The 131,748-nt window shown below is 40.1% G+C and overlaps 13 protein-coding genes across 14 annotated transcripts in view; 8 read left to right on the top strand and 5 right to left on the bottom strand.

The window, feature by feature from the left end:
• LOC107187511 (protein abrupt) overlaps positions 1 to 19,120 on the bottom strand; it is a 53,419-nt gene extending 34,299 nt beyond the window's left edge. Inside the window, exon 1 of the mRNA XM_015575629.1 lies at positions 19,058 to 19,120. The gene's annotated coding sequence lies outside the window, so the exon portion shown is untranslated. The remainder of the gene's footprint in view (positions 1 to 19,057) is intronic.
• A 1,010-nt stretch (positions 19,121 to 20,130) lies between these two features.
• LOC107187404 (ribosomal RNA-processing protein 8) lies at positions 20,131 to 22,031 on the top strand. The gene is made up of 4 exons (XM_015575507.1): positions 20,131 to 20,208; positions 20,563 to 21,398; positions 21,491 to 21,727; positions 21,818 to 22,031. The coding sequence occupies exons 1-4, from the start codon at positions 20,131 to 20,133 to the stop codon at positions 22,029 to 22,031; spliced, it is 1,365 nt and encodes a 454-aa protein (XP_015430993.1).
• A 442-nt stretch (positions 22,032 to 22,473) lies between these two features.
• On the bottom strand, positions 22,474 to 26,501 carry LOC107187405 (helicase POLQ-like). Its single transcript, XM_015575508.1, has 16 exons — positions 26,166 to 26,501; positions 25,934 to 26,084; positions 25,642 to 25,820; positions 25,389 to 25,565; positions 25,217 to 25,316; positions 24,942 to 25,138; positions 24,717 to 24,862; positions 24,405 to 24,639; positions 24,191 to 24,331; positions 23,698 to 24,115; positions 23,456 to 23,613; positions 23,291 to 23,386; positions 23,051 to 23,224; positions 22,872 to 22,985; positions 22,653 to 22,787; positions 22,474 to 22,578 (listed from the first exon to the last, which is right to left on the bottom strand). Exons 1-16 carry the CDS (start codon positions 26,499 to 26,501, stop codon positions 22,474 to 22,476), a joined length of 2,862 nt encoding a protein of 953 aa, XP_015430994.1.
• Positions 26,502 to 27,125: 624 nt separating this feature from the next.
• LOC107187585 (succinate dehydrogenase assembly factor 2, mitochondrial-like) lies at positions 27,126 to 28,318 on the top strand. The gene is made up of 3 exons (XM_015575711.1): positions 27,126 to 27,218; positions 27,299 to 27,450; positions 28,048 to 28,318. Exons 1-3 carry the CDS (start codon positions 27,186 to 27,188, stop codon positions 28,316 to 28,318), a joined length of 456 nt encoding a protein of 151 aa, XP_015431197.1. The 5' UTR covers positions 27,126 to 27,185.
• A 465-nt stretch (positions 28,319 to 28,783) lies between these two features.
• On the bottom strand, positions 28,784 to 33,832 carry LOC107187406 (Bloom syndrome protein homolog). Its single transcript, XM_015575509.1, has 14 exons — positions 33,788 to 33,832; positions 33,092 to 33,700; positions 32,146 to 32,995; positions 31,951 to 32,058; positions 31,689 to 31,873; positions 31,379 to 31,600; positions 30,946 to 31,307; positions 30,627 to 30,885; positions 30,168 to 30,551; positions 29,941 to 30,091; positions 29,672 to 29,859; positions 29,277 to 29,601; positions 29,015 to 29,189; positions 28,784 to 28,941 (listed from the first exon to the last, which is right to left on the bottom strand). Exons 1-14 carry the CDS (start codon positions 33,830 to 33,832, stop codon positions 28,815 to 28,817), a joined length of 3,990 nt encoding a protein of 1,329 aa, XP_015430995.1. The 3' UTR covers positions 28,784 to 28,814.
• A 1,858-nt stretch (positions 33,833 to 35,690) lies between these two features.
• Positions 35,691 to 38,001, top strand: LOC107187407 (ethanolamine kinase 1). Its single transcript, XM_015575510.1, has 7 exons — positions 35,691 to 35,760; positions 35,982 to 36,114; positions 36,649 to 36,786; positions 36,890 to 37,155; positions 37,217 to 37,443; positions 37,551 to 37,773; positions 37,935 to 38,001. The coding sequence occupies exons 2-7, from the start codon at positions 35,995 to 35,997 to the stop codon at positions 37,999 to 38,001; spliced, it is 1,041 nt and encodes a 346-aa protein (XP_015430996.1). The 5' UTR covers positions 35,691 to 35,760; positions 35,982 to 35,994.
• Positions 38,002 to 38,811: 810 nt separating this feature from the next.
• Positions 38,812 to 42,347, top strand: LOC107187534. Of its 2 annotated transcripts, XM_015575657.1 has the most exons (9): positions 38,812 to 39,431; positions 39,527 to 39,685; positions 40,246 to 40,419; positions 40,571 to 40,694; positions 40,817 to 40,997; positions 41,073 to 41,280; positions 41,353 to 41,503; positions 41,784 to 41,923; positions 42,078 to 42,347. In XM_015575657.1, exons 2-9 carry the CDS (start codon positions 39,563 to 39,565, stop codon positions 42,198 to 42,200), a joined length of 1,224 nt encoding a protein of 407 aa, XP_015431143.1. In that variant the 5' UTR covers positions 38,812 to 39,431; positions 39,527 to 39,562; the 3' UTR covers positions 42,201 to 42,347. The 2 variants fall into 2 exon arrangements, with proteins under 2 accessions (XP_015431143.1, XP_015431142.1); XM_015575656.1 differs by having other exon boundaries at positions 38,812 to 39,685.
• Positions 42,348 to 43,932: 1,585 nt separating this feature from the next.
• On the bottom strand, positions 43,933 to 45,847 carry LOC107187408 (eukaryotic translation initiation factor 3 subunit M). The gene is made up of 6 exons (XM_015575511.1): positions 45,759 to 45,847; positions 45,252 to 45,526; positions 44,964 to 45,182; positions 44,707 to 44,894; positions 44,485 to 44,628; positions 43,933 to 44,214 (listed from the first exon to the last, which is right to left on the bottom strand). The coding sequence occupies exons 1-6, from the start codon at positions 45,801 to 45,803 to the stop codon at positions 43,991 to 43,993; spliced, it is 1,095 nt and encodes a 364-aa protein (XP_015430997.1). The 5' UTR covers positions 45,804 to 45,847; the 3' UTR covers positions 43,933 to 43,990.
• Positions 45,848 to 46,730: 883 nt separating this feature from the next.
• LOC107187515 (T-complex protein 1 subunit gamma) lies at positions 46,731 to 49,412 on the top strand. The gene is made up of 4 exons (XM_015575634.1): positions 46,731 to 46,891; positions 46,989 to 47,050; positions 47,549 to 48,686; positions 48,760 to 49,412. Exons 1-4 carry the CDS (start codon positions 46,855 to 46,857, stop codon positions 49,170 to 49,172), a joined length of 1,650 nt encoding a protein of 549 aa, XP_015431120.1. The 5' UTR covers positions 46,731 to 46,854; the 3' UTR covers positions 49,173 to 49,412.
• Positions 49,413 to 50,497: 1,085 nt separating this feature from the next.
• LOC107187517 (death-associated protein kinase 1-like) lies at positions 50,498 to 57,783 on the top strand. The gene is made up of 20 exons (XM_015575636.1): positions 50,498 to 50,622; positions 51,182 to 51,260; positions 51,337 to 51,449; positions 51,548 to 51,708; positions 51,781 to 51,901; positions 51,972 to 52,272; positions 52,361 to 52,409; positions 52,782 to 52,898; positions 52,980 to 53,252; positions 53,323 to 53,505; positions 53,610 to 53,724; positions 53,805 to 53,996; positions 54,074 to 54,315; positions 55,408 to 55,497; positions 55,727 to 55,891; positions 55,961 to 56,179; positions 56,250 to 56,429; positions 56,515 to 56,808; positions 56,888 to 57,210; positions 57,370 to 57,783. The coding sequence occupies exons 1-20, from the start codon at positions 50,580 to 50,582 to the stop codon at positions 57,530 to 57,532; spliced, it is 3,423 nt and encodes a 1,140-aa protein (XP_015431122.1). The 5' UTR covers positions 50,498 to 50,579; the 3' UTR covers positions 57,533 to 57,783.
• Positions 57,784 to 61,220: 3,437 nt separating this feature from the next.
• Positions 61,221 to 62,927, top strand: LOC107187583 (tropomyosin-2-like). The gene is made up of 6 exons (XM_015575708.1): positions 61,221 to 61,460; positions 61,613 to 61,746; positions 62,127 to 62,315; positions 62,396 to 62,471; positions 62,551 to 62,683; positions 62,769 to 62,927. The coding sequence occupies exons 1-6, from the start codon at positions 61,221 to 61,223 to the stop codon at positions 62,849 to 62,851; spliced, it is 855 nt and encodes a 284-aa protein (XP_015431194.1). The 3' UTR covers positions 62,852 to 62,927.
• A 1,435-nt stretch (positions 62,928 to 64,362) lies between these two features.
• Positions 64,363 to 65,654, top strand: LOC107187521 (tropomyosin-2-like). The gene is made up of 6 exons (XM_015575639.1): positions 64,363 to 64,596; positions 64,660 to 64,793; positions 64,967 to 65,155; positions 65,214 to 65,289; positions 65,360 to 65,492; positions 65,572 to 65,654. The coding sequence occupies exons 1-6, from the start codon at positions 64,363 to 64,365 to the stop codon at positions 65,652 to 65,654; spliced, it is 849 nt and encodes a 282-aa protein (XP_015431125.1).
• Positions 65,655 to 71,893: 6,239 nt separating this feature from the next.
• Positions 71,894 to 107,202, bottom strand: LOC107187409 (Down syndrome cell adhesion molecule-like protein Dscam2). The gene is made up of 30 exons (XM_015575512.1): positions 106,797 to 107,202; positions 102,956 to 103,120; positions 97,037 to 97,183; positions 96,502 to 96,619; positions 94,216 to 94,377; positions 93,448 to 93,731; positions 89,243 to 89,387; positions 87,774 to 87,925; positions 86,987 to 87,259; positions 86,403 to 86,687; positions 81,080 to 81,199; positions 80,733 to 80,906; positions 80,293 to 80,443; positions 79,543 to 79,691; positions 79,340 to 79,471; positions 78,704 to 79,004; positions 77,959 to 78,137; positions 77,680 to 77,849; positions 77,464 to 77,602; positions 77,240 to 77,357; positions 76,554 to 77,005; positions 76,305 to 76,486; positions 75,664 to 76,057; positions 75,380 to 75,523; positions 75,087 to 75,236; positions 74,364 to 74,575; positions 73,760 to 73,913; positions 73,559 to 73,661; positions 73,118 to 73,346; positions 71,894 to 71,977 (listed from the first exon to the last, which is right to left on the bottom strand). Exons 1-30 carry the CDS (start codon positions 107,200 to 107,202, stop codon positions 71,894 to 71,896), a joined length of 5,874 nt encoding a protein of 1,957 aa, XP_015430998.1.
• Between the last annotated feature and the right edge of the window lie 24,546 nt (positions 107,203 to 131,748).

Consider the following 131,748-nt stretch of genomic DNA (forward strand, 5'->3'; position numbering starts at 1 on the left):
CGTGAATCGACGATGACCGAGTGTATGTATATAGTCCATCCGGCTAATCGCGGGGCCTCGCGCGTCCGTGTTCGTACCATGGAAACTTCTACCGGATTTCCGCGGTCCACGATAAACCAAAAGAAAAAGGAAAAAAAGAAAAGCCACGAGAGCGAAACCTACCGATGCCCAGGACCGTGTATTACCGTCCGATCGTGTCGAGCTCAAGGAAAGCAGCAGCACTGACACGTCCACGAACAGGCTTCATTCATACGATCCTCGAAACAGCAATAACAAACTCCCAAGAAGAACAGTAACCTGTGATCGCCCCCAGGCCGTTGCGTGTGTGTGTGTGTTGAATCTGTTATTCGATCAGACACACCACTCAATTCACACGATCCGGTTTTGTTTATAATTCCCGGGGTTCCCAGCGACAAAACTCACTGACGATGACGGTAGTGCTCTCTGCACTGGTCTACCGTACACACGTGTTCCAGCGGCACATGATCCCCCGGAAAGTGGTGCGTTCGCCGACCCGCTTGGTCTTCCGTGTACCGGGGATGCACAGGTGGATAACGAGCTCCTTGGACGGGGAACACAGGGGACAACGACGAGAGAATGTATCACGGATATACAACACGACGGTAAATATAACCACACCTCTAACCGGGCAAATGTTCCGTTTCGGATTGTATCGGAAACACTGGTCGCGTACACACTGAATGGGGGGGCCGACCGAGAGAGTCTCTTCTCTACGTTTCACCCGACCGAAATCGAGTCACCGACTTGCATCGCGCATCGCCGCTACGAGGAACGAATCACGCGTAACTGTCCGTCGTCGTGCTTTGGTCTCTCTTTCTCTCTCTCAGTCCCTCCCTCTCTATCTATCTACACCGTGGGGTCTCCCTCTTTCGTTTTACGAAGCGGACCATACGCACACGTTCGTCTTTGTTTCGTGTACGGCACCGACGTGCGAGCGACCAAGAGAAACAGATATAGGCAGGCGGTGGCGCGGGAGGACAGTGCGTGTATACACGATGGGGGATATACGCGAGGCAGCGAAAACACACCGGCGACTGACAGAGAGAGAGAGAAAGAGAAAGAGAGAGAGAGAGAGAGAGAGAGAGATCAAAGACGTTCGTCGGTGGTGCCCCGTGTCGCCCGCGGAGGAGGAAAGAAACCGTGAATATGGGTCATCGGTGCCGATGCAAATGCGGTTAGACGAAATAGTGTGAGTCCACGACGCCGGTTTTTTGGGGTGGGAGGGGCCGGTGGATGAAGAGGGAAGTTCGTGTTGGTGGGAGGAGGAGGAGGAGGGGGACGAATTCGTGGAGGAGGGAGCCTGGATTGGTGGAGGAGGAGGGAAATAAGATTCGACTTTTTCGGTAGAGGGTGGGGCGCGCACTGGATTGCTTAAGGCTAGAACATTAGGTTCGCGTGGTACTACGTGCCCCCCTCTTCTATATATCTTGCGAGTTCTTCTCTCGCCGCGTACAGGCTATCTCTTTCTAATTACCATACAGTTTGTCTCTTTAGTTTGGTCGACTCTTTCTCCCTCTCTCCCAATTCCGGGTGTATGTATATATGTACCCCTTTTCTAGCCTCTCTGTCTCTTTACCTCGTTCACACTCGGTATATGTCCCCCTCTAACGCTTCTAAGGTATCCACGCATCCCCGCCACTTTCTAATCTAACACGTGCCAGGGCCGAAACGCGGATACGTGGCGCCACTCGGCAAGAACGCCGCGCTACCGCGCGCAACGTGGAAGGGAGAGGGAGGAGGGGATCGTTGTTGCATGGTTGCCTTCGTTGCCACGGGGGCCACCGTGATTACGTCACTGCTGGTCGAAAGTTTAATCGGGCGCGGACTATGCAGGGCCGACCGTAGTAGATGCACCGTGAACGGTTTCCGGTGACTTGGTCCCGTTTCAAAAACGGAAAAAAAAGGGAAAAACCTGGCAGACTATTTTTACTTTTTGAGGAGTATAGTCTTTTATGATGCTCGAAAAGGTCCCTCTACTCATTCTCCTGTTCAAACACAGGCTCTTGGCAGACTAGAACATCAGCAGCTAGGGTACCTGCATTTTCAGTAGTCGCTCTAGCTCGTAATTGTTCTATATCCACTAGTTTCTAAACTGAATTTAAAGTTTACGAAGTATCATATTATAGAAGCTGGAATATAGTGAAATAATCAAACACACTAGAATATCATCTACTGAATAGCCATTTAATACAATATTTAACAAAATTTTATCTTATTATCAACATAAATTTTTAATCGTTAGTATTTGGAGATACAAGCATTAAGAAAAAGAAGCTTTTAATATTTCGGAGTTAAGACTCAAAAGAATATTTGTATTATTTGGACCAATGAGACGCAAGTAGATTAATTAAATTTTTTTTAAAAGTGGGTTAAGAACAATTAAGAACTCGGACTATGGTTCCACAATTAGAAGGTTATTGTACCTTTCATTTGCTCTCCTCTAAAGTTTACTAAGTCTGACTTAATACTTAGCTCTAGTGTCCAGATATATGTTACACGTGGCAGTTGACCTGTTACCCAAGAGATCCCAATCTTCCTAAATAATCGAATCCGAATCGAACACATCCCTATATCTCCAGGTCGAATTCACGAATGAAATTGCAGCCATTCGACGATCCCAGAGGAGCACACGAGGCCCAGCGTCCTCTGCTAGTTGCGCGCAACAAACTCGACGGGAGCGCGTTCAAGTCGAGGTCACGGCAGCAAATTTACGGGTTGGCGGCTGAGTGAATCGGGACGAAATGAACGGCTCGCGTCATTCCCTCTGTTCCGACAATACATAAACGGACCCAATGTTTCGAGCAAGCTGCACGGTGAAAAGGTGGCGCGAACTGCCGTCGACCCGGTTTGAGTAGGCTTCCAATCAGAGCTCCGCCACTCGCCTTACAATGCCCTGTTTAACGGGAGAGCTTTATTTGGTATTACAACGACGCATCGATCGAGCCACGAGTTTTTGGGGAAACTGGTAGGGACAAACGGGACCGTGAAGCTTACTAAACAGGAGGTGTAAAGCTGAATCTGTTACAGTCAAAGATCCCCCGTTGTTGGAAGAGACGCGAAGTTTCTGTTTGTTCTAGACCTGATATCGAATGGATCGAAATGGATTCTGTGAGCATCAAGGACGTATGAAAGTCACCTTGATCGTGTTCAATGATACTGTTAATTTTCGATTAACTGCGTTTGGAGCCACTTCTTCGTGACAATACATAGAAACTGTTGCATGGGCACAATACTGTGTGTGTAAGAGAATGATGGTGAGGGTTATTTATCGTGCAGATAGCAAGAATTATTGGAGTTCTCGGAACAATGATTCGTGATGGTTAGTACCACTGCTAGAGTCGTACATTGACTCACGAGTTTGTTCGCGAAAGGCTGTCACTTCTGTTTAACCAAATTATTTATCGAAATGTAAATTTGATTTCAAAATTACGAAAAATTTATCACCAAAGGATGATAAAAGTAATGAGAAGGAGACAAGAGTAAATGGAAATTGCATACATGTTTTTATAGTTAATTGTTATTTCAAAGGTATGTGCAAAAATGTGTGAGCCTATATGTTCTTCCTATGGAAGAAATTATGGGCTAAAACTTAAAATGAGAAGATAAATTTTGAAATTTGTTTCTACCCTCTGTGGGAAGTGACACCCGTTGATCGATCTTTTATAGTCCAAGTTGTCAAAACATTCTATAGTGTCGCTATCATGGAACATCGACGCGTACGTCCCTGGTCCGCCAAAATTTAGTGTGCACTCCCTGCTCCGGCATTACATGCGTGCAAGAAGCGTTGTGCCTCGTGAGGGACGGAAGAGAAAAGGGGAAAAAGCGTAGGAGTCGTGGGGAGCCGAGTGTAAGGGAGAGGAAGAGAGAGAGAGAAGGGGAGAGGGAGGGAGAGAAGAATGGAGATAGACGTAACACTAAAGAGTAATGAAAGGAAGGGGTACGAAAACGGGTGGGGAATGAACGAGAGAGAAGGTCGATGGAAATTCGGGCGCTCGAGGCATCGCTGCGTGACGCCCAGCGATGGGTACACTCAGTTCAGCTGCGAGTTTTCAAATAATTTATTTGTACAAGAATATTGAACCTTTTCTTTTGTCAAGAACGTTCGAAACATTCGACAACAAGTCTCAGAGTTTATAGAAATACGTCAATATTTTTTTAAAGGTCCTAGACAGATCGTCATCCTGAGCTTTGAACAGTTAATCAGATTAAATCATTGTTTTCAAAGTGTCTACTCATTCGAGTAGAAATTTTATTTTAGTATAAAAATTGGAATGCCCACGTTTATACAATTAACCCTTTGGTTCGCTGTGTATGGTGTTACGATGTTCTTTGTTAATAATTTTAAAAATATTCAATTGTTTGTGTAAATTTTATAAAATCTAGCAAGTGTAGTTATCATAGAAGAAGCGTATGATGGTTGCAAAGCAACGGCAGATTCGAAAGAGGTTATTTCTGAATTTCTTATTACAACGAATGAAAAACGCCTAAAAGCACTGTTCGTAGTCAAAGGGCTAAAAGTAGTGAAATATTTTTGTTATTTTTTATTCGTTATTTAAAATTTTTACCTGGATAAGAAATTTTTGCCCATCCCTGATCCTAGGCTCCTTGACAGTGCGGTAAGTAGAAACAGTATGCGATGGACAGACGGATCAGCCAAGTACATTCGTACTGCTACTACTGCATAAATATTCTACTTAGATTTTGATTCTTCCGAACAACAGGAATGCTATCAGAACTTTTTATTCAAAGTGTGTGTGCGTGAACGATTGTGAATTATCGTGCACAGTTGCTACAAGACTTTAGGTCGAAAGTACCCTTGCAGAGTAACCTTATATAGTAGAACCTTACGTTTACTGGATAGAAATAATAAAATAAAAAAAAAACGTAAAAATGTCTGCATTTTTAAGAGAAATATATTATTTTAATAGATACCTCACAATTGCATATTTTTCAAGGTATTCTTGAACGTTGCCCGAAAAGCTTATGAGGTACTCTAAGGGTTAAGTTCTTTCGTCATCTGTTTATTCCCCCCACCAGTTCTTTGGCCCGCAATTATTCTCGACCCCAAAACACCCCTTAAATAACCCACAACACGGTAAACCATGAATCGAGCGTTTTTGTTCATCACACCCGGTTCAGAGTCCACATGGCTCGAGTCCATCGCTAGCAGTGCGTGCCACTGCGAGTGGAAGGAAAGCGAAAGGTAGGGGAGGGAGGCGCGAGAGAGAAACAGAGAGAGAAGCAATTGCGGCAGCGCGGCGTTAGGACACCGAGGCGGAGGAGGCGGCAGGGGGAGGCGGGGAATATTGCGCATGGTGGGAGGGACATAGTGGCTCGCGGGAGGACCGAGGAGGCTCAAGGTCGCTGCGGGGCCGCACGCGCGCCCCTGGCCACGCACACACCGGTGCGTCGTGAACCGACCACACGCACACGTGCACGCTTGCGCGCGTTGCAACACAGCCGGGCGTGTGCACACGGTTTAGCGCGAGGGAGGAGGAGCGGAGGAGGCGGGGTGGCGTGCGTACTGCAGCGTACCACGTAGCCCGACGCAAGCGCGATTCGGGGGCGCGCGTTCCTTTGAGCCCGCGACGTGTGCGTGCGCTGCTGCTGCTGCTTCTGATATCAGCGCTGATTTCGCGCGCGCGCACGCAATCACCGCTGTACACGCGTGGATACGCACGTATGTGGGGGCGTTGGTGTATCTCTGTGTGTGTATATATGTATATATATATATATATAAGAAAACACACGCTGCGTTGTATGGATTTTTTGGGAATCGGGGTAGAACACCACATCACCGTGGCGAAGGGACGCTATGGCTTGCAGGGATTCGACGGGGATCTCGAAATCGGTGAATATACCGTCCATGGAGACAGTTTATGTGATCGATATCGCCGGGGGTATATACGAAAGATGTGCAGGTTTCTGGAAACAGTTGTTACGTGATCGTTGCTCCTCGAAAAGTAGCGTGTTAAAGGGGGCGGGTGGAAGGGGTGGGGAGCCAATTAACGGATTGATGTCCTGTTACGGCCATCCAGACGGGCCAATCGAACTGTGTCTAATAATATCAGATATATCTGTTCGGGATGGTACGGATAATTTTAAGTTAACGCAGGAGAAGAATTTAATGGATTGGAATATTAACGGTCGATTGTATCAATGAAAGCCATCGACACGTTTGAGCTTGGAATTTCCAGGACGCGCCGAAGTCTAGGAACAAGTCTAGAAATCATAAATTTTATGTTGACAATAAAAATTTTTTAAATATTATATACTGTGTTTGATTATTTCACTAGTTTCCTGCTTCCATAATATTAAACTTCGTAAACTTTACACTCGATTTTTTCAGATTACAAATTAATGAAGATAGAGCAATTAAGAACTAGGAGCGTCGATTGAGAAATCGTTTGTTGTGTTATCCGTTAACGCTCCTTTTTTTTACGATGTCAGCTTCAGAACGACCAGTACAATGCAAAGAGCACGGGGGAAATCATCGCCGAAACAGAGAGGATCTCGGGGTGTGTTTACCATTCCACCCAGTTCCCCCTATTGAAATCGGTGGAGGTTCGCAACGTTGCGTTTAGGAGGCAACGGCGCGGGTATAGCACCGAAGGGTGATAACGTTGTAGAATGTAGAAAATACATTCTACCAAGGACCTGCCCCTGAAGTATAGTCAATACTGCAGCCAACGATGCCCACCGCAGCACCGTTCATCTCCCCTCCCCCCGCCCCTTCCGTTATCCGTCCCTGATCCCCTACGCAGCTTCCGCGCCCCCTGAATGAAAGAGAACGCGAGAAAGAGGGAAAGGTACGAGATTTGCGTGAATCCCAAATCCCGGCAATAATTGCCGAAGGGTGGAGAAAATGCAGAGAAAGGGTTCCGTCTGATGAAAATTTCGGCCTGAAACTGCAGACGCGGCGGGTCTGAAAGAATGGCAGAGAGATCCTTCCGATCCGCGGAAATGTAAACCGACGAGTGGGATGAATACTACATCTGGAAATGTCCTTGAAAAGGTTTCCTTTCTTTTTTCAAATACGAACAATTTGTAAAGATATTTAGGACACGCATGTACTTACGATACTTTGCATAGAAATATTCGCAACTCTTTATTTTGGGGAACTTAAATAAACAGAGACAGATGATGAATACAAACGGAAAATTTCATTATCACTGGAGAGCAGGTGATATCCAATTAAAGACAAATTGAAACTCCGATGGTTCGTATAAATCGATAGGGTATCTCAATCTTGATGCTCGAAAGGATAGAATTTATTTCTCTGGTACTTCAATTGGTTAACTGTCCCCAGGAACCTATCAGTATCCTTGGAAAAGAATGCGATCAATTGTTCTTGTCGTAATGGCCACCTAATAGTGCCGAAAAAAATTATCTATATGATTCACCAGGGAAAGTATTAACAGCGAGTTTATTAACACTGCACGTGTTCAACCCTCTTAGTACCCACCAGCCGAAATATCAATTCATCGGTTTTCGCCAGAAACACATTGAACCGATATTTCGACTTTTCGTGTGTACATGATACAAATTATAAATTCTGATACAGAAAGTGACGAGAGTATAATACTTCGAATATTTTTTATGTAATACAAAATATACTTCACTATAAAATACGAAAAAAGTGTAAAATTATTACATTTAGAAAAAATGTGTTAATTTTAATAAATACGTTCAAGAATGCATACTTTACCTAGGTAGGTACTTCTAAATGATACACAGAAAAATTGTAAGGTACTAAGAGGATTAAAAATTGTGGTAACTATCAGGTGTATCAATAAGTAATCCATTTTGTTGGAACAAAATTTTACTATAATTCAAATTCAGGACACATTTCAGTCCCTTTTCGTGCCATTATAATCTCCGTAAAAAAATCTATAACCACCTAATTTTTTATGAAAATATCATTTTTTGTAACCGAATAAGAAGTCATTAACTTTTCAGTATTAATTACTGTTGCATAAGGCTCGTATTAAAAAGACAATCGAAAGTTGCAGCTTTAAAGAATGTTCTGTTAAATTTTCAACTAAATTTATAATTATTAAAAATTTGCATGAGCCACCTTGAATTGAACGAGGTAAAAGGGTTGCGCGGATCCGGACTGTGGATTTTACGACGGGGGTTGCTGCTGCTGCTGGCCTCTCCACGAAGGCGTAAAACGCGAGAATCAGTGCCACGAGGACGCGGGAGAACGGTGACGAAATCGAACACGGGGACATTATGCTCGTGGCAATGCGAACGAGGCATGGAATCGTCGTGGCGCGGGGGTGGTTTTCGTGGTTTGCGCGGGAATCTAGGGGATAAACAAGTAAACAGCCCACGGCGAGAGATGGTCGACCTGGGACATGATCTCTGAAAATTCTGGTACATATTTAATGGAATGTTGGAAAAAGTACGTTGGAAATTTTACGAGAAACGAAAACCAATTGCGAGAGACAAAAGGATCTACAGGTCAAGAGCATTAAAAATAGAGAATAATAATTGACAATTAAATAAATAATGAAACGGAACATAAGAACGTCATTGATATATTATAGAATATTTTTATTTTTTACTTTGATATCCACGATTTTCCCAGTTCATATGGTCGTCATCAATCTATTATGTCTATAAATAAACGATACCACGAAATAATTATACGTAATGTGGTGTCTAAGAGGAGAAATGTATGGTTACAAAAGAATCAATATTAACGCGATTTCTATAAAAGAGTACGATATAACGTCGAGAATAATGGTCGCTATACATATCGATACTCTTATAATACTAAAAAATATGTTCTTTCGTTGCAGACGTTTATTATAAACAGTTGAGTCTTGGATGCATTTATTGTACAACTTGACGTTGTCTTTTGGTAAGTAATGGGACCAAAATTAAAATGATTGGTACTTTGAAGAGTCTGAGATAATTTCCAGATTATGCGAAACTGAAGTGTAATGACTAGACTGCGGAAGTACATATATGCAAATTCACGACATCCCATACTAGTACTGAAAAATCCAAATTGGACAGAATGTTGAATTCTGTACATACCAGAAGCTTAACTATGTTAATAACAATCCATAAATAATACGAAACTTTATTAAAATCTTTGTATTATCCCATTTTCTCGGTTACAAGACACCATAAGTACATAAATATCCGCAGTCTAATAATGACAGAAATGCGTAAACGAAAGCTTCTACTTAGTATTAAACTCAAGTATTTATTTGCACAGAAAGTTTTATGTTACTGTATCAATGATAAAAATGTAACACAGCAGTAAAAGACAGAATTCCAAAAGAAAATGTCTATACACTTTCCATTTCAAGTAACCTTAACCTATCCATACAGAAACGAAGCTGACAATGCAAAACAAAGAAACCGAATGCTGTAACTACTCCCTAAAATCCCGCCCGAAATTCTGTCTCTCAACAAGTAGACTCCAAGAAAACACCGCCATCCAATCCGAGTGAACGTTACGCAACTGCGTAACCTACCCACGTATCACGGACAGACAATCCGGCACACTGGCGACCTACACAAAAATGCTTCATCCCCTAGCTCCGATCGCGTTACGAATCAGCCGTTACCAGACCATCGAATGCAAAACAGGCAATCAACCTGTACATTGAACAAGATCAATCGTCAACGATCTCCACCAACACGCACCTGTCATCGGTACACGATTCGTTCTCCCCATGCAAACCCGCCAACAACAAATCGATCGATCTTGTCATCGATGCGCGCCACCTCTAACCCCGTATACACAACTCGACCTAGCTGTCAACAGACAATCCCTAAGAGAAACAATCACAGAAAAAGGAAAGAAAATTTCACGGAAACAACGAACAGGTGAACAACACCGTGTGTACCTGGCGGATGAAGCCACCATGGATTGACCAGGGATGGTTGTTGGTTGCCGTGGCCCTCGCCGACAGGGGCGTACATCCTCCACCGACTACGTCACGCCCGTCACTGCCGCCCCGTGCGGCTGCACCCCCGAATGCCCTCAAACCCATAACCCACCGCTCCTCCCGGGATTCCTGTCACTTCCCCTTCCTCCACGTACGCAAGAGGGTTGCAAGGTTACCGGCTGTGTCCCTCCTCCCCTCCTCATCCGCCCCCGCATCCTCCCTCCCCCTTTCCACCACCTCCACGGACCAACAACCCCCGTCCTCGACCATCGGGAGGAGGGAGCCGCGCCACGGCCACCTCGTAGCCGCGTTCAAGGTGGAGGAACAGCCGCCTCCAACGTCGAGCGACGCACAACCACCCCCGAGGGTTGCTTTTCCTACGAAGAGCCAGGCAAGCAGGCAGCCGGCCGGCCGACGCGGCCAGCCACAGCCATCACTTTCGTTGGAAAGTCCCCCGGCCGTTACGAGGGCGGCCTCGGCCCAGGGCTGACGTTGCAAAAGACTTTTTCCTCTTTTTTTCTCGTCTTCCTACTTTTTTCTCCTTTTTTTCGGTACCTTTCCTTCCTTCCTCCATCCCCACCAATCCACCGTGTCCCTTTCCCCGTCTTCCAGTGGGTCCTTTTTTCGTGTGTAGGTTTACCTCACCACCCCTGCAAGGGCGCACGCCACCGGCGGTGGATTCTCTCTCTCTCTCTTTCTCTGAATCGATAAGATAATTTGACTAGCGCGCGCCGGACGAAAAGAAAAAAGAAAAGAGGATGGGTCGAAAAACCGACGATGAAAGCGGCGACGAATCGACGAAATACACACCGTTGCCATGCAATCGACGCTGAAAAGCTTTTGTTCTGTTTCGTATCCCCCTCCCCACCCTAGAAGCCCGACGAAATTTTCGCTTTCGGTCGATGGATCGAGAGCAGGGCCCATGATTTTACTAGTTGGATTTTTATCGAGGGGAAAGGGGGGGGGGGCGTGATATTTTTGAGAGGTTGAATTTTCGGGGGTGATCATCTTCGGGGATTCCGAAGGTATGATGTATACGGTCGTTCTGTAAGGGAGGGTGCTCTGCGGTGGAAAATCTTGGAGCTAGGGTTGCTACAATATCTACGCACGGCTGGTAACGAAGTTACATGAACGATGAGACTCGATTTGCACACTGATGTAACGAATCTTCTTGTAGTTTACGTACATATGACTCTAATTCACTTTAGAATTTGTAGGTAAGATCTGAACAAGGGGAAGATTCGCCTCGGATTATCGTGACACTTCCACCCCGTATTAGCGTTCGGATGTCTCCTATCAGTTCGTTATTTTCCGAAAAGTTTACCACGCCTTGAAATTCTAGTATGAAAAACTAATCAATCGATTGTAAGAAATATTTGTTCGTTGTCGAAATCTTCAACATCAGAACCCTTTACCGAAACTGTTGTATCAACCCTCCGAAAACAGACATATCCTTTCACACTCTGCGGACAAACTTGATGTTATATACCGATCTTATGTCACCGATGAGCTTTTAAATTCGCATTCTAATTTGTGCCACACAATAAATAGAATACTACAAGAAACTATATGTATACTCACAGATATAAAAAAATATATGATACTAGTATTTTATATCGTAATTTAGAATACGTAATCACATGACAACCGTGGGAATGAAAGGGTTAAAGAGGGTTCCCATTTCATTTTGTTTTACCATTGCATGGAATAACAGAGATATTAAATAGTGAATAGAACAAAACCACTAAGCCTCTTTAGTTAAAACTATACTAACTCTCCTAAAAGTTCTGGAAGGAATATTTGAATTGTAGAGGCGAAAATACATTCGAAATCAGCTTAACTTGTTTAACGTATGCCGATGCCAACGAGATTGTACATCCGTGGCTATTTTTCAGGCCGTTCGCCGGTGCACGAGATGGTTACACTGTGCCGCGATCTGGTAGTCAGATTAAGCAGGTGACACCGTGCATTTGGTTCACGGCTCGACAGCTTCTGGCGTCAACATATTAATTACGAGCGTCCGTTACTGCCTACGCCCCACGGTTGTGTCCGTACAATAAGAAAAAAAAAGGTAAATGAAAAATTTCCTGGCACAACGCCACCTTGAACAATAAGACGGAACAAGTATGTACATTTGCATAACCGTTCTCTTCTACATAAATTGAAATACTCAGACATCTCCGTACAATTCATCATGACAAGCCACTTACGATTCCAAAGTTACTTCGATAATAAACAACACAACGAACTCTTTCGATTGGAAATCGCAGAGAGGACTAGCGTGTTCGAAATCGTTTCGGTACGACCTAGACGAAATAGTTAAAATAACACGAAACGGTTGAAAACGAATTTCAGCGCGCCTCGGTGCCCCCCCCCCCCGTGTCGCATAACTGAAATCCCTTGATAATTAAGGCAATGTCAGGCATACCAACAAGTTCATGGTCCCCCTTCCATATGAAAAACAATTTCTTCATCAAAAGGGGATACCGAAGTCACAGCCGGTGCGCATCATCGGTGCCGATTGCCGATCCGATATAAAATTTCACGGGTAAACATATATACATACACCCACCGATACGGGAATTCCACGCGTGCTAGGTACGTTCCTGAAGGTAACACACCATGCGTTTGGAGGGGAGAACAACCTTGCAAGCTCTCTCACACCAACCCCCCCCCTCTCCCCGCGGTATGCGTAGCTGCGTCGGTAGTAGGGTCTGAAATTTTGAAGGTTGGCAGAAACGGTGAGCAGCAGCACTACCGGAGGGGATCGAAGGGCGAAAAAGCGAGAGGGAACCGCGGGGCAAAGAGGGAGGGACGTAGGGAGGGACGGAGTGAGAGATGTCCTTGGGGGCGGGTGGGAGGGGGAGTGAAAGGGGGCGGTCTGAAGGGAGCCAGGCAACCTGCACCCGGCAACAGCCCCCGACCTCGGAAGAACTAATCATTAACCTCCTTTCACCCTCCCCAAACACCGCTCTAACTCGACCACCTTCGCTTCACTTTCACCTGTGCCTCCTCCCTTTCTCTCCCTCCCACTTGCCCCACGCTCCCCTCTCTCCCCGCCCCTCTCCCCCAACTCCCGCCCCTCCCCTCCAGCTCTCGCCCACGCTTTACGCGGTTCCGATTACCCGGGCGGCTCTCGCTTTCCCTTTTTTTTCACGGTACTTCGTTTCTACGATTTCGTTGTCGTCGGTGACTTTAGTTTCACAACCCCCCACAAAACTGCACATTCGGTCACATTCCTATCCCCCTCTCGGTGGTGGTGAGTCTGTGAAACGGTATGCACTTTGCTTTCTGTGGGTTTTCCGAATTACATACGTGCGTTGTAGGGTGGAGAATTATCGACTGGGGTGTGCTTTATTTCGCCTCCCCCCCCCCCCCCCCCCCCCCCCTCACCACTCCGTTATTATTCTCCGCAGTGGTGGACGACCTTGGATCACCTCCGTTCACCGTTATTTAATTTCGACTGTTGTCTTGGGATTGTAATTACATTGTAGAATTTATGCATTTTTTTCTTGTGTATTAATACGTGAAGTCCAATGAAATGTGAAGTTAATGAATGTTTAAGAAAACTAGAAAACAAAGTAATTAGTTGATATAAAATAGTGGAAGATTATGAACTGCGTAGGTATTAATGTTATCTTTGAAACGTCGATGATATTGTGTTTCACGTGGTGTAAATATAGTATGTACCTCTTTGTTCCAAAAGTTTTCTCGACCCTGGCATTAGGACAGCAGTTACCGAACTTCTGCCACTTACCGTGACGTAGATGATATTAACACTTAAGAGACCGAATTACGTCTGATTAAACTCCGCCTAATATATGAGATTCGTGACCCAGCTGAAATTATACCGTCGAATGAAATTTTCGTACATCTTCGGGGACTCGTGAGTCTCGTAACTAGTCGCATAAAGTTTAAACACAACGACTGAAAGCGTGCCACGATGGAAATTCTAAGGAAACCCCGATACACTATAGCTTCTGAACAACACAAGAAATGGAATTTATAAAATTTCGAAACAAATGAAAAATTTCACGAAACAGGAATAACGCTCGCAAAACTTTAAAATCTTGAAAATGAACAGAGTTATAAGATTGTTCTCGTGTCTGTTGAGAACAGATCGAGAGGCCATTGAAAACTAGATACAGTACCAGTGAAGTCGTTATTATTTGTTGCATCTTTGAGAGGTCCTGTTTTGATTCTGTTACTTGTTAGACCACTTTGGCCACTGTTGGAATTTATTACTTCCTTCTTATTGAAGGAAGAGAAATGGATGCGCGATTGAGACTACTTTCAAACTAGTTCCGACCAGTAGCCTCGTCCCAGGAATTCATGGAGGGTTGAAGAGCCTTAACCAACCCTGTTGCCCGTTTCCATGTGTATACCCACGTTAAAGGTTGCACCCTGTGCAACCCTCCGAAACTTGAAGGCTGTAGCGTCCAGATAAACGTGGCAGATAGATCAATAATCGTCGTGTACGTATTGTTGTGCCCTTTGTGCCGTTTAAATACACCGAATGAACAAATTCTACGTAAAATCAGTGTAAACAACCCTTTGCAGACGTTCATTCAATTTGTTATACAGGGTGAACCACGAATCGTGATCAGTAGAGATTACTCTGTGATGATATCAAATTTTTTGTCAATTTTGTGCAAATACACCTATAATTTTTTTACGCCTATCTGTTAGAGGATTTCAATGTTATCCACATTTTCTACTTCTACGAGTGTACAAAAATCGACAATTAGCTGATAATCTATGCACGTCGATGAAACTATGACTTATAATTTCGTAGCCACAGAATAAAGATAAAAATGAAACGAGCGTAGAAACAGTTGCAGACCATAAGGATTGTTTTAACCGTGGGGCATTCTAGTGAATAACAAGCGGGGAACTGAACGGCATGGAAAAATATAGCGACACGAGGATCATTAAGCGGCCATTCCCTTAAATAATTCAATGGTCGGACCCGGAGGGCGATTACCACTCGAACAGGTATTTCTACGTCTCTAATCAATGGGGGCCAGGTATATGCGCGTATAACACCACGAGTTACTCTGTTTCTCGTACGACTACTCACGGCAATGGCTGGTTTATCCACCGCTGTATCTTGATTTACGCATCGAGTTTCGGGTTCGATAAGATCTACACGATAGAGGGTGGTTAAACGCGGTGAACAAAAGCAGCCCGCGTGAGATCGATCGTCTGACGAAATTGCGTTATGTTTTCCCGATGAAAAATGGAAATTACCTAGTCCAGTAACGTATTCATTATAATTCCAGACGAATTTTAACAAGAATATTTTTCTTGAACGTCAGACCAGCTGTTCGCTGTCGCGATATTTACGATAGAAAATGTATCGTGACCATAATATCGTTATCCTGAAAAATAAGGGACATTTTTCAATGCAACTTCTTATCTTATTAGATATGTCCTATTTATGTATACTAAAACAAGAAATAAAAATAAAAATCAATTCCTACAGAATATAACAATGTTATCAAGTATCCTTCATTTCCATACAAAAAAACAAAATCAAATTGTAGTATCATTAAGTTTCATATACCCACTGGCACCTCTACCCATCGATAATTCACTCCCAAAACTATCATTTCGTATTCTCTACCTGACACCATGTTTTTACCATCACGAACACCGGTATCACGCTCGTATCTCTGTCAAGAAATTACCGTTGTTTCACCTACAATCGGAGCTTCGCGGTATATTCTCTCCCATCGAACTCACGTTCAACCGAGCAACGCATAAATTCATTTAAAAAGACGATGACGATTCCTTCCTGCATGCCCGGAAGGAACGAAACGAAGTCTCGCGGTTGCACGGGAATAAAATTTCCCAAGAGGCGGTTCGACTGCACCTTAAACGGAATAATGAATCGACCAAGAAGGGATGCTCGACAGGAGGGAGACAAAGAGCAAGAGAGAAGAAAAGGGAGACAGAGAGAAAGAGGGTGAAAGAGAGGAGCGCGCGTATCGGCCGTGGGCACGCTCGTGCGAAGGTCGAGTCGGTGGCTTGAAGGGTGCGCGGCGGAGCAGCCGAAAAGGGGGACAAGCGGGGCAAGATGCAACACACATCTATTGATTCTCCTTCAGCGCGAAGGCCCCCGTGTGTCCCACTCACTTTCGGAAGGCACACGCACGCACTCTGCGCCTTTTCCCCCGGGTCTAAAGCTGCGTCTATACTGTTCATAGCAAACCAGTGTTATATAACAAAATTGTAATATAAACTTTGCTATACAACATGTTTTTATAACTTGTTACAGGATTATACAAAAAGTCCCTTTTGGACAAGTCTGTAACAACTTTGTATAAACCTTTCGTCGCTTTGGTTTGTAACTGTTCTATCTCGATTAGCTATTTAATCTGGGAAAACTGAATTTAAAGTTTACGAAATTAATATACTGTCCTCTTTAGCTTAATTGAACGAATATGATGATACGAGGGTTGTGTGTAGGATACGGCATGAGTGGGCAACATTTGCCAGCTTATTCGTCTGAAGAAAAGGACGACGGAATTATCAAGCTTTCGCTTTACTGTACAAGTGAACGACAGTTGTCCGAAAGATAACTTTTAATGAGCAGAAAAACAATATCGACGAAATAGTGCTCCGACCAATACGAACGGGGGGGGGGGGACACGTGGCCTAATCGTGTGTGCACACACGCGTAATACCATCGACCGAGTGCGTCACGTGAATGCAGGCCACGGAACAGCCTTTCGTCGAGAAGAGAGGTGAAAAAAAAAAATAAACCAGGAGAAAAAAGGGGGAACTGGATTTTGCAAACTCCCTTCCGTGCATTCCTACTGTGAATTTCCTTGGCCGGCTGCATAAAGAATTAGAACGGAGTACATACACGCGCGCGCGATAGCTACCTCTATGGGCGCATACTTACGGGGCCAGAGAATAAAAAAAAATGGGGAAGTGTGTATAGGGGCGCGGGGAGGGAGGCAGGAAGCTCCACGGTGTTCAAAAGCCTTTGCACTTGCAATTCTGCTCGTGCATTTAAAATTCTATACAAGAGCCATCGGCTTTGCAAACAGTAAACCAGATCGCGAATCAGATATCCGAAAAACATTTTGAATGACAAAGTATGGTACAGGAGAGCATGAAAAACGAACATCTTTGCTGCCTTTATTCGGTTGTTACCCGTAGGGCAATTAACCGGCGCGCATAACTGGAATACCCATGACGCGTAAAAGCACGAAACGTTCAACATTGGATGCCCCCTCCTTTTATATCGATTGACAATATGGCACAACATGGGAATATAAAATTACGTAAGAAAGCGTAGGATCGCGGACGATTACATAAAGATTTTATTATCAAAATGAACTAATTTTGTACCTGAATTCACTCACCAAAATTTACCTTGGTAAAACACTTGCTTCCATTGATCCTGATTTTCGGAGAATAATCTACGGAAACGGATATCGCGATCCAATAATTGAAATGTATCGATTCGGCAAGTAGTTCTAAAGTACCCATAAGAAAAATTTCAGTATGGTTAACAATTGACCCGGTATCGGTACTCCTACGTTAGTCAGTTTTTGTATTCACAATAATATATAACAAAGCGAGTTATAACTTTGTTTTTTCAATCTACCACAGAATCTCACGAATAAAAACACTTTCTACATAGTATCTGTAGCTTTCGATGATTATTCCACGCAAAAATTTTACTTTTGCAGAACCATCCGCAGTCTAATATGCACACCCCGCTTAGTACAATGTAATTTTGCTTACCGAATATTGGAGCTGAAACGGCCAGCGGTGGTCACTGAAATCTTCGATTTCGATCACTTATCGCAAACGTATGGAAATTTATTAATTCTAGCTGAATGTCTCAAAAACAAAACCGTAACTACACAAGAGTTCCCGGAGCGTCGACTTCCGATATGCACGGCCGACCTTAGCACAGTGCCCGCTCCGGGTAATTATGATCTCGCCTTTGTTTACAAGAATCCGTAAAGGCACGCAAGTTACTGGTCGCAAAAACCGCGTGCCCCTGCCCCGGGCATCCGTTAGCAGGATGCAAAGTGTGATTCGAATGTACTTAACAGCAGTCATCGTGCCCCGTCTAACGTGCAGAAACACAAACATGTGCCGTTTAAGGTTACGAAAACAATTGGTACCTGGGTTGCTAAGGATATAGACCGTGTATCCGAAGAATACTGTTAACTACGTGTGATTCTTGCCCGTTCCTAGGTGGATGTTTTACGGCACCGAATGGCACGAATCATTGGAGGCTACGAGTGTAATACACGTGGAATCCATTGAACGAACTGCCGTTCGCAGAATATTCAATGAAACTGCACAACTTGTAATTTTAGTCATTTATTTAATAGATGCAATAATAAAGTGTTTGTAGATTTTAATGTACTTGATTTTCGTAATTGTAACATGTTAATTGTCAATGCTGCTGAAAAAATATTATGAAGCACTGGATGTACAACTGTTAAAATTGTACGTAAACGATGTGAGAAATATTGTAATTTGTTTAATGAGACATGAAATTGGAGAAACAAAACGAATTAACACGCTGACTGCGGTTGTCGTTTTTATGGATTCTGTACTAAACCATCATATTTATCGATACCAGTCGTAACGGGTACATTTATAAATATGTTTTTAGAAAGACTATAATGACCAAAATATCATTTTAGCACGTGATGTAGTTTTAATGAAACACGGTTCACCTGAAACGAGGATATAATGTGGAACATGTATGTATGCCCAGAGTCGTACGAAATGTGTCAAATATAGTTTGAAATTCCGAATGAATAACATTGGCATTTTCGTGTTTAAATATGGTAACTTGATTTGAATGTATCGAGAATGTATCGAGTATTTTAAAAAAAGTTCAAAAGTAATCGAATTTAACTATAAATGAAGTACATATTTTCTCATTGTTACATACAATACATACGTTGTTATTTTCGTCACTTCCTTTAATATATATATATATATATGTATATCTGTATTATATACACCTGTCATTCTAAAATCTACTTCTCTACTAAATTAGACTTGACTTTATTAGCATGTTCTTATGATCACCACTGTTTGTATAAGATAATAAAAATACGATAAAGTAAAATGAAACTTACGACAATCGGTTTTCTTTGCATTCGTCTCCCACTTCTTTTTCGTATTCTTCTTTTTGCCCAAATTGATGAAGTATCACCCCAATTTTTGCCGGTAAAGTGTTACTCAATTCTAACCCTTTCGTGATGTGCCGCTGAACACCGGTACCACGCGCGGCGGAAACTCATTTTGGACAATACATTTCTTGTTTGTTTTACGAATGTCAGATCACCAGTGTCACTTGTCGAAGGGTCAGGAGTGTTTGTGTATCATCGTATATGACGGCGGTGAAATAGTGACAGTGTTTTGAAAGATAACCGATTTCCGCGAAAAACTTTCAGCTACTTCGTCCGTACGCTGCCAGCAGCGAAAGCGACTGAAAACAGAGAGAATCGGCCGGTCTCATGGACGCCCTTGTCATGCGTAAAAACGAAAATTTAATTTCGAGTTAGTGGCGCCGTCTAGCGGGAGCGGGAACATACTTTTCATCAGCTTGATTTTTGCGATCGGGAAATGCTTTTTCACTGCAAACAATTAGCATACTTACATATGTACATAGTTTCTTATTTAGTTGCTCGAAATGAATAAAATTGTTGTGAATAAGTAACATAAAATATATAATGCTTCATTTGTGCTAATAATACTCAGAATCATGCTTTATCGGTAACGTCGCGTATTGACATTAAAATGGCATGGGACCACAGAAGGACTGCACAGGCCCAGAGATGGGTACAAATTATCATACATGACTTTCATTGGTTGATTCTCATAAAGATGAAGATATGATTCGGCGGCTTTATAAAAATCAACGAATCAAAGTCATGTATAATAACATCTACTTGCTTCTACCCATCTCTGACAGGACCCTTCGTCGTAGTGGCACGTGTGACACGGAAATTCGTTGCATGATTGTTGATCTGTTCTATGCTTTGTCAATGGTACTGATTAAGAATGCGTGGGAATTGATGGGAATGCGATTGTTTCTTAAACCACGTGAAAGAAAAGTTGAAACATAGCATCGGTTAGCGTCGGTGGTTCAAGCTTATCAAGACTGAAATATATATATATATATATTGTATAATTATATATAAGAAAAATGGGAATGAAAGTAAAGAAGAATACTTCTAACGATAAGAAGAATAGTAAAACCGTTAACAAGAAACGTGTTTCTAAGGTAAACTGTAGATTTTCATACTTATTTCAGTACTTTTTACAAGTTTTTATTCAAAACGAGAATTATAAAACATTTTGGTTTGGATGATAACCAAATACATGTACACTAACGTGCAAACTCGGCTACCGTTTGGGGAAAAAGTAGCGTAGTTGAAGATCCGCATACCGCCCGGTAAATTCAAAACAAGTACGGAAATAAATGTTAAACTGAATGTTAATTTGACATAAATTTCAGTAACTTCCGAAACCAAGTGGTAGAAGGCTCTTCATACGGCACTTTTTCCCATATCGGAAGCCGAGTTTGCTCGTGAGGGTACATTACATACATTCACCACATACAATTTACTTATTTTAGAAGAATAAGCAAAAAGTTCAGACTGAAAATAAACATAAGCCTGTTGTGGTCAAAGATCAAAATGTAAAATTTAAGAATAAACCAAAAAAAAACCCACAAAAATTGCAGAAAACGTTGAAAAAACTACACAAAGATGGAGGAAATCATGCATTCTCCAATCTTCTTAACTCTGATATAGTAAAGGTAACAAATATAAAAACGAAAGGTAAATTTAAGAAAATACAATTTCAAGACAAAAATGAAAAGAAACAGGAAAAACTTGGTAAAACTAAGAAACAGAAACCAAAGAAACATAACAAGTATCAGGCTTCTGAAGAATCTAACATAAAGATGAATAATGTTAAAAAGTCTAAGAAAGGAAAAAAAGTCCCACACTTAACAAATGCAAATGGAATTCAAAATACTAAACATAAAAAGAAGGGTAAACAAAGTAAAGACAATAAAGTAGCAAAGATGAACATATTAGTGCAGAAGAAGAAGAAAGAGGAAACTGCTGGACTTTCATTAGAAAAAAATAATTCTCGAATGGCAACAAGGCATAGCAATTTAGATCTTAAGAAATTAGAAGAAATGCTTGCTGCTAAACAAAAACAGATGACAAAAAAAAAAGATAATCCAAAACCAGTGTCTTTAAGGGAAAGAATGATGACTAAATTAAAAGCATCTAGATTTAGGTATTTGAATGAAACAATGTATAACAGTGAAAGTTCCGAATCCAAAAAGTATTTTAAAGATGATCCAGATGCATTTAAAGCATATCACGAGGGTTACCAACAGCAAGTTGAACAGTGGCCCTTAAATCCTATTGACGTTATAATATCATCTATCAAGAAACTGTTAGTATATAACTCAAAAAATTATCAGTTAATTTTTAATTCTTGTACAAAGAACTAATCCATTACTTCTCACATTATCATTATTATTGCAGGCCAAAAGATTATATTATTGCTGACTTTGGCTGTGGAGAAGCACAACTTGCTGCTTCTGTTACTCATAAAGTACATTCTTTTGACTTTGTTTCTTTAAATGAAAATGTTACAGTATGTGACATGGCACATACTCCTGTATTAACAAATGGAGTACAGGTTGTTGTGTTTTGCTTATCCCTTATGGGAACTAATCTTAAAGATTATATCATAGAAGCAAATAGGATTCTCAAGAAAGAGTAAGTAATTATGAATCTCAGTATAAATATTAGGTATTATCGTGTATTTCGTTGTTTTAATGGAAGTTTACATAAAATATTTATTTTTAGTGGTATTTTGAAGATAGCAGAAGTTAAAAGTCGCTTTGAGCAAGTAGACGATTTTATAAAAGTACTAAGTCAATATGGTTTTAAAAATACTTGGAAAGATTTCTCCCACAACTTGTTTTACTTCTTAGATTTTAAAAAAGAGAAAGACATAAGTGGAAATAAACAAAAATTACCACCTATTACTTTAAAACCATGTCTGTATAAAAAACGATAAAAGTTATAACATGTGCTACCAAGTGTAAAATATATATTATAAAAGATATGTTTTAATAAAGTTATTATTTTTTACTTTCGCTGCTTTTTATAAACCAATCTTTATGTAATTAGTATAGCATTTGTACCACAATGTTTTGATATCACATATCCTTGAAGCAATATCGAATTCATTTTGGATGTTTAATATATGTGCCTGCTTAAACAATGTGCTACTCTCGAAACACATTGATCTGTTTGGCACAATTAGCAATTTGAACATTCAAATAGAAAATATAATTTGTTGTATGTGCCATACATGAAATGTTATTACCGTTTATGCGTACAAAACGAAATGAAATAGTTTATTCGTACAAATTTCCGTACGTGTATGTACAAAATTAATAATTTTATGTAAACCTATAAGTCAATCATCATATAAATCTTTACTTTATACAACATGATTAAAAATTTAAAACTGATAATCCTTTTAAAGTATTTATATCTATACCGTCTAGAAAATCTTCTGCTTCATCTTGTAAGTCTTCTACTTTTTCCAATATTAATAGCTGTAAAATATAAGCAAAAGAGAGCCAACATAGTAATTTGAAAGTTACAAATGTTAATATAAAAAAAAAATTACTTTAGCAGCTTCAACGATTTGTGTTGCCACCTTTTTACTTAAGTATGGAATTTTTTCTTGCAAATCCATAGGCTTCTCTTTGGCTATACATTGTAACGTTTTGTAGCCTGCATTGTACAATTGACGCGCTCTTCCCTTATAAATGAAACATTGTAGAAATTAAATTTTACAAAATGTTATTGCTTTGCATCAGAAGTATGAGAATATTGAGCTTCTTACAATTTTTACTAATGGTAATTCCATTAATGCCTCTAGTTCCGAAGGACAACAATAAGATAACCGTTTAGTAAACATACTTATTAAATTTTGAAATGCCCAAAATTCATCTAGTTCCTAGAAATGACTATTAAGTTTTTACGAACTATTAAGTTATAAATACATTAAATTTCTTATCTCACCTGGCAAAATCGAACTATAGAAGATGCAAATGACGAGACTGAGGTCAAAAGATTTTGTATAATACCTCTATTTACTTGATACTTTTCTGCTATTGTGTAAACTGCATGATGTGTCCACAAATCATACAATATTAATGTTGCATAAAATCTTTGAACCACTCTTGGTTCCACATTCTGTTAGATATGAAACAGCTTAAGTATATACATATGTTTGATAGAAAGACAAAATGATACAATTACCTTAGGTGTTATACCATCGCGTATTTTGACCACGGTTAATTCATTAATTCCAAGTAGTCTTGCTGTTTTCATTTGATTCTCGGACAAACTCGTAATCTAAATATATAATAAAAGTATTACAAAACACTTTACACAAAAATGAATCTTAATAAATGGCACAATTACCACATCATAATAAACACATCCAACTGGTTTTATTTGCGATATGATATCATATGGCGTAACAAGATATAAAAGATGTAAGCAATTAATAAGAATTAAATGTTTTTGTGCTCTTTGTAAGTCCTCATATAATGTATATGCACACAGCATATCCATGCCACCTACAACATTGAAATAAATTCAAAAGAATAAAAACTGGAAAAATATCAAATATCAATTCACTTATTAAACCAGAAAAATTGTACCTTTCATAGCTGCACGTCCCAGGTTACAAAGTTCTAACTCAGTTTCAGTGGTTAGTGCTATTGTTTTTTTTCCTTTTGTTTCTGTAATTTTGTCGATAAAGCATTCATCTTGAGATGGAATAGCAACAGTTACATTTGGTCTGAACACATTTTGGCCCCTTCCATTTTCTTTTACTTTCATTACACCACTTTTTAAAAATCCAGTTACTGCTTCATCTGCAATTTTTTTTACATTCACATTTAAACGTACCTGTTGAGTACTAAGTAAAGTTCTCCTTGCTATTTTATGTAATGCAAATCTAGTGTTTGCTATAGAAAACAATGTAGCACTTAAAATTAAGTTATTTATGCCTCTATCCTTATTTATGTGTAATGTACTTAAGGAGTCATCCATTTTGGACCTCAAGAGTTCTTTTACCTGTATAACAAACATTAATATTTAAGAAGTGATTTACTTATAGTACATGGTACTAAATCATATTATTATTATTACTTTTAACAATTCATTATTTTTACATATAAGAATACTTTCTCCAATATTTCCCATGCCAGCACGACCAGCTCTTCCAATCATTTGTTTGTATCTACTTAAAGTCAAGAATTGGTTGCCCACATACGGACTTCTTAGTATTACCTGCCATAATTTTCATTATAAGAAGTCTGAATTAGTTTATAACAACATAAATAATGCATAGTAAATCGAGTACCCTTCTGGCTGGTAAATTTACTCCAGCAGCTAGTGTAGAGGTACAACATATAACACATAGAATTCCAGCTCTAAAAGCATCTTCTAATAAACGTCTTTCCTCGGCTGTAAGTCCAGAGTGATGATAAGCTACGCCAAATTGTATAGTTCGACGTAAAATAGGACAAAGGCCTTCCTCAGTTTGAAGTGCATTCAATAAATTCTCTTTTTCGTCAATTTTATGTTTTACTAGCGATCTAAAAATATTCACGTGATAATTACTTACATAAAACATAATTGTTTGGAAGGTAAAGTACAGAAAAATATATCTCACTTAAATAAAACTTTAGTTAGGAGTATAGCGACATTTTCGCAATTCTTGCGACTAGAACAAAATATGAGACAGGAATCCTGTGGAACTACATCCATTACTAAACCTCCAATTCTATCTGGATCTATGATTGCCGCATTGTTTGAATACTTATTGAACAAATAAATAATTGAAAAACACCATTAAACCATTTAGAATAATACTATTGAATAAAATATATGAACTTACACGATAATTAATTTTTTTCTGATCTGTTAGAAGATTCTCTATTTTCAGATCAAGCAGCCAAATACTATCATCACACTTGACATATTCCTTAATTTCAACAGGCCTAAAATTTCCAGTGTATAAGTCTGCATTCAGGAATTCTGCTATTTCATTCAGGTTGCCAATTGTTGCACTCATTCCAACAATTTGAACGTTTTCTGAAATAAACATTATGAAGTTATGTTATAGTATTATATGAACAATGTATGAAATCTTATTTTAATTTTCTTCTTTACCATTAACATATAATGCTGTTGTTAACAAAACTTCCAATGTAGCACCCCTTCCACCATCTTCACCAAGAAGATGTAACTCATCCACGACTATAATACCAATCTAAAATATTTTTGAGTAAATGTAAACAATACACCATGATTTATGCTGTTCTTTTTTTATACTTTTACTTACTTCATTGAAACGATTCTCCTCAATTAAGCTGTATGTTAAAGCTAATGCCTTCTCTATGGTACATATGTATATACTATTCTTCTTCCGACGTTTTTTCGGTGGATAACATCCTTTTGCTGCTGCATATTCCTCAACTAAGAAACCTAATTCTAATGCAAATGGTGTCAATGCTTGAACCTACACAATTTAAATGAATATTGTAAATATACTGTACAATAATTTGTTTTATCACAGTCAACAAATCCGTGCATACTTTTTCTTGTACTATAGCAACAAATGGTAGAATGAATATTGCATTTCTTCTATTGCATATGAGTTCTTTCAACATTAATATCTCTGCAACCAATGTTTTACCACCACTCGTTGGAAGAGCATAAATTAAATTCTTTCTACTTTTTATTGCATCCAAATTTAAACATTCATCCTGCCATTCTGCAAAAATGAAGCAATTATTGTGAATGTACTGTGATTACAAAACTAAATATATTTACTCAATAATAATTGCAGTGAATGAAATCATTAATATTAAAAAGTAAAATACTCACTATAAAGCTTGCCAATACCCCTAATTTGCAGGAAAAGGTTCTTTACACAATCTGGTAAACCATAAAATGTACAATCTTCTGTTTTCTTCAATCTTTTACTTTCACTAGCAGCTGCTTTTTCAATATAATTTTTATGCTTTAGAGTAGCACCCTATTTCACATAACAATACAGAATAAAATATGATTAAAGCTGATAACTGGTAGTTATTTTATCATGTAAAAAATAAGTAACCTGAATAGGATAATCCAAGGCATAATTTTTTCCATCAGAAGAAACCAACTGTGTAAATGCCGTGTTCATAAATGTTTCATCTTGCCACTGATTATTTTCTTGGCTGGATTTGCACAAAGTATTGGAAACATTTTTTTCGTTAATCCTTGTTACTGGATCTTCATTATTGTTAGCAGGTGTTGATTTCTCAGATTCTTCATTTATATCAAATATATCGCAAACACTCCATTCATGTACAAGACCATTCAGAGTCATTTCATGTATATTTGGACTGACAGAAGATATTCTATTACTTCCATTGTCATTTTCAATAATGTTTAATATTGTATCATCCATAGAGAGAATTGAATCAATAACGTCTACTGACGAAGAAAACATTTCGCTTTGATTTGTTGAATTTTTCTTCTTGCTTCTTTCGTTATACATGATTATTGTTTAAGGAATTTGTAATTAACAGAACTATTTTCTTAACAGTTACGAAAAATACGAATAAATACAAACATTACATAGACGCTTAAATATAACTCATAGGTTGAGCAATAATAAATTATGAATTTATGACAGAAATAATAAAAATTTCTTTATAAAAAAATACCCATATTTACATTATTTCACTGTTCAAATTATACACATTTCATGTTATATACATTTATTCATTTTATGTATAACCGACTAGCGTAAATAAATTTCATAGTGATGTAAAGAAGGTTATATCGTAAGTTTGTTTTGATCAGTTTTAATGCCACCAACACCAACGACCAACTACACCACCCAGGTGAACCCAGGTGTAACGTGTAACGGAAAAGAACACATTTCCAGTTTATGCATATGTACAAAATAACTATTATCTTGATTTTCGAATAAAAATATTCATACGAGTAGATATTTAACGAACAACTATAAGTACCATAACTTTTACGTTCGTTCATATATATTTAGTGTTAATTCTTGTATTATAAATATACATTTTGTGCTATAAATTTCGCTTCCTAAATAGACGTAAGACATACATCAACGAAAATGAATGTTTTTGTAAAGTCCCTGGTATCGATTGTAAGAGCAAATATATAAAATAACAAGTAATTATATTATTGTTATTAAATAATTAAAGTATTATCAATATATGATTTAAGGTTAAACCGATACCATTGGCAAGAAGTATTACAACGAGTTGTACATTATGTAAAAATGAATCTGAAGATATAATTCATCCAGATGGTCATGAACCTCATATACCGCCGTATATTGAACGTAACAATGAAAATACGGAAGTTAAAAGAGCTAGGTCATAAGAAAAGAAATCATTAACAGTGTAATTATACAGGTTGTTCAACCAGAACTCAACACCTAAATATCTCCTTTGTTTTAATGATACGAGAATACGTTTAAGGCATAATTTTAATGTTTCCGAATGAGGAAAGTGTTGTCACAAACATTTTCTTTCATGCTTCCAGAACTACTCGTTCTTTCAGATATAAAGAAAGTATGTTAAACAGAAAAATTTTATTTCATCTCATAACTGATATTCAAATATATTCATATGTGTCTGAGTTATGACCTTGAAGTAACCTTGAATATCATTAAGTTGAAATTTGACAATGACTAAATTCCAAGACAATGTCTTTGTGTTCTGGTGGGACATTTTGTACAGTTATTACTGGTAAGGTGTTTAAAATTAGTTCAATATGTAGGTAATATTGCAGTTAGTTTCAGCAATAATAAAATGACACTGACACTGTATCATTGAAAATGTTGGGTAATATTTCCACAACGAAACAGATTACATTTGAAAGACTCAACAATATTGATTGTGTCATACTTGTCTCTGAAAATCTCAGAACAGTGTAACTGTAAAACTGTGTTGATTACATTTTTTTTACAGGCTGGTGTATCAATCTCGTAAACGCGGCATGTTAGAGAACGGCCTCCTTTTAAGTACGTTCGCCAAACAATATTTGTCAGATTTTAATGATGAACAGTTACAACTATATGACCGTCTCATAAACTTACCATCAAATGATTGGGATATATTCTATTGGGCCACAGGAGCAAAGCCCACCCCACCTGACTTTGATAATGAAATTATGGACTTGTTAAAAAAACACATAAAAAATGAGGATCGCCAATTAAGAATAGTGCAACCTGATTTATAAATATAGTAGTACTTAGCTACAAAATACTTTATTAGTTTAATCTCAGTTTTATGTTTCCATTTATAGCTTTATTAAAGCAATGTTATCCCTATTACAAGAAATTCTAATTTATTGATTCGGATAGTAAGCTTATGTGAGTAATGCTTTTGTGAGCATAAATATAGACACACAATATTTATTGTAAATATGGCTTGAATAAAGGTGTATATAATCGAACATTCCGTTATTGTTTAATGTAAACACACATTTTTTAAAAACATCCTAAAAAGTTAATCATTTTATTACAAAACTTTATATATGTACAATCTGAGCATTTCTTACAAAATTGATATCTGACACTGTTGCATTATTTTGAGCTATAATGTGGCAAATATGTTAAGTTTCTATAAATACGGATACACTGTATCCTGAATGGTATAAAACAGTCGTAATTTTTCTGTATTACGACTGTTCAAATACTGATAAATACAAAGGTATATTACAAAAGAAAAGAATACTAACTAATTTGCATGTACCTATTAGGATTTGAGAGGTATTCTTTCCTTTGGGTAAAACTTACAAGTCCTGGACCCCTGCTTGATGTTGTAACTTTTGCTTTTTCCGTAGTCTTTCCTCTCCGTGTACTACCGACAAGTTCAGGTATTAATATTAACATAAATTTACTAAATAAACAAATATGTGTTTCTATATGTTTACCTCGATGTCGTTCGTTTGATTCTTTTAGCGGTATTTCGATAACCGCCTCTACCTTTACGTTTTCTGCCGCGGGTTGTATACGTGTTACCATAATTTGTAGCAGCACCGGTATCCCACGTATCGTTATCGTCATCATTGCTGTCATTACTCTCTGCCACGTCTTCATTTAATAGCACTATAGATAATTATAATTAATCAGTTTTTACAAAACTAAAAGAGACACATGTATGCATGTTGAATCAATTAAAATATAATATTGTACCATATTTTTCTGCAGCATATTTTTGTGTAATATCCAACAAAGCTTTCCCGTATTTGTCAAAATTTGCCTTAGTAACATGTGGTATTTCTAACATAGCTTCTTCGCTATCTGGTAGCTTCTGACTCATCGCCCTGATTGCAATCATATTCATTACCGAAGATGCCGAAATATCGAGCGCTCCAGCAATTCCTTTTATTATCTCCATGAGCTCTTTGTAACAACGGTCTTGCAGCTCCAGAAGGACTTTATCAACTTTCTTTGTCACTGTAGATACAGTTGCGACTGCGGTACTGGTGTTATTCGATGATCTCATGGGAATCAAGACCTATTGTAAGTAGCATTAAATTACTGTAATTCAAAATTAATTACTGACACAATAGGTAGATAGTATTTACCTTCGCATCGTTTTTTGTCATAAGTTCACTTGCATTCGGACCAATTTTAACATAAGCACAAGCAATTTCGTTATTGATATACATATGCTCTTGCAAATATCCTTCCAGCACCATATGATGTAGCAAACGTTCTATGTCGCCCCTATTCCATGATCTGCCATACCCATATAAAGAAAGTTTATTAAGACCTATAAAGATGATTGATGATTATATCTCGGTACCGTAAAACAAAGTTGTACCCATGTGGTATAGAAAATTATATCTCTCACCTGCCTCCCGAATTTTCTTGAGATCGCTTCCTTTAAATATGTCTGTGAGAAGTACTGCTGTGAGTTTACAATTCCTCATTTGAATCATTTCACGGACTCCTTGCATAATTTTCTTTGCCTGATCTGTTGCGTCTAACATAGTGAAATCATCCTAAAAATTGTATTGAAATATTTGTACCTAAGTTATTTTAGAGACTGTACTGCATATAATTCCAAATCTCACTTACTTTAATTCTACAATTATCGCATGATGTTGCTTTATTAACAACGCACTGTTGTCGATCAAACAATTCTCCGAAATAATTCAGTTGCAATGTTCTGCGACAATCCGTTTTGTTTTCACAAAACGACACCATTTTAAATAAATTATCCATATGAGTTTTTATTACATCAGGATTTTGATTATCCATTTCAACCATTTTCCTTATTCTATACATGTCAGCATAATTGTAAAATAAAATACAGTCTGCATTTTCTCCGTCTCGACCAGCGCGACCACTTTCTTGATAGTAACCTTCAATTGATTTCGGAAGAGTTGCATGTATTACAAAACGCACATTTGGTTTGTCAATGCCCATTCCAAATGCTATTGTTGCACAGACTACTTTAATCTAGAATTTGAATCTTATGTAATAATATGTATGCTAAGAAATGTTAAAAATATTTAATATGTGAAAGTATCATACTTCTTCCGAAATCCAACGACCTTGTGTGTCACTTCGCATATTATCTGTAAGCCCAGCATGATAACTTAATGCTCGGATGCCATTCTTCTTCATTTGCATAGCATAGGTGTCACAATCTTTACGAGACAAACAATATACAATACCGCATTCCGATTTATATTTTGTTTGTATCAAACCTATTACTTCCTCTGCACAATTCTTCCCTTTCTTTGCAATTATGCTATATCTTAAATTTGGCCTGTTGAAACTCGACATAAACCTGTGAAACAACATTTTTTTTACCATAACTCTTAAAAATACTACTAATGTAAGAACGTACCATTTTGGTTTCGTAAGACCTAACTGATGCAGTATATCGGTTCTAACTCTTGGCGTAGCCGTTGCTGTTAGAGCAATTGTGGGCACTTTAGGATAATTTTCTCTAAGGCACTTCAATCTTTTGTAATCAGGTCGAAAATCGTGACCCCATTGGCTTACACAATGTGCTTCATCAATAACGAATTTTGCTAATAAGCCTCTACCATACAATGTAGCTAGAAGATTACAAAATTTTTGTGATGCTGATATTTTTTCTGGTGTTACATATAGTAATTTAAGGGCTGGTTCTTTCTTCGAAAGTTCTCTATATATTCCTTCCACCTGACTATCTGTCTGTGTTCCAGACATATGTGCAGCTGGAATCTGTATAAAATTTATGAAATTATAACTACACTTTAATAATGTATAAGATATAGGCGTTTGTAAAATCTTACATCAAGGGATGTGAGCTTCTGAACTTGATCAAGAATAAGACTCTTTAATGGAGAAATTACAATTGTTACGCCAGGTAACAAAAGCGCTGGTAACTGATAACATAAGGATTTTCCTCCTCCAGTTGGCATTAACACAAAACAGTCAAACCCCAAAAGTGCAGCATTAATTGCTTGCAATTGATTCGGTCTGAATGAATATAATCCAAATTTTTGTCTAAAAATCTGAATATTTTGAAATTATTCTACTGAATACACAAAAGTATGTTTAGATTCGTAACATATAAAGAACTGAAAGAAGAAAATGTTGCACCTTTAACATTTCTCGTGAATATGGATAATTTAAACCATCAAATTCACCACTGATGCCATCGTTTTTATAATTTCCAGTAAAATTACCCACTTCTAATTTCTTTTTACTTGACTTCATCCCTTCTGTATTATCTTCATTACTATTCCCTTTAACATTGGTATTTTGTGTTGCTCCTGTTCCAATTCCTATAAACGTAAATTATAAACATATATGTACCATTAGAATTAACAAAAAATTAATTCCTTTTATAATTAAAATTCACCCGAAGAATTCCAGCTCGACTTTACGTTGCAATCTTTATTTAATTCCGGGAACTGTTCAAGTTCTTGAGTTAAACAGTCCACTATGTCTTCAGAGTATGAGGTATTACCTGAAAAAAAAAGCATTGATCACAAAATTCAATGTATACTATACTTGATGTTTACATTTAATTATTAATTTTATGTAATTTGACTACCGCATGTATCCAGTGTGTCATTCCAATCATTCAGAGTATTTTCATGCTTCAACTTTTCACTGAATTGAAAACTGTTTTTCTCGTTTTTCTGTAAAAGATGTATACTTTCATTACTTTCAACTCTTTCATCTTTATATACATTGTTAGCTGTTGCGTGTACATCAAGACTAGAAACTATTGGTTTAGTATTGATAGTTCTAGACTTTTCTTCTTTTTCCCAAATCTCTCCTATCTTCTTAGAGACTTGTGTTCCTAAAGTTGCTTTAATAGGTCTTTTCAATTGAAATGTACTTTTTTTTCCTTGAGCTATAGAATCGTACGATTTAGCTTGAATTGGTGAAGAATATAGGGTATTATTATCCTTCTGTTCTTTTACTTGTGATTCATTCCTCTTCTCCAAAGTTGGACACAATTCTTTTGCTGCTGGTGAAAATGTATTTTCCATTTTCATGACATTGACACAATTCGAATCGGACAAACTAATAGTAGACAAATTAAAACTATCATTATCCGAAATGCTTAGTATTGATTGCTGATTTAAAGTTCCTGGCATTGTAGGTAACATAGAACTGTCTCTATAACTATTTATATTTTCATAGACCTTTTCATTGGCAAGTTTCTGATCTTCTTCATTTTGTAAGTGTGTCAATTTCGTTTCAGTTAGGCGCACTTTTGCTTTAATGTGTTGATACAGAATTTTTAAGTCTTGATACGTACGTGCATTAAAATTTGGGAAATTTTCTAAAACGGGCAGTGGAATTTGATCTAATGCATTATAAAATTTTTCAAGAGTTTCTATTTGTAAGTCCTTTAAATGTTTGCATCTATCTTCTAACTTATTCTTTGTGACCTAGAAATAACTTAATTAGTTTTATACAATAAAATGTAGCAGCACTGGTGTTAATAACAATTGGTTCTATTATATGTGTTATAAATAAGTGCTTACAGGTACTGAAGACATTACAGGTTTCGCTTTTGTAGACTGAATCCAAGAATCCAATTGTTTTCCTAAGCCTAAAGGCTTTAAATTCAATTTGAAATCTGGTCCTGCCCATTTATTTTTCAGAGGTCCCTTGGGACTACTTTTAAAATTTGGACTATTACTATCAGTATCTGATAGCACAATATTTTCTCTCTTTCTAGTTCTTATAAGTTTTCTTGGAGTTTGTGGTCCATCGCTTTCTATTGCTTCCTTTTCATCTACCTCATTTGTACAGATATCACTTCCAGGTGAAACTAATGATGATACATTGGGTAAGCTATTCAGCTCCCTCTTTAGAGTTGGAAAATATTGACTAGATCCAGATTCTTGTTTACTGTCATTCAGAATTTTGTTCTTTCTGTTTAAACTCAAATGTGGTTTTATTATATCATCTTCACTATCTGAAGACTGAATAAATCGAATTTTTGACTTTTGTGTTGTTTTAAACATAGAAGGTTTTGGTTTGACATGTTTACTTGATACTGTTTTTTCTGCTATGGAATTTTCATGTTTCTCTATTACAGAATTATCAGATATTTTCATAGGACTATGTGTGACATCATCAGAACTATCCTAAAAGATATTATTTGCATCATAAGGATATTAGCTTCTCCGTGCTTTTATATATAATAAGAAATTTCCTTACAATAGATATAATACTGCTTCTGGAACATGTTGCAGTTTTCTCAACAACATGGGATTCATCGCTGTTAGATGTGTTTAAGCTTTCATTTAATTTAGAACTAGTACCTATGGATTTCTGAGTGCTGAAGAATAAAGTGTTAATTGTTATAAAAAAATAATTTTTATGTCATATATCTTCTATGTCTTTAGATATTCAGTTTGTAAACAAGATAAAATGAAATATATAGATTACATTAGACAAAACCTTTAACGTGTACTGATATTATAATATCAAAGTGACATAACATTACATATTGTAAATAGAATGTTACATGTATATAAATTTCCTACCTCAATTGCTGGTCACGCTTCTTTTTAAATATCTCCAAAAATCCTTTAAATGTTGGTTGAATTTCTTTCGAACTGAGCGGCACTTTCTTTGACATTTTCTTGCGTTTTTATCAATCATTAAATCTATTAACAATCTTGAATTTTGAAATATTAGATACATAAAGAAAGGAATATATTTATTCGTCATTTGGAGACTCAGAGTTGAGACTCAAATACAATGTTGAACATACCATATAATCATCACAAAAGATTATTAAAATGTTTTTACAAATGTATATCTCGTATAATCTCCGCAAAGTCAACGTCAATTTTGATGTATAATAATATATTATAGATAACACAAAACGCACTTGAAATAAATTAAATTATCTATAATACAGATATACATATATATGAAGTCAGATAAGTGTTAATTTACAACGTTTCAATTATGTTTATTAGTTCTTTGAATAAGCTGTTCAACCTTATTTAACCCTACATCCCTACTGATCCCTACATAATATCCATATACATATATCTATTCTAAGCGCCAAATATTAATGCGAACCAATGCGAAGTCACGAACGTTACTCTGAAGGCTCTGAAGTTTGCCAATATGCAATTTAAAATACTCCATGATCAAAAAAAAGTTGTTTCATAATTTTAAGTGTTGTGAAATTTTGTATAACAAATTTTCGAACAATTGCATTCTTAATTTCGTTCAGACGAGAATCTTACATTTAAGATAAAATTCTTCTTATAGGAATATTTTTAATAACAAATAATACATGCCATGAAATTTGCTACTAATGTATAAAATAATGGTGCACTATAATAGAATTATTTTATTATATATCAAGACGATGTATATTTCCGCAATTTATTCATATATTATGATATATTTATCAATACTTCTTTCATAAATTAAATTAAGCGCTACTAGACCTTAAAATTCTCTAACTTTCGTGCTTTCATCTAGTAACAGTCCCCACAACATCATCGACTTAAAAAAAGAACAAAAAGCGGTGCGTTCTCTCAATCTGCTTCATCTGCTTTCGTATTATAAACCATTGAAACACATTGACATCAAGTGGTTTCATTAGCTTTCATGTGATTTTTATTAAAAAATTTGTTCATAGAATATCGTTAATTAATAATCATCTGTTAAGCAGTCCTGTAAAAGATTCATAGAACATGAATTATTCAGTGTCAAAGTATCCACCATTCTATTTCCCAAAAATTAATGTCCATAAACACGATAATATTATGTTATTGTTAAAGTTATTTTATAATCGTCAGAATTTATATAGTATGTATAGTATTAAATGTTCTGTTGATTGAAAATATACAAAAACGAACTATGTAAGTGTTGTAATTTTATATCATGAATAAAATGTTAGTAAGAAGAACTGTAAAGATGTTTGAATGTATTTGTTTATTATTTTTGTGTAAACGTATAAAACACAACGTAGTTTACTATATTAAAATTGAAATGAATGATTTCCGCTGGGGCTGGGAATTTAATGAAATTATTAATGATTTCAAGGCCTTTGCAGTACCCTAACCACATCCTGCTGTGTGTGTTGTCAGTCAATCATTATCAGTATATAGCATGTGAAGTCCTATTTGGCACTCACTCTCAGTAACTGTGGAACTGCTCTATGGTGCAGCTTACATCTGTATGTGAGACATGTATCTAAATAATATATTTCAATGCATTGGCAAATCATATCTATCATCAGTTTCAATAAGTAATATGTTTTTCACTTATGATGCAAAAACAACTTATACAATCTGTAAATATTCACTACGTGGATTTGGAACATTTGAGATAAGAAGCAAGCATAAGGTATCATTCATGTAATTGTAGTAACAACAGGAATTTTTGATTTGTTCACAGATAAAATTTAGTCATGGACAAAGTGGAACCACACCTTGATGTGACAGTAGATGAGAATAAAATTGTTGATGGTGCCAAGGAGATAATTAAAAGAATCAGACCCACCTGGCCATTAGACAATCTACAATTTAAGGTAACAGACTTTATCATTTTGAACACTTGTTTATAATTTTTACATAAACTATGGATTTTATATATTTGTAGCATACATAAATGTGTAAAAGATGTTATAATAAAATTTTCATATCACTTATATGTATTTTTTTTTAATTTAGTATGTACCATGACTATATTTCTTATATAATTTTGGACAGAATGTGAATAATGTTCAAATGTCTATAGAAAGTATTAATAGACTAAAATAAATATTACACTAGTGAAATCATTGATAAAAATAATTGAGGTCAGTGCACAATTTATCTAGTATTTGACTTTATCTATTGATAACAAGTTCATTGTTCTCTAGCAGTAGTGACTGTGATAACAGAAACTATTTCCATTCATTATTACTTGAGATAAAGTTGAAAAAAAAGTAGTTGTATAAAGCTGTGAAATTTATTTAATAAGTAATGCTTTATTTACAATCTAATATGAATATTTTATTAATTAAGAAAGTAATAAAAAATACTAATCATAAACGCAATGATCAATTCAATTTTATTTTCAGATATTTACTGACGGGATTACAAACAAACTCATAGGAGTATGGTATTCTGGACACCATAATGAAATGGTTTTGGTCAGGGTTTATGGGCACAAAACAGATCTGCTCATTAATCGTAAAGATGAAACAAGAAATATTCGAGTGGGTACAAGCTTTACAGAATGAATTTAACAATAATCTCAAAAATAGAAAATGAAAGTAATGAAAAGAATGTACATATTTTTAAAAATCTATCTGTTTGCAGATACTAAATAAGGCAGGCTTCACACATTCCATTTATGCAACATTTAATAATGGTTTAGCTTACCAATTTATCGAAGGTGTTACACTTACAACAGAAATGGTAAGAAAACCCGAAGTATATACTTTAATTGCTAAACGAATGGCACAAATGCATAAACTTAAACCTGACAGCGATCAGATACCCAAAGAAGCATGTATATGGAACAAGGTGGAAAAATTTATGAAAATTATGCCTAAAGAATTTTTTGATGATTCCAAACAAGCAAGGTAGTATATTGTAATAATAAAATTACACTTTGTTTGTACTATCTATCATCTTTGTTTTCAGATTTGAAGTACTCGTAAAACCATTTACTGTATTGAAACAGAATTATGAACAATTAAAGGAAACACTTACAGATTTGAATAGTGAAATAGTGTTTGCCCATAATGACTTACTTCTAGCAAATGTGCTTTACAATCAAAAAGAGAACATTGTTACTTTTATTGATTTTGAATATACTGCCTATAATTATCAAGCTTTTGATATAGCCAATCATTTTGCAGAATTTGCTGGTAATTTAAATATATTAGTAAACCATGTTACAAATTCGATGTTTTTTTTTTACTTCTGCTCATAATATGTAAACTTACAATTCAAAGTACATAAAATTTTCTTTCAGGTGTTGAGAATCCTGATTATTCGTTGTACCCTAATGAAGAATTACAAAAAGCTTGGTTAAGTATATATCTTCAGGAGTACAATAATGTAAACTATGTACCTGAAAATGAAATTAATTTACTGTATGTGCAAGTAAATAAATTTGTCCTTTTGTCACACTTCTTTTGGGGTTGTTGGGGACTTATACAAAGTGAACACTCAACAATTGAATTTGATTTTTTAGAGTAAGTATGTATTAATATACTGAAAACATTATAAATAATATTACTGTATGTTTTAAAAATTCATATGTTATTTTAACTAAAACTTCTTATATCTATTTGTATACTCATTATTGCTAGTATTTATCTACATGAAATTATTTATTGAGTATAACACTTTGTAGGTATGCAGTAATTCGATTTAATGAATATTTCAAGCGGAAAGAAGACTTCTTACACGTAACATTATAATACAATTCATTGCATCATTTAAATAATTTGTTATCTTTTTATTGTTTATTTTATATTTTATCAAATTAACGTTCCAAGAAGTGATTGTATTTACATCCATGGTTGTATGTTATTGAATTAACATTCCAACAGTTCAACTGTAATACTATTTTACATTCTGTTATGTACAAATGAATATTTTATAGGAAAATTATATGTATATGACCCTGTTATGAATATCAATGTAATATTGTATTTAGACACTATTATGTAGATGATGTACATGCACTGTTAGTAAACCACTGTATATAAAGAGCGTTATCTTCAAAATATAATGTTATTTAAAAAGAAAACAAAATTCTTGCATTTGTAATTGGAATTATATTTTCATGCGCATTTGTAGTATTCTTAACTACATTCTTAATGTTTCAGAATTATATGTTTACATCCTGTTACGTTCTATCGCCTATCCCAACATACAAAAACAACAATCGCATGTTTTGAAAATAGACTACGGAACTACTTTCGAGTCCCGCACATGCATATTAAAATTTATAGCCCGATCAAGCGACGTTTCATTAAGACTTCGTAAAGCTACCTATACAACAAGTCTTCGAATCGATCATACAGTTAACAATCACAAAATATAACAGAAATTATCAAACATATAAAACAATAATTCTATCTTACACGTGCAATTTTGAGTCAACTCGACTGTGTGTACGCTATGTATACGTGTATACAAATTTCCAGTCGCCACAGTGGAAGACCGATGTCATACGGCAAAAGTCGGTCAATTGACTAGCAAGTATGTTTTGTCTGGGGTGATCACGTACGCATCTGCACGCACCTATAAATCAGTGTTTATTTTTAGTAGAGGTTCCGACGATTATTCGAAATACTTGTAAATACGTGCATTGTGGCCAAGAAATGTAGAGATTTGTTCTACGATTCGAATGTGAAGATTTATTCAGACCGATTCATGCAAAATTCCCAAATATTGATATTCAAAACTGCCTCCGTATACGGACTGAAAATCAGCATTCGGTCGTGAATGTATACGTAAATACATACACTCGACAGAAAAGTTCGGTAATTCGTTTACTTGGTTTCAAGTGTGCGTGTTCGTCACAGCGTGCAATTAACACACGGAACAGATCAGTCGGTAGCCGGAATCGAGCACCAGTGAATTCGTGTACAAAGTGTATCGTTCCTCGCTTGAGAGTAAATACCTAAATAAAGGTGTCTTCATTCGAACGAAACACAGTAATATCATTAAATATTCATTCAACAATAGCATTAAACACGCAAGATCAGTTTACTCTTTGAGTTAAGACTGTTGTTGTTGTTTCATATTTGATATTATTCGATATTAATTTACTCGTAACAGCTTCGCGTTGGCTAATAACGAAAGTTGAAAGTACCTTGAGCTTGATTGAAAGATTTTTGAGGTATATTCACATATCGGAGAAATAATTGTGTATACCCTACATGTACATTGTGCATGAATCCCGGCATCGTGAGACGGTGTGCTGACTTTTTTCAGTTTCTTTTAGAGAACGTTGCGCATTGATTGTGCAAGATGCATATTGTTTGCAAATGTTTGAACGTGTCCATAAAGTCCAGGGGCACTGAACTTCAAAAGGTCAACATAGATGATATTGAATTGACACCTCAGGAACAAACCGACGGATTCTTTCGTCAGGTGAGGTTTCTTTTTTTTTTTAATAACAATTGCTACGCGTGTTTACAACACCTGTCGCTTCATGACGGAGTTAGTAGGAAAAAAATTTGTACTGTTCCGTGTCAACGGTAAGTTCAAAGCGAATTTTATAAATACTATTAATTTCAATAAAATATTTAGTTTATCTAGTTGCTAAGTATATGTGCTGGTGATTATAAAAGTGAACTCTGTATAATAGTACAACTATCAATGTCATGAAGTAGTTCAATCTTAGACTGTTTTTCAAAAATGATGTCACAGTATTGTAATGTTGATCAATATAACCAAATATGTGACACATCAATTTTCACAATCATAATTTTTGGCTTCATAGATTTAAATATAGTTAGTGAAGTCAATAACATTTACAACCTTTTATTGGATTTCCCATAAGTTAAGTGAGCTTTACAAAAGTGTAAGAAAAATTGGTTCAATACTTTTTTTTTATAAATCAGTTTTTAATAATTTTAATTTGCATAAATATCCCCATATATGAATATACATAATTTGTTATTGTAATGTTTGTTTTTTGTTTGGAACAGAATCTAGCAACAGTATCAGAACTTGAAGGTATTACTAAGGAACAACCAGGTTTAGTTGATATAAGAAATGTAGGATCATGGGTTATTCACAGGTGTTACAATTGTTCTATGTATACACATGCTGTGCACAGAGACTATGGTGCTGCTTTAGTCCTTATTAATAATGACATTATTGTAAGTATATACTTGTTGTACAAGGAAAAGTATAAAAAATTGATTTCTTCAGACTTATGTCTCAAAAATAAGTTAATCTGTACATTTTAAGTTTTATGTAAGATATATTTTTTATTTCAATATTTATTCCAATTTCTGCTTTTCATTACAGACTACACCTGAAGAAATAAACAAATTGAAATCCAGTCCTGATTATAGTCCAGTATTTAGAATAGTAATTGCTCATAATACTTTGGATGAACTCGATTACCTTCAACAACCTACCAAGTTTTCTGGTGAATTGATTAACATATATTAATTAATTTCAAAGTAATGATTTGAAAGAACAGCACGTGAAGATGTATTTTAAACTCTGTGTATTGAAAAATTCATTGGATATATTATTTCATTTATATAGTGTCCCAATTACCCAATAATGTACAAGTAGCTTTGGGTGGTCTCCAACAACAGCTTGAGGAAGCAGTTCAACGACAGTCTGCAGAAATAGAGGATAAAATTCGTGCTTTCACGGCAGAGCAGTATCAATTATTAGAACAGTTTCGCGAACGAGCTCACAACGAGCACAGAATATTAACAAGGTTTTATGCGTGAATCACAGTATTACACACTATTATATTACTCGAAACTTTATGTTTTTAAACTGATACTTTCAGGTTAATATCTAAGGGGGATGAAACAAATAGATTAACAAATAACATAGAAACACCTCCTACAACCCCAGACAGTTTTACAACCAGTTTATCTACCTCTACAGCTAATGTGGTGAATACACCAACAAAAGTGATATCAAATGAAACAAAAATCATTACTGGTCCTAATGTTAAGCATGATGGTGCAAAATATTCTCCTAATCCTCTTGTTGTAAGTTACATATTATGTGTGTGATTTATATATCATTTTACATATACTGTATACAACATTTATATTTTATAGAATGGTAACATAGATAAGAAAGATCAATTATATATATACACTAATGAGGCAACTAGTTTTGATGCAGAAGCTTTATTTCCTCTAGAAGGAATGGAAGACATTGACACTGCTGAACATGTTCAATCTTCAGAAGAAGGATCTGATACAGATGGTTAATGAAAATTTCAATTTATATTGTTGTTCCAATGGTAAAGTTGCGAAACTGCAATTTTTACGAATCGGAACTACATGTATGATTGTTTGTTTTTTTTACTATTTATTTAACTTAGTTTTTTACTGTGTATTTGAAAAGTCCTATTAATTAACAAAGTGGTTATTTCTCGTCTGAAAAATGTAGTTTTTGAAATATCGTAACTTTACCATTGAAACGATGATATAATATCTTAATGTAGTGAAACAGAGATGAATAACATTATTGATGCTGTGTTTAGATTCAGGTCAAGACGAAGGTATTCATATGCCTAGAGGCCAAAGAGGTGGACATCCCACATTGGCTAAGTCATTACCAGTTAGTGTTCCATCTTTTCCTTCATTTGTGCATAGAACAGTTCAAGACCAGGATGATGATCAGGTATGAATTGTATAGTTGACTTATTTTTGTAGAATTTAAGCTCTGTGTTATTAAAGGTTTATTTACATATAATTTTAGCATATGTACATTATGCTTGGGTGTACATATTGCCTAATAACATTCTTTATTAAATCAAATCGAATAACATTTTCAGTTATCAAGAGATCCACATGATCCACATAATATTCGAGCTTCAATTAAAGCTCTAGCTAAGAGCGTTCATGGTGATACAGTATTTGGAGATTTGCCACGTCCTCGTTTCTCTACTCAAATCTGACTTTACAGCAATTTCAGAGAAAGAGAATGAATTTATATTAAAGAAGTAACATACATATAAAGTACCTATTATTCGTAAATTGTCTTTCAGTGAATGCTACAAGAGATTGATGTATGCAAAGACAGAATAAACATAGAAGTCTATAGAAATATTGATATAATGCATATTTTGAATACATTCGAAAAGTCAAAAATCATTTTAAATCTTTGTTAGGTTGTTGAGTTTCTGTATGAAATGAAAAGATTTTTATACCTGCGTATACTTGAGGCTATATTATATATGTGCTACACATTTATTACCGATTATGTAATGGATAATTTAATGATTTAGATTTCAAAAATCAGAGCAACGTGAGATTTATGATGCCATATCTGAAATAAAGTCGTACTAAAAACAACTTAAGAAACAGAAAAAACAAAGTTTCTTATGTATCAATTAGTAATTAAGCCATTGAAATGATAATTTTACTATGATAGTTGTTATTTTTACAACGTACTATTATCACTAGATGTAGAAAAACTCGTCATAAGTTACGCCAATAACTTTGATAACAAATTACTGTTATAGACTGCACTCATGTTAAACATAATATTTCAATACATTGTATCCAGTTCTTTGTATTCATTTCCATTTCTGAACAATTTTTTTACCACATAAAAGAGATACGCATTTTTTTCATATAGAATAATATGCTTCTATTGATACAATTGTGAATGAAATTAAAATTATATTCCAAGAAATAGATGTTATGTTTCCAGGACGTACTTTCGCTTATGTATAATATTATTTTTGTAAAAGAATATATGAGGTGAACTCAAAACAGTGTACATGTTAAAATACGGAAATGTATGTAAAAGACATTAATGAATAATAACTGACTTACATACATTTCTATATGAAAATGTTAAACGATGATAAACGTTACAGTAGATAGTTTTACTTTACATATACATTTTGAATTTGCATCAAGCCACACGCTGTGTTACTTTTTTATAGATTTATATCATTAGTTTTTTAGGGTTTGTAACTTTTGTACGAATCAACAGTATCATGTGATAAGGAACAAATTACAGATTAGAAACAAATAATGAAGCGAATTAGTACAAAAAGAAAATGTGGCTTTTCTAATCATGTAATGCACAATTATAAAATTGTATATCAACGTTCTATTGGTCGAATTGTAAACCGTAAGAAATGCTTCTACGATAAAGATTTATGTCATATAAAATTGATTAATGAGAATAAAATGTTGCTATATGAAAAGATGAAAATAAAAAATTCATAATCATATGACCAGTGTTTTTATTTTAGTCATTTACATCCTGCAACTGACTTACTGTCAGCATCTTTTATTTTATAAATAAACCTATACAACAAATGTTTAATCTATATAAAAAATCTACTCTTTTCATAATTGATGATCAAATATTTGGCCATGAACAGTAAGTACTGCAGCAAGTTATCCGATTTAAATGTTCAATTGTCTTTCGGGAAATTAATGCAGAATAAAATTAGTGAAGTAAGAATTAGTAAAATAATAAAAGTGAAAAAATGTATTATACAATCTTAGAACGTCATGTAATATTATTACAAATTCCACAAATCATTTATCATCATTTTCTTAATTATATGATTAATTTAATTACAAACATAATACTGTAGTTACATGATATATTTATTTATTCAGTTAAAAGTCTGAATTAATTAATTAAAATAATTAATTAACTTCAGTTTCCAAGTAATCTTTGTATACGCAATTTATGAATTTCATATACAACACTACGATGTCATCAGTGATTGATTACAGCTTTATTCTTTACGGCAAGTTCCATTTGTGCCGCAGCTACGGACTTCATACCTTCTTGTACACCGGTTAAGTTTACTTTCCAGGCTGCAAGTAAATCACGAAGTTGCATCCATTGCGGTCGACCGAATGTTCTGTGCATAGTACTTGAAATAAGTACTTTACGACCTGCTTGATCCATTCGAGCTCTAACGAGTTTTGTTTTCAGTACTGCGACATTAATATTTCATTTTACTCCATGATTATACATAAAAAAACAGGTAATTACATTTAATTCGTACTAGACATGTCGAATAACTCGATAACTTAGTAAAAATTAAGTTCTACTAAGTCAGTATTAATTCTTTTTATATACCCTGCACCTATATCTTCACTTTTATAATTAAATTTAAAGATTAGCTTTGTCTATGCAGGGTAAATGATTGTTACTTATAATATCTACATAATGCAGCTTAGGCTAACCATATTATATTGCCTTACCATCAATAATAAAGCTCTCTACTTCATCTTCACTAATTTGCAGTTCCTCTTGTATTGTATCAAAAGACATTTCAGGATTTGTTTCTGCCAGTTGCATAAATGTTAACAATCTCATCTTTTTCATATTTTGTTCATGATTTAATCCTGAAAAATAAGTATACGACACATTACTCATTTTTTATTTTCTTGAAGTATAGTATACCTAGTCATTTAAATGCAAACCAAGTTGATGTTCCACAAATTCCTTGTGGTGTTGATAAAAGTGTAAGTATCCAGGTAATTTATCTTTTACAAACACAAGAAGTAAATCATGAATAAGTTCCCCTTCTAAGAATTTTACTGGTTTTAATGCTAATAGCGGATCAAGCAGAGTGCCTAGAAGTTCTACCATAACTGCAGCAGCCTGTTCCCTGTAATTTTGTTTTTAGTTTAATATATCAATAATATTAGAATTCATTATGTAATAACATTTGGCCTACCCCTGTTTGCAACTTAAAAGTACTTCATGAAGTAGTCTAAGCAACTTTTGCATTTGTTCATTGGATGGTGGCAACGATGCAAACTGTTGCTTCAGTTGTTGAATTCCACCATATACTGCTTTCACCTGATCAACATTGCGTGCAATTTGAATTATATGGTAATAAACATGATATCTCATCGGAGATTCATCAGGAAGAGACTGAAATAATAACCACAACCTGCAAAAAAAACATATATGTACCCATTACTAATTACTGATAATAGTTGCATTGTTTACATTAACTTACGCTTTTAAACATACGAAGCCAAGCTTATAACCAGGTGCTTTTGTTAATTTCTCACAAAATGCTAATATTAAATTTTCTGCTCGTTCTGTGGGAATAACTATCATAATAGATACAATGTCATTCAAAACAGTTTCTATTTCATTTTCATTTCCTTCCTTAAAGCAAGCTTCGCACACACCAATAATCTTATGCAAATCATCTTCTATACCCTTGGGAGATTTTTCTTCGCTGATCTCGGCACCCAAGCCTTTCAAATACACTCTTAGTTCTTGTGCCTATAAACAAATAAATGACATTATTAAGTACAGCTACATACTTTCAACAAGAAAAGAGGTATGGATAAAAACGTTAAAACAAACAATGATGATAAAACAATATTTCTTTCAAAAATTAGATATAACCTTTACTATACACACGGATACTATGATAAATATATAAGGTAGTGTAATGTTTTAGGAGTGATATTATAGAGGTTTAATTGTTTAATATAATATAGTTATATTCTACCTGGTCTTCTAAAGGTAATTCCATAAAAATCGGTGGAACCTGCATCTTGGTAATTACTACCACGTTTCTACAGGCTAAGTTTTATTAGTAGAGACTGGTGTGATGTGTGAACGTCGTGAACTGTGCAATGAATATTATTATAAGAGTTTCTATAAGGTTGGCAACCAAGTAAACAGAACTCACCAGTTTAAGTAATTGTTTTTAAATGTGACATACTTGTTTAGGAAATAGTGCGGTAAGTTTGTATCCGTTTGAATTCATATATAGTTTTGTTTACCATGAACGAATTCTAAAATCATTTGTATCCACTTTTGTCCGTTCGGACTCAGTCCCAATTTAACAATTTTTCTGAATTTTATTTACTACAGCAGCTTGATAGAATGTTATAACTGACGCTGGCGTTAACATCCTTCGAAAACTTTCAAAATCATATCAGTTATAACGTTGCATCACGAAATATTCAAACTTTCTTGTATTTCAAACATATTCCATGATTGCTAATATGGAACTTAGAATGTCTCGTAGAGTTGCTATTGTAGTCAGACCTCCAAAGATTTTTCTAAAAACTAAGAATAAAAGCGCGGTTTAAAGTACAATACAGCAGGGATAAGTGAGTCGTTGAAAATTTTAAATATATTAAATATATTTTATACTAAAATGTATGGAGGCTCTTCATCAAAGCGTCCTGAACAAATTGATTTTTTAACGGTTTCTCGGGTATCTTTTTCTGCAGGAAGCACAGGATATAGTTCAATTTGTGTTTTATCGCAGAAATGCTCACTGTAAGTACGAATAAAGGAATCCTAGTAAATGAATTTATATATTCGAAGAGCATTCAAATATTTAAAGATTTGTAAATTATCGGTGATTTTATTCCAGGCATATTCAAATATGGTTACAAAGATGGAGACGTTTATTTTTCGGTTGGCAGCACTGGACGTTGACAAAGTGTATTTCATTTTGCCACTATACACGAATCCTCACGCGTATTTCTAAGCAATTATTGCAAGGTCTCGTTTTCTTCTGGAAAAGTCAGGCGTGTACTTAAGTGTCATTTTCTGTCAGAATATTCAACTATTCAAAGAACCACAGGAAAATGTTCGGACCAGGGGCTGCTCCGATCGTAGTTTTAAGTAAGTTAAAACAATAACGATGTCGAATTTCGTTTGTTTAGAAACCGAACTGGAAGATTGCTTTTTCTTACGATGTCGTGCGCTTTGATTATTGCAGGTCAGAATACCAAGCGGGATACCGGCCGGAAAGTTCAGAGGGAAAATATCCAAGCTGGCAAGGTGAGTACTAACACCGGAGGTTCGTGGATTGACCATTTATGGTCTTGAATCGTCGGCACGCCCACGTGTATTTTCTTTAAGGGACACCTCGTTAATACTATTTATAACTTGTATATCTAATAATACCAATTATTTCCGGTTCAGTTTATACACCGGAAATGAGAAATTTATTTATAATTAGATTGCGAATTTTATGGATTTATGCTGGATTCAATTAAGTACAATACAGTAGAATAAAAATATTTCTTTTATTCCTAATAAAACCATTGTTAGAAGAAGTAAATTTTTATTTCATTTCTTTAAATTGTTCAGGAAAAATTCAAATTTGCATAAATATCCATAGTTTGTTCATAAGTAACTAATTCATTGTTTATTACAATCAGTATTAAAATGAATTCTTTATTATAACCTTATAAGTCTTTAGATAAATGCATTGAAATATTTATTACAATTTAAAATGAAGGTACAGATTAATTCCTGTTATGCTGTTTTCTATAGGCAATTGCAGATGTCATTAGAACATGTCTGGGACCACAAGCAATGTTAAAGATGTTAATGGACCCAATGGGAGGTATAGTCATGACCAATGATGGGAATGCTATATTACGCGAAATAACAGTACAACATCCTGCTGGAAAGTCAATGATAGAGATTGCTAGAACTCAGGATGAAGAAGTTGGAGATGGCACCACTTCAGTTATTGTATTAGCGGGAGAAATTTTGGCTATTGCAGAACCTTTTCTAGAGCAAAATATGCATCCAACAGTTATAATCAGAGCATTCCGGCAAGCTCTGGAAGACATGGTGGTTATTCTTAATGAACAAGTCAGCATGGACTTGGACTGCAATGATAGAAGCAAAATGATTCAAGTGATAAATTCATGTGTAGGAACTAAATTCATTGGTCGTTGGTCTGAGTTAGCATGTCAGATTGCCTTGGATGCAGTTTATACTGTTATGCTGGAGGAAAATGGTAGAAAAGAAATTGATATAAAGCGTTATGCAAAGGTGGAGAAAATTCCTGGTGGTACTATTGAAGACAGCATTGTTTTAAAAGGAGTAATGATTAATAAGGATGTTACTCATCCAAAAATGAGACGATACATTAAGGATCCAAGAATAATTTTATTGGATTGCCCCTTGGAGTACAAAAAGGGAGAGTCACAAACTAATATAGAAATATTGAAGGATACTGATTTTACCAAGATTTTGGAACTAGAAGAGGCACACGTGAAGAAGATTTGCGAGGATATAATAGCTGTAAAACCTGATGTAGTCATCACTGAGAAGGGAGTATCAGATTTGGCTCAACATTATCTGGTGAAAGCTGGAATCACTGCTATTCGTAGACTGAGGAAAAGTGATATCAACAGAATTGCAAGAGCTTGTGGTGCGAGTGTGGTTAATCGTACGGAAGAATTGAGAGATGAAGATGTTGGTACCAAAGCTGGTCTATTTGAAATCAAAAAGCTTGGAGATGATTACTTTTGCTTTATTACGGACTGTAAAGATCCAAAGGCGTGTACTATAATTCTGAGAGGTGCCAGTAAAGATGTATTAAATGAAACAGAAAGAAATCTGCAGGATGCTCTTCATGTTGCAAGGAATCTTCTTATTGAACCTAAATTAGTACCAGGTATACAATATTTTTCGGTTTAAATATTTATGGTATACAATCATATTACAATTACATTGTTTTTTTGTTAAAGGTGGAGGAGCAGTGGAAATGGCAGTCTCAAGACTTCTGACAGAGAAAGCAGCAAGACTTGCTGGTGTTGAACAGTGGCCTTATAAAGCTGTAGCACAGGCATTAGAAATAATTCCGAGAACCCTTGCACAGAATTGTGGAGCCAACACCATTAGAACGTTAACTGCACTTCGTGCAAAACACGCCACAGAAGGTATGACATGGGGTATTGATGGAGAAATTGGTCAATTGGTAGATATGGAAGAACGTGGTATTTGGGAGCCTCTGTCTGTTAAGCTGCAAACATACAAAACAGCTATTGAAACAGCTATTTTACTACTGAGAATCGATGATATTGTGTCCGGAAGCAAGAAGAAGAAAGATAATGAACCCACACCACCTGCACAAGTTTCAGAGGAAGCTATGAAGGATTGAAATTACTAAATTTTTTACTGCGCTCGAAATGCTTTATTTGCGTTAACACTTAATGATTCATGTCCACAGTGATTTCATTGAAACTCGATTCATGTTCACAAAAAGCATTTGCCTGTCTGTATGCATTTTCATATAATAAAATTACTTTGGTAAGCTATTCAATAATGATGCATGTATTGCATTTATCTACGTATTATTTTTGCCAGGATGCTTTCTTTATTGTAACAAACTAATACATAGAATGTTTACAATTATTCCATAGTGATCAATTCTGCGGATATCGCTTTAATAGCATTTTTGTACGAGATTCCAATAAAGTTAAAAATATATTTCACGATATCAATAAATTGAATAGGTTTGTATATATACCTGAAATGTGTTTTACAGTCAGTACTGTTTCACTATATGTTTAATATGCCTTGAAATAATACAATACCACTTAAATGTAATGTTCTAAACTTTCACCAACTTATATTCCATTATGTCTAAACGATATGTAAATAGTATACATATAGCTTTGTGACAGGAACTATAGTAGCTTGACAATGTTTGACTTAAATTAGAAACATTTATGAGCTTCGATTTTTTAAAACATTTATTCTCTAAATCAAAAGCCCAAATAATATTTGAATGATGTGTTGGACGGAGACCGTGAAATACTACATTTACAAACAGGTAAAATTACGAAATTCTTGTTATTGAGGAACCACTACATATTCAGGATTAATTCAAGTCTTATGAGTCATGAGTAAGATAGATTTAATATAAAATAAATATAAAATTTCCAATGATCTTTCATTTGTTACTATTTACGCCCTAATCGCTTGCATAATGACTATTCTTATTTCAAATTTGAATTATATACCTTGTAACTTAAAATCATATAAAAACGTAGTTTGAATCAAATTTGAACAAGCATCATAGTATTTTTGTTAGAGAAACATTATTTACGGAGCGAAAATACTTCTTTTTTATTAACTATATCCTTCCTAAAGAATAGATATCCAAGAACATCATTTATTCCAATTAGATAGAAGGGAATTTTTTGAGAAAATTTGATCTACTCCAAAACAAACCCCAGTGGATCAAAAAGGATTTCAAGCTACATTCGGAAAAGGAATAACATTTTCTGAGATCTTTTAAACAGCTCATGATTAGCAAGAGTAATCAACGATGCGTGGATTAAACGGATCAAGAGCGGTCCCGAGGATTAGAGAAGGTTCTATATTCTATGAGATTGCGATGCATTTTGAGGAAGGTGGCGTTTCACGCGACACAGGTATATCGATTGTGTGTGTGGGGTGGCCGGCATGAGTGAAGGCCGACGAATGGGACACAATTTTCGTAACGGCTCTTTGCGAAACTTGAAACTGTTCGGATAGACTGAACGATGAGCATGAACGTGAGATGATGCCAGGCACGTCTCGCCAATTGGGAACTACGAAAGGTGGTAAAGACCGATTTCCTTTCGATTGTTTTTTCAATCCTCTTACGCGTTATCGTGTTGATATCTCTGTCAACGCTGGCAGATGGTTTAATATTTCTTCGCGACTCGACATAATTCAGACGTACGAGTTGTATGGTTTATGTTTTTAAAACAGAATTAATCTTGCATTAACGAGAATGTATCCACGTGGTTACGTGCGTACGGAAGTGATTTTCATATCTGTTTACTACGAGATTGACAGGTGTCTGCGTGTTCGATTCATTCTGGATCTCGATTCTTAAGGAATGAATACTATCGTGTACTACCGTGAATTGGTAACAGAAATATAAAAGAAATATAGGTTTTTCTATTCTTCTTGCGTTGCAGTAAAAAAACATTTACAAATATTTAATTTTTTCTTGATACTATTACGTGAACTGTTTGTATAAAAATCAAGTACATGTACTGTTGTGCACGAAGATTTACCTTTTTTTAATTACTAATTCTATTCTCGTAATTACCGTTGTTTAATGCGAATGAATAGAATTTTTTATCTGGTACTATAATTTGCTTTTGCAATTAGGCCCTGAGTGGGACACATTGATGGAGGTTTATCATGAACCAATTGAAAAAAATTATAAATTATTGGAAGAAATTGGCAAGTAAGTTCAACCGAATTAAAATTTTTTATTAATAAATTTGTATGTCACAAACTACTTGTATATTTGTAAATTATAGGGGACAATTTGCGATAGTAAGAAAATGTATGGAACTAAGTACAGGGGAGCTATTTGCTGCCAAAATTATGAGAAAAAGAAGAGTTGCCAGAGGTGTGGCAGCAGCAGATATTGGTAGCTATATTAATTTATATTGGGTTTTTAATTTTAAAGAGCCTTTAATTTAGATTGCTTCATTTTTCTCGTGTGTAACTAGTAATTTTCTGTTTTAGCTCGAGAAGCAGGTTTATTAGCAAGACTAAGGCATCCAAATATTGTTTCTCTGCACAGAGTTGTAGATACAGGCACAACTGTTGTTTTACTTTTGGAATTAATTTCTGGGGGGGAGCTCTTTCATTGGGTACCATCTGGTGAATTAGAAGCTGCACATGTGGTTTGTAGACCTTATTTAAAATACCTACATATTTCTGATAATAAACTTAGCATTAATGATACTTCTTTGTAGGTTCGTCAAGTTTTAATGGCACTTAGTCACTTACATTCACATCAAGTTGCTCACTTAGACATCAAGCCTGAAAATATTCTTTTATCAACTCCTCCACCAATGCCGAATATAAAATTAATAGGTGATTTGCCACTGCACTGTATACATTGATAGTATGTAAAGAAAGTACATGTACTTTATTTCTGACATAGATCTAGGTCTCTCGCATCGATTAGTACCTGGATCAGAACATAGAGCACTATTTGGTACACCTGAGTTTGTTGCTCCTGAAATTGTAAATTATGAACCACTCAGTTTGGGAACTGATCTTTGGGCAGTTGGTGTTTTAACTTATATTCTTTTAAGCGGTGCATCGCCATTTCTAGGCGAAGATAAACAAGAAACTTATACAAATGTTGCAGCATGCCAATATCAATTTGACAATGAGTATTTCAGTAATGTATCTGAAATTGCCAAAGATTTCATAAGATCCTTGTTGATCAAGGATCCAAAGTAAGTAAAAAGAATTCATAATAAGTGTTGAGTCTTATAAGTAGATTTTGAAATAGAATGAAATAACAATGAACAATTTCACTTCCAGAGAAAGAGGGACTGCAGAATCGTGCCTTAAACATCCTTGGATCCTCACGGTCTGTTCCTGAATGCAATATTATAATTTCCTTTATAATTGCCAGGGCTGATTCTAACTTTTGTTTACGATCACATTATTTTTTTATTTCTCACGAAATAATGTTTATTTATGTACATCGCGTAACTGATGTTAGTATCATCTGTATAGATATATCATACGTACAATTTTCCTACAGAATATACACCATTAAGTTAAACCCCATATATTCTTTTACTGAACATATGTACCTTAATTTTCTTTTTTTACAGTAATATTGTTATTAATACGTATATGTGAAAATTCAGAAAGTATTCATTATGTGGCATGGTAAAGCACAATATGTATAGGATACTATAAAACTGAACAGCTGTATCTTTTTGTTATTCTGTAGGAATCGGAAGCCTCTCAAGGTCTTGGTGGAGCTATGATTAGTGCTGTTAAACGAGGCTGTGTTGAGGCTGTGTCTCAGTTATTACTTCAAGGAGCACCATTGAACGTAAAAGATTCTGTGAGAATTGTACTACTGTATATATCTTTCAAATCATGTTGAACATAAGTAGGATATAAACAGTCATGTTCCTTTAAACAGAAAGAAGACACTCTTTTACACATAGCTTGTGAAGCAGGAGATGAGGGAATGGTAACATTTTTAATAGAGAGTGGAATAGATTTGGATACACCCAATGAAAAGGGCTTAACACCACTACATGTGGCTGCTAGACACGGTTTCATTAATCTCGTTAGACATTTGTGCCTTGCTGGTTGCGACGTTGACAAAACGAATCGTGGAATCAGAGCGGACGTGACAGCAATTAAGTACGGACATCCCGATATCGCGTCATTACTAGATAAGCTTCGAAATGTATGTTATTAAAATCTACATGTTTCAAACCTCTGTGTTTGGGCTCTATTAATATTAATTTCAATTTCAGCCCATTCAACGTGAGAACTATATAAAACAGTTGCAACCAACACATAGACCAATAGATCGTCTACATGTAAGACTTTTAGGACATTGTGCATCAGGAAAATCATCTTTAATAAATTCTTTAAAATCTGGTATTTTTAGTTTTGGATTTTTTAGAAGATCAAGAAGTCAGAATTATACAGCGAAGGTAGTTATTTCATGTATTTAAAATGTAGTTGAACACATATGGACTCTTATTGTACCAATAGTGAAGTTCAGTATTTTATTAAAAGTAACCTTTTTAATATTTAGAGGGAACCAAGTATTGAATTAGATGTAACTAGCAAGCATGGTTCACTTAGTTTTGAATATAGTGATAGTGAATATGAAGGTACACAAGGAGTAGAGTGGAGTCGGGGCAATGTAGGTGAGGATAATGAATTTTCAATATCGTCTTATCATAAGTACAGTTAAAGATATACGATGTTTATGACTCTCATTATTAAGGTGGAGAATGTGTTTTTTGGGAGTTATGTGGACGCGAGGAGTTTCTAGCCTCTTATCACTATGTGCTTACTTTTCAACAACCTGCAGTACACCTTATAACAGTCAGTCTTAGAGAACCTCTAACTGTACAACTTCAGCAAATAAAATTTTGGCTACAATTTATTTCCGATCGTATTGCATCAACTAATTTTGGTAAGATCAACAAATTATAATATCATTCAGTCATAATTGTATGTATTAATTACATTTGAAACATCTTTTTGTAACAGGTTTTGGTGGCAAATATAGTGACGTAAAAGTAATCTTAGTTGGAACTTATGCACCAGAACCACTTGCTCCAAATTCGAATACTAGTATCCCTCTTGCACCACTTTTACCTTTTTTAAAAGAGTTCACATCGATTTTGGGGGATGATCCTCAAATGGTCGCAGTGGATGCAACTAATCCTTCTAGTCCCGGTCTGAAACTTCTAAGATCATACTTGAATAATGCAAGGATGGAATTTCTAGAGGTGAAGTTATTATATGATTTACATGAAATTATTCCACACGTTACATGCTATTACGCGTAATACAAACTACTTTTTTTACTATCACTGAATCCAAAACACACAAAAGACTATTGTCACGACTCTTTTAATTCCAAATTTTGAATTTTTTAAGTATTTGAAATTAGCTTCTATTATCATATTCATTATAATTTATTATCCGAATATTAAGTACTAAATTTTTCAAATACACTAAACGGACTAAACTATTGCATGTCGGCATACATAGCATTGGATTAAGAAAAAGACAAAATCATATACTTAATCTGAAGTGGGATTCTAGAATATAAAACGTATTTATTTGGATATAATTTATATTTGGTTGTCTCAGCTCAGATTAATGTCATCTGATATCGGGAAGTTTTTGAAGTCTTTAATCATATCATGCTTAATTGCACGAGCAACTTGTTCAGTCTAGAAAATCTGATGATGTATCGTTAAAATTTGTGTATTATATAATGAGTATCGAATGGTTCAGGTTCAAGCCGAATATGTTCGTGTACATAATTATACTTCTACATTTTTTTACAGGGATATAACGCCAGTGTTTGTACAGCATGCAATAAATGTGTGCATTAACATTATCAAAACGGTTCTCATTAGAATCGGGTCATTTCATTTTGCATAGCGCCAACTACATTTGTAAGATTCACGTCTCTTTGATTTCAAGTCCCGCAATGTTAATACTATGTTGAACAAACCATTATTAACTCCTAAAAACCATGCAATTATTTATGTTTCAAGTTATGATTCAGTAATCCATGGTCATTCATGATGCATGGTTGATTTCCATACGTATATATATGTACCAGTAACCGACTTAATCGGAAGTAATATTTTTTCCATAATTTCCCCAATTCAATTAATTATTTGCGATATTCATATCAAGCACATTCCCACACGAAAGAAAATATTGTTGAAAATGATCTTTCTTATACATATCTGCTGTCACTCTGTCACATGATCAATTTACTAACGACATATATTTTAGTTGCTGATTATTTGGTCATTAACATTTATTAACATCAGCCTTACTGCATGCAATGCATGATGTAGGAAGGACCGGAAGTTGCAGAAAGTATTCTCCGACGTGACACGCCGCGGGCTGCGGCCACGTACGTGCCCTTGGCGAATCTTGATAAACAGGTCGAACTATTTCTCAATTCCTTTGATAAGTGATGTGTATTATGAAGCTGTTTATTTATTTAATAATTGCTCTAACGCTTTATCCCATTAATACATACATGCACTACTGTCCAATGCAATAAAAAAAAAAAAAAGAACTACTCTTGTATATATTTTCTGCATCAGTGTATTATTTCATATTTTGTTCTCTTGTATTCCATCGTTAAGGACTCCAAAAATCTTATTATAGAGCGCACTAGTCTGGACTGGTCTCGCTGAATCTTGGAGAGCATATGTGCAAACTTTAGAGGTACCTCCGGTAATATTTACACAGGAGGAATTTTTGAAGGAAGTGAGAAAAATTAATCCATTAGTTTGTTTAGAACATTGTAGACACCTTGGATTACAATTACAGGTATTACATGTGCTATAGTGCTGACTTACAGTTCAATTCGTAGTATGATAAACAAGTTTCAATTTCTAGAATTTAGGGGAATGCATGCTTCTTCCCGGGAATCTAATAGTTCTAAGTCCAGAATGGTTCTGGCAGGATGTAATAAATTGGCAGCTAAGTCCAGAACAGAGGGGACGTCTTGGAGGACGTACTACGGGAGTGTATGCTTTGGAAGATTTTCAGGCTCGCTCTCCGTGTCCCGCGAGTCAAGCTTTGCAAGCTTTGCAAGCAGTAAACTTATGTGTTCCGGTAAGCTTTTTAATCTAATTTACAATATATTGTGTTATGAATTCCATTAATATGTTTACTTCTATGGCAGTGTGAAGTGGACGACGACGAAGTGGAGTATGAAATACCCTGCTTGAACCTTGTCGAGCGTTTACCAGGATTATGGGAACCATGGAAACCATGCTCTAATATATTACCTCACACAGGTCTTCGTCTGGCTCCATCTGAAGCAGCTTTGTATCATTTAATTGCAATATTCCCACATTTGCAAGTATGTATTCCCGATAAATGGTTGTTACTTTATTTCTGTATGTTAAATTAGTGAACACTATTAACAGTGATGTGGTATTATACAGGCACAACTGAGGAAAATTACTCAGTCTTGGGATCCATCAAACTCCGATCTATATCAGTGGTGGCGAGGATCAAAATTGTGTATTGGACCTTGTGAAAGTATTATAACTTTCGAAGAAGAAGAACAAAGTTGTATGGAGATAAGAGTACGCGGGCCACGGGGTACTAGTGCCCAATGCTTTGCACTTCTAAGCATTATCATCGACTCTATTGAAACGACAATTGAGTTAGTCGCTCCAGGGATGTTACTCGAAAGACATTGGTTGAGTCCTAGTCAACTTCGTGAATACGATGAAGTGAGTTAAATAACTCGATAAAATTATTATATACGAATAATTAAAAGTATTTTCCATAAAACTTTGTGTACGATGATAGGTTGTACATTCTTGGGAACCAGCACCTGTTATATCATCTTTAATAGATAAAGGTCTTGAAGAGGCAGTTCTTACAAATCCTTTGAACGGTCAAGAAGAAACGGTATGGGAAATCGTGGGTTGCGGCTTACCTTTAATAGAAAATTGTCTTCCTGGACCAAAACAACCCGTAAAGCATATAAAACCTGCTGTACAAAGAAGGTTAGCGCAAATGCTTGATCCTCCTGATCGTCATGGAAGAGACTGGTGTTTACTCGCGGTGAGACTCGGTTTGGGAGATCGAGTTGCACAGCTGGATAGTACTGTGGACAGTCCAACGTTAAGGTTAGTAAATTGTAATGAAATTGATACTACATTTTAGTGAAAAATGTAATTTTAACACTTAATCGCGTCTTTTTAACCCAACCAATGTTCACCGGGGTTATTCTTGTTTGATGCAATATATTTGAATTATACTTTATGTTACCTCTTTTTCCCTTATAGATTACTGAACACTGCAGGTGCGGACTGTTCCGTGGGTTCCCTGATACAGCAATTACGGGCCCTCGATAGAGAAGATGCTGTGCATCTTTTGCTCTCATTTACGCCAACGTATATATTGTCAACAGCTATTGACTCTGAAACGGGATCTAATCTCTCTAGATGACAATGCTGCGCTTATCAATGGTGCATTAATACTTTCTAAACAAGGCATGTCCGATGAAAATTTTTGGCCACGTCGTGGTTTTTGATAGACTTATTACGTCACCGCTTCCGCCCAACATAAATTTTGCATTGTTCTTTAAACCTAAGTATGTACATTACTAGTATATTGTATGTGTACTTCTATAGAGGTATGTTGAAATGCACACGCACCGATGTGTACTTTTATATCAACTTATTAACAAGCACTTTAAGCGGCACAAACTTCTTTTGTATATCTATACACATACACAGATACATATATGATACAAGATTGCATAAGTTGCATGGATTTGTGGATCTTCTCTGTACGAGCTCTTATAATATAAGTATTCTTGTTAGTATAAAAGAATATTTATAATTCTATATTTTCGTTAGGTTTAAAGTAAACAATTTTTTACTGGAGAGAATATATATTTAAACGATGTTTCAGTTTTTTTCTTCTTAAAGTTAACGTTTTTTCCTGATTGTGAACTATTTGTAAGCGTTTCTATTGTGATACTATATGGTATGAATAGCTAGAACAGATTTCTTATATGAATTTCAATTAGAATAATTCTAACTGATGTGTATGCACTTGCGTGGCCCACAAACTAATGCATTTACACACTATATAACACGATACTACTCGTATTTGATACTAATATTGTTTTGAAGGCTTTTCTTGATACGCATATATACTATATCTTGCCAAAAACTCAGTGTCAATACGCGCTGCTTTTTAACTTCTATCGTATTTAGGAACTATTTACGCGAAAAGCAAGGTGGAAGCAGTTCGCACAATTCTTTGCTTTTTGGGTACAATTGTCGACGAAGTTCTATTCCTAAATGGGTATTTTTTACTAAATCAACATTCCTGAAGTACTTATTATGTGCCATAAATAACATTTGCTCATCATATCTATTGAAGTGTTACAAATGCTTCTCTATTAAGTTCTCCTAAATTGATCCTTCTGTTTAAGCGAAGCACTTATCAACAAGCTGAGACTTAGAATGTGACGGATTATTTCATCGAAACGTTTCACAGTAGATTATGCATTGGTCTTAATATTATTTTTCATGTTTCGTAAGTACAAGAATATTATATACAGCGCACTGGTCATGTAAAATGCGCGTGGGTATATATCATAAGAATAAGTGAAATTTTGTTGTTCATGGAAAACTTTCTTTGAATATATGTATTCTATATTAATTTGATCCACTTGATACTACATAAGTATAGTGTGTTAAGTAGCTTTATATTCTTACTTTACATGACAAATATTTAGTACACGTTTAAGGATGAGAGGGTCTTTATATGTACTTAAAGATGAATACGACAAACGTAGTGTCTTCGATTAGAAACTGTCTTTAGAATAATTAGTTCTAATTCTGTTCTCATAAAATGTATTGAAGATACTTCTGTTAGTTACACACTCTACATGTTTCTTATAAAATGAGAATTTAATATGTATATATAATACTGTACATTTAATACAGACTTGAATCATACGAATTAGAAGTACTGAATTGTGTTTTGAAGTTTGTACTTCGAAGCCTGTGTTTTTCACGCATTGTGTTCATCTTACATTTGTACACGTCGATGTTTAGACTATGTTTGAAATATTATGTACTTTCGTCAGGAATTGTTTTCTACATTGTGTACGTTTAATTGTAAAAATGTTCTGGCTTCTTAGATCTTTAGATTGATCAGTATCATTGATCAATTACAAAACAACGTTGCAAATCCTAATGTGCTTTAGTATTTGTGTTCTACAGCTTTTGCTTAGTACCATACAGAAACAATTCAACACCTATGATTAGGATGAAATAAAATTGTATGAGAATTGTGCAAAAGGGACATTTCGCGGAGGAAGACATTGTAAGACTTACTTAAGGTTGCTGTTATTTATACCATGTAAAAATAGGAAAATAGACTTTCTGATTTTGTTATGATTAATGGCGTTTACATTTTTCTAGTTTTTATAATACTAAGAATGTTGATGACACAGGAAATTTTCCTTTCTGATATTGTACTTTTGCTCGAGAATATTTCAACCTATGTAAACTATGAAAATACATATTTCGAAATAATATACATATAAATATTATTAGAAGGTTGCATTCTCAAAACTACAATCAAAATCAATTTTATCATGCTAGCGTTCTAAGAATGTTCCTGAATTTCGAGAATATTCTAAAAAAATTATTGTAATATAACGTAGCACCGTAAATTTCTACCATGTACTGTCGATTATATGAAAAAGAGATGCTTTGAAATTAAACATTGCAAAATGACGAATGAAAGTTGTGTCAATTTTGTTCAATTTTCATTGATGTGTCAACTTCTACAAAATCATTCAGTTTATATGCAAAGGACGAAGGATATATTAATTCAAGAACGAATGTAATTTAATTTATGTAAAAAAAGGTATCAATAAAGCCATGTTGATTTGTAAGTAAGTTTAAGTTCCTAGAAAAATTGTCGAATGTGACATTTGTCATTGAAGTGTAGTTTACGTGTAGTTAAGTTAAACACGAAATAAGAAAGTTAATGAACAAAATCATAATTCCTATTAAACATTTGTATTCTATCTGCAATAATCAATTGCCCGCGTTTACAGCGCCTCGCGGTTCTCATCGATCTATTGATCGATAGGATCTTGTTACCGTGGCGGGAAGATTCAAACGTTCAAAAGTGAACCTGTCGAGAAATACAAAATTCTCGAGAGACCGTGAAAGAACAGGATGATAGTGATCTCGTGTCCTATGGTGTTTACCGTGAAGAGTCGGTTACGTGGCCGACAGGAAACAGAAACGGAATTCTTCTTTCGATCCGAGAATAGCATAAGGGAGGTGGAGATCGCGTTTCGTTGGTAGTCAGTGAGGAATCGACCAGTGAAGAGCCGGGATAAAATCGGGACGACGGCCAACAAGGCGACAAGCAATTATAGAATTGGATTGGATCGAGGCGTTCGAGGAGGCCCGCGACGCCGGTTTCGTTTTATTTTAGCTTAGCTTTCGAAGGCATCCGGTTGTGCATTCTCATCGCGGATCATCGCGACGATTACAGTGAGTGTTGTCCCCCTTTTAACTCTTAATTGTCTTTTTTTTTTTCACCTTGGATCGTGTCTGTTATTAAATAAATGTTGTTTATTCGCTGGTAAGGAAGCATCGAGGCCGCCGATAAGGTGCGTCATCTAATATCGTTCCGTAGTTACGAACGAAAAAAAAGGGTGAAGTGAGTGCTCTGGTGTTTAAATTCGGCCCACGATTCTGCCTCTCGTAAAACGAAATGACGATTAGACCTTGTTTCGTGAAGCAAGTAGACGTTACCGATCACATTTACTTCCGTTTTCTTCTTTTCCTCGTCATCCCACTTAGCAGTAGATACGGTACGGTTGTGGTCAGACTGGTCAACCGTATCGGTGGGTGTTATCCTCCCGATATAGTGTCGATGAGAGTCTGTATCAGTGAAGTTATTTGCAATTTATACTATTTATATAAGTGTGCATTTTCGATAACAAATTTGGTAGTTACTGTCAAAATTACGAACGCTGAACAAGAGATCCCCTAGAGTTTTCTCGGTGTTTTTAACGAGTTCTCTGAATTGATCAGGTTCGAGGAGTCGACGGAGAACTGTTTGAAAAGGGCGAGAAACACCAATCGTCATCATGGAGGCGATAAAGAAGAAGATTGCGGCGCTGAAGATGGAGATGGACGCCGCGAATGAAAAGGTCGAGACGAACGAGACAAAGGCTAAATTGGAGAATCTTCGGGCGGACAAGCTGAACGACGACCTGAGAGATCTGGAGAAGAAACTGGCCCAGCTCGAGCGGGATTACGAGGTTGCCAAGACCAATTTGGAGCAGTCCACCGCCGATTTGGAGCAATGCGAGAAATCTTGGTCCAGGGTGCGTAAACACAACCCGAATCAATTAAAAGTTTCCGTTATCGATCTATCGCTATACGTATTTCGTCGATTAAAAGGATTCCTAATACCGCACTACTGTTCTCAGTGGCAGGAGGATAGATTGCGCGTGTAATTAATGAATTGCGTTAACAGGCGGAGCAAGATCGTACCACTTTGACGAAACGAGTGCAGGAAATCGAAGCGTCACTTACGAAAAAGGAAGAATTACGTCTCTCTGCTCAGTTGAAGCTCGGACGTGCGACAGAACTCGCTGACGATGCGCAAAGGTTCATAACGATAGTATTTTCCTCTTAATTTTCGGCTATCACTGTAATTTCTACGGAAATGGAAGTTAACGTTTAGTTGTTTTTCTTCAATTCTCTATGGTTATAATTAACTAGTAGCGAACCGATGTTTATCTAATATTACTGTAGAAAAATGTTCTTTCGTAATTGAGGGCGAAACTGAAGTAGATATACTGTGTTCGAAATAATTAGACCGATATAGTCCAATCTGTTTAATTTAGTTCACTAAAGTGATCTAAAAGAAATCTAACCCATGAATCAAGGCCGCGATTGTTATTCGGCAAGAGATGCAATCGATTCGACACGCAAGTGAAAATAAATCTGGAGAAACGGGGCACGTTAATGTTTTTTTTTATTTACAGAATGTGCAAAGTGTTGGAGGACAGAAGTCGACTCGACGAGGAACGCATGGAGAAATTGATGCACGAGCTGAAGGACGCCAGACTGATCGCCGAGGACGCGGACGCAAAGTCCGACGAGATCTCGAGGAAACTGGCCTTCGTCGAGGAGGAATTGGAGGCGGCCGAGGAGCGTGTGAAAACCAGCGAGGCGTTTGTATAATTTCTTTATGTTAGTTCATCGATATACCAGCGGAATATCATTTTACATATACGTGAATCGAAATCAACAGAAAAATCATCGAACGAGAGGACGAGCTTTTCATCGTGCAGAATATCGTCAAGTCTTTAGAAGTATCCGAGGAGAAGGTAATTGGCTTTACGTTGAACGTGCTCGATCGATTTACTCCAACTGACACGATCACATTTTAAAATCTCCTTGATTCAGGCTAACCAACGAGTAGAGGACTTCAAGGTACAACTGAAGGAGCAGAAGAAGAAGTTGAGGGAAGCCGAGAAGCGTGCTGTTCTCGCCGAGAGAACGGTGAAGAATCTGTTGAAGGAGGTGGACATGAAAGAAGGTAAATCAACGGACACAGAGTTCGATGTTCATGAAACTAAAAAGAATTATGTACCGTTTTGTTGATCGTCGATTCGCTGTTTCAGACGAGCTCAGAGAAGAAAAGGAGAAGTACAAGGCGGTCTGCGACGACATGGACGCCACGTTCGCGGAAATGACCGGATATTAAAGTCCCGGAACGGGACGGAGTTTCATTTATTTTGTTATATTCTGTGCTCCTTTCGCTTGTTTGCTACACTTAACATGGCCACCAAAATGCTTCGGACCTCGCGTCGTCGTCTGCCCATCAGCTACGCGCGACTAATACTCGTTTCTGGCGTGTCGCGGAAAAATTCAGGGGCTTTGTGAATCCATTCGCTACACTAATTCCGCGGATCAACAGGCGAATAAACAATGGATATCGCTAGTTCGTTATTACGAGGACAGAGTAGCTTCCGCTGAATCGCCGCTTCGCTTCGCTTTGACGCTTTGATAATACTTTAACCCGCTCGGCGCTGCCCCGATCCCCGACTATTCTTTCAGAAACGATAGTCTTTCTTGTTTCTTTCTTTCTTTTCTTTAAAATAGAATTAACGATAGATCACATATTTTTCTTTCAGAGATTTCGAAGAGGAGATCGCGATATTTGAAAGCAAGCACGATTCTGCGCCCCCCTTTTTATCATTGTATAACGAATTCGAATTTTCAATAAACGGTATTTAAAAATACATTCAAAATTGTTTTATCGATTGTTTCACACCTATTGAAAAAATTCATTCCGAGAATGTTAAATACAGAAAAATCGAATTGTTTTCAGCTCACAGGAATTGTCAACGTAAGTTACTAAAATTTTATATTTTCATGGCCTTTAACAGATTAACGTAACCGTTTACGTAGATATTCAAACGAAAAAATAGGAATGGATGAATTATTTTCATTATAGTATTGATCATTTTTCATTGATAATTTATATAGTAGTTTCTATAACAACGCGGTAGTTAGATTTTTTTTCATATTTATTATGGATAATAAGATTATATCCGATTAAAAAATTGCAATTACGTATGATGATACGATCGATTTTACCAGCGGCCATTTCGAAATTTCTGTACCCGTTAACGTCGACCTCCGTGTGAATCGAAATCCGTTTGCGTCTAACTAAAGAAACGGACTGTTTGGTTCTTTTGCATTTCTTTGTGTCTATAAAGCATTGTCCTCGCCGGTCACCGAGTGCAGTAACCCGCGAGCTTTGCTTTGAAAGACCCGCAAGGAACCAGTCTCCAGAAAAAAAATTGTTCGTTCGAACGACAGTACGTAAAATCATTGTTTTCCCTATGAAAAATAGTAAAGTTAAGGTCCTGTAAAACGTGCTCGAGTGTTTGAATTTTAACGATACCTTTCGAAAGTGTATTATCGGGCGAATGGTAAAGTGTCCCAGGAATCGAGTCAAGTCACTTGTTACGACGGTTTATTTAAATACCGTAACAAATGAATTACTTTAATTTAGTTTATTATAAAACATTGTTTCACGTATATGATATACTTTTGCTAGAATCCATTTTTCAATAGCAATTCGACCAACCTTGAAAAGTTTCGTTTGTCACAAAGGTATCTCGATCGAAAGCTTTATTCCGATCGAATTTTTCTCACCTGGATAGAGGCATCCTCATTGAAGAAATCGGTTTATCGATCGACGTAACGATGAACGCGATCAAGAAACGTCTGCAGACACTAAAGATCGAGAAGGATCTGGCGATGGACAGGGCAGACATGTGCGATCAACAGGCAAAAGAGGCGAATCGGCGGGAAGAGAAACTGAAGGACGAGGTTCGGGAATTGGCGAAGAAATTTGCGCAGATGGAACGTGATTTGGAGCTGAGCAAAGCACAGCTGGACAAGTCGATCAGAAATCTTGACCAGAAAGAAAGAGATAGTGTATCGTATTGTATAGACAGTATATTATCGGAATGTTGTTGGTTTTTGTTTTGACGGTAATAGACGCAGTCGGAACTGGCAGTTCTGAACAGAAAGATGCAACAGTGTCTACAGAATTTGGAGAAATCGGAGGAACGTCGTCTGACGGCACAGACGAAACTGGCGCAGGCGATGGAAACCGCTGAGGATGCAAAACGGTTAGTCGTATGAATCCGCATATTCTCAATTATATTAACTAACAATCAAAATAGAAACAATAAAGTTAAAATGTGCTGTATACTAGAAAAGTGGGGGAAAGTCAGGTTTCTTTATGATCTTTATTCTTATGATGATTTATCGATAGGCTCGAGTAAAAACTTGTTCCTTGCAGTATTTGTAAAGTGTTGGAGAACAGAAGCAAGCAAGACGAGGAAAGGATGGACCAACTGATGACACAATTGAAAGAAGCAAGACTGATTGCCGAAGATGCGGACTCGAAGTCGGACGAGATCTCGAGGAAATTAGCTTTCGTCGAGGATGAATTGGAAGCCGCCGAGGACCGAGTGAAGTCGAGCGAGGCGTGAGTAAACAAAACGAAAATACGCGCAGATCCGAATAGAAAACATAATGATTCGTAGGAAGATCATGGAACGAGAGGACGAATTGTTTATTGTTGGCAACATATTGAAGTCTCTAGAAGTATCGGAGGAGAAGGTAACGTGCCACGCAAATGGCTCAAAATATTCTTCGATTCTTATTTCGAATCATTTTCGGATTGTCCTAGGCTAATCAAAGGGTGGAAGAATTTAAATTGCAGTTGAAAGAGCTGAAAGCGAAACTGAAGACCGCCGAGAAGAGGGCGATCATCGCTGAGAAAATGGTGAAGGTATTTTCGAAGGAACTGGACGCGAGAGAAGGTACGGTACCAACGCATCTCATTCGTTTCCATTTTTCTACGGTTTCTTTATTGGAAATTCATGATCGTTCGTTTTCCAGACTTTCTATTCCGAGAAAAAGAAAAATACAAATATATCTGCGACGACATGGATTCCACGTTCGCCGAACTAACTGGATACTAAGTCGAATTTTTCTCATCCCCCCATATGCCATTTCTCGACAACAGTGTGCATTTGTTATGTGTCTTCTTCTTTTCTTTTTTTTTTTATTAAAAAATTAAACTTAAACCACTACTAATTCTCGTATTTCAATCTATTCGTTATTCCTATAAGTAGAAATTCCACAATTCGAGACGTTTCCGAGGGATCGAAATGAAACACCGGTCGGAGTCTGAATTGTGTTTTATAATACTTTACAGGATATCAATTTATTTGATCGATTCTACGATCGACGCAATGCTTCGAAACGCCGTACCATCGACTTAATACAATTTCATGCCGTGGGCCACAACCACGTCCAATTATCCCCCGTGAGAGTGACAAAAAGGAAAATGACCGACAATCTGGCGTGTTTCTCGTTCGCGCCTGGCCACATACGCCACAGCGTCGAATTCTTGACTCGCAGGCACACCCACACATTCGCACCGTGACCTCCTCAATTTGTTATTCGTATCTTTTTTACAACGAGGCTAAGAATAGTTACAGTAATAATTGTTCGTTTGATTTGCTCATTGTCCAACGTCCTCGATCCTTCGCGAACGCGGAGAAACTAGTGACGTAACCGCAAATTCATCGAACAGGAAAATGGAAACTGATACGACGAAGACGGAAAAGTCAATAAAATCGAGATTCAGATAATAAATCGATGCCACTGGCTAAATTTCTCGTTCAATTGATTTTTTAACCCTTTCAACCCTGGTGGTCATATTTGTGTACATCAGGTTTCTTACAGTTTCACACCAAGCTTTAGGTACAGTGTGCTGCAGGTACATATTTTTCTTATAAATTTGAATTTTTTCATGCTTCGAATGTTTTTAATGGGTCTAGTGAATTCAAAATTGAATAATAAACTTCCTTTCTTAATGTGAAAAAAAAATTTTCACAAACAAAATATTATCTAGACAGTCTACCAAGTTAAAATATGTGATCAAATACTTTCTTTTACTCTTAAAAGAAAATTTAGGTCTGAAAGGGTTAAAGTAGTATTTCTTCAGCATAGTTTAGAGTTTCATGTACACTTAGGTGTAACACTTTCATATTCGTCGAACACTATCGTAGACCTTACATTAATTTTCTTCGTAGATCCGCGTGTTTATGATCAATTGTGCGTACGCAGGTCGTCAAGTGTATACGTGTAGTTCGAGATGTTGCGAGTTACGTCACCGATTTAATTAAAACGCACCGTTCGCAGCATCGCGAGGCTCGATTGTTTGACCCAACGATTAACGAGGGGAAAATTAGTGGCGGTAGGGTCGCGTTTGTCCGAGAAATCCCTGGCTCCTAACTCGAGTTCAAATAAAGTACGTCTTTTTGGCGAAGACTTGATGGATCGAGGCAACGAACGCTTCCAATCGAGTTGTACAAACTGATCGAATATTGACCGAAAATGATATTCGATACCCAAATTAGTATTCTTTCAACGGAATCTAAGACCTTCAGAGATTTAAAGTGCTATACATTTATTTTTTACGTTATGTATATACAAGATAAAATAGTTTCGTGAAGTATCCGCTGTCATTGTCAAGTGAATCATGTATTTTGAATTCTTAATACTTCATCAGACACGAAATTATTGGCCAACTTAATCTGTTAACCGAGTGATTACATATTGAACTTAATCAACCGAACACGAAGAGAATGTATTAAAAATCAAAAACAAACAAAAAATTCCACCACTGAGTTATTAAGAAGACGAACAAGCGTTCATTGCCTTGACAAAAAATTAATCTTCGCCGACTGTTATAGTTATTCTAAAGTATAGTTTTGTGAGCCAGGTTTTCCCGGTGGTAAAAAAAAAAAAAAAAAAAAAACAAACAAACAATCGGATACCGAAAGAACCCGGTAAAATCGTACGCAGTCGTCGTTTTACGGCGGACGTTGGTCGGCGGCTGGTGACATAAGAAAAATTGTACAAAAATTCTTTGTTATCGTCCCATAAACGATACCCGCATCCCGCCGTATATGGCCCTAACAAATTAAATCGAAACTCTACGAGTTTGATTGACGTGCTTCTCGTATATACATTCATGTACGTATCATAATGTATGCGCATACACGCGCTTTAAGTACATATATATATCTATATATATTTATATAAATTTATATATACGTATACCTACGCCCTCGTCTTCGCAGTGTCGCGCACACTTTTCCGGAACTTAGCTGTCACTGAATTATACACCATTGTCCAAAGTTTAGGGTCTCGTGTCGTTCAACAAAAAAGTGTTCAGCAAATGAAACAAGTGTTTTAAAATCTCTAGTAAGAATATGTTATTCGTTAGGAGTATGTATTCATGAAAATATGTATTCGTTGAACGAAGAATTTTGCACTTGTGACAAAAGTAGGCGAAAATAATTTTTTTTGTTAATATCTACTCTCACGAGTAAACTTTGCTTTCGCTAGGGGAAATAGTGATGTAAGGGAAAGACACCTCCTACCACTTGGTCTCGGAGTTACTGAAATTTATGCCGAATTAACATTCGGTTTAACATTTATTTCTGTATTTGAAATAAATTTGTCTAGCGGTAGAAGATCCTTACCCCTACGTTGCTTTTTCCTCTAGAGGAAACCGAGTTTGACCGTCAGTGTACCTATATAGCAATGAAATTGGAACAGAATCGAAGACTAGGTGACGATTCGAAACTGTTGGACAGTGGTGTGTATACATATATATATATATATATATAGTGTTTCATAAAAAAGAAATTCATCGAATTCAGCGTGGGTCGTGGTAAACACGTTTTAAAATACATCGAAAAAATGCTGTTATCCTATGGATCGATAGAGATCGCGTAAAATTATTGTTACCGAGAAATAGGAAGTGGTCGGCCCTGGTTTTTGGCACACTCGTGTTGCCTGCGGAATGGCAGTGTCGGCGGAACTTTCGGAACTTCTCGCCCAGCGGAACACGATACATTAGAAACGCGTTTATTTTTACTTTCGAAATCAGTCTGAGGAGAACGCTCGGGGATTCGTTGCAGTTCGCGCGCGCGAGACTGTTCGTTTCTTTTGTCTTCGAGTCCAACGTGATCGATATGCTTTCGAACATCGATGATTCTGATATCATTTTGTAGCTGAGAGATCGATACCTCGTCAGAAACGGAGTATGTAACCTGAACATCTTTCCTGAACTGAAGGGATACGCGAAGGAAACGGAACACCAGAATTACGTTCGAATATTGTTTTCGCGTATCCATAGATTCAAGAATGATTAGTCAGTCAGATCGATTGAAGTAATACACAAGATGCAGTAAACGTTTAACGATTACAGTCTCAGCCTGTGAGATAACAGGTCCAACAATTTAATGCTAAACTATGCCCGTCAATAATGGTAAACAATTATTGACGTCTCCGAATGAACACTTATATTTTGTCGAATATCTGTACATCTGGTTCCGTCGATATTCGCGATCTCCGGAACAAGCCATGGAAACTCTTTTAACACGTTCACCACGACACGGAACATATCTCGTTCTCGTATTGTACCTTTCAGGCGAGTCATATTTCCTTGAACTTTCATTCCGAGAAGACGGTCTCGTCGTCGTTTTTTTTTTTTTTTCAGTCTATTCGAAAAAGAAATAGGTACAACAGAGACAGCTGATCAAATTAATTATCTCCCTTGTAATATTAAGACAAACTCGCGTTAAGGACATCAACCTCAATCTACTAAATACGACTATCATTCGTTCGGTATCAGTCGAATTAAAACACTATTTTTCTATTATCAATATACGTATAAACTTTCGCGTGAGTATACACCTTACAAACGAACATACGATAATCACTTCTTCCTCCGGTGAATCATCAACAATGGAAATGCCTTTGATTGAACACAGTCGTGAAAGAAAATCGTTAGCCCCTAACCCCTTTAACAGCGAATACACCCAATGTCACGTTTCTTTTTTGTTTTCCTTCCCCCCACAAATCGTCGAATTACGGGGGTACCAGTGTGGACCCGTGTCGCCGGATAGGAAAGTCCATAAAAAGAACGGGCGTACAGTCTTCAAGCGAACGGGCGGGATCGAGCGCTTAGAATTAGAAATAGTTGGCGAGTCTTAAGTTAAAAGTGCGCGACATTCGAAGAAGGATACCGGTTTTAAACGGTATAGAAACCGATCGTCGAAGGAGAGACACGCAGTCGACGTCTAGACCTTAGAATACCAGGGCTTCTATAGAATTCTTTCTACTCGCGACCTCTTTTCACTCGAGAAAATTTTGCGCGATCCCGGTTATATACATACGTAGATACATAAAATAAACATACAACATAACATTTAATTTCAAGTAATTCTTTGATATATTTATAATTTTACTTGATCGATATTTTCGCGGTTCCCAAATTCTCCCAGTTTAAGAAGCCCCGGGACTAGACGTTCTGTTCCGTCGGCACGGAAGAAATGTACAGAGGCAGGGGAGGTGGGAGCGGACGCGGTCTCCGCGCGGAAAATGGTGTGTGTGTGTGTGTGTCTTACTTAGAAGTCTTAGGATTAATAACGGACTTAAAGTAATCAACGATGTTTAGACGTACGGTATAAACTTTACAATGCAACAGATTCCAACCCCCTTTCTTTTTTTTCTCTCAATGTGGCCGCCTCAAGGCGGCGCGTCGCGCAAAGAAACATCGTCGCCCGACGACGTTCGTCGACGTAATACACCTAAAGCCCTGTTTACACAGTAAAATATTTTGCGCGAGCAAATAATCGCTGCGTCTGAACGGAAGCTTGTATGTTTAAATAATTCGCGCAAACTGATTTCTGCAATCGCATTTGTGAGAGCAAATATTTCATTTTATTAATTTTTATTAATTTTCATCAACATTTTACCATTTTACGAAGATATACACTAAACTGTTTAATGGAAAACTACTAGCCGCGCAATGTGATGGCAATGCAGGAAATTAAAATGATTGTGCAAGATAAACTGAACGTGTAATGTCAGTTCATGCAAATTATTCGAAAGTGTAAAATGGAGATTTTACATAGAATACAACACAGTTCACTCGCGCAAATTATTTGAACGTGTAAACGGGGCTTCGCGGCCAAATCAGCGCGCACGAATTCGCGTACACTCTCGCCCTGATTCTAACACCACCACGCACGCACTGAACACAGGCGAGCACGGGTTTCGGTTGAAAACGACGCCGGCGATTCGCTTCTGGGAGGGGTATAGAGGGCAAGTGGGCGGGGCGAAATCATTGGACCAGCTCCCGAAGACGGAATTCAGCGCTGGGCAGCGTAGGGGCTGCTCACGCTTCTACTTCCCCTTCTAATCTCTCTTTCACGCCGTATTGCCTTCGTAAACAAAGAAACTCGGACTTTCATTTATGTTATTCCACGGTAACGGTGGCGGGGACAGTGCTTAGCCCGCAGGTATAAATTTTACCCAGCGCTGTGACGTAATAGAACGGGGGTGTAAGAAAATTAGTCTTGGCAGTCGAAGGGGGATCGTTTCGTCGTCCACTGAGCGTAATCTGTGATTATTTGTTGTACATGTATATACCGGGTGTTTCGAAGGCAAACGATTAGACTTTATCGGTGTATTTTGAAGATGGTTAATAGGTGTACGATTTGGGAGGTCTTTAAAAGTGTTCCATTTGAAAGCACAAGATCGAATCGAAACATACCTTTAAGGTAAACTGTCTATGGACCGATGTACATAAAATTCTGTTCTCGATTTCATTCTCGGAACGTAATGGTGAAGTCTGATCGTTTAACTCCGCAACACAGGAGAAAACTTTCATCAGATCCAATGCGTTTTCTAGTTTATTCTGAACCCAGTATGATACTTAAGAAAAGAAAGAAATACCTACATTTGCTCCTCTCTGTATGAATTGCTTTAGAAAATATCATTTTGCATAAAATTTCGCAGTCTAATCATAAGATATCTTGGATCGTTTTATATTTATTCCTCTGATGCAGTATATGGGTATGTCTGATAAACAGTGTCAGAGACATGAAACGTTGCTCAAGAACAGGCGCTTAAAAGTTCCAACCGTGTCGCAACGAATGATTAACCGATGACGGATGTTGGGGGGGATCCGATTGAAAGCAATCGAAGAACGCTGTTGCAAAAAATAACGACGGGCTTGTCTAGAATCAAAGAACGGGATGGTGTGTGGGCCAGCGTGACCAAAATAAATGCTCTCGGTCTGCATCTAGCGGAGGATAGACTACTAACTTCGTGACAATTAGTTACGCAATCATTAATCTAATCGACGTACGGTTAATGTTTCTGTGATAAAGTCACATAATCTTACTATCGTTGCTGTGATCGCTATCTTAAAATACTGTTAAGAAAAAGATACAGATACAGAAACGAGGGAACACGTAGATACCACTAGACGAATATTAAAACTCAATCTTTTTGAAGAAGAATACTTGCATTGAAAAAGAATCGTTCATTAGGAACCTGTATACTATCATCTTACAAAACCCCATTAAGATCGAAGTCGGACAATTAGGGTTCTTTCCCTTGTCAGTACCGAAGAGCCTTCGGACAATGATCGACGATTTACTGTACACAGACGATATTCAAAGGAGGGACAAAATAATCGTTCGATTCCGGCATCGAAATCAACCCGAAGAACCGTGACACGGCGTCGTTTTCCACGGTCACCGTGTGTGTACGTGCTCGAAAGGACATTCCCGTGGTCTGCCCGTACGATTAAGTCTTTTGGTCTCGAATGGGTCGCCCGCACGGCGAACGTGTCGCGGCGGTCTGAGCAAATTGTCGTATTTTTGTGGCACGCATCCCTGAACGCGATCGGACTCATTCAAACACCACCATCGGATCAATCGGTTCACTCGCTCACTCGCTCGTTCCACGCAACCACGCGCACGTTCTCGTAATATTTGTCTCGTTGCGTCATAGACAAAGAGGGGAGAGAGAGAGAGAGCAGAGACATCGGAGCGTCTAGACTAGAGAGGATTTTTCACGTTGCATACATCCCGATACTTTCGACGTCGCGATCCGTTATCGATCTGTTCACACATCTCCTCGTTGTCTATGAACGGGTTACCATTTGTTTACAACAACGAGTATAATTTAAATTTTTGTTCACCTATAATCGATAGACAGAAAGATAGAGTGACAGAGAGAGAGAGAGAGAGAGAGACGGACAGAAAGATAGAGAGACAGAAAGAGAGAAAACGGGAAAGGGACGCGTGGAGGCGTGCTCGACCGCCACGCGCGTCCTCGTATTATTTTTTGTTTCTTCTTTTTCCCTTCGTTTATGCTATTATCGCGTCGGTACGTTTCGACAAGATAGAAGGATTTATTTACCTAAATTGATTTTGGACCACGGGGTTCTCGGATGGGAACGGACGGGGGACATGTATCTGGGACTACCGTGGGGACACACACGGGAGCGTGCCGGGTTGAGGCACTCAGGGGGATAAGGTTGGGGGGGGGGGGGGGGGGGGGGGACGGAGGAAGGATTGTTCTGGGTGCTCGGTCTTGACCATAGGGAGCTCCTTAGCCCGAGTTTCAACTTCTTCAAGGAGTCGATGTCGCACTCGGCCTCGCTGAGCTCCGGCCGCTCGGAACGATCGCCGTTCCCCGCCACCACGTTCCCCTGATTGCCTACGAATGTCGTCTCCGCGACCGATATCGGCGGTAGGAGCGTGCGTAACGAGCTCCTGCTTGGAACATGCCATCTGACGGGACAGATAACGAGATCAGCTTGTTACTATATTAGATAATATAATAATGCAACTAATATAGTAAAGCAGATTTTTCAAAAATAAATTTTCAGAGAAATATGTATGTATGTAAATACACAAGTCGTGGTAAGTACTGAAAATGATTAAAAAGTACGTGTGCCTGTTTCGTAAGCTATCGATGAAAACAATATTCGTTTGTTAATTACCTAGATCGTCCTCTTCGGGGAAGCGACTTCTGTTCTGACATGGGTGAGATATCTGATGAAGTGCTCGACGTACCGTGGTAGATGAAGTCGGAAACGGCTCGAACTGGCAAAAAGCATGGGAATAGTCGATGTTTCATATAAAAAAGAAAACCAAAAAAAAAATGAATGAACGATAATAATCGAAATGATACTTCAACATACTGTGTTTTAGTTTGCCAGCGTCCAGCTGATTGGAAGACTCCGTGCGAGAGCTCGTCAGTTGATCCGGGTCAGACTCGCTCTCGTCGCTCTCGACGTCGCCCGGAGTTTGTTGCTTTCTCTGCTGTCGTCTCCTCGACGAAACGCTCTTCATGCTCTACAAAAAAAAAGAACACAACCCCCTTCCCACTGAGTAAAAGGAGTAAGATAATAGAACGAACTAAATGACTAACTATCAACTGGACAAATTATACAGACCGGTAACTAGTTGTATAACAAGAAAGAAGGCGATTGTAAATTAAAGAATAAGTCGAAAATATTAAATAAAATTTGTTCAGACGAGACTTTGTTTTCGAGATAATCGACTTTGAAAATCAATCTGAAAAGCGTGTATTCATCACGGTAGTAATTCTAAGTAGAAACAGAGTGTAATGAACAGACGCGGTAGCCAAGTCCTATTCGAAAGTTTTTATAAATGAGAAGAAATTTTCTCGCTACGAACTGAAACGTTAGGATTGATTTTTGGTTATGGCGTCCATAAAGGATCGATCGGCCATACTTTTACGATCTGTTTCTCATTTTGTAAGTAAGAAAATGAATGACACACCGTCGCGGCAGGCGGAGGGCTTGCGCATCCCTCGGTCATGGCGTGCTCGTGATACATGAAACTGTGCAGAAGAGTGTTGTTCGGGTGGAGACCGGCTGCTGATGCTTCCGCCGCGCCTCCCAGTCCTCCCAACCCTCCCAACCCTGCCAGGCTTCCCCCGCCACCCTCCGAAAGCTGGAACGTAGCGTACGGCGAGATGTCCTCCGCTGTCTCTGTAACCCACCAGAGGCATTGCCTACCTTTCAAATCGCGTCGGGATGACTTTTGTTGGTGTGAACGGATGCGTTCGGTTCTAGATTCTCGGTTGACATTCGCTAATTTAACCGTCGTCGTTTTTGCTTTCTTTGCGGAGAAAACGGCGCCGCGTGCATGGGCGTAGATAAAAAAAAATACGTATCCCTTATTTTTGACTGCTTAACGGACATACGAAGTTTCATCAAGATCGGAGGGGGACATTTCCGTGTCTTCCCTTGTAAGAAAATGTAAATGTAGTCGACGAACGAGTCGCTGGATTCGAAGTGTCTCGCGCGAAAGGATTCGAAGAAAAAGAAGTGACATCACAGGATGAAGATGTGATAAACTAAACCACCTTCGCTCGTGAACAGCAATCGATCGCTAACAGGTTCGTCCAAGACCCAAACAGCGCTACGCGTGCGACTTTTTACCTGAACAACAATTATAGCACCAAACCTGGCTGTCGTCCGTATCGTAACAAAGGTTCACCTGGAATCTTGTCGGGCCCGCCGCCCGTATTCGCCTGTTGCAGGGCCACCTTGTGAATGGTCGCGTAGTAACGTTCCCTTTGGGTCTCCGCGTTCTGCTGGTTCTCTTGGGACTCTTTCATCGGCCGTTGCACCCTGTCGCCGAGGTATCCTGCGATGTGCAGATGACAGAAAATTTCACGATTTTATTCACCGTTTGAAACAAGGAAACCTACAGTGTATGTGGTATACTGTACAGTGTATTCAGAGTTGAAATTTCTCGGTTTGTAAGATCAAACGGTAATATCAACTTACTGGTTCGCCAGCGGAGGACCACCAGGACAGCAGCGCCGAGCAAAGCAACGGTGGACACGATCAGCGGCAGCAGCACCCTTACGTCCGCGTAGAACGGCACCGCTGATACGACTCCGCGTTTCGATAGCTCTGGAGGTGGCGGTTCTGGAAAGCGTCAGGAGCACAGTGCTTTTGGATATGACTCTTTGAAGTCGATAATTATCAATCATTCGCGTCTCTAAGCAATTTCACCTCTGGAAGCGGTCTGTAAAAAGCGGGTAGTACACATTTGTTTCCAAGCTTACCGCCCTCCTTCGTCAACGTCACGAACGTGAACTCGGCCTGGTTGCTACCGGCCACATTGTGCGCCTCCACTTTCAGTTGGTAAACCGAGCTCGGCTGTAGATTCGTCACGACGAAACGTCGTTGCATCTTGACGCTGTTCGACACGAGCATCCAGTGAAACTCGTTGATCGGTCTGTACTGGATCACGAAGTAGAGGATCGGGCAGCCGTTGTCGGGCCACACGTGAAGACGCAGCACTAGAGTGGTAGAGTTCGGACTGAGGAAAGACGCGGCGGTTGGTATACCTGGCGCCTGACCCTGTGTCCGAACCGAAAGGACGGGGGACGCTGGACTACTTCCGATTTTGTTATGGGATGTCAGGTACAGCTGATAGGTGTTCCCGCATAGGAGTCCCTGAAGATTTTCATGAAAAGTTTAGAAGGTACAGTAAATCATCGATCAGTGTTCGAAGGCTCCTCGGCATTGAGTGTTCAGGCGTCATTCCCACTTTGTGCTTGAGTGGTTTCACAGGTGACCTCCTCCACCCTCTCAGTGATGGGGATGACGTCTGAACACCGACAGCCGAGGAGCCTTCGAACACTCATTGAGAAATTAATCGCGTAGGAATTGTTTATTGTTGCATCCAAGTGGATTCTGGTACCTTCAATTCGTGCCTGGTGGCATGACGAGACAATTGTAGCTCGTCCAGGTTACCATGGGCCGTTCGATAATGTAACGTGTACCCTGTTAGCGGAGCACCTCCGCTGTGCCCGGGTTTCCAGTGTAACAAGATGCTGCTCGACGTAGAACTGGTTACGTAAAGAACGGGTGCATTGGGCGGTACTACAAGCAGAGGAAAAATTACTTAAACATTTTTTTGCTTCTTTTCTTGTTCATTTTTTTAACTCACCCTGTACAGTCAACGTGTACTGCAACTTGTCACTCCCTTTAACATTCTTCACCAGACAAGTATAATTCCCGCCCTCTTGGGATTGTAGATTCGATAGGACGAGCTCTCCCGTCGGTAAGATCTGTATGTTTCTGGTCGTATCAGTACGAATTTGCTCGGTGGATCCTTTGTACCACTCTCTGGTGGGATCTCCGACCGCGTTACAAGCTAGAGTCGCCGATCCTCTCCACGGTCTCACCACATGGCCCCCGAACGAGGTGATTCTGGCCGGTACACGATCCGTTGGCACCTGCGCAGCCACTCTGGAACTTTGTCCTTCGCCTACTCGGGTGCTAGCGGTCACCCAAAACTGATACTCTACGTGTTGCTGTAAATCAGTTGCTTCGAAATATGTGCTTTCAGCTGGCAGTTGTCTTTTGCCATGATTCAGTTCTTCTCGGCCGTCCACGACCCTGTGAAAATAACGTCACTTTAACGCTGGATCTATTATCTATTCAATTTTTTTTTATTCGATTAGAACTGAATGTCATACAGGGCGTTCCAAAATAATGGGACAAGTCGCAACATCATAACGATTTGTATTTGCTCGAGGAATATGCATGTTGCGGCTTGTTCCATCATTTTGGGACACTCTGTATAGAAGGTTATTATAATTCTATTATGAGATTTGAATTTATTATCGGTACCTCGTGTATAGATTGTATTTTGTGATGTGCCCGTTTGGTTCCAAAGGCGGTAACCAAGAGATGAACAACGCCTGCGGTGAACTGACCACCACCTTTATGTCTGCTGGACTACCGGGTACTATAAACAGAAATTTAGTCTATTAAAATCTACCCAACACATCAATCACATTCGACACATTCGAAATGACTTCTGATTTTAAATGTGTATGATGAAAAACCAATACCGTCTTCTTCAGTTTGGCAGTATGTAACCGTGGTAGGCACTCCATCGCCGATTTTGGTGTAGGCCAGCACTTGAATAGTGTAATTGGTAAATTTCCTTAATCCCGTGAGAACAGTGGTCAGAACACTTGTCTTGCGAACCTACAAGGAAATTTAGAATTACCAACAGTTCAATCGTAACTTCGAAGTGTCAAAAATAGTATATAATTTGTACTAACTTCCATTTCATCGACACTACGCCACACATCCGCCAGAATTGGTTCGTAGTGCAACTTGTACCCTTGAATAATACCATTGCTGTGCGTGTTGGGCGGTGGCTGCCACGACACTTGAAGAGATTGTGAAGTGAGCGCAGCGCATCTTACGGCTTCAGGTGGCATACTGGGTACTAAATCAATTAGTTTTTTTTTTATTATTAATTATTATTCAAACATTGATTGGCGTAATAATCTAGGTATCGTTACACCACGTTTATTCTTCTTTTTTATATTTCTCACCGTCTTCCAAAGTTTGCATGAGCAAAGGTTCAGAGAGTGGTCCAGACCCAACTTGATTATATGCCTGAACGACCAAAGTGTACTTTGTGTAGGGTCGAAGCCCTGTCAGCCGAAGTTCCGCGCCCCCTTCTTCCCCGTCCCCGGATACCGAACTAAAGTTGTACGAGGGATTCGTAGAGCTGAAAGAAGATTCCCAACGTAATGGACTCCCGGCCTCGAAGCGTTGAACGCATCGCGAACTATTTTGCATAATTAAATTCTATCACGTTACGACATAGTTCTTATAAGAAGAACCTCGGTCTTCTATGATCCACTGAAGGTAAAAATATTTAACAAAAATATATAACTAGCATAAATGTTCGATACGTATTTATTAAATTTTCATTATAGCCTCAGATTAAAAAGTTGTAAAAAACGACCTTTACTATTTTCTTCGCGATTTCAACCAATTGCAACTTATTCAATTTTTGTTTAGACATCATTTAATAAACTAATGTCTCTGACTTCACAAAAGAACTCAAGTCATTTGGACCAATTTTAAAAAAGTTGTTCCGTTTCAAAGGGTGTACGAATACTTTTTATACCGACTGTATATGTATATTTCCTATATATGAATAAAATCAATAAAAAGTATGCAATTCTAAACAACACAATTTTTATGGTAACGATCCAAGGTAGATATTTATAAATTTCGGTTGTAAAATGATTTCTGTAGAAGATCGATTAATCAACTCGGTGTACTCACCTAGTTTCCCTATAGCCAACATTGAATCCCTGGATGTCACCGTGTCGTAGCTCGGGCAACGGTGGCGACCAATTGATTAAGATTTCAGAGGAGGACAAAGCAGTCGTTGCAAGCTTGATTGGCGGTCCGGCTGGTCTTTCGGGCTCTGTTCTGACAATCAGGTCTGCGGATGGTACAGATCTACCAGCTGGTCCTTCGGCTATCACGCGAACCGTGTACCTGGTCGCCGGTTTCAATTCGTCTATGAGGGCAGCATAGGGAAGGGGCGGTCCGGTGAATTCTTTTTGCTGCCACATACCACCTGTCACGATGTATCCATGTTAATAATGTCTTCATTTCGACGTACTATGCATATATATTAACCCTTTGCACTCAATTGGGGCGTGACTACGGCGACACAATAAGATTTTCAAAATTAAAGCGAAGCTTCTCGAAATTAACAAAGCGACACGATACCCTCGTTTCAGAACCGATACGGCAATGATATCTTGAAGTTTCCAGTCGATTGTAACAAGAAGAAGAAAGTGGAAAAGTGTTTTAAATTTCAGTTGTATTATATCAGTCTATTAAAAAGAAACGGTGGATTACTTATTGGCAGTGCTAATAGGAATTTTGAGGTGATATAGTAATATTTACCAGTGCCTTCTTTATATTCGAGGATATATTTGGTCACCTCACCGGTGTCTTGGGACTTGTGCTGCCATTTCACGTTAATACTACGACTGGCGACCATCGCGGTCTCCAATGAATTCGGTGGCTGTGGTGGCTCTACAAACAGAAAACAGTAATTATGCGTATTTTCAAGAAGCAATCTTTATTCTAATATTCTGTCATCGTACCTTGTACGAGGAGTTGCACTAATTGTTGATCACGGCCGTATAGATTACTCGCCTGGCAAAAATATGCACCGCTGTCTGATGCTTCCGCGTTAGATATTTGCAGTTGGGCTATTACACCGTCCGGTGTTACTTCTCGTTTCACTGTAACTCTTTAAACACAATAATATATTCATAACAAATTCAGACAGAATATTTAAAATTATTATTGACTAGTGTAAAGTACCGAATGTTTTCTTTTGTCATATAACTACTGCTCCGTATATATTAATGCTTCGCGACATGGTTTATTTTTATTTTACTAAAGATTTTTTGTATATTATCAGTAAGTACGCATATTTTTTTGTATATTATTATGTAGTTCGTTGCACACGAAATGAGCAATTTCACTGGTAGGTATATTTGAACGTAACTTTCATGAATGAAAATGATTAACATAGCTCCTTTCGTTGTTGCAAAATTACACAGTCTACTCAACTTCTTTGAAGGTACACAGTCCAAATATAACAGTAAAATCAATTACATGTTGAACACTAACGATAACTAAGGTAGAGAATCAATCTCGGTTAAGTTCAGCCATTTCCTTAGCTGGTAATAGAACGATCATTTCGTATGCAACAACCTAATAGTTGTCTGTTTCACTTGAAAATTTCATCAGAGTTTATCCATTCCCCGTTATACGATCTAATAGATTAGATTCTTAGAAGTTTCATAGTACCGTGCATTATCTTGCAAAAGGTAATTTAGCTTTACCGATAGTTTGTCGAGGGGTTTAACTCGATTTTTCCGCCCTTTAGCCAGGTGACGGTGACTGGTGTGTCGCCGTGTACCTCGCAATGCAACGTCGCGGTGTCACCCTTTTTTACGGTGACGAGCCTCGAAGGTGCCGCGAAGTATGGAGAAGCTATGAACATGTTAAAAACGATTAAGCCTCTTAAAGTGACATACGTATGAGAAAAGTATTTCATTATAAACCTCTGTTAAATATCGAGGTTTTTATTTTTTGTCGAAACTTAGAGGAAACTTAGTAAGGTAAACAAATTTCTATTTGATTCCAATTTTTGGAAATTAATCTAGTTATAATTAAGGGTTGCACAATAATTACAATCACATTTATTAATATTATTTGAACAAATGTTAGAAGGTATCGCTGACTCAACGAAATATTTCGAAGTAGTCAATGCAAAACTTACAGTTCACTTTTAACTGGATCACCTTCCCGATACCAGTTCCAATACCGTTGCTAGCCTGACAGAGATAAAACCCTTCTCTGTCTTCTTTCACATGTTGCAGAAGCAGGGAACCATTGTTGAGGATTTTCGTGTAATCCCGTTCCCGCAACTCCTCGTATTCACCGGATTTGCTTCCTGCCTCGCAAAAGATTCCATTTCCATACCATGAATTATAAACGATTCTTTATAAAAATATTTCAAAGAACATTTTTGCTAAGGAAAAAGTTGTATCAGATCATCCCAGGAACCCCTCATTTTTGGGAGCCGAAGCTATTTTAGGACACCCTGTATTTTCAAAAAAAACTCACCCGTGGCTTTTTTCCAAACGATAGTGGGAGTGGGGACGCCCTGTGCTTGGCAGTGCAAAGCGACGTGCTTGTTTCTCTCGACGCTGACGTCGGTGGGCTCGACGATCCATCGCGGCGGCACTGAAAACCAGACCGACAAGCTTTAAACGTATCCATCGCGTGGCTCGCATCAAGAATAAATATGTCTTTTCTTTTCTTTACTGGTCGTTAGCGATTTAGAGACAGGTACGTAACGTGACAAAGTCGTGAAAAGCGCGGTCAAAAAGAGAAGAGCTCGTCGACGGTCGCCACGTTTCGTCCGGAAATGGAGGCACCGAGAATCGTATACATGTATATACTGTATACAACGAGATACACATTGTACAGAGAGAGAAAGAGAGAGAGAATGAAAAAATAGAAAAAAAAAAAACTGAACGACGGACGTGGCTTTTCGTCGACGAGGTTCTATCGTATGTATCATTAACTTTAAAAAAATTCGAAACGATACCATTCGATGGATCGACATGTTTTCTTGAACGCGTGGACCGCGGTAAAAATTTGTTCGACATATCAACTTTCCGTTTCTCGTTGCAATGGTGGATGGCAATTCGCGTTATGAGAATGTGACAAGAGAGATAGAGAGAGATAGAGAGACAGAGAGACATTAAGAGACAAAGTGAATGAAGGTTCGTGGGTGAGGTACAGTATGGATAAGTGGGGTACCGTTCGATGCGTGGCGTCTTCGAGGGTTCGTCGCTGAAGACACGTTCTACCGTTTTTTATTTTTCGTTCGTGATTATTCGTATCTGAATTCCGTGACGATGTTTACACGACGGATTGCTTTTTATTTTCTTTTGTTTCTCTACGTATATAGGCGTCATCAAATATATAAGCGGTTCTGTTTCGAGTAACACCATTTAAGAACGAGTATAATAACCTAACAGCACCAAACGTAGGAGAGAAAAAAAAATAATAAATAAAACACAATAGAAGAACAGGTATATATATATATATATATATAGTGTGTGCACAATAACGAAGCGTCTATCGAGTTATTCAAGTAGTATGATGTTTCACTAGCTACGCTGACAGAGTCGCCACTAATGTGTGCAATCGTCTAATGCGGAAGAGAGAGAGAGACCGGAAGTTTGGTGATGGTGTTGGTTGGTGGATGGTTTTTGGGCCACTCGGACGCCGCGCATCGATCATTGTCGAGAGTGTTGAGAGGCTTTTTGTCTTTTATCGTTCTGGGTTATGTACTGTTTTTTTTTTCTGTTTGTTTGGCGGGTTCTACTTTATTACGGTGGTGGAAAAAAAACGCTGCACAAGCGAGATACTGTGAGTGGGAAGTTCCAACGTTTTACAAGACGGCAAATACCGGCCACGCATTTAACGCGTGCGACAATATAATATATATATATAGATATATATATGTGTGTGTGTGTGTGTGTGTGCATGTGTTTGTCGTGTGTGTGTTTTTACGTGTATATGCAGTGTTTTTTTGTATAAGATACTTGGTCAAACAAGTAGAACTCTCGGAAGAAAAGGCGCAAAATTCGGGCTGGGATAACGTGTTTGGGTACGGAATGAGAGCATGTCGGCGGTAAACCGAAAGATATATATATATATATATATAGTGGAAATGCGAATAATAATATATGTATATATATATATGTATATATAGATATATATAAGTACCCGCTTCTAACGACTAGTTCGATGAATACGAATTTAATTAATAATAATACGTACTACTAGCCTACATTACCGGAGTCGCGTCGAAACGCCGGAGCACAGATTCAAGATGGTGTCTACACTTCGATTGATATTTACAAGTTTACCCAATACATTGCATTTCACACTTTCCGTAAATCTGTTCGTTCGATATTTTTAATTTGCTGTTGTTTCAAGATATTTTACGGAATGTTTTTTCTTTTATATACGTGTGCCCTTTCCTCCTACGTTTCGACGCGACAGAAGGAAAGATAAAAAACAGCCTGACAGATAGAAAAGACAGTGAGAGAGAGACAGAGACAAAGCATGCATAAGTGTTAATGAAAAAAGGGGTTGGGGGGGGGGTGGTTGCCTTCGAACGAGCCCAAAGGAGAGCCAGCCGCAATAGGTAAGTACGTGAAGATACTAGATACATATATGTATAAATACGTTTTTTGTTCGTGAGAGCGCAGACGTGGCACGTGCTCGTACTCGGGTGATCAAAGATAACGCTTGATTAATAATTAAGGTAAGTAATATGTACACAGACACGTAATAATAATAAGGTGATGCAGACAGAAAAAATGTCACAACACGGCTACGTCGTAGAAAGAAGAATCCATGCAGATTTAAAAATGTGTGTAAATGCTCACATACACGCACGCACGCAGGCCAGAAGAGAGTTTCTTTTTTTTTTTCTCTTTGTTTTGTAGATTCTTTTCTTTTTTTTTTTTTTTCGATAGGTTCGGTTGGTTGCTCCGGTTCGAAAATCAAAACGAGTAAAAATAAGGAAAGGTGCAAACTGTTACCTTTATGATTCGGTCAAGTCAAGCAAACCTCGGGGGGTCCACGAGATACCGACGCATTCCCAGAGAGCCAAAGCAACGTAAATGTAATACACACTGTGTCTGAGGGATGGATCCACGGGATCGAGGGATACTGGGATACGACCTCGATATGACCAGAAAAAGGAGGTTTTTTCTTTCTTTTTTCTTTTTTCGTTCCGATGAAAAACGCGTGATCTCGCACGGAACGCGGACTTTTTTGTCGCTCTAGTTACGACACGATCACGGGGATTCTCGCGTAATTTCCGGTTCAGGTCTCGAGACGATCTCTCCGTTCGTAAATGGCTAGTCTTCGATCCGGGCGAGAACACTACGGATGATTAACGATGGTGACGCAAGGGATCGAGTTAGTAAGCGTTATATGATATGATGATGGTTAAATGAATGATGAGAACGATGATAATGATTCTGATGGGGATGTAGCTGGGGGATCGGGGGTTCCTTGGGATCGGTCTCGACCCCGACGTCCACGTCGATTGGAAACTGTTCGTAACTTTGATTTATGTTCACTCCGTCAAAGGATCAAAGAATAAATTTCCCTGATGTATTCTTATGGACGTGAACGTTTCTATCCCGTCTGTAACACGGCGTGTTAAACCGATTAGCTGTTTCAAGGGATTATCCATCGAGGACGCTTCAAATACTCTACTTCGAACACTTTTTTGGAGAAATAGTACTATTTCTCTAAAATATTCTGACAGAGAATTTTTAGGTTCTAATAGTGAATATTATCTAGTATCCATAAATAAAATTCAGTCATCTGATTTAACCACAAAATCTAACTTTGACTCAAAAGAGTGGTAATTTTGACATTAATTGCCGAGTAGTTGATGCAACTGAAAGGAAAGAAAATAAAATTCTGATATTTCCACAGGCAATAATATCCTTCGGAAATATAATTACTAGTATTCCTCTATCCCCAAGAAAATTCTTTCATTACTGACTATCTCGAAAACATTTCAAACACCACGATCGTCATCGGAACCGATTAAAAAAAAAATTAATTCCATCGACTAACGGAGAACATGGCTAATCAAACCCGTGAATCGAAATACGTCAAACAATTAAACGCCAATCACCAAGCGCCTAACGAAAAATAAAATTCTATTCTCTGGATAGTAGATAATTCATAGATCATTATAGTGTATTGAAATGATGTGTGATCTTTCCGTCGAGATCGATGACCAAAGGTGGTCGGATCGAAAAAGGGGGGTGGGATGTGGGGGTGGTGGATATCGATGGAGAAGGGTCGCCGATCATCTAGTTACCTTTTACCTGTAGCTTGGCCGTGTACCTGACCTCGGCGGCGGGGTTCGCGGCGACGCAGGTATAGTCGCCGGAGTGCTCGGCCGCGAGGTTCGTTATACTGAGGAAGCTTGAATAGGAATCCAGTTGGGAGACGTTTGCGACGGAGGCCAGGCTTGGCGGCAAGGGAAAGGGATTTTGGCCGTCTTTTAGCCAGGATATAGTGAGGGGTGGATCACCCGCCGCGACCCCGCACACCGTCCGCGTCCGCATCCCCTCGGATAGTCCCTCTTGGAACGTAAATGGCGCAATAATAGGGGGTACTGGAAAAGGTCAAGAGAGAAGAGAGAACCATACGTGAGAGCGAGAAAAAGATGGCACCGAAAAAAACGCAAGAACCTTTTTTTTCTTTTCTTTTTTTTTTTTTTTTTTTTTTTTTTTTTTTGGTCTTGTACCAGGTACAAAATAATTTGTGTTTTCACTCTTATCATTATATAGGTATATATATATGGTTCCATAGTAAGTAGCGGTATGTATATATATATTATATAGACAGTAGTACGTCCATGTATATGTATAGATATATATAGAATATAATATGTATATATATATACGTAGAATATGTACAATAGAGGCAGTATAGTAACGTAGCAATGTAGAGGAGAGAGAGGTTGGCCCCGCCGCGGACCTGTTCCTGCCCCGCCCTTAAAAAAAACACCTTGTACACATAAGTTTGCATCGCACACTCACACCACCATACGCTCGTTCTCAACGCAAGAGCTAGCATTCGTCGACCCTTCCAAAAGTGTGTGTGGTATTTGAAACACTAGTATCAAACTCTCACGGACCTTTAACTGTATCAAAAATATAATTTGACGATTGCTGTCGATTCTTTACTTCTCATCGAACCAATGTTCTCACCACAGTCCATTTCAATGAAACGTATATGCAACGACGAACCATCGTCTTTTCGAAGGGTCGATGCAAGGACCAAGGAGGTAAACATGGGAGACAATAGTGGCAGGTCTCGTGCAAGGAGGATGAGCCACGCTAAGCGTGAGCGATCATCGAGAACACGTCACACCAGGTCTCTACGTTCCTGGATGACGTTCGAGGCGGTCCTAGATAAAAAAGTCCTTCTCGAATGAACGCGCAAGAACACCATAGAACCGGCCGTGTGGGTGTCAATGACTGTTTTTCTCAACGGACCCGTCCAAAGAAGCTATTTACAGCGGCGAACAGCGCGAACAAATCCGGGCGCACACAGGTGTCCCGGGGAGCAAGCAAAAACGTGTGAACATGACTTGATGCGGGAGGACATCGTATCTTCGTCCTTTGGATTTGTGAATAACAGGTGATTTGCATGTTTTCTTTTTTTTTTTTTTTTTTTGTGTTTTTCAGATCCTCACGCGCTTCATTCTCGAGTAGGTGTAATGGGCAGAACCGCGTAACACATACGCACGTAACAGACTCGCACGGATATTCGGGCGGGCAGGCGGTCTCGTCGGGCAAAAATTGAAGGGGGCCTAGAGGAGGATTACCATGAACCACAAGCCGCTGCGTGTGCGATACCTCTGCGGCCAGATTACGGGCCACGCACGAGTAGTTGCCGTTGTGATCTGGAGATAAACTTTCAATCATCAGTATGCTATTGTACTGGTCCACATTGGTCACGCTGACACGCTCCGACGGGCCCATCGAACGTCCGTCCTTGAGCCAGGATATCGAAAGAGGCAGATCGCCCCTGGTCACCGAGCATGTCAACGTGGTACGTTCGGCGAGTTGGAAGTCACGATCTGTCGTGAATGGGCTAATTTTGGGAGGAACTGAAATGAATAAACAACAACGACAGCTCGTGAACACGAGAGAACAAATAACACGAGTGGATAAACAGGTGACGTCCTTGGGAGAGAGCCGATGGGTAGGCCCACGTTAGCCTAGCTTGGAATCCTAGAAATTCTTTGTTTTCTTTTTCTCTTCTTTTATACCGTACCACATTTCCTCGAGGCAATGTACCTTTGTTTGTTGGTTCGTTCTGATTGTAGGACCAGTGGATTGGATCATCGCCCGGTTCTTGGATCACCTGCAACAATCGTAGAATAGGGGATCGAACATGAGGCCTTACCGATCACTGCTACGTCGCCGGATCTTCTCGCGCTGTGTCCTTGCTTGTTCCTCGCCGAGCACGTGTAAACTCCTGCATCCCCCTTTTTCTGCACGCTTGTGATCACCAGGGTACCGTCGATCAGTACTTTCTGACGTAGATCGTCGGGCAGCTCGCGGTTCGCTCGTTCCCACTTGATCTCCTCGATGGGGTAGCCGGCGACCGGACACTTCAGACGAAGAGTCTCGCCGGCCACGGCGGTCACCTTTGGAATTAGACGAATGTATGGAAGACCTGTAACGGGAAAATACATAAATATATTATTTTGTACCCTAAATTGTTTCATGCCGTCCACGCTTGATTCATCGACGTGTTCTATTTAAACTTGATGATCCTTAAATGGCTAAACAGTTTGCATGATAAAGTCAGCTATAGTTATGTTCAAATTCAATTGTTTATGTACAAAGTGTCCCAAAAAGATAGGACAATCCGCAACATGCATATTCCTTATATAAATACAAATCGAAAAGTCAGGGTTATACTACTTCGACTCTAACTAAGATTTCACGTTAGGCAATAGGTATTTCGATTTAATTCAGTATTTTTAGAAAATCTTCCGCTTAAACGACGAAACATAGAGTAAATCTCGCGGTTGTTCCTGAAATTTTGAACGACAAAGACAAATTTAACATTCAGATGATCCATTTAATCCTAGACGGATGTAATATATTTAAATGGGAATTTCAAGGTGCATACTTCTTGAACGTTCTCAGGTGACTTTAACGACTAAAGTTAGAGTTCAATGTACCGTAAACGTTAAGACGAGCAGCGTGAGTGGCTTTTCCGGCACGGTTTTCGGCGGTGCAAGAATATTCTCCTCCGTCCTCCACCATCACGTTGCTGATATTGACGTGGGATATGACGTCGCCGTGCACTGTCACGTATTGACCTATGACAAACCTATGGACACGCACAACGGTACCCGTTTACATGAAATGCACTAAACAATTCATTCTAAAACTCCCCTAAAGTATAAATATGAATTCTTCTATTTGTGATACATTTCACGATTTTAAGAAATTTCGCAACTATTAAAGTCGAATTTTAAATGATAATAAGATTAATAAATATTTGGCATATGAGAAAATTAGACTTTTTAATATCTACGCCTTTTTAGAACGTACACATTTTAATTGGAAAAATTGAAAAATATAATTAATCAACTTAAAAGGAAAAAGATACAGAGTTCAACAGTCAATGAACATTATTACGTAAACGAAAATTTCTAACCTAATGGCGCGGAAGATGTTTGAATGTAAAACAGGAAATTGATAAAAATCATTATTTAATCATTTGCTCATTTTAATAACTTAACATACTCGTTTTTATATACAAGATTTTTTACGATACAGATTTCACTTCGAGCAAGATCCCTGAACCGAATAAATCCGGCAAGGTTTGATAAATTTTATCATGTCCACAACAGAAGGTCCCAGTTTGATATTCGTTAATTAATAAAGGGTACATTCGGCAGAATTTCCGTTTCCCTTCATTAATTTACAAATGTTTCCACGGTTAACACACGCTCGACTCCGCCGTCCCGGTGAACAAGCAACTTTTTTACCAACGGAACGTACTTTTAATTACACATAGGTCGCGATAGAATGCCCAGCAGCGTGCGGGGCTCAATAAAATCATTGACGAATAAAACGGAAGGGTAAATTATGATATAACTGTAAGTCATAAAAATGAGAATTAAATAAATGGTTATATACTCCATTCAGAATTCTAGTTTGTTCGAGATGATCGACAATGTTTTTTGAAATGTTGTTAGAATCTTTTACCGTATTTTTATATATGCCATCAATAAAAGCCAGAATAAACTGTCAGTTCGATCACACATGAACCAGAAAAATCGCGCAGAATGACTTCCTGTGTTTCAACGAGTGATACTTTTAATAACCAACTGAACGTTATTTTTCGTTAAAGCTTCGGAAATGGTGCGTCCTTTACTGTTAATTAAAGGTATTCGAACGACTAGAGCTTCAGAAATTTTCCACTAGATGACGGTGGAGAGAGAAAAATTCGAATTCCGTCCCCGAGACGAGTGGTCTGCAGTTAAGGGTTAAATTAATTTATCTCCTCAAAGATATGACCACTGCAAACTATACATAAATAAATACTTTAAGAGATCTACGTTAATATAGATCGTTTTACTCTTGTTTCGTTTTAGTTCACCACGGCGTTCGATGTCGCATAATTAAATGAAACTCCTACCTTCCATTGGTTGGCAGTGGAAAGCCGTCCAAGGCCCAGGAGACCTGCGGTGTCGGGTTTCCCGCCGCAGAACACTTCATGGATACGGCTGGTCCAGGTTGCATCGTTTGCGAGATAAACGAATGTAACAGCATCGGCGGCGCATCTGAAATAAAAAGGAACCCGGTAAAATGTATCGTTTTTTTTTGGCGATAATCCACTAATTTTCAATTATTCCATAAAAAATTCCTTTTTGGAGATTCCCGAAAAATGAAAGTCAATAGAGAGTTCGAGAAACAAAACAATTATCAATATTTCCTTATTATTTCTCAAGAAAAATAAGCTCGCCGGGTCACTAATCTGTCTATAATTGGGTCACTCACCCTATGTGTATACTAAAAATCCAACAATTGTGCAACGCCTTCAGAATCGTCGTCGAACATTAAAATCAACAGTTTCCACTTTCAAAAGCATCGGTTCCAAGTACATATATTCGGTCTGCGAATGAAAATACGCCGGAATCAAAGTGCTTCCATCGATTATACGACACGTATCCGTGCACACGTCCCCGAACAGCTTTCAGGCGTTTGTACGCGCGATCCACAGAGGACGAAAAAGAAGAAAAAAGAAAAATCGTAGACTCTACGCACCCGAAACAGTACCGCTACTCCTCGATATCCATATCCACCCTTTTCCCTCCATTCTCATTTACCGAGCGCGACACTTTCACGCCTCCGCGTTCGAGACGGGACTTCAAAGAATCATCGGAATCACGAGCACACTCGGAAAAATCGCGCGGCGCCTCTCGTCGTACGAAGGAATATCGAAAGAAGCGCGTGCTGGAGAGACGACGCGACAAAATTCTCTTTTAACAGGCACGCCGCCGGTATTTCCGTGCTCGACTGAGAGATCTCGATCAGCCGAGAGTAATAGCGTGGTTTCATTCGGGGCTCGAGGGATGAAAAGAATATACATGTAAAGACCAAGAGGAGATACAGTAGAGTGGGTAGTGACGAAACGAAAGAGAGTGAAATTCAGAGTCGAAGTCAGTGATATCAGGTTCCCGAGTATATTCGACCCGGTACAATGACAGGTGGAGGCGCAATCGAATCCCATCTCGTTAAGATGGATACACTTTTTATCATCGTGGAACATGGAAAACGTGTGGGGTGGTGTATCAACGGAAGAGTAGAGGAGAGAGCTGGTTCGAAGAAAGAAGCTCGCGAGGCACGAGCGTGAAAGACCCAGCTCAGAGATTCTTGGATTCCTGAAAGCGCGCCCCCCTCGATAGAAAACGAAAAGACAATGGGTTCGCCGCGATGGAAGCGCAGGGAAATATTTTCTGTTTTTTTTCTTTCTTTCTTCTCTTTAGTCTCTCGATGTTTCTATCCCGACGACGACACGACGACGAAGGGAGGAGGTGAACGAGGAAAGGGCTGTAAAGAAAGAGGGTGGTGAGGGGATAGGAAGAGGAAATGGGAGAGGAGAGTCCCAAGATCGAAGAAATGGAGAGGAACCTTCCTAGGAGCGTGGGGCGTGGCAAGGACGAGAGGAGGGACTACTTCGTAATTAAAAGTGTCGATTTCGTCGTCATTAAAAAATGCTCGGCAGTCGCGTTACAAAGGACAGTTCTGTCGTTTTAGGGAGAGGGGGGACGGGGAAGGAGAGGAGATAGCTCGAGTACATCTCTCGCCTAGGTGAATACGGCCGGGGGTCCTCTCCCGGTAGACGGTGATCGTGGATCCGTGAGGAAATTGATGAACCTCGTCTCGATGCCTCCGAGCGATCGTTGATAACGTATCCGCGAGAATTCGTCCTTGGACGTCGATGAAACGCTGCTGCTCGTGTTCCGGTGTGACTGTGCCATGAGGAAAGGTATTGCGCGGTAAAGCGAACGGAAATGGGGGAAGGGGGAGGGGGTCCGTCCAGGTGTAGTACGCTGAAAGAAATTGTCGAGGAGCTTGCATAGAGTACTTGCATATTAATTCTGATTTACTCTGTTGCGCACAATTACAATTTAACGAAAAAAATTCCGAGATTTTTGGAACGTTGACAGACTGACGCGTATTCTCGAATGCGTGAATCTTCATTCGTGGACAAAATACGAGGCGGTCGGGCGAGTTCGCAAGAGGGGGGATTTCATGACGCACTGAGCCCCATAATTTTGTACGGGAACGTAATATTCACACCGCCTGCCTCGGCTTTTAATATACGTAAATTCGTGAATAGTCCCTTTTTATCCTGTCGGCCCCTTTTTGCAGCCGCGCGAAACGTGGAAAATTAAAAGATGGCCGCGAGCTCGTCAGGGAATATGTGTTTCAAGGATATTCGTGATCGAGGAGTAATGTTTTATTGCAATATATTTTGTCCTCGCTGTAGGTTGGTCGATGTATAGAGTAGCGCACGGTATACGCCCTCGTTACAAGTCGTTCCCTGGTCCTGATGCACCGACAAGTAACAACGAAACACGGTAACTTGGCTCGTCGACGTTCTTTTTCCCCCTCCCTCGCCCCACGGATCGTGGTATTACAGGCTACTACCTGGTGTGTACCCCCGTACCCGCCAGCCCCACCTCCTTTGCCGTCCGCGAAATTGCAACGAGCTGGTCCCTCCCTCTCTGTCTCTCTTCAGGCCACGTTGCGTCCTTACCATGGCACCGTTTGCTCGAATTCCCTTTGACGTAAATTCTGTGCATTACCGACGCTGACGAGCGAGAGACGCTAACTTCATTGTTGTTTCAAAGGCCCACCTCCCCGGCCAGGTTCTTCCGCGTCTCCCTCCCCGCCCCTTTGCCCCGGCGCCACCCCCTTGCACCTTCCCCCTACCCCCCACTCCTCGACGGGACATTCCTCTTTCATACGCCGCTCCTCCATACACATAATTGGGCGGTCCAGATGTAGGGCAAACGGGCAAGAGAGATACAACGTAGCGGTTACCAAAGAGAGTTTCACGGTACGGAATTGAACGTACGAGGGGGTGGATGGTGACCGACGAGGGGTGCAGAGGGTGGAGAGGTGGGGGGAGGGATAGTGGCTAAAGCGCCGTGAAAGAAGCCTCTTCCACTTCAAAGCGGAGGCGGCTCCCGCGCTCTCGAGGTAACGGGCCACGTGGTCGACTTGCTCTTTCCACGATAATCGAGTTCCGAGGGTTTATGCGATCGGTAACGCTGGCTACCGATCACTTTGACGCTCTCCACGCTGTGTATTGTGTGTCACTTCTAACACCTTCGCTCGGCCCCCAGATTCGCGGTCGTATCGATTCGGTGAAAGTATTTCGGCGGGCGAATTGGGGGGGTGAGTGTACGGGGTGGATCGATGGGGACACTCGATGGTCCAGTGAACGAATTGCTCGGGTTAAATGAAGAGGGAAGGATAATTTGTCTTGAATAATTTGATTGAATCGATTAAAACAGTCGAAAACAACGAGTTCGTAAACTGCTGTGAAAATTATTAAAATTCTGGAACAGTGCATGTCTATGATACTTCCATCACTCCTTTTATAAGAATCTGCAGTCGTCCCAAGAAGGACGAAATTGATTCGATCGGTATGAATATTTACTTTTTTCCAGTTATTCAGCACGAGAACTGTTTACCCATGTCGCGAATTTATTTCGTCGGAGTTCGTTAATAAATATTGATGAAAAATTTTGCAAAGCAAACCGGAGGAAGAATACACGCGGTAATTGTGACGGGTTGAACTTCACGCGGAAGCATGAAGGTGTCTCGGAAAATGAATCTTCGCGAGTGACCCAATTTACTTTGCCGCCCTCGGCAAAGGGTTGCAGAAGCGCAACCGGGAAAAGTGAATTTATACGTATGCATAGACCCTATTCGAAACCCATCCTCATCTGCAATTCCGATCGAAACTGCACACGGCAACTTTCCATGTAATTTTCCTTTGTGCAGTTCGAAGTCGAAATGAAGCTGAGCACGGTGGAATTTAGTAATTGCGATCGAAATGAATTGGATCAAACCGAGCCCATGACGACGGTTCGCTTGTGCATTGGAGTATTTCCGTGTATACGAAAACTGCTCCACATGACCAGAGAAACCCACTGAAATTGCTTTTCTCGAAATGGTGAGTGATCGATGAACATTCGAGGGACCTTGTCATTTTGAGAGTAATTCTAAATTTGTTGTTTCGACTGATCGATTTGATGGCTGTATTGTCATTGTAATACACGTTGACTGTCAAACGAGAAAAAGAAAAATTAATTTGTTACGTACCGCCCAATTGAAGTTCGGCGGATGCCTGCGCGGTGTCGCCCTCCGCCCGTCTGACTATGCACTGATACATTCCACGATCCTCCCTGCCTATTCCGTTGAGCCTCAACAATTCTAATTGTCTGCCGGTCCCCGGAAGCTGACGACCATCCTTGTACCAGGTAACAAAGTGCTGTCCTGCTTGCGGATGCTTGCTGACCTCGCATCTAAATTCGGCATTACCGCCCAAATGGACGCTCAGCAACGGCGGGGTCACTTCTACGTGCAATGGGGCGGTCACGATGAGCCTGAAGAACAGTTCTACGTTTGTAGTCCCTGGCTTGTCGACTGGCGGTGCCACGAAATGTCCGGGGCCGTTTCGTGAATTGCGGACGTCACATTTTAGGGGTTGGAATTTTACGCTAACAAACACTATTTGGGTTGTTTTCTTATCTATAATAATAGTGGAATAATGATGTACCATGGAAGAAGGTTACTTACTTATTGTGCCTTTTAATACTTTCAACTTTCTTCCATGATATACATATCACTGTTGTACTATTATTATACTTTATTTTTGTTTTATCTCGATGAATCGGAATTAAATGTGAATAATAAATTAGTAGTAGGTAATGAAGAATGAGGGGGTAACTCCGTTTAGCTTGTAGCAAATTTTGTTCATAGAGCACTGCTTATGGTCGGGTAGATCAGAAACCAGGGCCATGAATTTCAGTGGTCCTTCCGATTGCAATCTTTTAAGGGATTTCGAATGATTTGAGTAGATGATTATACCTAATTTCGGCGCTAGTTTCGCCACCGGGATTAGAGGCGGAGCAACGATAAGTTCCACTGTCTTCCAGTGTCACCGCTTCGAGCGCTAGGACGGAACCCAGCAACTTGGTCCTTGGTCCAGAGTGTACCAGCATTGGTTCGGAGCCGGTTTGTGCGTACCATCTGAAGAAAAAACGATTTATTGATCAGCAATATAAAAAATTCAGGGAATTAAATATAAATATCTATGTACGTATCAGCAATATAAAATAGAATATAAATAGGCACAGTCGAATGATGGGTTTGTTGATCGTTCGTTCACCAACGAGACCAGTGCATCAAGAAACAAAAAAAAAACGTCGATCTCGTCCCGATCCTTAAAACTAACCACAATACAACCCCTTTTCGTTCTACCCACAGATATCCCGATTTACCGAAGGATTTTATCCTAGCTCTTGGCCTGGTGATTAATTTTTCATATAAAGGTGGAACGGCACAGAGGAAGGACGGGACGCGGGATGAGGTAGATGTTCAATTTCACTGACTTTTCGGGTACGTCGACCCAGAAACGACATCGAGAATCGCATCCGCGGAGCGAGCATTTATCCCGGAGATTCCTCGTTTTCTTTTGGCTTCCCAATTTCTTGACAGCCTTCGATCGAGCCACCTTCGGGTCCTCGAACTCTCCTTCAACGGATATCTCAACCCACCCCCTCCCTTGGTTTACTCTATACCTTTTCTATCCGCTTTTTCCACTTTTGCTCCTTCTCGTCATTTCTCCGTTTTATAGATAAAGAAAAAAAATTATAGAAAAAAAAAATACTAATAATTTCGATTTAAACAGTTTCCAATATTAAAGTGTCCTACGATAAAAAAAAACAAGAACAGCATAAAGAAATTAATGAAACCTCGTTTTCTCGAATATTTAAAGATATTAGTTAGGACAAATGCAGTTAGCGAGTTAAAAAGTAATCCTATATCGGACTTTAAATCTAAACGTGCAAAAGATATGCAAAAACGTTTGAAAACAGAAATTTTCATCTTAAGTTACAGGCAAACATACTCAAAATATAAAAATATGTTCTTATCTATCGGGTTCCGATTAAAAAAATCTGTTTTTTTACAATTCTGCCAACTTTTCCGGATCTCCGAACCACACTGTGCTCCGTGCCGGTTTGCTCGCAGATATTGCCAATAAATTTCCTTCTCTCGCTTTATATTTCTCGGCCTGGTGCATGCGGATGCGCCCAGGCGGCCGCCGGGAAAAGGAGATCCGGAAATCCCCAGGAGAGAAAAAGGGTCTGGAGGACTCCTTGTAGACCCGTAGCGACATGGAGAGTTTCCGATTGTGCTCCGCTTCTCGCGAGGTTTCACGTTCGAGTGCTCCCACTTTTCCTCGATCAAAGTCGCGCCCAGTCCTTATTCCTTTACTTACCTTCTCCACCCTCGAATATTCCCCGTCTTCAATCTTCCCCTCTTGCCCCCCTCCCATTCCTCTTCAAGCCTGATCTCCTCCCTGCCATCGTGTCCAACGCGAAAATTCTTTGTCCCCTTCCATTCTTTTTCTTTTCTTTTTACCCTTCGACGGAGAACGCGACAGATTAGAGGAAAACGCTTCGTAGGCGTTGCTTTTTGTGTTTCGCCGTCCTGTTCCCCCGTCGCGCTTTTCGCCCATTTCGACGTCTTCTTCCACTTCTACCAGTTTGAAAAAAAAAAAAAAAAAAAAAAAAAAAAAGGACCTGGGACAGAAATGTCTCTGTAGGCACGATACACGGGAAACTCCGTGGTATCCAGACGGGGGAACACGTTCGCTTCAAAGGCACAAAGACGTGTGCGCGCCCGAGCGCGTTTTTTCGACGACGGAACCGGGCTGTCTCGAAACAATATTATTGAAGCTTCGCTGGAATAGGACGTACGGTCGCCGTGAAAGCTTGCAGGAAGTACGAATAAATCCGCGTTAGACACTTTCGCTTGGATGGAACGTTTTTAGATAAACCCGTCTGTTATTTCATTCGAAAAAACGGTTAAATAAATATTATATTGTGAATTTTCCAGAGGGAATTTAAGAGTCTGGGAGATTCTACTGATTCAAAAGGTTTGCAATAATTATATTAACGGATCCGTAAATGGACGCTATCGATTCTCAATTTTGACGTTCCAACCGGTGGCAATTTACATTCAGTCAGCCACTTAACCAACATTCTCGTGAATAAAAGTCGAGCGCTATCTTGGCCGATTCAGCTCCTGCCTATTGGATGGCCCCCGAACGAGATTGCCTTAATTAATCTTCGGGGTATAGGAACTTACCGATATTCGGGGGTGGGACAGGCCTGCGCCACGCAGACTAATGACGTTGATTCATCTTGAGCGACGTGAACAACGCCGGAGTTTTCAAGAATCACCGGAGGCATCACCCCTCTGTGGTCTGCGCAAAAAATATCGGTGGTTGATTAACGCGTCTGGTAATTACGGGAAGTTCCGCTAATTCTTTTTGTTCACGGAAGTGTTATTATAGGTACACACTACAAAACAAAAGAAACACTTGTGATTTATTTGTACAGTAAACTGTAGCCTTATTAATATAATTCAATTATGTATACATATAAATTCACTACATAATAATGTTCCAAATACTTTTTTCTTTCGAATAAAAAATTATCATTGAAAATGCAAATGTTATAAAAGAATCCTTATGGAATTTATTATGTGGTATTATTAAATTATAATTGAAATTACTATCGGTCTACACTCTACACTTTTAGAACAAAACCCATCAAACTTTCGCACTCACCTAATACTTAATTGTTAGTGGAACGGTTGTGTAAGTTAGAGTGAAACTTACCAGCTATCCTGATGTTGGCTATCGAACTGACGACGACCTGTCTGGTGAGACGATGCATCGTTCGACACCTGTATCCGTGGATCTGATCGCTGAATTCTAAGCTGTGAACAAGTAGTTCACCCGTGGGCAGCAGATGAAACTTTCCATCTGGAATCAATCGGGACACATAGCATTCATTTTACTGCTAGATACAGTTCTTTTATATGTCGACGAAAATTATGTAAATTAAAGTCTACAATTCTATCGTAAACAGACATACACTCGGTCCTACCAACGGGAATACAACGCAAACTTCTCAAGTTCCAGTATTATTCATATCTAACGAAACTTGCCCAGTAATTGGTCCAGATGTTTTCCAATAAACCGGTACACGCTATTCAGTATTATCTTTAATAACACGGAAACCACCGAATCACCGGTGGTATTGCCCGACGAAACGATACTTTTTCCGTTCGTTATCGAACGGAGTTTTACCTTTACGATAATTATGCTAATTCCGGGATTTCCACCTGCCTGTCCTAGACGACGTCGGATACGATCTAGTCGTTCTTGCACACGGTTTAAGCTCGGGGCTCTCTCGTTCCTTAGATAAGCCGGAGCAACGTTAATGACCGTAGTTATCCTAAACATTCGCGAAACCTCCTCCACTAGTCGGGGAATTGTCCAACATGTATAGTTCACGGTTACAAGATTAGCGTATAGAGGAAAACCGTCCCTGATATGGTATCGCATTTTCTTGACTCTCGTTAACTGTGATATTCTTACAAGGGAACGAACCCGAACACCGATTTTAATGAAACTTGGAAGATACTTTTTTATAATTTCTTTGTTATAATTTCTTAGAATCCCTTTTCAAAAGAAACCTGAAATATGCATATACACATTCGTTCTCCAAAAATTACAACACCATTGTCTTTCCTCTCTGTATCTTGTCTCTCTCTCTCTCTCGGTCGGTATTCGACCATTTTCTACCCCTCCCCCGTTTAATTTCCTTCCCTTCTCGGAAGACGGCTCTCTTGTTAACGGACTGTCCCTCTATCTCCGGCTCCGTACAGGTTATTGCATCCACGCGCCGTCGGAGTAGATTCGGCCACGAGACATTAGCACGGCTAAGACCGCCGCTGAGATAAGCGGCCTCTCCTAAATAGCGATTGTCGGCCAAGTCAGCCGGCTTGGATGGGTTATGTAGTTTCGGTATTACACTCGATGCTACCTAACCAACACGCCTGCCACCCCTCCACTCTCCACCCCCACCACCCTGGGATCTATTCAAAGTAGATAGGCCGCTGTATGTATGTTATGTATAGTCCGTACATACGCGTATATGTACGAAACGGGGGTGGAGAACCGACATCGGCTACCTCGAATTACGTGCGGCCTGACCATGGGCGGTATTAGTAAGATGGATACGTCACGCTCACAGAAATATGCATAACCGTTCGAGCTGGCTGGAAGCTCCACCAAGAATTTATTTAGGATGAATTCGATTGTGCATTTTGTCTAGGGGTGAGGCTGGAACGTAATTTTTAAATTCTTGAAATTTGAAAGAGAAAATTTATGAGATTTCGAAACTCTTGAAATTTTCGAAATTTGAAATTCTCGAAACTTGATGTTGCTTTGTAAGAAGAATGTTTTGTTTTAAGAATTAAAGTCTCTATAAAATTTTTGCATAAATCTTTAGTGACCATGGTTGAAAAAATAACACTTGATAGTTCAGCAGTTCCTACTTTTGACTACGACATACACTCTGTTGTCACAAAAAAAATTCGAAAAGATATCTCTTTATTTCGTGCCGTTGTCACGAAGTTGCTAGCAGAAAATGTAAACAAGAATGCTCGAGCAGAACCAACAGAAAAAAAAGTCATCTTCGTTCGTTCGATTGTTATGAAATTGACAATTTCTTCTTCGCGCGTTTCAATCGCGGGGCCGTCAATATTTTCACATTACCGTCTATACAAACACGACCAATTAATGTGTACAATTTCCCGTCGATATCCCTGTAGGTAATAGAAAACAAAGCAGAACCGTCTCTTCCTGTGTGTTCATTTAATGAACAATGTAAAAGTGTGTGTACGGGATCGCGTTTGTGTTACATTCCTTTATGCTTATTCACGGTGAAAGTGTTCAATTCGAACATTACTGGAGAACTATACGCGAAAAATAGAAGGGAGGAAAAAATAGAAATACGTGCGAACAGTTTACCGACGCAGGCAACACAATGAAACGGAGAACCATTGTACCAATAACGTTTTATCTTCGAGTTACCTTTTAACGAGTCCTAGACCGGCAAGAGTAAACGACCGTCGAAGAAATTAATTCAAACGCATTACAATAACTAGCTCCCTCTGCCGCGACTCTGACGCGAAAGACAATTGAATCCGTGGTTGCCCGCGGAGCAATTAAAACTTCTCGCCTCCGTTCTCGCCTGGAAATTTTCAATGTCTAACACCGACATCGGGGGAAACGTTCGATGACGGTCTGAAATTTTACCGGAAGAAAATAAATCGAATGTGTAGAATGAAACTGTTTCGTAGGTAGCTTAGATTGTTAGAAAATCTAATTTGTCGATTCGTTGGACACTTGTGTGTGTTTCACAGTGCGTTACCAGCGTGTCTGACTATCGTTGGCTGTTTCTACTTAACCCTCATCCGTCGCTTGTGTCGATTTGACATATTTTTCTCCTAAGAAATGGTGTTCTTCTGTTATGTATAGATAAATTTAGCTGAGCTATGAAATTTACAATGATAATAGAACATTGGCCCACCCAAAATTTGTCAACATCTAAATATCGTCTTCAAGACGACAGGAACGTTGCTACAACCAAAAACTTATTATACATATTTCAAATTGATTTCTTTGATTTCTTTGTAAAGGATTTTACAAATATTTGAATTGTCCTTCTATTGTTGGTTTATTGTAGATACGCAACAATTCGCCCTACAGAAAGAAACTTTCAGTTAGCTCTTCGTAGTATAGTGACGTGAGCCCTACGTTGGAACGCGGAATTAACTGCAACCGATCCTGATAGATGCGCAACGGTGATATACATACATAGGTACGTGTATAGGGGATCGCAAGGAGGGGCCACCATTGTTTCGATTTGTGCGCGGTCGTATTACGATTCCGGTCAGAAAACAGGCTTTCCGTCTAGCGCGAGCTTAGACGATCGGCGGAAACGGAAGAGACAACAGAAACTGGCAGAATTTAATTTCGCGCCGAGACGTCTGGTATCCCGGGCACGTCGTACTTTCGATTGGAATCGCGTTGAGGGGCTTGTACCGGATTTGTTACAGTCTTCTTATTTCCGTTTTTTTTTTTCGTACGACATCTATCACGACTCGATTGAATTCATGCGAGATGATTATTTTATTATATTTGAGAAACGGGCAGTGTATAGAAAGGCTGGATTTTAAGGATCTAACGAGGAGTCCTGGTCCCAATATCTGGGAAACTAAGGCCGTTCGCTGCTCATAGGGAAGAAGGGATTTTCCCATTAAATTAAATAATATTGTTATTATTATTTCTGAAGATATCTACTAGTCCCCAATGAGCTCCGAAGACAACGGTATAGGCAGAACCATAAAATACGAACGTCTGGTTCGAAAAGTGAGCCAAGCAGGCAGATAGATAGATCGAGAGAGAGAGAGAGAGAGAGAGAGCGGCGGTAACAGAGCGATACTCGTGCGGAATTTTATGCAGCATACGATAACAGGCGGCAGTTTCACGCGCGCCAATATCTTCGTGTTGCGAGCGCAGCGTGGGTTTTTACGGTGTCCTTTTTTTTTGCAGCGTCGTATAAAAGTTACGCTGGTACGTGGAGGGGGAGAGGCGTCTCGTTTCGAAAACCGAACGACAATGGCCTCTTGGAAACGAACCAGCACCCCATATACAGGGTGATTCATAAATGCATGTCAATACTTCAGGGCATAAATCTACACACTAATACGAAGTAAAAAACGTCGTATGAACATATGTCCCGTATAACTTAGTTTTTGAGTTATGAAGTGCACGATCTCAACCCATTAGACTGTTACTTTTGGGGCCGTTTAAAAATTATCGTGCTTTCAACGCGAGTGAATAATTTGCACGATCTGCAAGTAAGGACATCAAATGGATTTGAGATACAACACTTTCCGGTATCACAAATAATTTCAGAGATATTCGAGGGGATCGATTTAAAAGGGCCTGTCATATCACCCTGTATATACATTCGATTCTTTTTTCCGTCCCTTTTCGTCGGTTATCAGCAATGGTTCGAATATGGTTCCCGTCTCGTCGTGCCCGGGCTACAATTATAAAATTTATCGAAACGATGAAAGTCGAAAGCGACAAACGCATCCTGGACAGGGAAACGAGATCGACAGAGATAGAGGGAGGAAGACCAGAGAGATCGGAAGTGAAATAATTACCGACCGTCTCTTCGAGAAGAACCGGAGATCACGGAAAGATTCGCGACGGGTCGACGAGAGATCATCCTCGAAACGGCATTAACAACGTGGCGGCGGTGGCGTCGCGTCCAATTAAAAGGATTACTAATTAAGCTTACTAATTAATAGCGCGCGAGCGGGACCGGGATGCCGTTACCGTTTTAATTACAACCGAAGTAGCATCATCTTTTTCGAGCCCACCGACTGGATGGCGGCAACGGCGAAACAACCGTCGACGTTCTTAAATCTAATTAATTTTCTACGACTATTAATGAGTCGCCGGTTGGATGCATTGAAACAAATGGGGAGGAAAGGTCAATGTCCCCTGACACACTGTGGTCCAGAATGAAAATTCGGTGCTCTGAAAATGTTGTAGCTCTTGATTAAATCTTCCATGGTTAATAATAGGTTGAGATGTGAGTTGATTTCTTTTTTTTGGAAAATATAAGAAATTTGTTTTTAATTATTTCAGCTATGCTAAATTTTCATTCTGGACCAGTTGGTACGACAGTGGTCTCGCGATTCCTACACCGTCCATTCTGCGCTGCGAAAGGTGGTGGTGGTGCAAGATTATTGTGGATATTAAATTTCAGTGTAACGGCGGCCGTGGCTACGCCCGTGGCCGGATATTAAATTTTAGTCCCGGTAAGCAATGGCGCGACGGCATAATATGCCCTGGTGGTGGCCCCCTCGACTTTGCGTGAAAATCGTCGTTCAACGAGAGCAGAGGGAGGCACCTACACTATCGGCCAAAAGTGTAGGACCAGACTTTACGATTGATGGAACAGTAACTCATTATTCTATTATGTTATAATAAAACTTACGGAATTACTACATATACAGGGTGTCCCAAAATGATCCGTCCGCAGTGGATAGATGAAAATTATCGATTCTATGACATCGTGTGGCCTGGTTTTCGACGTGGAACAGTGGCTGTTCGAGTAATCGAGTGCCATTTGCGCGGATATTAAGGCGAATTTAGACCAGAGATGGGCAAATTCATTATTTAGATAAAAAGTATCGAATAACGAATAAAAGATCAAAACAGTATCCCGCCATTTTCCTAGACTAAACGTGGAAATTCCAATTTTTAAAATAATGTTTCTTTTTGAGTGAGTAGACAGCAAAGAATTACAACAGAATAATTGAGGCCATTGATGGAAAGAAGGCATGTAGTTTTTAAAGCTCGTAAAGAAACAAATATTATCTTCAAATTATGACCTCTGTTTTCAGAACGTTAGAAGAACATATTACTAAACTTTCAAAAAACTTTGTTTTAATTGCAGTACTTTTCATTAAGTAAAACTCTAATGACAACTTTAAAGCCGATTTTCTTGAAACAGCATTTTGATGTATCTCCCCTCTTTCCATCAATGGCTTTAGTTCTTAATATATATATAAAGAGAAAACAAGACCATTTCCCGGCAAACCACTAATAATCCAGTTTGCTGCAACGAAAATGAAATTTTTTGAAACAAGAAAAGTAACTTACCTCCTTGAAGAGATGGATAAATATAGAACGAGGGCTCCTGCAGCCAGGACACAACACGCACCAAATCTTTCACGAAGCTTGGAACGACGCATCGTAACACCGCGGTGCATCCTCTCGATGCGCCCCCGATCACCTCCACGTCGACTTTGTATGCTTGGGCCACCACTGCGAACAAATAACCCTAAATTTACTTTTATTCATCCCCAAGGCGGTGCACGAACATCTTCTGCACTTTGAAAATTCGCCGAAAAAGAACCTATAAAACTCTTGTTCACTAATAAAGTTTAGTACACGATGGTGGGCTCTCGATTGAACGAATACAGATGTGTTCTGTTCTGAACTGATAATAGGGTGGGTCAAGATCAGTTAAGTAACACCAGATTTGTGCCATTCATAAAAGCTACCACACCAATTCCAGAGCCAAATGGCCATCGTGAGTTTTGTGACATGTAATTTCGAGCTACAGTCGGTGTCAAAAGTATTCGTACACCCCTTAAAACGGAACAACTTTTTTTAAATATCAGCTACCGAAACGATTGACCTTACCCATTGTCCTCCCCCGACGCATCCCTAGAGACAAATCCCCCGAAATACATAACAAAACCAAACTGAGAAAATATCCACGAAGACAGAAACATAGGGGAGAATCTGCACGAAGAAAACTTCACAGTTAGACCGGAAGTGGGGCGAGGGGGTAGAAGAGAATCTTCGCCGGATCGTCGCCGACGTCTGCGTGTCAGTGCAGCAACGTTCCCCGGCAGCTGGCCCCCGCGTCGCCCTTGGAATTTTCCCGTAAATAAAATCTCCAGGAAGAGTATAGTGCCTCTCGAGGTTGCTGGCCGGGCTTACGGTAGAAACAAAAAAGGAAGAAGAAGAAGAAGAGGAGAAAAACGACCGGGGGGCAGACGTCGAGGACGAGGCGTTCGTTACGCTCGCGCGTCGCCTCACGCCTCGCCGCTTCCCAGACGCCGACGTCGAGATTCACCCGGTTTGTCGGCCGCGACGAGTAACGACGTGACACCCTCCTCAACTCCACCCCCTACCCCCTATACACCATGGTAACTCGACACGCGTGTACACGTGTTCCTGGTCGTCGTTTCTCTCTGTGTGTATGTTAGAGGACGGGTAGACGAGGGTATCACCTGGGATCCATCGCGCTTGCGGATCCAACCACCCTCCTACCAACCTTCTACCACCATCCCCTTCCCCCACACAACCCCATCTCGTCGATCCGTGTAACGCGTTTTAATTGCCGCAAGCGCGACACCCGCCGTTTCCACCGGGATCCTCTGAATGGCCGTGTGTTTCCGTAGCACTGGGTCGAAAGTTCAAATTAATGGAAACCCTGAGACCCCCTCCGTGTATGTGTGCGGCCGGTGGTGCTCGTTAAAGATCTCGGTTAAATGATAACACAGAGTGTGCGTCGTCGACGCGTTTGCTATTCGCGACGGTCACATGGCGTCGTGGGTTTTATCGCCGGGGGTTAGGGGGGGGAAATCGTGGTTACCACGGAAGTGCTTGTGATGCTCGTAAACTTTTTGCTTCTCTTTCTATCTTCTGCTGGGTGGAAATAACAACACTTATCAATGTGTAAATAATTTCGACATAAACACACAACAATGCACATTACGTGTACAATATCTCTAATAATTCGATCACTTTCGATTCCTTTTTAATTACTCAATACACATTTCCGACCCAACAAGAACCCAACACACCAAGATCACAAGGAAAGTTCTCCATCCCTCGAAGTCCATTCAAGCTTCAAGTTTCCTCGAACGGTCCGTAAAAACTGCTTCTATCGGTCGCAGAAATTTTTCCTAGGTTCCGGAATCGACTCGCCGGTAACTAGAAATTTCTTTCGTTTAACGGAACGCAGGCAAGTAAAGTTTTAATTAACGGGCCACACGTCCAGGCCAGAACTTTATAGCCGCGAGTAGGGGCGGGTGGGGGGGAGTGGTCGGCGAAATCCCGAAAGCGTCGGCTCGACCTCGCAGCTGCCACGGATTTGCATTCAGATTGCATTTTTTCTCCCCTCCTTTTTTCTCTTCTCCTTCTTCTTCCGCTTCCTTCTCGTCTTTTTTTAAACAGGTAATTACACCGAGTACCAGGGCACGAGCGGCCACTCTACAGAAAGGCTAGGAGATTCCCGTCTCATCTGCATCCGGCCAGGTACACGACATCCTTCGTTCGTGGTGGTGGTTCGTTTCTTCCTTCGTTTGTAGTGGTTCGTTTCTTCCTTCCTCCGTGGAACACGAGGCGATGCATCGCCTAATGGTTTTTTAATTATTTCGCCTATTATTCGGAACACGCCCAGGGTCGCAATCAACGTTCGTTCGCCTCGTTTAGCGGCGATTCAAGATTTCGACCGCTGTAGCCCTGTGGGGGGTGGGGGAGGGTAGGGGGATGGGAAAAATAAACAACCTGCAATCAAGGGTGATTTCGACCCCTACGTGTGACAAACGACGCGTGGGACGCAGGACGGATCACTTGTCGTTTGTGCTTGGGTCGCTCTTTAACACGTTGTTTGCCACGGTGAAAAGAGCCGTACGTAGCCGGATGCATTGAAATTCGGTTTTTTAACACTAGAACTACCGACGATAAACGCATATCCACAGTTCTAATTTTTCGCGGTAATCGTAGAAATGAAAGGCCAGAATGTATTTTCTTAATAATTTCTATTAACTGCTAAAGTTCGTTCATTAGAGATGTTACCTTCGGTATGAGTAATTTATACTGTGTCCAGGACTAATTTTTTATGTACGCGCGGAATTATGGACAATAATAATCGCGAATACATATTTAAATACAGCGGACTGTAGTATTAATTTATACAAATTCTGTGAATATTTAAATATACCGAGTCGAATACCGTGTAAATTGGGCAGTAATAATAATAATAACGTGGTTCCATCCACCTATTATATGTAAAAGCGTAAACATCGCGTCGTTAAAAATTCAGAGAAATCCAGTCGTACCAAAATTTAAACTTGTTTCGAGACATTCAATATAAAATGTCATTCGATGCAACACATTATGAATATCATATAATTGCAACGGAAAAATTACGATTTCAATTGCGTTCGTTTCGATTCAATATTTCGAATATAAATGAAGATTTATACGTGCGCTCACATAAATACGTGGTTCAATGCAATAGAACGTTGATTTGGGCAATTACCTGCGCGTTTAATCGAACATTCATGCATTGGCGGAGAGGAGAACGTTTGGGTGATCTTTCTGATTGAGTTTATTAATTTTGTATATTTGATTCAGCTATTCTATTTGTATCATTCCATTTTTAGACCGCGTACGGTTGTTGCTAGATCATATTTATCAAAATTGTAAAAAGAAGCAGCGTTAATGTAATTTACCACTCGAAGATAAAGAAAATTAGATGCAACATTAGGTGGGGTGATATTAAGAGATAAGTGGAATAGGGACAGTATATGTTCAGACGAGTGAAATAGGAAGCGTATATGGCCAGACAAGTGAACCAGGGAACGTATATGATCGGACAAGTGAAACAGGAGACGTACATGGTCAGACAAGGGGAGTCAGGACTGTACATGGTTACACAAGTGGAATAGACGTTCTATATAGTCAGACATGAAGAGACTGGGGTCAGCATTATCAAAGATAGCTAGAATTGGGTTTGTATATGACCAGACGAGTAGGGATATAGTGACTGCATGACTCGACAAGTATAACTGGGCCTATACATATATGGACTAGACAAGTGAAAGCAGGCCCTGTTTATAGCTTCCTTAGTACGTACTATACAAGATTCAGACCCGTAATCTATCAATCACCATAAATCACTAGAGTCCATTCATCTTACCTGCTCTGACCTGGACGTCACGGCTGAGCACTCTGCCGACGGAATTGCTCGCGACGCATCTGTACGCCGCGCTGTGAACATCCTGCCGGAAAGCCGCGGCCGGAAACGGCAAAAGGACTAGTGTACCATTCCTGAGCACCCTCCTCACGCCCGAAACGTCGTTCACCGGATGCCCGTCCGCCGTCGACCAATCGATGTTTGGCGGCGGACTTCCTGTCGCGCTGCAGTCCAGCCAGGCACCGCTCGAATTTGAGAACTCAATTCTGGACGGCGGCTCCATGACGAAACTGGGCCCGCGTAGATGTGCGTCGAAACCGTGACCGCCCGCGGACGTCACCGCCGCGGCCGCACCTGCCGAACAAAAACCAACGGACTGTTCAGTCGAGCTCGAACGTTGGAGAGACATTTGAAACTGACTAGGGCAGGGCTTAACATTTTTTTTTTCGAGTAACCGCCCTAAATTTTAAATGTTAAAAATGTCTTATTATAAAAAAAATATTAAAAATTGTTAAACACGTTCCGTGCCACATGTACCACCGGTGGTACACGTTAAACTTTCCATTCAGTTCCGCTCAACCTTTTTTTTTGGAATGGCCCCACAAAATTTTAAGAAGTTTTTCAACAAAAGGAAATAATTGTTTTGAAATATACAAGTTTGACAGATTTGTTGCAATGTATTCTTTTGTTTAGTTTCTGTTAAATCACGTCCTAAGTTATCCTATCATTCTTTGCCTATCATCGGTGGTGTTACCCCTTAAAACACGTTGACGATGACACGAACGAAACGGATGATCGTCGGTGAGATCGTTGACGACGGAATTGTCGAGCAACGAGCCATGAGAGTTTAATTGCATCGCGAATCCCCGTTTCCCTTCATTTCTAATAATTGAGTTTTTGTTTTTTTTCCCGAATAATCGTAAAATCTGAAATACTCGCGTCACGTTGCGACGATGTTTTATTGTTTCGCTATAAAATCGCCACCGCATGTACAGTGGGTATTTTGTACGGGATTTGGAGGTGTAACGTTTAATGTTTTATATGTGTGGTTTGAAAACGGTTCGGCAGAAAGCGTAGTACATTGCGCGAGAGATTTCGTAACGATGGAATATCGGTGGAAGGGTTGTTTACAATTTCAAAATTTCCCGAGTAATAAAATATTATCTAAACCAAAATTTCATATAAACAATCTACTACGTTACAAGGTGTAATCAGATATTTTGTTTACCCTTAAAAGAAAATTCCGATCTGAAAGGGATAAACACGATCTCATCAGTATTCGATACTTGCAAATAGTACAAAGTGACATTAATGGGTCCGACGTTCAGAGATCCAACATAATGAGATTCCATTGAAATTAAATCGACTCGGTTGTACGTACAATGAGTTTCCAGGGTACCGAGTCGTCTCCTCGGCAATGAATGCAGTCACGACGAGGAAGAACTTGGGAAGAAAATTAACGCGGACTCGATTCAGTGCCCTTTCTCTCCCACCAGAGTCACGGTTCGTCGATCGTGCCCCGTTAAGAGAATAGCTCGTCGAGTTTCAAGATTGATTAAACGCTTCGGTTATCACGATTGTCGAACAAGGGTTGTAAGGGAGGGGGTACACCACGTCGTCGGCCAAGTTATCCTATTCGAAGTGTATCAGACACGCGGTAGGTACTTCGACGTAACGCTTTGATCGGGGGTGCGAAAACACGAGTCAGCAAGTACTCCGTGGGGCCTCTTGCATCGTTAGAACCCACTTCAGGCTAATAACTCCGGCAGGCCGTTCCCGTTGAGTATGCAGTTTAATTGTCGGTGTATTCATACCCCTCCCCCCCACCCCCTTCCTCTGGCGAAAGAAACTACGAGCGGCGGTGTGGTGGTGTTCGATTTAAGAGCGGATAGAGCATTCTGCTGGAGGAATCGATCAAACTTCGATGCCGGTGACGCTTTTGACTGATCAGTGATTCGACCATGGATAGACTCTGTTAATTTTCTGAGGAAAATGAAATTTGTAGTGGTCTATGAGAACATTGAAATAACTCAATGTAAACACGTATGGTTTACTTATTGTGGAAGTAGAATAAGTTTTTGGTGGTCAGACCCTGCTATAGTGCTCTCAAGACAGATTGAGTTACTTAGGTTTGATAGATTTATTGGGGGAGTATCTGGTATAATGAATTAATTATACCAGACAAAGTAAAAAAATATGTACACCTTACATAACTGCACATTCTAAACAAAAAATAGCTAAAAATCTATAGTACAGTTATAATTGACCTAGAAACATAAATGTGACGACGCAATTCAAGATAAAAAGAAGAAATGCATTCGTCAAGGAAACTTTAGAAATATTTTGTCCGATATATAATTACTGCGCGCACTGTACATTCCAAAAATTTAACATCGCCATATTTTTCTCCATTTATTCCGAACACAAAGAACATCCTGAAAACTTTCAAACGTATTCCACAAACAAACTGTCTCGCGTACTCAAACGAAATAATTGCACAACCACGGGAAACTCCAATTCTCCCCTAGATACCAGAGCACGTTGCATCCAAACCGAAGATCGATAGTGTGGCCGCTGTCTAAAATTCCCGTATCGATCGTCGTTCCTCTCCACCCCTGGTCCGTTAATTAAAAATTCATTTAACTTGAATTCAATTCGGGGGCTGTGCGCGCGCCGAACCCGAAAAAAAAAATGTGCGCTAAAGAAGGAACGAATAATACGAAATTAATTCGTCCAATAAAGGGGACCGTGGACGGCAGAGCAAATGAGAGAGGGAAAGATAGAACCGGTCCGACGCGCTATTAAAAAGGAGGAACGATTCATGGACGTACCGAAACGGCCAGGACACGTTATTGCATATCTCCGGCGTCGTCCATAAGTGAAGAGACGGGGTTCGGTGAAACGTGGAACTCATAACGACGTCCAGGGGACGACGGACTCGTAACTCGTTTATAACGACGTTCAACCGAGGGAAAAGGAGAGGAGCAACAGAGATAGAGGGGGGCGAAAGAGGGACAGAGGAATATAGAGGTAGAGAGAGACAGAGAGATGGGAATTTCGCGTCGCGACCGAATTTCGTAATACCGTGCACAGTCAGTATGCGAGTCGCATACAAAACACAAAGTATGCAAATCCCCGGGCCGTTGGCCGAATTGAAATCCCCGTAGTGTCCGGCAATTACAGAACCGTCACGCTGACTCGCGCAACGGAATTGTCCTCGAGCACTTAATTACTAATTCCAGCCAAGTATTTTGGTAGCCGCGGCCCCGAATTCGCCGTTGAATTTCCACGCGTTCCGCCTTACAACCCTCCCCACCCTTCGCTTCCACACCTGCAGAACCCTCTGTTTTACGGTCACGCGAGCCTTCGGAGCAATTAATTCGACGTTCCTACGCTCGTTTCTTCGCGTAATGTTACGAGAAATTTCCTCTTACTAGATTTCTATATTAATATAGAAAGGCTGTGTTCACGCCACGCTTACACAGTGCTTCCAAATTGTTTTCTAACCGGTCATATTTTAATATGGCGGAAAGTTGGAAGCATAAACATAGAAATATAGACTGCAAAATTTGTCTTCAAATAGAAAAAAAAACACGAACGTTTCTCGTCGTCGAGTCTCGTTAAATCGTTCGATATGGAACGTGATCGATCACCGTTTTCTTCGCTGAACGGGCTAATTAGCAAGTTATGTTTTAATTCGCCGTCGTTCCGCGTGCGTAATTAAAATGTTAGTTAATGGACGAATTACCGGGGGATAGGGAAAAAATTCGTGCTTAATTGGGTAGAAATACCGTGAAACGGGCGCGGATGTTGGCCGAGCAAATGAGGGAGTAACGGTCGTTTCAAGCGGACGAAAAAGGATGACGCCTTTTTGCTTCTCTGTCCCACCTGGTTCTTTTCTCTGTTTCTTTCTTTTTGTTATTCTGCACCGAGTAAGAGAAAGACTGCGAACGAACTGAAAACACTTGGCAAACTTGAGACGAAGGAGCCCAGCGATGCTTTTTCCACGTTTGACTTCATGGAACGCGAAGGAAGTTATCAAGCGGGATGGACTTGCACTGTAACTGGGATTGTGTGTATGTTTCTCTGTGTGCACGTTTGTGTGTGTGTGTAGGAAGCACGGTAATAGGGAACGATTACCGCTGTAACCTTAGAAATGGATCGCGTTCCGTCGACCACTTGCTGGTTTCAGCGTGAAACCGAGGGTAAAAACACTTCCACCCGGTCCTTGATGGGAAAAGTTAGTGCATTTTCATTAATAGCTTGTACTATGACAACAACAGGTTTGTATACTTTTAACAGTAAATGTTTGTCGTTAGTTAAGATGTGGTTCGTTGGAAATATTTCGAAGGTTCTTTGAAATGATTTGTCGACCTTTCGTCTGTATTTCAATGATCAAATAAAAAATTTGCAACAGTAAACATCTACCATATAGAAAGAATTATTCGAGAAATGTATTCCGTGGTCTACATATATATCGTATGTAGGTACCTGCGACTATATTTTTCTCAATTTCAACGTCGTCTCGAACGATTTATGTCGATAAGAAGGCTGTTTTTCGACTGTATTCGTTAGATCCTTCTCGAGGAAATTTAAAAACGTTTCCGCTCGAGAGATCGGATCGAACCAGACGATCCGTCTTCACGGCGGTATCGTCTCGGGCGTTTTGCTCGCCGACGCGGAAAATCGAACGAGAGTTGGACAGATGACAGGAATTCTCCGCGACACAGAGTATCCTGGGATTGCTTCGAGACCTGGAACGATCTGGAATAATGTGACTCGATGAAGGGACGGATTTGTATACGCGGAGAACTGGACGTTTAGTAGAAACAAATCGCGAAATGAAACAGGGAACGAGGAGATGAGAAGCCGGAAGGAGGGAAAGAACCGAGGAAAAAATTCACTTGGAAGATCCCCCTCTACTCTATTCCATCAGATAAGTCCTTTGTCTACACTACTGACACGAATGACCATCAATGGTAAGTAGTCGGAGTACACAGCGAGTGGCAGCGATGTTCTCCCAAACGATACCCGTGTCATCGTCAGTTCGTCGACACAAGATACACAGAATGGATAAAATATGTACAGTAAATATAATATAATACCTTTTAATAAATTCCACTGCCGCTAGAGCCGGTGGTTATACAAGAATTCGATTAATTCGCATAAATTGTACCTCAGTTCACATTCAACACAATTCATATTTGACGGGGATAATATTATTCCTTGCAAATTGTCTGGCGTTTGATCAATTGGCCCGTTTAGCCGACGAGTGGAATATCCGTTTCCATAGTTCCGTGAACCGTGCATTGTAACCCTGGATTTATCTGAATGGTTACTTAGTTCGACGTACAATCCAAAATACTAGTATACAAGGTGTACGAAGTGTAAACAGCAAAGATGGTTGACGAATTTACGTGTTAGTCCGTTCCAGAATCGACAGAGAATCACAAAGGATAGACAGGATAAGAAAGGTATACAGATTGCATAGAGCAGGTACGGATATTACGTGGCCATAGGGTAGATAACGTACACAGAGTAGACAGGATAGACAGGACTGAAAGGGTGGCCAAGCGAAAACAGTGTTCGCTACGCTCACAGACTATAGAGTAGACAAGACGGACAAGGTAGACAGAGCAGATAGGCTAGATGGGATGGTTAGAGTGTACGAAGTAGACAGGTTGTGGTAAAGTAAAGACGGTGGATACGATAAGCATAGTATGCAGCTTATGTCTACTAATACTTGTAAGGACACCGAAGTGTACATAAAATGTGTAGGGTATGCACAGGGTAGCTAAACTAAATAGGGTATACCCAAGACATGTAGACAGAATCAAGTAGCCCAACCCGAGTTGTGAATCGGTTGCAAGCGACACAACGGTGCCACGATCGAAAGGACAGAGAATAAAAATAATAGATATAATGGGAAAATAAAATATAATAGACAGAGTAGATAGATTAGAGGTAGCGCAGAGAATAACTAGAGAGAGAGAGGTGAGAAGTTCCGAGCGGAGAGAAAGGGGACAAGGGAGAGAGCACTCGGCTGGGTAATAGCTCCCAATTACCATAACGCTCGGCTAAGCCGACTAATCGGTTCCGCTTATGCCGACCGGCAAATTATTATTAATCACATTGCACGTGGATTACCGTTTATGCGCATCCATATAGCAGCGGTGGCATTTGCACTCTGCTTCCGCGTCGTGCGTTTATGGTCGTCCCAACCATGAACATGCCGAATCCGGCCTTTGATCTTACGGTTACTCACGCTTTCGGTGGAATCCACGGATCTTCGTGAAACCACGGCGTTTCTCTGAGCTGTGTACTTCAGACGTTCCTTCGAGTTGAAGATGCAGGCGTATTGATAAGGATGTCTGGCACTTTATTCGAGTTCGACCCAGCATCATCCTGACCTCAATAAAGCGCTTTTCCCTTATTAATGAATCCTAGGTACTTGTTGTGGAATTCTTTTATTATCGCGATAATACAATTGTACGTCATCAATCCTACATTCTGAACGAAGTTCCTCAATTAATTCGACGAAGTTCACGTTCCCGCAATACCATTCCCGATCAAGCGTAACTGGGACTCAGCGACCCCGCAAAATTCAAATCAAGGGTTTCGGTATTCGGAGGGTAAGGCAACCTAAAACGGCGATTATTCAGAGAAATCCTACCTCCCACCCCCCAGCCACCGTCAGAAGCTGCACACTTGTATTCATTCCAGATATAATCACTTCTATATACACCGCATTCAAAACGCAGAACATGTATTAATAGTTCCGAAGGATTAAAAGGATAATACGTTCGGCTGATCTTTGGTATTACCGGCGCACCGAAGAGATTAATTTCCCGTCGTAAATCATACCCCGGGGAGAGTTCCGTTGGACGCTAGACAGACCCGAGAGAATCGGGATGGGGTGGATTGATATATAAAAAAAGGGGCCACGGGTATTATATTCAGAACAAGTTTCCTTCCGTTGTAAAAATTGGGTTGCTTCCAGAATCTGACCCTTTTGTGGCCGTTCCGCAATCTCGCTCGTAGAGAGCCAGTTTCCATGTGGCTACTGGTCCGAAGGTGAGCCACCGTAGTACGGGACTCGGAATCAATAGGCGGAACAAACTCTCTCTCTGTGTGTGTGTGTGTGTGTGTGCAGGTAGGTGGGTAGGTGAGTAGAGGTCGCGCTGGTAAGATTGAATTTGCAGACTCTGCCGCCCTTGGCGGCGAGAAAGGACCGTGGCAAACGACATAGAGGGAGAAAAAAAGACTATGAAGGAAAGGAAGAAGCGAAGAGCAAATCCAGGACGGATAAGAGACTACCTACCCTGGGTCTCACGAACCGGTGGTTCCTCACGAGCCAAACTAGTTTTCTACCCCTCGCTTCTTCTCTTCTCCTTTTTTCCGCGAAGGCGGACGTGTTTGCTCTGCCGATCAAGACAGCAATTATTTGATCCGGCCGCCTGATTCTACCCCTTCGTACCTTCTCCCTTTCCTCCTCCCCTCCTAGTCGTTCTTTCGCCAGGCTTTTTTCTCTGTGGCAATAATTTAATACTCCTGCACTCGAGTGAATCTTAAATATTAAACGGAATTTCTGTAAATTTGCTTTTCATCTGCTTATTCAGACGACGACTGCAAGCCTCAGAGAAAAAGTACGACGCGAAACGAGGGGGATGAATATTTATGGTTTGTTTAGGGGATTTTGATAAAATTACCTTTTATCGTTTCACTGCGGGGGTTTTTGAACTTTCAATATTAGAGGAATGTACGATTTATTGTTTAAATGTGAGGTTTATCATCAAGAGACATGTGATTTGGGACGATCTTTACGGAAAAGCCTTCTTTTATATGTGTGTATAGTAATTAGCTTCAATTCGTTATTATTACGGTTCATACTCCACGCGAGACTGAGTTTTAATTATTCTAAAATAAATTAAAATAAAGAGATTAACATTTAATCGACGAACAGAATTAATCCTTAACTACAGATGACTCTTCTGAATTGTTCATTTCACTATCGCTACCTGGCGGAGAAATTCGGAAGCGTTTGAATACTTTAAATTGACCAGCAAGTAAATGGCACGCTGTTTTCATATCGGTAGTAGAAAATAACGAAAGTATAAATAATAGATCCTCTTATTCAATAATTCAACAACACGTCGTAAGAAGAGTAAATCCACCCTATCCATTGCCAACGTATTACTTCATCAAAATTTTCTTCTCCACATACACTGACAGACCAACTCAGCTCTCTCTCTCTCTATCTCTGAAGACTAAGTAAAACCTTCCGCTACCATAATCCATTAACGATCGTTGTCAGAACGCCCGACGTTTTTCTAATCCCTGGCACGGACGCGTGATTCGTTTTTGCTAGCGGTGAAACACCAGGGGAAGCTAATGCCTGTGTCCTATCAGCTTCTACCTGCTCCAGAGCACGGGGTATGCACGATAAATTTGGGGTATCTTGTCGTTGCGCGGCCGCCGTCGCCGACGTGTTCATCGGCGTATTTTAGAGGACACTCGAGTCACCTGAAATATTCACCTCGTCCCGTCCCTGGTGGGGACTCCTGAGTCAGGGCTTCCACCCTGTCTCTTTCTTTTACCCTCTCTCTCTCTCTCTCTATCTCTCGAGGGGTTCAAAGTTTAAGGAGACCTGGCTCGTCGTTTCTGCGACGTCGTTGTGCTCCTGCCGGCGGGCGAAGAGTCGCCAGGTCGATACACAGCTTCTTCGCCTTCCGTCTGGATGATTTCTCATCCACTGCCGACCATTTTCGTGACTTTCACTTGGCCCCCGGTGAATCCGTTTTGTCATTTACGTAACCGGACTAGAAAATCCATGTCTTGGCTGTGTACGATGATGCGAGGGAAGTTGGATAAGACAGCCAGGGTAGGGAATTATTTTCTGAATAGAGTGTAGTTGGTGGAATGATTAAGCTGGGAAATTCTGGGTGATATCAAGTCAACGATATTTGGTTTGCTAGCAGAAGGTTAGTAGTTTATGGAATATTTAATGTTCAGTGCCTAGAAGTCTTCGAACACTCATCGAGGATTCAGTCTATGATTAAAGTTTGGTCCACGAAAGGAAGGCTTTCGGACCAGATTTCCGAAGCTTTGAACAGTTGACTCGTACTTTCAATAGTCATTAACTCTGTCTTCAGGTATCAAATTTCGAAGTTACTTAACACATATCAACGAAGAATCGAATTCTACGCATGGAAAACAATGACGTCCACAGGGGAGCAACGGTTAAGGAAAAGAAGACGCGAGCGACCAATTTTCGAAGCCAATGCCATGTCCTCGGGTGTAAGTCAGGGGCAACAAGTTGTGAAAGTTGTTTAGACCCCCTCTTCCCAACGCTGGTTGGAACGATCGTGAAAAAGTACGAGGCGCCATGGAGTGGGGGCCACGAGCGATTTTACAGGGTCGGTGGGAAAAGTTTCTACGGGCAACAAGTTGGGAAAAGTTTCCGTTATGACTGTTGGCAGGGTCGGTTCGGGGAACGGTCTGGCGGCGCGTTTGAGAAACCGGAAAACGACTAATCTACGGAAGTTTCGGTACCATCCTGTAGATTTCCAGAAACACTGGGTTCATCGGATAAGGGAAGGGAATTGGCCCGATGCTTCGACAAGGTGGAGCTTTAATTCACAAGAAACTAGTCCTAATTTGGATCTTCTAATTCCTCTGATTCTTCTGATATCAGACACAAATGGCAGAATACAACATTTTCTAAATACAAAATTTTATCCATTACTTCTTATTCTTTGGAGATATGTAAGAAGAGCGAAGCGGTCCGTTTGGCAGGCCCTAGCTTGTGGGGTCCCAGAAACCCACCCCCTTGGTAGCTATAGAGTTAAAAAACGAAATTACAGTGTGTCTGGTTATGTACCGCCATTTTCACTACGGCAGTCAGCATGTTAATTCGGACTCGTAATACAAAAACAGTTTCTCGAATCTGCAAGATGTCCAATAAAACAAAAATCAACAAAAACGCAATCCAAGGGGGTTGGGTGGTGGCAGATCGACGGGGCAATTCATCTCCCGTTCGCACGCGTATATTACCCCCGCGTAGAAAGGTTTTCGCGAGCAAAGGGGAGAGCCAGCTCGGCGAAGCTTTCGTCGGTGCTACGGAACGCGGGCGTCTCCACCTCCATCGTCGACTCGGTGTCGAGTTCTCGGAGGTGTTAGTCGTTTCAATTTCCCCCGAACAGAGAGAAGAATAGGCCGCCACGGAACAAGGAGGAAGAAGGACGGCGGGCGAGCGAGCGGGCTTGGTGATTGTTAGAAATATGAGAAAAACTTTCCAACGTCGACTTCCACCCCCGCGGTATCTCCCTTCTGTTAAGACGAACCCAACCTTTTCTCTCCCCCATTTCCTCTCTCTGCTTTGCTCTGTTTCCCTTCTCCGGTTCTCTCCACTTTATCCCCGGGGCGGACGGTCTTTCACTTACTCTTTCCTCTCCCCTTTCACCACCACCACCATCCTCCTTCTTCCTGTCTTCTGGGGAAGGGGGGAGGGGGGAATCTCGCAGCGTGGCCCACGAGTAGTGTGCTACGTACCGTAGCCTTCCCCTCTCGTCATTTCGAAACGGTCTGAAAGCCCGTGGCAGCAGAGTTTTCGGGACAAAAAAGGCTGCCTTTCTTTCCGGCTACGTTAGTTTTATCGTGGCCTCCGTTCACCTGCCGACTTCCTCGCCCTACCCCCTTCTTTCTCTTGTAGCGACGTCGACGTAGCGATTCCACTAACACCACCATCATCATCATCCTCCTTTTTCTTCCGTGCAACGTTGGCCAGCCTTCTAGTTGATACTTCCGATAAAAGAATCTTCCCGAGTGAAAAAGTTCCGACGGAAAGTCTGTGGTTGGCTCTTGCTGCTCGACCAACTTTTCCTTACGATTTTCCAACATCCTCTCCCACCACTCTTGGTCAACGGGTATCGCGTTACTTCGGCTGTACTTGCGCGAGGAGTTTGCGGAACGAATCGACTATGCAGCGGTTTTCGGTCCAGCTTCTTTTGCGCGGAATGATTCCTATGTTTCGATTGTCATTTGTGGATTTGCATACCGAGTGATTCAGGAGAAAAGGAATACCTAAATATCTTTGTTAGGATTGAAGACCGAAGAAAATGTTGTAGAGGAAACCTTTCCAAACAGTACAACTTGTCAATACCGAGGGGTCTTCGATCATTTACCGCTAAACTCTAGTAAAACCTCTATTTTCTTGAATTTTCCAAATTAAAAGATGCCGTAAATGCATAAACATCGGTAGTCTACTCATAAAACACCCTTTATGTATCGCAAAAAAACTAATCAGTGGACGAACTTCAGACGGCAAACCACTCGAAACTCCAAGGAACCCAGACCACCAACAACGAGACTCCACCACATCCAGGATCCAAGTTTCACCGTCGATACGGTTTCATCCGACATCGAAACTCCGTCCATCGACGGTAGCCGGTGGCCCTTTGATCGTCGGACCAACGAGGTATCGTGAATTCCTTTCACGATCCAACAACCGAAAGCTTCCCGGGAGTGGGTGGTCCAGCATCAGACTTAAAAGGATTTCCCCCCCTAGATCATCGCGCTCGCGCGAGTAATGTAGCAATTTCATTTTCTTTGTCTTCCTGGCGATTGCCGGTCCGCAGGTGCAAATGATACACAGTCGTGGCTGGAACAATGAGCGCAATCAATGCGGTGTGACGTCCCCTCTCCCATCCTGGTTCGACGTCAATCAAACGGCCGGCCGGTCTGGCGTACGTGCCACTAGCCCATTGGCCCCGATTGCCTTTTGTCGCTCTGTAGTGTCCGTTCTGTCTGACACAAAAGAGGGGAACGTCCAGGCGGGGCCAGACGATTCCTGGCCGACGATCGAAGCAGAGAGATAGGAACACCTACAGTGGGACCAGGCGGAGAGATGGCGAACGGTGAGATAGAGATTGCAAGGGGGTGCTGGGGGTTGGATGGATAGGGAGCAAAAGAGAGCTGGACGCGTGAAGACGGACAGACGGAAAGGAGACAGGATCATCGCGATAGAAGAGGACAGACTGATAAATGGAATGATGCGATGGGGGGAGTGTAGGCTGGCTCGGTTGTCGGGTGGGGAAAAACGAAAGAGGGGGTGGGGGAAGGGAGAGAATGGATAGAGAGGATTGCAGTGCACGGTAAATGGGGCGAATTCCAGCCGAATACTGGCTGGTCGCGACACACACGCGTGTTTCAGAACTGACCAGCCCACGACCCAATTTCGTGGGGTCGGTTCTTCCTCTCTATCGTGTTCCCCCTCTCTTTCGGTGGATGTGATCCCCTCAACCCCCTCCACTCACTCTTCGATCTTCTTGAATCGAGTGCGTACACGCCGGGTATGTGCCATGGAGGTGATACATAGGTGGGCACATCACGTTGGATTCTGAACGTATCCCATGGGAGGGGGTGTGGAGGGGATATATGGCGATCGATTATCGTAACACGTGAGCCAGGTGAAAGCAGAGGTGATCCTGGTTCTGGTCGGGGATGCTTTGTGTTGATTGATCGATCGGATGCTAATCGTCCTGATGCTGCCGCGGCAGGATATTGTTCGTTTCGTTGTCTTTCTGGTTTTGGCCAGGAGACCGACCCAGCTTCGGGTCGATGATTTTAAATCTTGCAACGAAAAGTGTGCCCTCTGATACCATTTAACTTTTGTCTGAAATTTTTTTTAATATAGTCAATAGTATCGGAGATATTCGAGTGGTTCGTTTTAAATGAGGAACCCTGTACAACAAAATACATCGATCACATTATACCCGTCTATTTATAATTCACACCCTGAATTTCCAATAATATTTCGTACTGAAGTAGACCAGAAGCTTGTCATTCGAACGTCACAAGTCTGTCTCGTTCGCCCATAGTACGAAGGATTCAAACTGTGTCGCGCAGATGTCGAAAATTCCGAAACAATTGGAAGAAGTTCGACAGGTTTCCGACCGGAACATTGTCTATAATTGTACACCGCGACGGTCCCGTTTATCGATCAACCACCGTGAAGTAGAAGGGGGGTTATTGACCCAACCGATGCCTCGAACATCCCTAGCGACCACGTGGCGCGGGGATGAATCTTCAATTATTCGCAGCGTAGTTACCTGATCAGGCGATCGTTCCTTTCGCGCGATTAACAACCTGTCGCGATACGATCCATCTTTCGCAGTCGAGAGAGCCCCCTTGATAACCGTGATTCGGATGTACACGTGATTGCTCACGTGCCGTTTCAACGATATTTCCATTTTCACGAGCTCTCTCCTCTATTCCCCCTCCTCCTGCTCTAATAAATGCATGTAACTGGATGGAGTTAACAAGATGTAAGCGGATAGCTCCTCTCACCCCTCTTCGAGCCATCGGCGTCGACAGAGCAATCGATAACTGTGGGGTGGTAATTATTATACCGCGTCATTAAAAGTCGCCGCACGGCGAACGAGCCACGCCCCCACTCGAAAACCCGTCACATCGAGGGGTAATTTCGAAATTTCGTTTCGTGTCGAAGAGTCACTCTCGGTTACGGCCACTCTCGCGGCGAACGGACTCGAAATTTTTATCCATCGGCGGTAAATTTGATTCGAGATGAACATCGCACGGTGCTTCTTGCACACGGTGCGTCAGTTCATGCGAACGTGTTGATCGTCATCCCCATTTCTGGTGGAAATCACTTCCGGTTTTTGTGGACGTCGAGGGTGAATGTATCAATTTGAGCAGTGATGTCGATTGTTTTTACTGATTTCAGCCGAAAGAGGAATGATTTTGGGGGATGTCCCATTCGAAACTGTACACGCAATTGTCTTCTGAACTATTTGTTATTCCTCAAGAATGTTTCAATTATAATTTACTTTGTTTCATGGGTGATATCTTATGATAGTCAGGAATCTTATCTAGGTGGACGTGTCTTAGACAATTCAAGTAAATTCAATTAAATTAACGATACAAGAAATGGTAATAAAATATCGATAAGAAATGGTTTCAGGCTGTCCTCTTATGGTGTGTTTCGCCGTTTCCGACGTACAATATAAGACGAGCGAACGGTTTCGGCCGACAAGTTAACGAGAGTACATTCAACGTCCTCGAAGTTTATCGCTTTCGACGGATTCAAGAAGCCACCGGAGATGCTTGTCGCCCGGCATTATGGCAACGTTACTTTGGCGCTAGGGAAAAAGCCGGAGGGGCAGCAGCAGCAGCAACCGAACGTAGGCGGGCCATGGAAGGAAGGAAGGAAGGAAGGATGGGTAAGGACATCGATGATTTCCCAGGAGAGACCAGGCCCGCGTCTTACACCGGGCAACGTCGTTATTTCGTCTATTCCCGGTAGCTAGCAGTTTGTCCGTGCTGCAAATAGAACTATGAAAAAAAAAACAAAAATGGCAGAACCGGACAAATTTTGATATTTCAAGTTCCAAACAGTGGAATCTCTAGTTAGATTCGAATGAGAATCATTCGTGACAATCGACGAGAGAGGTTAGGTTTCTTGGCTCGATCATATCGGGTCGTTAAGTAAGTTCTGTGATTTTTTTACCTTAACCCTCTCCAGGCGAATTTTTATTTTAACGATGAACTCAATAATATAAGAGTAAGGGCTACAATAGATGCAAACATGAAAAAATGGGTTTACAATAGAAATTCCCTTTTTTTGTTAACGACCTAATACCTCTGACTCATTATTGGTTTATACTACTTGCACGTGCAGCGCTTATCGGTTACCTTCACTTTATATTTCTACAAGATTGCCGTTTTTCACATTTTAATTTGTTACAATCGGACAATTAGGGAACGGTAAAAGCACTCGCAAAACCGATAGTACCGTGCCATTTCCAATATTTACTAAAAGTCGAAACGGTCAGAGCGTCGACAGACACATTAACCGGTTCGCCCGAAAGTCACGCGTTTTCACTAAAATTTCGATTACGATTCAGCTCGATCGTATCTCGACCGGTATTCACCGATTGCATACCACGTTCATCGCCTAATTTTCATAGTTTAAATCCACCCGTTGAACGAGTACCCAGCGATTTTTACAAATACCACCCTCGCCAGTCCCGTTTCATCGAATTCCGTTTCCCATTCCCCTGGCCAGGAATTTCCAATGAATATTTGTTCCCTCAAAATAAATAACATCGTGTGTCAATATTCGCTAGAATTAGACCGAGGGAGAAGCCGAACAGCATCCCAGTTACGTTTCAAACGGCCATTGTACCCCGTTGTATGGATACGCGTCGCGAAATTTTCGATAATTTATCATCTCATTGTGCCACGACTTACAATTGCGTTGCATTGTTACACGTTTCTTTTCCGTACGATCCACTTGACGCCACTAACGAGGCTCGAATCTCGCGAACCAGACCCGATATTTCGAGTGGGGACGGTGTGCAGTTCCATTCGACGTTATCAATTTATTTTCTCCGCGATGGGAGGGGTTTGTGGGGGCGTAATTCAGAATTGGAAGTCGTAACTTGATCCCATTTCGAACGGGAAGCTTCTGGTACACCAGCTGCCCCTCCTCCAATTTTCTACGAAGTGGTTCTCACCTGCGGCGAAGCCTTATCTCGGTGCAGCAGGCACAAGGTTTGGTTACCCACCTTCTGCAAGCTCACCACGTGAATCTTACCCTTACAACGGGGCGATATCGTGTGTATTCTCGGAGAAATTTTGAGGGAAGTTTCCTTTTGTGGTATATTTTGCACGTAGTCTCTGAGGTGGCTTTGATTTGCCTGATTTTAATGCCATTTGGTAGATAAGTAGTATTTTAAAAAATACTTTACATGTATTTTTTTGTAGCTGCTGACATTTACATCTAGGGGGTGAAAATCGTCTTCAAAGTCGTGGGTGAAAAGCAACATTTTCCTTAATATCTCACAAACTATTAGAATTTAGAATTAACAATCAGCAGAGTCACACCGCTTCCAAGATAAACGGCAGAAATATCAGCTAGCAAACAATTACAGCATTGATTTTCCACTTTTAACACCTAGTCCACTAACTCACTTCTGAACGAACAAATTCAAGGCACACATCGGTTCAATCAGAAGTTCCTAGCCCCCTCGAAACAACTATCCACCGATCATGGTTTTCTGTTATCGTTGAAATTTCACGAGTCTTTTACCGTGCGCGTGTTCCTATTCAATTATAGGCTGGGGGAAGGAGTTAAGCACTCACGTTCCCCGCGACGCGATAACTAGAAGCTCCTTTCGGTATCAGGCAGCGATCTTGTGTCTATCAAAAGAGCAACACACGGTTAACGATCCATCCCCCTAGCGGCACGTAACATCGCGTGCTCAATAGCGCCGTGGGGATTCTAGTATCGGGGGATGGTAGTGGAGATTGGGGGTGGGTTTGCAGAGGCGTTCGCAATCAAGACGACGGGGACGACGAGTCTCGAACCGCCACACCTGCGGGCCATTACACCGTGAATTATGGCCGTGTTCTCGCGTTCCCGTAACCAGAGCCACGGCCGATTGGGTCTAGCAGCGAGCTAGCAATCCTCGCGAGAGGAAGAGGACGCCTCGGAAGATCCTCGACCGATGGGGCCGAGGCACGTTAGGTGCGCCTGGAGTCGCGAGATAAGCGCCCTATACAGGTGCCAGGGGGGAAAGGAAAGAGGTTGGCGAAGCAACTGGCGGAGGTGGGATGGGCTAAAGGAACGAACAGTTCAGTGTCCGGCCCCTACAGCCTGCTCGATCCGTTGAAAGAAAACGGTAGGCTGGAATTCGTATCGAGTTGGGACACGTAGCCGGCTGGAACAAGCTGATAAACGATTTTTCAGGGAGACTCGGAAATTGGACTGGGAATACGGGGTAATGCGTTTATGTTTTGCGCATAGGAAATTGCGGGGAATTGTTGGGGATGTCATAGGAGGGGGGAATAGGACGGCCGATGAACCTTCATGGGGCGCGTTTGAGGAGTGTAGCGGTCGAATTGGTTCAAGAATGTAATAAAATTTTTTAAAAACTTTTAAGCAGATTTAACCGAAAACGTTACCGCTTTGATGGAATCATTTCGCTACAGGAACCATGTTCTTTTGGAATTTAGTTTTTTAGTACCTACAATCATATAGAGAAATGAGGTTCGAAGGCTACTCGACGCCGATCTCACAGTCAAAATTAACTGCCGGAAGATTGCCGCCAAACCCACCAAGTGGTACATGGGATTAATTACACGCGAACACCCAGGATTCCTTATCAGCAGGATCAGGGTTGAGGCTCGGATCAGCCTTCGATGGCTCGCCGCCGGGTGAATGCAACCGTTATCTACGGCGGCGGTGCAGTAAAATTGGCTGCGCCTTTTGGTCGTAGCCAGGCGTATAAACACGTATAAAGGTTACGCCAGCGCAGATGGTCCTCCACGATAGTCCTCGGTTTAACGACGCCGACCCTTGGTAATAAGAGGCGTCCCAGTGACTGGGAGGTTAACGCCACCTAGAACGGCCGGGTGCGACGCTTATCGGTGGCGTTAATCACGCTCGGCCCGCCTGTGAACCGGTACACGCGACGGCCATTCCTTATACCCCATTTATCGTCGTCGCCTGACGAAAGGAGGACCCACGCAGATACGATTTTCGTGGGTTGGAATATGCCACATGGGATGTCGACCACTAAATATTTATACTTTATCTTAAAATGCAGGGTGTCCGAAAATAGCTTCGGACATGTTACCAAAAATGTTATCCGAGGCTTTGTTAACGAGATATTAACGATAAAACTAAAAAATTATCACTCTTCTTATGTTTACATTTTTTTGACAAAACAAAACGGAAATATAAAGCCTCAAACTTTTGTTGGAGTTATCTACATCCCGGATGACCACGAAGGGTTAACACGATACGGTAAAATAAAGCTTAGGGCACAAACAGAAAGGGAGACCGTCACGGTCGGACGCTCGCCGGAATTTCGTTTCGTCGAAAACACCAGCAGAAATTTCGTGGGCGAACGATCCCGCGAATCGCCGTGGAGGAAATAGGATGCACCGTATACATACATACATATACGGTCGAGTTGCGTTTCGTTCGCGTTCCATCCGTGAATTCCATTCCACGGTTGAAAGTCACGTCGAGGATCCCGTTGGTGGCAACGTCCGATAACGGAGAGGAAACGGAAAACCCCCAGGGGGTTGTGGGACGACGACGCGCTAGAGAAAGACAAAGAGAGAAGGATGGAGAGACGGGAACTTCATCCGCGTAACGATAATGGAGCAACGACGCCGGAGGAAAACAATATGTAAATCGTTCCGTTCGCTTTTCCCAATCAAAGTCAGAAGCCGCGGACGGGCTTCCGCGTCTTCTTAACGACGCAATCTAAATTCCGAAGGCGGCCATCCCCACTGTCCCCCCTCCCTTTCCGCTGCCTCGAACTCTGCGCCACGGTATACATCTCCGCGGGATGGAGAAAATTTCACTGAAGAAGCTTCTGTGGAGGAACTCGAGGGGGGAGGGGTGGGAGTCAGAGGAATATTCCGGGAACGACAGGGGTTGCAATGGAGTCGAGCGGTTCCCGTCAGGAAGTCGCGAACGTCGAAGTGTATTTCGCGATTTCCGGTGGATCTTGCTTGTCTGGTACCTCCCGCTGTCACGGACTCCACGAATTCCACGAACTCAATTTTCAACAGGGTTGCCAACAAATTTGTTACAGTCATCTTATATACTTCTCCTTCAACCTTGTTACCAAACAAATTTTCGACCGAACAACTAGTAATAGAACAATCTCAGCTGATTTCGTGATCCACTCTGTATAAAGACCATATAAGAGTTGATCTACTAACCAAAGTCGATTCTCCATTTCAAACAGAATGGGCACACCCTCCGATTCCCTGAGTGCAGCATGACGATAAGTGACCGGATAATTCCATTGTGTTACAGAAAAGTGACGAAAATACGATTCCCGTGCATTTCCACGCGTTCGTTCGCTCGTTCGACCGTGTTTCCCAGGATTTCCGGCTTTCGAAAATATGGTCGACGACCGTGGTAACGCGCGAGCGACCATTCGTCTTCCGAAATAATGCACATCCAGCCCGTTTGATCCGCCGCGTAACGCGGAACGTCGGTTAACTGTGGATTTCAAATTGAAATCCGAATTTACGAACCGAGGCGGGGGGGACGATGGGGAGACTAGTTTTCGACGAAAATGGAGGGAAAAAAAAATCGAATCTGGCCTGTGTACGCGGCCCAGGCTATGAATTATTCAGCGAACCACCGGCTGTATTCTAAGGACGCTGCTTCTGCATATGGCACGGACAGGTCGCGAGGCCTGGCTCGCGGTATTCACGACGGTGAATCGCGTGTACCGTGCGATTCCGTCTCGTGGAAAGATGCAAAACACGAATACAGAGGAAAGCCTGGGTAGAATCCGTATCTTTCGTTCACTTGTGTCGCCTCTGTTTAGGTGGAACACGAGGTATTTTAAACCGAATCGATAACGGAGCCGATTGGAGGAGGAAAACGCGGCGTGTCTAGCGAAATCGCGGAGAGTACGTTCGAACTGTATCGATTTTAATTCTAACCTTTTTAGACTTGAATTCCCTTTTAAGGGCGGAAAAAATATTTGAGTGCTCATTTTAACTCGGTCGATTGTTTAGATGAAAGCATTTTTGCTGTGATCAAAACCATACACATGTAGGGCGCCATGTAGACGAATTCTTAACTCCCCTTTAAGGTCTCAGTTAATCTGGTCAAAAGAAAGATACGAAAAAAGGAAACAAAATGTGGACGACAGTCTGAATGTCCGAGGGAAGGGCTAATACAGGGTGGCGCCGTCCCCGGACGTTGAAGTATCGGGCATATAAAGGCCAGTAACGTTCATAGGATGCCTGAAATTACCAGCCAGGGCAATGGAGCGCGGCGAGGAGCCGCAGGAGGAAAGGGGAGAGGGAGACGAAGGCTGACAAACGACGAAAAATTTAGCGGTAATCTCGGGGGCCGGCCACGTACCGAGAGAGGCAATTCCTTCTCTCTCGCTGCCTACGCTCGTTCTAGACGTTGCTCGCTTTATGTGCTCGCCTCTTTGACTGGCGCACCGACGAACCTTCTACCCTCTCGTGTACCTCCTTCGCTAACCGCCCCTCTCCCGCTTGTCGTCCATGGGGTTCCCCTACTCGTCGAGCATCCAGCCTACCTCGATCCACACTGTTCTTCGTCCTTTTATCTCGTGCATCATCTTTCTCCCGGCTTTCTTCCCGTGACGGACACGACGAGAGTCTGCACCGTACAATCGTTCCGGAAAATTTCGCGTCTGGAACATTTTTCGACGAGGGACCGACGATCTCTGCCTTTCCGTCTATCCCGCTGCTGCCTCCCTATCATTCTTACCTTTCGTCCGTCGATAATCCTCCCTCGAGTGGATAGAGAAAAGGAAGACTTCGAGAGAAATAAATTTTTCTTCCTCCGTTTTCTCTGTATTCGTAGCGACTGGACGAGAAGACAACGGAGAATATTTCTCCGCGGCGAGGGATGATGGAGAGAGGGTGTCGGTGGTGGATGATGAAAATATTAGCGGGCGGTGGCGCACGAAAGCGAAACAGCCCAGAGCCCAGCTTCTTGCTGCTTGGGAGTGCAAGAACAAAGATCACCGAGAATAATGAGGCGGCAGACCCGGCCAGGAAATAGCTGCCTTGGCGGACCTGCTCGCGGGCGCACGACAGCGCGTTCGAAAGCGCATTTAACGGTGGCCAAGACCCCGCCGTCCCGGTAGCAAGTTTTTCCTCTGCGTCGTTGGATAATTCAGAGGGAGGAGCAGTAGGAGGATCCCCCCTTTTGGTTTTGTTCGTAATACTGGAGTGGCTCCTCACGGTACAATTATTCCTCCGGGGGGTTGTTGGACGATTTGAAGAGCTCGTTTCGCCTCTGACCGTTCTACACCCCCACCCGCCACCTCCCCCCTTCTTTCTTTCGTTGTTAGACGGATGCTACGTACCCGCGGGAATACACGGTTCGTCCTGAAAGTTTTTGAATTCAAGTTAAAACTGAAATGATCGTTCCCTTCGGCAACGAGACTGGTGCGTTAATCTTCACTGGCGATAATGCGTTACAGCGGTATAAAACGTTAACTTTTTTGATATACCATGAACTAGTTATAAGTCTGGAACATTTCTTCGTGCGTTCGTTACTCTTTCAAACACTTTAATGAGCTTGCATTAGTAGTGATATTAACTGGTCAACAGACTAAAAGGCGAACGCCTTGAAGGACTCGCATATTGGAATCATGCAGTTGTTTGATGACAGTGAGCATTATCATTTTACTGAAAACTCCTGTTCTAATATCAGTTTGCAAACTTTTTAGACGAATCGTGTAAATTCAGCTCATAGATTCTATTTTTATAATATTTCACAACCGGAAGAAAGAGATAGAGTTACTGGTGTATTCGTAAGAGACTTGTAAGATGGAACGTCTCATGGAGGCTTACCCTCGAAGAGCACACGAAAGTCGACTGGGGGGATGTTGTGGATGCTATTTGTAACGGGGAAGGTAAACACATATACTCGAGGGGGGGGGAGGAGGGGGAGGATAAGCGGTGGAACGGGAATATACTTTATGTTTGATCGCGGGATACGTTTAGATCTATTTCGGAGGGAATCGAGGGGAAAAACGACGGAACAGGGGGAAGCGACGCTTGCCACGTTGTGTGCACGTTCAAATATTTGTGCTCTCAAACGGATAATGTTTTTTATCTGCTATAGACGTTCTGCGCATTGCGACTCGAAAAAGATGCGATTGATAGATGTGTACCGTAAATATATGGTAAATTGATTTTGTGTTCACATCGAGATCGACAAAAGTGGATATACAGTCTCAGGATATATTATTGTTATTTGTTTATTTAACGGGTAATAGGCCTTTTTCCTATAAAACGTTGACACAGGATTCCAACAACTTCTCTGAATATTGCACATTGTCCACTTCTTAAACTCCAAACTATTAGCAATGTTAAAATTTCTAGGTGTACCAACGCAGGGTTAATGCGTTCGCCTTTTAGCCAGTAATAATAATAATTCAGACACACTTTTTACGTTTGACTAACGTATATACGTGGTTCATAAATATTTCTAGCGATACTACATAATACCTCAACAGAAAGATTGAAAAAAAAAATGCAGAGATTCAAGGTAATGTAAAAAATAAATTAAAGAAAGCACTTGCAATATATTAAAACTGATTCGAAATTGCTCCATTTATAGCTCGTTCATATCTATAATATGAGAAAAAGCCACCTCCGAGATACACGTCTTCCCGGCTCCCATGAAATATTAACCAAAACAAACGTGCACTTAAGCCGCCTTTCAAGGAGCACGAGAAGATTATAGTCAGACGGGCACTGAAAAGAACTCGGGAGCGTCGTCGCAGACCCACAGGGCCCGGGGAATAATACAAAAGGCATGCATAATTCCCATTGTACGTAGTAATGTACTCCATCTGCCTGCGGTCGGGCACATCCGCGAAAATTTACATACATTCGCGACACACGGAGAGACAAGGGCGTGGTTGGGAAACGTTGGATTCGCGCGGAGGAGGTCCTGAAAATTTCGCGAGATCCGTTGATCCGATTGTCGGACAAACGTGCAATTACGTAAAGGGGTTTCCCCGATGGGTGGAAAAAGGGAAGAAGGCTGGTGGGGGTTGGGAAGGGTGAATAAAAGGATCGTTAAAAGCAAACACGAGCACGGCTGGAGAAGGATCGCGGAGGAAAACGGTCGGATGCGTAGCGAGCATTCGACAGAGAGAGATCCGGGCACCGTTGTTGTTGGCTTGAACGTGAAAAAAAAAAAGAAAAGGAATGTAGTTCGGGACCTGCGACCGAAATGTTTTGCAGTATCGAGCTCTGATGCAGCGACGATTCTATAGGAACGCGATACGGGCAGTCGTTGGTGGTGGTCGGGAAACCGGTGGTTACGATGGCGGCGGTATGGACTGTTTCTGACAAAGAAACGCGAAACTGTTCGGCTGTTACGGGGTGGTGGTGGTGAATTTTTATTTTGATACGTCCCGGGGGATGTATTTGCACGCGAAATGAGAATCTAGTGACGCTACGATATGAATGGGAGAATAATATCTTGTGACCGTCGTGGCGAATTCAGGTTGTGTTATTGTGATGCAAACAGTTTGAAGTTGATGATGATGACCCTGTGAAGACCCTTCGATGACCGACATGGTATATACTATAGTGGAGTCTCAGGATACAGAAAAGATGAGATTGGTCTTGTCGGATTTGAAAGAAGGCAGGATGAATTTAGTGAGTCATGGACTTCATTCACTGGAGTCATCAGACTCGACAGAAGTAGTATTAAATCGAGGGACTTCTACTTAAACGTAAAATACCGGTATTATACCGAAAAATATGACCTTGAGAAAAATGTTTGGTTATCATAGTATTTGTTCCTTCTAACCAAGTAATACATTCCCGTCACATTTTTGTTGTATCTTCGAAAACAAGTGAGATATTGAAGGTGTGCATGTTAGATGGGACATCCTGTTTAACACAAAATTTGTTAAACATATTCTATAAAAATCTATTTTTGCAGAAACACCGCCTCTTCGTTTTCATGCAAAACGAAATCGTACTGATTCCAGCGCTCACCTGTCGATACCGAAACAGCTGTATATGTCGCACTATTGCCCTGGATAACGAGATCTAACTGTCTGTAACAGTCTTTATATATACCATAGATGTTTGTCTTTGGAACAGCAAGCTCTCGGGTAAAGGACTTGAGTCGAGACTCCTGTGTGTTTGCACCTGTTGACATCGTCGTGCTCTTGCGAGTAAACTTTTCCTTCCTTCCTCTGTTACTGACCGGACCGATCCACAAGCTCGAAGTCTTAAACGATAACAAAACGCTTGATCCCCAGCAGGAAACTCGTTTCAACTCGATATCGCATTTCTAACACCTCCTTCAGCACCGTTTACAATGCAGATTTCTCTATACATCGAACATTCGCCTTTAAACCTTCCATATACTTGTATATTGTACCACACTCCGTATATAAATAAATTAAATTAAATTGTATTAAATGACAAAAATTACTAGGTGCAGAAATTAATTCGTAGCCCACACAATTAATTACTCTCTCAAAACCGCCATCATTATTTCGAGAGGGGATTCGCTAACTGCCCGAGAAATGGCGTAAACGTTTACAAAGTAATGGGGAATATTTTCAAGATTAGATGATATTTTGATTTCTTCCAAATAAACAACAAATCTATGAAAAGAAGACCACGAATTCATCCGTACACCCAATAAAAATGACCGAATGCCAAATCGAGAGGAGGCAATGGTCATCCGCCAATAGAAGAACGCCTGTCAACAAACAAAGTATTTTACGTTTTCAAATTCCTTTCCTCCTACACCAATATTATTCAACCCATCCATTATAATTCCAATTATCCCCCGCTGGATACACATCCAGACAAATATCGTCTCGTATAATTCGCAAACAATCGGCGGCCGACAGAAGCGAAGCATTTTATGACGGTAATCCCAAGAACAAGCATATCGCGGAGTGACGACTATTATCCCCCCTCCCCCACTAGCGAGATTGCATCTCTTTGTGCCGTTCGGTGGCGTCGTCTCAAATACTAATCGAGCAATCCCCGGCAGCGTGGAGGATCCGCGTAGCTTTCTAAGATATCGGCTGCTTTATCTCTGTCCCTCCTCCTTTTATCCACCCGTTCATCCAACCCCAAGTCACGCTGTTTGTTTCTGCACTCGTAGTCTCGTTAGAGGCACGCCTGAATACTTCTAACGAGGAACGAACGAGAATCACGGGGGGCGGTAGGTATAGACCAGCCAAGGTAATCCAAAATATATTACTGGGGCTTTGTACCTTTGTACCTTCCGCCAAGCTACCCCCGGAGTAGCTCCAACCCTCCCACCCCATCCAACCCTCTCTGACTCTTTTTCCATCCGAGTTTCCCCTCTTTTTTCCACCTGTCCTAGTCTCTTTCTCTCATACGTACTCTCTTTCCC

This window comes from Dufourea novaeangliae, unplaced genomic scaffold (genome assembly GCF_001272555.1).
Source record: "Dufourea novaeangliae isolate 0120121106 unplaced genomic scaffold, ASM127255v1 scaffold89, whole genome shotgun sequence".
Taxonomy (NCBI): Eukaryota; Metazoa; Arthropoda; class Insecta; order Hymenoptera; family Halictidae; genus Dufourea; species Dufourea novaeangliae.

Excerpts from the sequence above, each read along its gene's own strand:
- LOC107187404 (XM_015575507.1), top strand. The coding sequence starts at position 20,131 with ATGGGAATGAAAGTAAAGAAGAATACTTCTAACGATAAGAAGAATAGT. Across the intron at positions 20,209-20,562 it reads ACAAGAAACGTGTTTCTAAG|AAGAATAAGCAAAAAGTTCA; the intron begins GTAAACTGTAGA and ends TACTTATTTTAG. Across the intron at positions 21,399-21,490 it reads ATATCATCTATCAAGAAACT|GCCAAAAGATTATATTATTG; the intron begins GTTAGTATATAA and ends TTATTATTGCAG.
- LOC107187405 (XM_015575508.1), bottom strand. The coding sequence starts at position 26,501 with ATGGATGATACAATATTAAACATTATTGAAAATGACAATGGAAGTAAT. Across the intron at positions 25,317-25,388 it reads AGGAGAATCGTTTCAATGAA|ATTGGTATTATAGTCGTGGA; the intron begins GTAAGTAAAAGT and ends AAAATATTTTAG. Across the intron at positions 23,614-23,697 it reads GGGACGTGCAGCTATGAAAG|GTGGCATGGATATGCTGTGT; the intron begins GTACAATTTTTC and ends TCAATGTTGTAG.
- LOC107187585 (XM_015575711.1), top strand. The coding sequence starts at position 27,186 with ATGAATGTTTTTGTAAAGTCCCTGGTATCGATT. Across the intron at positions 27,219-27,298 it reads TAAAGTCCCTGGTATCGATT|GTTAAACCGATACCATTGGC; the intron begins GTAAGAGCAAAT and ends ATATGATTTAAG. Across the intron at positions 27,451-28,047 it reads ACGGAAGTTAAAAGAGCTAG|GCTGGTGTATCAATCTCGTA; the intron begins GTCATAAGAAAA and ends TTTTTTTTACAG.
- LOC107187406 (XM_015575509.1), bottom strand. The coding sequence starts at position 33,832 with ATGAATCCCATGTTGTTGAGAAAACTGCAACATGTTCCAGAAGCA. Across the intron at positions 30,886-30,945 it reads GGTCTTACGAAACCAAAATG|GTTTATGTCGAGTTTCAACA; the intron begins GTACGTTCTTAC and ends GTTGTTTCACAG. Across the intron at positions 29,860-29,940 it reads CAAGAAAATTCGGGAGGCAG|GTCTTAATAAACTTTCTTTA; the intron begins GTGAGAGATATA and ends TCATCTTTATAG.
- LOC107187407 (XM_015575510.1), top strand. The coding sequence starts at position 35,995 with ATGGACAAAGTGGAACCACACCTTGATGTGACAGTAGATGAGAATAAA. Across the intron at positions 37,444-37,550 it reads TCATTTTGCAGAATTTGCTG|GTGTTGAGAATCCTGATTAT; the intron begins GTAATTTAAATA and ends ATTTTCTTTCAG. Across the intron at positions 37,774-37,934 it reads ATTGAATTTGATTTTTTAGA|GTATGCAGTAATTCGATTTA; the intron begins GTAAGTATGTAT and ends AACACTTTGTAG.
- LOC107187534 (XM_015575656.1), top strand. The coding sequence starts at position 39,563 with ATGCATATTGTTTGCAAATGTTTGAACGTGTCCATAAAGTCCAGGGGC. Across the intron at positions 40,420-40,570 it reads TTATTAATAATGACATTATT|ACTACACCTGAAGAAATAAA; the intron begins GTAAGTATATAC and ends TTTTCATTACAG. Across the intron at positions 40,998-41,072 it reads GAGCACAGAATATTAACAAG|GTTAATATCTAAGGGGGATG; the intron begins GTTTTATGCGTG and ends TGATACTTTCAG.
- LOC107187408 (XM_015575511.1), bottom strand. The coding sequence starts at position 45,803 with ATGCAGGTTCCACCGATTTTTATGGAATTACCTTTAGAAGACCAG. Across the intron at positions 45,527-45,758 it reads AATTACCTTTAGAAGACCAG|GCACAAGAACTAAGAGTGTA; the intron begins GTAGAATATAAC and ends ATTTGTTTATAG. Across the intron at positions 44,629-44,706 it reads ATTTGTGGAACATCAACTTG|GATTAAATCATGAACAAAAT; the intron begins GTTTGCATTTAA and ends CTTATTTTTCAG.
- LOC107187515 (XM_015575634.1), top strand. The coding sequence starts at position 46,855 with ATGTTCGGACCAGGGGCTGCTCCGATCGTAGTTTTAA. Across the intron at positions 46,892-46,988 it reads TGCTCCGATCGTAGTTTTAA|GTCAGAATACCAAGCGGGAT; the intron begins GTAAGTTAAAAC and ends TGATTATTGCAG. Across the intron at positions 48,687-48,759 it reads TGAACCTAAATTAGTACCAG|GTGGAGGAGCAGTGGAAATG; the intron begins GTATACAATATT and ends TTTTTGTTAAAG.
- LOC107187517 (XM_015575636.1), top strand. The coding sequence starts at position 50,580 with ATGATGCCAGGCACGTCTCGCCAATTGGGAACTACGAAAGGTG. Across the intron at positions 52,410-52,781 it reads AACATCCTTGGATCCTCACG|GAATCGGAAGCCTCTCAAGG; the intron begins GTCTGTTCCTGA and ends GTTATTCTGTAG. Across the intron at positions 54,316-55,407 it reads CAAGGATGGAATTTCTAGAG|GAAGGACCGGAAGTTGCAGA; the intron begins GTGAAGTTATTA and ends TGCATGATGTAG.
- LOC107187583 (XM_015575708.1), top strand. The coding sequence starts at position 61,221 with ATGGAGGCGATAAAGAAGAAGATTGCGGCGCTGAAGATGGAGATGGAC. Across the intron at positions 61,461-61,612 it reads GCGAGAAATCTTGGTCCAGG|GCGGAGCAAGATCGTACCAC; the intron begins GTGCGTAAACAC and ends TTGCGTTAACAG. Across the intron at positions 62,472-62,550 it reads TAGAAGTATCCGAGGAGAAG|GCTAACCAACGAGTAGAGGA; the intron begins GTAATTGGCTTT and ends TCCTTGATTCAG.
- LOC107187521 (XM_015575639.1), top strand. The coding sequence starts at position 64,363 with ATGAACGCGATCAAGAAACGTCTGCAGACACTAAAGATCGAGAAGGAT. Across the intron at positions 65,156-65,213 it reads CGAGTGAAGTCGAGCGAGGC|GAAGATCATGGAACGAGAGG; the intron begins GTGAGTAAACAA and ends AATGATTCGTAG. Across the intron at positions 65,290-65,359 it reads TAGAAGTATCGGAGGAGAAG|GCTAATCAAAGGGTGGAAGA; the intron begins GTAACGTGCCAC and ends GGATTGTCCTAG.
- LOC107187409 (XM_015575512.1), bottom strand. The coding sequence starts at position 107,202 with ATGTCTCTCCAACGTTCGAGCTCGACTGAACAGTCCGTTGGTTTTTGT. Across the intron at positions 96,620-97,036 it reads AGCCAACATCAGGATAGCTG|ACCACAGAGGGGTGATGCCT; the intron begins GTAAGTTTCACT and ends TTTTTTGCGCAG. Across the intron at positions 75,524-75,663 it reads GACGTTGACGAAGGAGGGCG|AACCGCCACCTCCAGAGCTA; the intron begins GTAAGCTTGGAA and ends GACGCTTTCCAG.